The sequence below is a fragment of the Protomyctophum parallelum genome (genome assembly GCF_964188405.1).
Source record: "Protomyctophum parallelum genome assembly, chromosome: 13".
Lineage (NCBI taxonomy): Eukaryota > Metazoa > Chordata > Actinopteri > Myctophiformes > Myctophidae > Protomyctophum > Protomyctophum parallelum.
This window is the reverse complement of record NC_139708.1, coordinates 33,946,184-34,090,362: the sequence shown is the minus strand read 5'-3', so window position 1 is coordinate 34,090,362 and position 144,179 is coordinate 33,946,184. Positions and strand designations below refer to the sequence as shown.

Sequence of the window (144,179 nt, the reverse complement as noted above, 5' to 3'; positions counted from 1 at the left end):
TACAGATAGATACTGCACAATGATCCCAGGTCATCCCTACCTACACAGTATATTGGCTCTGTGAGACTGTAGACACGTGGTAACGAGGACCTCCAATTTGATATGCATTTTATTTGTATTCACGGGACCCCAATCTACACTGTACAATCCTCAGAGTTAGACAACTGAATGAGCTCAGCTCTGTAAATGTATATAAATATTGATTAATGCGTCCACCACTGCAGAGTATACTCGGTAAAAGATATTCAGTGTTAACTGAATAAACAACATCTAAAATGGACCCCTAATGCACAATTAACGCTTCGAATATGAATCTGGCTTAAGGGTTGTCAGGTGTGTTGTCAGTACCTCTGTCGTGGTGGTGCCATCCTCCAGTGTAATAGTCCTGTAGCAGCTGCGGTCGCTCCCAGGAGTCAAGCAGGAAGTCCACTTGGTGCTGTTTCCTCCAGGTGAGCGACTGGCACAGTATCTCCCTGGACTTCTCCAGGTTGAAGTCTCTCGCCCGGAGGAACCGCAGCACATGTTGGTCCTTTGGAATCTGAATACACAGGAGACATACCGAAGGGCATCTATGGCACTGTTTCTCAAACAGTGGGTTAGGGACCCATTTGTGAGAGATATATAGATACCGGTAGAACCACTGAACTATACAGTTTCATCCGTTTCTGGAAGGCATAGATACATTATTCAAGCACATATCTAATTCCCTTGGCTGGACATAGTGATTTGCCACAAGATAAATTTGATCAATCTGGTCATATTACTTGCCAGGGAGAACTTTTGCCACAAAGGCACTCAATTCCTCTTTTCTGGCATTACTCAGGTGTATGATGAGTTTCGTATTGACGGGATTATTTTTATTCTAGGACATTGTATATTCTATGCTTTTATGAGACTACTGGTTGCCAAAAACAAATGGTGTTTTGGAACCACTGGCTGCTGAAGGGAAATGGTTTCAATCACAAGTTAGTGGTGTGTGAGAGAGAGCCAATTTATGCATTTGTTCATTTTTGTATGAGTGCAAGAACTGGGCTGTATATAACTTATGTTATTACATAAGTGAACGAATGAAGAAGAAAGAGCTTAACGAAAATAATATTGTAAAGAGGAGCGAGAGAGAGGAATATAGAGAGGGAGAGAGAGAGATCCGAGAGAGAAAGGAGGGGGGGAGAGGGAGATCCGAGAGAGAAGGGGGGAGAGAGAGAGAGATCCGAGAGGGAAAGGAGGGGAGGAGAGAGGGAGATCCGAGAGAGAAGGGGGGGAGAGAGGGACATCCGAGAGAGAAGGGGGGAGAGAGGGGGGCAAGCCCCCAGGTAGGCTCTCCAACGTTGAAGCGCTCGGCCCTACTAGTCAGAGGTGGGACTGTAGGCAGAGCCGTGGATTTATGACTAGGAAACCCCCGTGCAGCTGGGCTTTAACATTGAGCGCTCGTTTGCACTTCCGCATTTTGGGTACCAAAATGTGGAAGTAGACCGTTCTTCCGGGTGCTTCAAAACGCTACTAAGCAACTTCCATTGAAATGAATAGCAGGGGGGGCGGGCCTGTCGGTCTCTATCCTTTTATTACTCTATTGGGGGGGGGGGGGGGATCCGAGGGAGAAGGAGAGAGAGTGGGAGAGAGAGAAGGAGAGAGAAGGGGGGAGGAGATCCGAGAGAGGCAGCATTACCTTCCCCTTGTGGGTCTCCTGAAGCCAGTGGCGCAGTCGAATAAGACAACTTTCCTGCAGAGGTGTTAGGTCTCCTAGGTAACGTTTGATGTAATCTGCATCCAGCTTGTCTGCAAGTCAAATATTTATAGTGTTAGCTTGCTTGCACTGTTTTGAGATACACCAGACAGCTGTATATATTTTTTTGAGGATGGAAAGATAGTCTGGCTTTTTACAGCTGAATACAGACAAGACCGAGATACTCGTCAGACAGAAAATGGATTCACACTTTGACATCACTGTTTGACATACATTGCGCTATTCAAACTGATATATTATGCTGGATACTGATATATTATGAGCAAATGGTTCATGAATTCAAGCAGGTTAGACTACTTTAACACTGCAAACAAACAGTAGGACAGCTCCAGGTTCCAGTCCTAACACGTACACACATTATGCACTGACGATAGTACCTGAAACGTTTGATATACCAAGGATCCAAACCCAGGATCGTTAAATTAAGGCTTTATATGTAAACTGTAAGATCTATAGTCCAATTTCTTTATTCTTCACTCAACACTAAAATAATTCCATTGGCTCATGGCAACAGTCGATAAAGCACTTCATGGTTTGGCTCTTCAGTACATTTCTGAGTTGCTCATGGATTAGTATAACACAATCAGCCTCTCAGGTCCAGTGAATGTGCCTTCATTTACAGTGGTCCTGCTCTCAGGTCCAGTGAATGTGCCTTCATTTACAGTGGTCCTGCTCTCAGGTCCAGTGAATGTGCCTTCATTTACAGTGGTCCTGCTCTCAGGTCCAGTGAATGTGCCTTCATTTACAGTGGTCCTGCTCTCAGGTCCAGTGAATGTGCCTTCATTTACAGTGGTCCTGCTCTCAGGTCCAGTGAATGTGCCTTCATTTACAGTGGTCCTGCTCTCAGGTCCAGTGAATGTGCCTTCATTTACAGTGGTCCTGCTCTCAGGAACAAGCGGACGGCTGAACTGAGGACCTTCACACGTCCATGCGTGTTCGCACAGTTTGCTTCTTGTACAGTTGCTAAATGTTAATGCTATGTGATAGGGCAGGGGCTTCAGTCTGAGTGTGCTGATGTTTTGTTACTGCTGTGTGGGAAGTTAAATGAATGTCAGGGTGTATGAATCATTGATTTGGATTCTGTGGCTCAGGAGGTAGAGCAGGTCGTCCAAATTGCTCCTGATGTGCCGGTTGGTACCTTGCATGGCTTCCGCCGTGTGTGAATGGGTGAATGTAATGCACAATCTATGTAAAGCGCCTTGGATAAAAGGCACTATATAAATGCACCATTTGCCATTTTACACAGACTTATCTTATAATCACGTTGCTGAAGTTACCCATGTTCTCATGACATGCTATTTCTGAAACAGATTTCCTCAACTCCAAGACAGTATTTGTCAGGGACATTAGCTCTTGCTTAGTGAGTGGCCTCTCTGGCAGAAAACAACAAGTTATTCTCAATGGCAGTTTTAAGGCACTGACCGTCAGGAGAGCCAGCCGGTAACTCGGCAGCGCTGATAGACTCCTTCCTGGCCTGCCCGTTGGCAATGGGCACTGGGATGGCTTTGGAAGTGGAGTGGAGCAGCTGGGGCATGACAATGGCAACTGGAGAGTCCAGAGGAGGAGGAGCCCAGCGCTGGACGGAAGTGATCCCCTCATTCTCCAACTCTTTCAGGTAGTATTCTATGATCTCTTTACCCTTCAGGAGGACAGACATGTGAGCAGCACAGTTTGTTTACATTATGTAAGCACATATGAAATTATGGCTGCATGCTGCCACAGGCAGAGGAGGATAACATGATACACAAACTCATTAACAGACCTGAAACAGGTCGGGCGTGTTAAAAGAAAGCGGAGTAAACATGATCAGAAATAACTTCAGGGTCAGTATGGACTCATCTCATATCTTTCATATCCTTCTTTGAAGCAAAACACTGTGGGTCTCACAGAACATCCTCCTACACACAGACATACATACTGAGAGTCACAGGTCCACACCTTTTTAATACTACTGGCATACTGCTTCATGGCAAGCCTCTCTGCTGTGCTCTCAAAACCAAAGAAGGACTTGATGTCCAGACTGGCTGTCTGCTCAAAACACGTCCATTCCTCATTCTCTGGATGGACCTGTGGAGGAGAAGATCACAATAAAGACCAGCCTGGAGGACATGAAATTTTGGGTGACTTACGTACACATACAGGGAAACACTGTTTATATATTGAAACGATGCACATAGTTCTATTTATCAACGCACATCCTATTTTGAAGTCTGCCTACAATCTACATAGTCCGACTTTTACTGAAGCTCTTTTTTTTGCTAAAGTGCCTTCTCTTTCTATGTCTCCATCGCAGTAGAGGACAGGTGTTGACTCATTTTATCTCATGCTGGCTAGCCTGTGCACGGTGAGAAATGCCTCAGACCCCCTTCAAGTCCCGGGGGCTTGGTGTAGACACAGGACTATGCAGTATGCACCATGTAAATACACAACAACGAACACCTGAGCTCTCGTGACATGATGTGTTTCACGATGATCATTTTCTACAGTCCCATGACTGTCCCCAACTCTGTGAAATGGAGCCCTGCTGTCTGTGTGTTAAGTGGTAGTTAGGTTGAGAGGCGGACCGTATAGTTGCAGATCTCGTGGACAATAACTCTGTTGGAGAAAGTCTCGTTGGTCACCACGATGTGGAGCGATCTCTCTCTGCGGTTCAGCGTGTTCTTCTGGATGAAGTAGAGAAAGTCCACGCCAGCCAGCTACAACACACACACACACACACACACACACACACACACACACACACACACACACACACACACACACACACACACACACACACACACACACACACACACACACACACACACACACACACACACACACACACACACACACACACACACACACACACACACACACACACACACACACACACACACACACACACACACACACACACACACACGTTAGGAATGACTGGGGCAGATACAGAACACTTTGATTCAATTATAGAATAACGGAGTAAGCTAGAACAGAAACATGCCTTCCATTTGAATCTGTAATTATAACATCTTAGAATTTGATATCTCATTTTATCTAAACGAAATTACACAAAATTACAATCACATGGTCATGTTGCTTTTAAAAGCTGTTCCTGGAACTGGGGCAGTGGGGCATAGAAGTCTCTGCATGTGCACAGTCATGGCCTTGGCCTTCATGTGGCCTGGATCAGATTTCTTGCATGTACTTTTGAACTATAGTAGTCACACTGGAACTGCATGAATGACTGTACAGTATATTTGTATATTGCAGCCTAAATTTACCCTAAATAGTTTTTTGGAACACCAATATGATTATTTAGAAACACCTACTCTTACACACTGTACACACTTTATTATTCCCGTCAAGTTTTACTTGTATTTATACTTTTTTTTAAGCTGTAATTGGAAAAGGGGTGCATTCTTTGCATCGCCTACATGTGCACGATCATCGCCTGCCTGGGAGTGGCCCAGGCCACCTGTTAGCCATATGCTAGTTCAGACAAAAGGTCAGCGGGTGAGCGACATACCCTTTTGAGCAACCGTGGCGCGTCCACGCTCACCATACAGCGCCGCTCAGTGACCAGAGTGCAACCATCCTCACTCTCAGTCTCACTGATGAGCTCGCTGTCCACAAATATAGGGATTAGATGACACTTGGGGAACCTCCTCACATACGCCTGAGAGAGAAATAGAGAGAGAGAGAGAAAGAGGGGATTGTGTCAATATAATTTGTGGTGTGACAAATAGATAATAGCCAAAAGTAGCAGATCTACAGGCTCACAGTGATGTGACACATTGTGAACTGCTGCTTTTGCCATTTGAGAAATTGAAAAAATTTAAGGGAAGCTCCGCACACTCAGATCTGCGCACAAAGTATTTATTTTTGCAAGCTTTCGGTCTACTGACCTTCTTCAGGCATTTGAGAAATGAAAAAGATATATATATATTACGTTGTTTTAACATTTTTGAAGATTTGCCCAAAATAGGTTGTGGGTCAATTTTAATCAAGTGGTTAAAAGTACACAGACACTTTTGTTGTACCGTGCTTTAGCAACAGCCTGCACTTGTTTCACCATTTCCCAGCTCTCTGATATAGATCATAGCCTAAGATCTGTATACTTCATACACTGACAGCAAAGACAACCATGCAAGGCATTACAGTAAGTCACTAGAAACTGGGATGTGTGACCATCATCTGCTTCTTCACAAAGCCTCATTAGCCTCCATGGCTAGAACACAACTGCTATAATTGTACCAACTGTTTGAGGTTGGTACTGAACTAACAAATATATGCGTGGCACAGCACAGTTATAAGATGTCAGATGACCTACAAATGGCCACAGCAACACAAATTCAAGACTTACTCCTGAGTGTGGAGGCTTACCTGACCTGTCTGACCAGGTCTTTCTAAAACTTGAGAATGAGCAATCAGGTCAAAATGAGATTATTTCCTGTTCAAATAATGGTGCAAGCACCCAAGTCTGTCTGTCTGTCTGTCAGACACACACACACACACACACACACACACACACACACACACACACACCATTGTAATTTATTCCATTAACTGTTACATGGGCCCTTGTGAGAATTGACCTAAATAAATTAAATGGAGCACTCAGGTTGGATAAACAGAATTAAGTAACATTCAAACATTGTGTAACTGAAAGCATACAGTACACAAATAGCTGTGCCTCTTAGGCATACTGAAGCCACTTCCCACTCAACCCCTCTATCTAAACTACACACAAAGGAAGTACAGAGTGTATAAAACAAGTAGACTATAGTTAGATGGCTGGCTGGACGTACTGTCCTTTGTTTAAAATGTCAATGGCTCCCTTCACAAGACAAAATGAAAACGGTTCACATTCCAGCCTCCAAATTCAAATGCATACTGCAAGTCCAACTTCCAGAATAATTAATGTAATTGCAGTTTGCACCATGCTACATTTTATAATTTGTTATGGCTTTGCCATCAAACTCCTTGTATAACTTGAAGTGTTACTTTCCTGCAGTTAGTTGTGTAGTTTTAAAATCTACTGCGCATGCTAACTTTCATGAATTCAAAAGGGAAGTCATTTGGATATGCCTTCCAGGAGATCATTTGCCAACAATAGTGCAGCATTCACCAACACTCCCGGTGTGTTGGCTAGAATACCACCTGTAAAGTCGAGGGAACTCAAGAGGGGAACAGACCCCCATTCCGAAACACCGCCATTCAGAAACCCGGTTAGGGTTAGGGTTAGGGGGTGCGGACAGATGAGGCCTGGCCTCTGCAATTAACACACTATATTACCGTTGCTAAAATGTGTTATTCACAATTGGCTGCAATAGAAATTCCAGTGACTTCAACTGAGTCAACGCATAAAGATTTTACTTTTCTGATACATGTAAATGGAATATAATGGTGTCCTGTTGTGTGGGAAGCTATGTGGCCTGCGTGGTTTAAAGACACGCAGCTGCAGTCTGCGATACAATCTACTTAAACAGCAACACTACACTCCATGCCTTGCTCAGAGGACATTGCATAACAGATTGGCTTAATAGATAACCATAGAGGAGGACAAATAACAATTTCAGCAGACTAGGAGGGGGAGGGTGTGTGTGTGTGTGTGTGTGTGTGTGTCTCAAGACTGTTGGTCCTGGATAAACAAAATCACCTATAGTAAAAGTGCAGTGTCGTTTCCCCCAGAACAGGTTGTTCACCTCAGTGACAACTGGGAGATACCATACCAAGCAGGCAAGCAGTGAACCACCGCAGGTGGTCTTCGGTCACTTTTCGAGTGGTAGCCTACAAATCAGTTTGTACAAAATGCCGCAAAACATGAACGCAGCGTCCGATTGCGGTGACACTGTGCACGCATATTCCCACTAGGCTGAGGAAGGAATGCCACTTTTTGTTTTGTCTCCACCAATCCTGTTGTGGAGACCTGTTCCCTGAGTGGCACTTTTTCTAGTTTCTTTATTCTTTTAACCAAACAAAATTGTGGGGATGTGCATATCCTATTCCGTTTTAGTGTCACACCTCTTGAGGCACTGCCAGGCAGCTTCTGTATATTTTTACAATGTCTCAGGCACTAGACTACATGGAGGTGAAAGAAAGCTCGGGCTGTCTGCACAGCCTCCCTTGCTGCAGAAGCATAATGGACCATTACTGGAGGGAGGGTCGGTATGCGTTGCTTAACAGGTCGGGGGGGGAAGTTCTTTCACACTTTGTCGAATAAATCCTCAAACCTTGAGTGATCATCAACTTTGGGGGAAAATGCACAATGGATGATACTATAAAATATATTGTGTAATTAGTGGTAGTATGCGGTGTGTGCTGATACACCGCTCTCTGTGTCTCTCTAAATTGAGTGCAAAGACTGTGTACGCGAACACAGAACAAGTTAAAACACATTCCACATTCCTAACATGAGTAGGAAAGAACAGATTCCCTGCGATTCAAGCAATGATTATTTTTTATCATTCTGGTGTGAATGTACCAAAGACAAAACCATTAAACAAAAAAGCCACTAAAAACAATTATCATTAATACTTATTTGGATTAATAATGGGGCTTGTAATATCCGTTTTTATCCTGCCTTTAGAGGCGAGCAGGCGACTATGCAGGACAAGCGGTCTCTGTCAGTGCAACCGTAAAAGGCAATAAGCCTTGTGCTACCCTATTTTTTGAGAAATCTATGCAAAAATGTCTATTATGCTTAAGTAAATAAAAGCCCAATTGACAAAATTAATAATAATTTATACTATAAAGGGAGTGAGTAAAGGGGTGTGGAATTTCACATGCACACACACCATGATTTGTTGCAAATGACAGATTCTATTAACTGGGCACCAAGAATACATGTTATTAAATTCTTATCATTTTGGTGCTGGTGGTTTTCCATTGGGGTGGCTAAAACCTCTTTGGGGGCTTAAACAAATTCCTTTACGCTGGAAAAATCCTGCAGGTTTAAAAAATAATCTGGATTATCATTTTAGCCATAATCGTGCAGCTGCCTTATACAGCACATCTAAAAAAAATGTCAGGAAAAAGTGGGTCAAACCAGTTCTGCCTGATTTGTCAAATGTTATTTTACCAAATGCTGTAAATGCATGCATTTTTCATTTTAGCTCATCAGTGAGTCTGCTCCATAACTTACACATAACAGGCAGACAGGAGCCAGGTAAGACCTCAGGTTAGAACTTTGCTGGAAGTGACTTAGTCCAGTGACGTAACCAAATCATGTGATCGACACCTGATTATCTTGAGTGATTTACAGAGTGCAAAAATCATGTGTTTTAATTAATTATTTTTAATTCCAACCACCACACAGAAAAGTAGTTGTGCACATGCAGCACATCCACAACTCAAATGAGGCAGATGTGATTCTTCACACTGTAGCACCTTTAATGAAAATGTATTGATGATTGATTGATGTATTGGCACATCCAAACAAAAAATGACGTTTTGAGACAATGCTCTTGTTAAATCTGAAGAGCACAAACAACGTGCTAATATATTTGCATGCAAGAGAGCTACAGTGTGCAGATCTGCTTCTTTGTTACTTGTTCATTACTCATTGTTCATGAGTACCAGAGTGGACGCCAAATTCTCGGACAACAGAAGTTAACAGCTGTTCATGCTTCTGTTGAAACTTGAATTGTTATCTAAATCTCTTCAGAGGAAAGAGACTCAACGGCTACTCATCTCCAATGTTTTTCTGTGGTTCAGGCCAGCAAAATACACTGTAGGCCTACCTGTCAACAAGCCATGTTTGTGCACCATCTGTACCATAAGTCTTCCAAGTTATGTTCTATTTTTCTTCTGTTAATGACACAATGTATGGTACATGTACTGTGCATAACAGTGACCTCACCACATAAAAACTTGGGACAGTTGCATAACCCACAGCTACAGTATGATATCACCATAACCTATATGCCTCCCTCGCCAGGGCCACACACCATCTTTTGTCTCTGCACTGCAGCACAATAAAGAGTCATCTTTTGCAACGGCAGCAACAAAATCAGCAGGCAGATATAAACATACAGTACAAGCCTTAAGCCCATGCCATAACTCACCGCCATAATTAATTCAAAGGGATGTTTGTAGACCCTCACGGGTGACTGGTATTCTTGCACCATGGTTAGTTAATCCAGCAGCCACCTGAGAGAGACAATGTCACGCAGAAATGATACAGCTGAGAGAGCATATGACAACAAGCAGCATAGTATACACAATACTGTACCCACTGTGAGTCTGCCAAAACAAGTTCACATGACATCAATTGAACAAAGGTCAGATGTAGGCCAACAGACAAAAAGACTTGCTGCATCATCAGATGCGAACAAATGAGACACATTTAATTATGTTTGGGGATGCATTCTAAATGAATAAGCATTAATAATAATTGACAGTCACTACAATATTACTTCTAACAGGATAATGGACTAAATCCCGGGAAAACTGACCTTTACCAAGTATTATAGAACAGCCAGTTCACCAATATCATTTGCGCTATACTGTACGTCCGGGACATTATGACACAATTATGATGTCAACCATGACCCCGAACGGCTTTAGGCAACGGAGTAGCAAAATGCAAACCTATGCTACTTGAAACAGACTTCCAAGTTTGAGACGCGGAAATTGTATCAAAGTCAATGCATCGTAAGCACAAACACAGAACCACGTTCATTATTTTTGCTTGAAGGACGTGCCGACGGGGTCTGAATTGTAATGTGACATTTTAAAACCGGTATTTCGATGCGATTGTCGTTAGGCCTAGCCTGGCATGCAGCGACAAGAAGATACAAACATGGACTTACCACAACAAGATTCACGGTAAAAGTAAAGCAAGCGTCACTTTGTCTGTGTTTCCTATCTGGCTTTAACTCATTCTTTCCGACATTAACCTTTGTCAGAAGATAATTAAATGAGATATGTTGCGATTCCCCTTTTAACAATAAGAAGCAGAGCGTAGTCGCTTCCTTCCCACTGTCCCACTGCCACACAATCAGACAGACAGATACACACAGTGGAGAGACTGGGTTAACTCCGCCCACAACCCTGCTGTGGGTTGTAACGTCTTCTGCACAAATAATATAGCCTGCCCCTGGCTGCAATAGCAGGTTGACGAGGTTGTTATGCATTATTACATAGTTTAGTTAGCATGCATTGTAACATAACTTGTGTTTATATAGTGGTTTACGCGCCACTAATGTAAACGAGTTTGCAGACCATTAAGATTATTGAATGATTATTAAGATAGATCATCTTGTGAGTGAGCCTCAAGGGGCGCTATTGGACAAAACTTTATAGAACAGGAAACCTAGCAACAATTGACGATCATACCGTCTGCATTGACATCTAGACATGACAGATACATTTCAACTTTATATTCACATAAAAAAAAAGTGGAGAGAAATATAATTTTTCATATATACCATTTGTAGTGAGTGTTCAGGAAAGAACTAAAAGAGCTAAAATAGCAGCAGATATAGAAGCAGATCTGTGCATGAGGTGCAGCAATGCAATAGTAAGTAGTAACAGATATATAACATAATAACATCCATGCTGGTGTGTACGCGTGTGACTGCAGTCACAGAGGTGTGAGGTGTGACATATCCTGTTTCGGGCATGTCAATGTAAATTGATTTGCAAGGCTTCTCCAGATAGGTCAGTGCTGCTGGTGTACAGTGGGTAGGCCTACTGGTCAAGTAGTTCTCTGACAAAACATGAGGATTAAATGGTAACATAAAGGTAAGAGCTAGGGGAGCCACACTGTATGTCATAGAGCCAAGCTGTCCACTCATAACAATAATTACCAGGCCAGCATACTGCGGCAGACACTTAAGGGTTCTATAATTATCAGATTGTTAGAACGTAATGCCAAAAGAATCATGTTTTTCATAAGACAGCTGCACAGCCTCCTACACATGATAATACACTATGGCCTAATACCTAACAGTGAAAAGATTATTTTAATTTAATTATTCCACACACATCACTGTCACATACTGAAAAGATACTTTGTGTAGGCCTACACTATTTTGGATCAATGGGGAACAATCAGAGATGGAACAAAGGAGATCCACCACACACTGTAGCTCCCTTTGGGAGTTCTACTGTGTGCTCCAACCATTGCCACCAGTAATGATGAACACCAGGCAGGGTTGAAGCCAAAGTGCTTAGACAAGGGAAGTAACAGCTGTTCGTTTTTCTGTTGAATCATTATAGACCTATTCACTGCGAAACAGGACTCATCAGTCAGTTATGTGCAAATGTAGTTCTGTGGTCTTTATTGTATTTGATTGTGTCATTTTGTTTAAATGTTTTATTGTTGTGAAAATAAGCAGCACATGATGCACATCAGTTTCATGCTCTGCATCAGACATATGTTACATTAAAAGCAGATAGGCTGCTCCTCAGTCTTATTTTAAGTTATTTTGTTAGGGTTGAAAAAGATTATTTGCATGCAGCCTGGTTTGTTGAAAGTTCCAGCAAGAACATGTTCCCAAGACCAAGCATATGATATGTGTCTGTCAGCAGTGCAGCACGTTGTATCTCTGGAGAATATAGCACCACAGTGGTGCCCGCACTCATTGTATAGGAGGCACTGCTTTTGTTGACAAATTCCCTGTCCTTTCATCAGGTCCATCGTTCACTGTCCTGGTTGCATATTCATCCAAGCTACATTCTACAGCTAGTACACAATGGACTGTAATTTCTTTTTTTACAGTGAATAGTGACTCTTTCAGCTTGTCCCAAATGGCCTGCTGAGCTTTTCAGCGCAATCTGCAGGTTGTCAACTGTTGCTCTGCTATCAATGGACAATCTGGAGGTGGTTGTGGAGGATGAAAACTAAAGGAAAATGGATACCATCCTGATGAACCACTCCCATCCTTTCCACGAAGAGCATGTGGGGATGAGGAGTACATTCAGTTACAATTGTTCAGTTACAATGTGCCGCTATAGGCATCAAGCTCCACAACAAAGCCCCCATATGTTCTGTTAAATTCTTGGATTAAATCATGCTTGTCTCTGGCACATTCATACATGGACTACTGGAAAGTACACCATACCAAATGCCTGATAACTGTTGTAGATATTTTAATGTGTACTGTAGATTGTATACTCATTACTGTTAATAGACTACTCCTGTACATATATTATCCATATACTGTACCCACTGTTGTAGGCTGGTTGACACTGTACGCATATCAGCATCAAATCTGTACTGTATCCATTAATATTTACTGGTGATAGATTATTGCACATTATACTTATAACTATGGATATGGATTACAGGCTCCTCCTGTCTACATGTCGAAGTGTCTTTGGACAAGACACTGAACCCTACATTGCCTCCAATGAGTTGGTCGGTGTGAGCTTGCCACCATTGGTGTGGGAAGTGAGGACGCTGGCATAGACTGTTCGCAGCTTCTCCTCCCAATGTATGAATGAATGAACCATTGTATAAGCGTTTTGAGCACGTAGAAAAGCGCTATAAAATGCCATTCATAATTATGTGTTATAGCTAACACACCCCAAGACAAAGCGCCAATGTCCCATGTTGTCTTGCGGGATGTGGCAGATGAGATTAGATTAGATTAGATTAGATTCAATTTATTGTCACTGCACATAGTATACAAATACTTAAAGGATAAATGAGATGATTGACTTACATTGGAGGGGTTGGCTCACAGAAAGAATACTACAAGCAAAATGGCTGCCGTGCCAAGTGGGATTCTTTCCTATGGATTGATATAGTTCACCAATAATGAACTCCTCACACATTTTGGTCTGGTCTTCACACACTTGCCGTCAACGCGCTGCAGCCCTTTGCACATGAAGAAGTTATGTGTAACCATGCACTTAGCCTGGCTTATAGAGGCCTGCCTGGCAACTTCAGGCAGTGGACCTGAAGTAGAACACAGATGGATTTGATAGACTGCCAACACATTAAGAGCCCTGTAGAGGCTGCCAGCCCGAGAAGACTCCCTATCTGCTTCACATTTACTGAACAACCCACTAATGGCACAGCTGTTAAGGCTGTAGTGGTGTGTTGGCCTCAGGGAACAAGACACACACACACACACACACGCACGCACGCACGTGCACGCGCGCGCACTTGCACATGCACACGCACACAGACACAGACACACACAAAGCTGCTGCACTATAGAAACACGTACCTGAGTGTTAAGTTATCTCAGAGTGTCTCAAAATTAATGGACGCGTATGTACCGTACAATCCTTCCGCAGTGGTCTTTTCACCTCCCCTCTACCTATCTCTCTCTGATTCATTGATGAATGAGAGAGAGATGAGAGGAAGAGACCAATATCTGCCAGTCCAACAAAAACACATAACAAACTATCACAGCCAGCGAGGAGCTGTCTTCTTTCTCATCTACGCAGTCTAATTTCACAACCTTTTCATGGCACTGGCAGCCATACTGACATGAAATAGTAGGGTAAACATGGGTCTTACAAATGATAGTAATTAAGGTTCTGTTCCATGTAGTGTGGCAGAGCCTTTCTAGTGAGTCATCACACACAATAGCAGCACCCTAACACTGTTGGACCTGAATGGAAGGGATCCTTAATTAATATAATTGATAACACCTGTGTTTACCATACTATTTCATGTTAAATGAAAAGGTCTATTACACACGTACGCACGCGCGCACACACTCTCTCTCTCTCTCACACACACACACACACACACACACACACACACACACACACACACACACACACACACACACACACACACACACACACACACACACACACACACACACACACACACACACACACACATCTCATTCTTCATCATATAGTCTCATTCCAAAATCCAAATGCTGAGGCAAGACACCAATAGCATATTAAAAAGTGCATAAATGAAAAACGAAATAGATTGTTTACTGAAATGTTAAAATTCAAATATTTATTGTGGAATCACCAAAACCTTGACTAAACAGACCAACCTTTCTTCAAACATCATTGGAAATGCGCTGCTGCATGGAGACCAAAACACTGTCCCAGCAAAATGCTTATTTTGCTGGATTTATTTCAGTTTTCCCAGCTCTGCTGTTGCCTGCCAACAAGAATAATAGCCACAGGCAGACCACGGTTGTGAAAACGCCAGAGTTAAGGGTTCACACCATTGTGGTATTTTCCAAACAGGCTGCAGAGCAACATATTTTGAAACAAAAAATAATCACTGTATTTTTCAGGTTGTTTTTTTCTAAGTTACAGTACGCCTTACATTTGCAGCCATTGAAAGGGGGTCATCCATTCATCCCTATGTTCCCCAACATAAGTACGGTCCCTAATTGATTCCTAAAGATCTTTGCACACCAAGGGCATGACAAATAAATTACACAAAAATGTAGTCGAGCTTACTGTAAATCTAGGCCAATGTTTTGTACACACACAAAGCCTCATTTAGGCTATACGTATTTGCATACCAGTGTCGCACACCGAAACCTACTACTGTTGTGAGCTTGTAGATCAGCTATTTTTGGTGTAATCAGGCATTAGTGTCCTGTGACTTTGATTAGCTGTAACCTACTGAATGTCTGAGCCTAATTGAATGTTTTCTTCCCCTGCAGCTGTGCTGAAGGCTCAATTTGTCGCACTGGCATGACAATTACTCTGGGACCCCCTTTCCACCGATTCAGTATTATTTTCGGTTCTTAGTCCATGAGCCTCTAAGGGCTGTATTTTGCATGTCTTAAGTACCAGGTCTTATTACTTAACTTAAGACCTGGAGGCGTGGTCAATGCTCTTTGGCCACTCAGAATAGCCAAATGGCATTGATCTTGCCTCCAAGTCTTAAGTTAAGTAATAAGACCTGGTACTTAAGACACGCAAAATACAGCCTATATAGAGCTCCAAAATTGGTGGGAAAAACTAGCCTGGTGAAACCACTCCCCCTGCTGGACAACATTTGCATTCTGCCAGCAGGGAGAGTCTGGGAACTCTCACGCAGAGATGATGTACTCCGGTCCAATTCTGGCCGGAGTGATATGCGGCTGTATGAGGCCGCTAGAGGCGGGATCAACGCGAGACTTATGACATATTGAAGACTACAACTCAAAATTATTATAGAGATATCAAATGTTTGTCCCGCTGCCTGTCCAGATGCAGGCAGGAGGAGGGAACTGGTGAACTCAATACTGCCGCAATCTGGCGGAGTCAGGTTAGGGAAAAACTAGACCTATATTAAATTGTTTATAGGATCAATACAAGTAAATTAATACATGATAACCCTTGTACAGTAGGCCTAGTAGATTCTTCTATTATTTTGCATATTTTCCTACATAATGCCTCATTTGCATATTTAAAAATGTAAAATTAGTAATAAAATAAATCATTCGTGTAAACTAATCAATGGGGAAGTTTCATGGTGATAACAATCTAATATAGGTATAGCTCTGGCTCATGGACTAAGAACCAAAAAGAACTGAACCGGTTCCCATTGGGAACCAACCGGTGGAAAAGGGGCCTGAGAGCAACCCTTGGGGAATTAATCTCACTGGTGCTCATGTAATCAAATAACCTGTCACTGCATTGCTAATTTATTTCTCTTTGTCCATTGTAATGCTAAGAGTTTGTGATAGATTACATACATTTTATATTGCACGCGTTAGACTTTTGGCTGATGGTGTTATCGGTAATGACGTAACAAGCTTAGCCTCCAAGATGATAAATAATAAAGCACACATAACAACAGTAGGGTGGGATAGAGGCCCAGCAATACAGGTAACACATATTCCCAATCCTAATAATGTGATAGAATGCAGAGTAGACTAGCCTGAATATTTACAGTGTAGTAATCTGCTGCAGAACCCAGTTTCACTGCAGGTTTAAAGGGATTGTGACATTAAAAAAAAGGTTTTGGAATTGTTCTTATTTTTTTTAGGTTTTCTAATCTCAATTGCACCCAAAAAACATTAACTTTTAACATTCAGTAGATTTTCTGTGATCTGGGGTTTTCTGGCTCAAACAGGTGCTCTGATTTGCCGGCAGTAAGTGATGTAAGACCCTGCAAATCCCATATATGTCAATGGGATTTGCCAGCAGATGTCACTGTTTTCACTGTGTTGCCTGTTTTCATTGTAGCTCAAAAGGCTTCCAAACCTTCAAAACAAAGAAAACTTCAGACCACAGAAAATCCACTGAATGTTCAAAGTTCAGGTTTTTTGGGTGTAATTGAGGTCATAAAACCTAAAAGAAAAAAGAAAAATAAAAATAAATGAAAATTAATGTCATAAAACCTTTAACTGATTATCAACTTCTTTGGAAGCTCTGGAAATTAGCTAAAATAAATATGTTGTCTTGCCTCCACCCACTTACGCCTGTGCAATCTCTTAAATAACTCCTACTGGAAACCAAATTAGTCAACACCTAGTTAGCCAGCTTCTTTGTAGAAATCACATTCCGTGGATTTAACTGATTCTCAACTTCTTTGGAAGCTCTGGAAATTAGCTAAAATAAATAGGTTGTCTCGCTTCCACCCACTTACGCCTGTGCAATCTCTTAAATAACTCCTACTGGAAACCAAATTAGTCAACGCCCAGTTAGCCAGCTTCTTTGTAGAAATCACATTCCATGGTACACACAAACACACACAGCTGCATGGGCATAGGAAAATACAGTATATTTTAAAGATAGTTTACAATGTACATTTTTGTCAACACTGTGTCATGATTGGTCGAATACCCTTCCGGTCTGAAGAGACGACAGCTTCCTGTTCTCAACTTTAACCTGCAGAACTACAGACTCTCGTATCATTTGAAAATTATGGAAAAGATTGAGAGGCTAAAGCTGACATCATCAAGTCAGTTATTTTCGATGAGGGACAGGCCGTCCCTAAGAAGAGAAAGAAGAGAAAAGTAAGAAGTTAAAAGTAATTAATTAGCTTGCAGAAACTGTCTAAAAGTAGAGGTCATAATACAACATTGTTTAATCTCTGCAGTATATTATTTTCGAGGGATGATAGCCCCTCCTATGTCCAGCTTATAAACACAAACTTTGACCTAACACAAACATGAAATGCCATTGACAATGAATGGACAGGTTTGTTTGTGTTGCATAACACAAACATTGAAGATGAAGGTGAGGACGCAAATACTCATTGGCCGGAATCAGATGATGTGCGATGATAAGAGCGCCCCTCACTTCACACGGGTGTGATTTTTTAATTAGCTATGGATGATATTACAGATAATGTTGGGAATTCAGCTCAGATGATTCTGCTTTGAAGTGGTTATTGCAACTTTGCCATTTACTCTCTCTATTGTTCCAAGGAAGGCAGCTGAGGGACGTCCATTTCAATTATAAATTAATGGAATCCCTTGCAGAAAGGGATTAATAACACTATGCTTTGAGGAATGTGAACTGACTTCTCAACCAACAGTGATCCTGTCCAAAAGCCTGGGACTTGAATTGGATCATTAAAAATTCAATTAAAACAACCATCATCCATTCTCCTCAACACAAAACCTGCTGCAGTTGTTTGAAGTGTGTGTGTGTGTGTGTGTGTGTGTGTGTGTGTGTGTGTGTGTGTGTGTGTGTGTGTGTGTATGTGTGTGTGTGTGTGTGTGTGTGTGTGTGTGTGTGTGTGTGTGTGTGTGTGTGTGTGTGTGTGTGTGTGTGTGTGTGTGTGTGTGTGTGTGTGTGTGTGTGTGTGTGTGTGTGTGTGTGTGTGCGCGCACACGCATGCATGCGTGCGCGTGTGCGCAAATATGTTTATTCTGTGCATTATTAATAGGATTATACTCATAGGTTTGCACTACCACTATACCTCACCAAAGAGTCTGCCCAACTTCTTTTCGAAGTCTCAGACATCTTCAGGTTTGACTATTCCAACTCCCTCCTTGCTGGCCTGCCAGCCCTGCCTGCATATCTGCGTATATCTCCCCACTTCTGTACTCCCTTCTCTGGCTTCCATTTGCTCCCCCAATTCAATTCCAAGCACTGATGATCTAATTCTAAGCTAAGGTGACCAATGGCATGACAGTAGGAAACCTGCAGAATGTGATCATTGATCAAGCCCCCCTTTTCTGCACGCCTCAATCAGCAAATACACGGCATCATCAGACCAAGGTCATTTAACTGTCCCTCAAACTAAGCTCTATTGTGATGTGACAATAAGGATGATTCTGATAAATAATAATTTTCATTGCAGTCTAATAATTTCCTTTGGTGTTGTAAACTTGTGATGTGACAATATAAAGTTGAGTCCGAGTTTGAGGTGTATTGTGCTTTGTCGCATAGAGGCTTCTCACACTTTGTTAGACATGACTCCATGTGGCAATTAAGAAAAAAAGAATTCCAAATTCTTCTGGCACAAATTAGATTACTGCCCTCAGAAGACTCAACCTCCAGAGAGAGGGAATAGCTATCATACAGACACACAGTGAATATTATAAATATGGTCTATTTTCACTATATCCAAACCATGGTGGGTTAATTCACATTGAAAGGAGAGAGGAGATCTGCATACCGTTTTAAAAGCTCCCAAAAATTATTGACAAATTGGAAAGACAATACAACGTTTAGGCCTCAGGGGCCTTCGGAATCGTCACGTATACTCACATTAACTCACATAATTCACATTAACTACAGTGGAAGTGGAATGAAGTCATTTCATCCACAGTAATTCACATTTGAACTGAAGGCGGACCAGGCACATCAGAGGAAAGAAACACAGTGTTGGCATTGTTGGCAGTAAAGGTCAACTGATACAAATAATTAGTGTATAGGCTATACTTATGAGTGGTTCACACTCCTTCAGCTATTTCTCTGCACTAGTGACAACTGACAAGGTTACATCATGGTACAAAGGATGACCATGGCAGTCTTAGCCTGGGGAAATAGCATGTACACCACGGCCATGTCGATGTGTCTGACTAGTGTAGTGACTTGTGTCTTTCTGATGTGCTTCAATTCTGTTTGCCTACCTCCCACTAGAGGTCCTCGGTTCACCACCAATGTCTGGAAGCAGAAAAATCCCAATTCAATCACAATTCACAAACATATTTTTTGCTCATAAGTGAAAAGTCATCACCAAGTCAACTGAAAGTTGAGTACTCAGATTTATATTTTGTAGCAATACCACAATATAGAAATGCAGTCAGTGTTAATTAAAAGTCAATGTTTTACTTGAGAGTCACTTGAGAAAAAGAACAAAAATATCTCAGTACCAGACACTAAAATATTCCATTCATTATGCAGAATGGAATTATAGGAATCATCAATATGATGCTGTTTGATAGCTTAACCCATAATAATACATCATCATTTTCCAGTTGATGTATGGTTTATACTTTATATATGACATATTGGTATGTATTGAAAACAAAAAAGGCCTAAAAAGTTATGGAATAATCCAGGAATAAATAATGCCATTGACTTGGATGCCACATGACGTTACAGAGGGTCACACACAAAGCCACACGTTGGAGGCTTGGCGCGATTAGCAGCACTTCCTGCATTTAAAGAGCTATTACACTTTTGGGGTAATTTTCGTGTCTACTCTGGCTTGCCTTTTGGTGCACCCCAGACACATTTAAGTTGCTTGATTCGATGTTTGGATATTATATTCACTTGATCGATGACCTCAGAAGTGTTAAAAGCATGTTTTTTATTATTGTTGTTTGTATTTAAAGTCAAGATGTCAGGGCTCTGCAGTTGGGTGCTGCCTGGTCCCCACAGGGATGAATTGTATGATGGAATAAAAACACAAAGAGCACTTGAAGGTTACCCAAGCTAGTGTAACTTCCTTATCTCTGCTTCTAATCTCCTCTGCTCTCCTCTAGTGCTGTGATCGCACACAACTAAAAGATTAGATGTGTGCCTATAGGTGTGCAAGTCTGTGCATGTACGTACTGTTACTGGTTGTGTGGAGGAGCAAAAATTATATGCAGGCTCATGGCTCTATAGCCTCCAAGGAAAAGGTTTGGGAAGGACAGCTGATTCCAGAGTGATTTAGAATGAGTGTACAACAGATTAACAACTTAAACCCTCTGTAGCTGGTAAACAAATACTTAATTGACCGGGATCATCTCTGTACTTTGTCTTGTTCTTTTTTAATACACCAAATCTAGCAAAAATAGCTCATCTACAACCTCAAAAGACATCCCAACAGCGAACATTCTGACCCCCAAAGTAGGGATGCACGAGGGTTCAAAATTCAAATGGTTGAAACACAACAGGGACAAATCAAACGCAGCACGCGGAGCGGCGGAGTCAGTTCAGTCAGTCAACCTCAAGGGAAGTTCTTGCTTGCTCAAAGGCCCATACTATGCTCAAGGGGTTAACATGCTGCATTACTATGTGGGAGTATACGCAAGTCTCTCACGTCATTCGCTGATGCGGCAGTCAGCTGACTAAGTGGGCAGGCTACTTAAGCTCACTAGACTCCATGCTCTTCCTGCCTTCCTCTGCTCATGGTTCCCCGGTCGTATGTGATGTTTTCTGTTCCTCGTGGTTATTGCTGCTGCCTTTGCTGTCCGCGTGTGCAGCTACTGCTGCTTAAATTATGCTTCTCAGCTTCTGTCCATGCTGTGATAAGGGCCTGCAGGTTGTATGCACAATATTAAGTTTGATATGAGTCTGCTAATGCTGCTGAGCTCGATTATGTGGCTTCATCAAGCTTCATAATAGCCTGTTCTGGTAATTAAGCCGGATGCACAGACAGTGCTGCAGCTTCTATTGTAATGTGGTACGTGTCTAGTGTCTACAGTCAAAGCCACGCTTTCATTTTGCTGATGTTTTGCCAAGTCAGCTCAGGTGCAGTGTTTGTCCCCTCCAGCTATGGGTCCTCAACTCATGTGCAGTGGTTGCCACTTGCGCTTTTATAAGCAACTTTGGGCTTGTTTTCTGTAGTTAATCGTTGTTCTGGGGTTCTGTCATAGATCCAAATGACCTCGTCCATGAAATGTATTGTTTCAAGTCATTGTAGTCATTAAGGTATATATATTGTAAACTAAGTTCTCACGTGGTGAGTCCTAGGTATGGGAAGGTTCTACACCTAGTTGCTTGCTTTCTCAAGATCTGGCAACTCTGCTGCCTGTTTGTCTCCAGTTTCATTCATTTTGAAGCAAGACTTCAGTCACACTCTGCTTACTCTAGTATTACTTAACACTTTTTATATGTGCTTTGAAAGTATTGCCGTGAGTTAACTACCTCAATGGCAATCTCTATAGATTTGGTGCTTTACTGCTTTGTAGCCATGTGGTTGTTGAGGTTTCCTCATTGCCATGAGGGTTTGTTCATGCTAAACTAATGCTAAAGCTAGCACCCTTTCTCCATGTGATTTATTATGTTTCAGTTTTGAATTTATATGTGGCATAGTTATTATTCTTAAAGTTTTCCATGTTTCCATTCAGGACAGTATCATAACATAAGTTATTGTTAATTAATCTCAATCGATTCAGTTATGTGCAGTGTCATATTAAAGTAGGTTAAGATTGCAATTGCATTTGCAGTAATCTCATGTCAAGTGTCATAGCCTTCTGTCTAGTTTATTTACTCCTGTAAGATTTGTTTCTAGCTGTTTATTTTGGATGTATTTCTTAAATGGGCATTTAATTAGTGCTTCCTCTGTCGTGGTATCATGTCTCAGCTTCTCTATACGGGTTGAGCTGTCTTGGAGAAGAGCTGAAAGCCTTAACAAACTGCTGCCTCCGTCCGCCCCTCAAGCCTATCTAGCTGTCGGTCTAGTCTCTCTAGTGTATACCCTCCTCACCTTCTTTGAGGTCAGAAGTTCAGATCAATATATACGTACACGTATGTAGCGTCTTGTCACCGTGCGTCCCATTGCCCATTTGTCACTTTTAATGTCTCAGATTCATATTGTATGTTCTGTTGATCAGTCCTTGAGTGGGATTAGGTAATGGCAGTTGCTTCGTGGGACTGAAGATGTTTCAGAAGGTGGTAGGTTAGCAGCTCGCTGCGTTGCTTCATTTCTGCACAGCTAACATCCACTGCCAGGAGCTCTAAATTGAACTCGTAAGCAATAATTCATCACTTATCCGTGAGAGGATCCGGGTTGAAGGAAGGCAGCCATAGACTATGTCTATGTTCGCAGCAAGCTTGGCTTCCGTGTCGCAGTGCTTGTGCGACCTATCGGTTGTGGTTTCCCCGGTGCAGTCTTGGGATTGTACTCTGCCAGTTGTATTCAGATCAGTAATTGATTTGATGTCGCTCAGTGCCACTATAGTATTGAGTAACAGCATTAGGAAAATGTATCCAAGTGTAACCCTAACCCTAACCCTAACCTTAACCCAACAGGATAATTATGTCATAGGTATCCTCTGCACTCGGCACCAATGGTCGGGATGGAGTAAGTCCCTGCGTCATACTAGCGTCACGTCCAGGGGCTGTACGTGTACATCAATCTGCCTCACTCTACTGAAACAAGAGTTAGGCTCCTGCCCTCGGGCCTCATGACTCGGCAAGGCTGTTTTCTGCCCATCTTAGTTATTGCAACTAATGGCATTGGATGACAGTAATCAATTCATAGTTAATTGCATATATGTTATCAATCAACCGTAGCCTTTGTCATTGCTTCTTCATAGAAGCTGTTTAGCGCTGTGTTAAATTAATTAATTATATTAATTAATTATTAATATTTAATACAAAAAAGTGGCTATTCAGGACAGGCACATATATAGGCATGCTTTCTCTCAAAGCATATCATGTTTTATCTGTTATCTGTGGCTCATTCGTTCATCAGGTCATGAACCCCAGATGATCTTTTGGTCCTAAGCTTTCTTTCAGCTCAATCACAGATGTCCCGGGTCGCTCAGTCAGGAGATTCACCAATGCTTCTTCAGCCGGTGTGGGCCGGTTGGGTTTCTTCGAAAGTGATGGTTCTAGTATCTAGCGAAGAAGTAAGTCCATCACCATCACCCATGTGCAGGCTGCAGCGCTGTCGATCTTGCACCATTATTTATAGATTGCTTGCATGGGTCATCTCATCTTAGTTCTGGAGAGTGGTATCGAACAGTTCTCGGGTCCGCATGACATGAAGCTTAACTTCTTTAAAGCTCAGAATCAATTGCTCAAAGGCCGCTTGAGAGCATATGCCGCTCATTTAAGTTAATTCATTAAGGGTCTCTATCAGGTCCTCCATGCTGGCCTACTTGAAGTGCCTAAAAGAATGCACAAAAAGAGGCAGCTTTTTGCTTCTACGGCCCAACGGCCTGGAATAAACTTCCATTCGAGCTCAGTCACGCACCCTCTGTAGACTCACAATGCGCTGTCAAGCTACTTTAGAGCCAAGTGTGCCCGGACCACTAAGTCAACATGGTCAAATGTATTTTGATCAAACAGAGTCTTTCTCAGTCTTTCATTTGTCCACAAAAAAAAAAAAAAAAAAAAAAAAATCTTTTGTTTTTAAAGATATGTCACTCTGACACTGTAACATAGGTTTTTGGAGTTTCACTACAGAAATCAAGAACTGTGCAAGATTAACCATGCATATTAATGAATTATTATATTTCATGATACAGAATGAGATTATGTACTTCTCAAAGTGGGGTCCTTGACTGGGTTGTCCCCAAAATAATGAATATAGCATTCAAATCTGCTATAGACCAGCAATTGACATGGATAGACAATGATTCCACTTGTATTATAAGGAGAGACATTCAGAAGCAGCTTGGACTCCTCATGCATAGAAGGAGGCATGATGTCAGTCCGCTGCCCCCCCAGGTTGGCAGAGGAAGTTTAGCGCCCAGGATTACATTACATAATTGGCACTGGCTGAAAAGAAACTAGGTTACAAAATCAACGATTGCGGCAACCACACTCTGCAATATTTTAAAATTGCGAATTTTCTAGTTTATTTTATGTTCTTATATTCAATTTTGTTCTTGCCATTGTTCTATCATTTTAACCACTTGTGTTTTATTGTATTATATTTTTGTGTCCTGCCCTGTGAAGCACTTTGAGCTGCATTTATGGATGAAAGGTGCTATACAAATAAAGTTTATTATTATTATCACTTGGGTGTTTAAATAGTTTAGGATTAAGATCTAAGGCTTCTCTTTAAGTATTGGTATCTCGGCTCGTGGGTGTGGGAAGTCTCTCCGTGCTTAGGATCCCCTATTCACTCTTTAATTCATTCAGTCAGGATGAAGTATAAGTAACTCTGTCTCTGCTCGTGTCTTTTAGTTCTACATTGGGCAACCTGCTCCGGCTGTGTTCCGGATTCCGTAAGGTGGCGTAAGCCCTGCTTAATCGGCTATCGGTCTCCTCAGCACATTCCCTGGCTACTCCCGATTCTACTGCCACGCTGATGCACCAGTCGCCACCTGAAACTCAGGCCATGGTCCTCATCTGCCCATGAATCATCATCATGTGCATCTAATCGGAAGAGCTTTCAGTTGTTTATTCAGGATGTAATGAGTGCAAGTGCTGTATTCGATCAGGATGGTAATCTTATTACCTTCATATACGGTGGTCGCTGGGGGTAGTTCAATTGGTGGCATGTCACAAGCTAATGTTAATAATGGTTCGTTGATGTTCCTCTACAGTGGCATTAAAGGAACATCGGGGTAATTGTGGTTTCCTCACTCTGGCGTTAGAGGAACGTTGGGGTAACATAAATGGTTGCACTACATGTAAGATCTGTGAAATAGTTCAGGTAAGCCTCACGGCTATGGCATGCGCCATAGTTACACGCAGCTCACGTGTATCCGTGCAGGATCCAGAAATGCATAGCTTGCACTCTCGAGTCACTATCGAGTGGGACATCTGCCCGGATGTGTATCGGTTGAGAATTCCCGTAGGCTGATGGCGTTTCCTCATAAGGAACGTCGGCGTAATTGGGCCAATGGTGTGTCCTCATACTGGCAGTAGAGGAACATTGGCGTTGCACTACACGTAAGCCCTGCGAAAGCAGCGTAGAATATTCCTCTATAGTGGCATAGAGGAATGGCCTATCGGCGAGCGCAGCCATGCAGGCCTTTTTCAGCTTAAGCTTAAGGTTAGTATATGCTTGTACTCCAAACCAATGGGTTTTGAGTCCGGCTTTCACCCCACACATTACTTTCTCACAGATAAGCCTCACGGCTCGCAGTCATGGCTACACATGGCTTCACGTAAAGTTAAAATATCCGGGATATCTGCCCGGATGCGTGGGACATCTGCCCGGGTGTGCCCGTAGGGCGTTCTCGGTTCTGCTTTGTTGGGGGGGTTAGCAATCCGTGCAGGCTCCAGAAATGCATATTTGCATTTCGTCACTGTGCATTCATAGTGGGTCACCTGCCCGGATCAACGGTGAGAGTTCACCGAAAGGTATGTGTGTTGGGGGGTTATTGTATATCTATCTCCCTGCTCTTATGTTTTATGATGTTGCTTAATCATGCCGAGCAGGGAGAAATCCAGCAGAGCCGAACGCCAAGTCAAATATCATATGCACACTCATTACTCATTCTTCAATAAATATTGTTTAATCTATTCGTGAGTTGTCTGACTGAAATCAAACGCAGCACGCGGAGCGGCGGAGTCAGTTCAGTCAGTCAACCTCAAGGGAAGTTCTTGCTTGCTCAAAGGCCCATACTATGCTCAAGGGGTTAACATGCTGCATTACTATGTGGGAGTATACGCAAGTCTCTCACGTCATTCGCTGATGCGGCAGTCAGCTGACTAAGTGGGCAGGCTACTTAAGCTCACTAGACTCCATGCTCTTCCTGCCTTCCTCTGCTCATGGTTCCCCGGTCGTATGTGATGTTTTCTCCCACCACCACCCCAGCACCACCGGTGGGCTCTGCTATCTATGCTCCCCATGGGGGGGGTTATTGTATATCTATCTCCCTGCTCTTATGTTTTATGATGTTGCTTAATCATGCCGAGCAGGGAGAAATCCAGCAGAGCCGAACGCCAAGTCAAATATCATATGCACACTCATTACTCATTCTTCAATAAATATTGTTTAATCTATTCGTGAGTTGTCTGACTGAACTAATAATGTGAGTGACCTGTTGTGATGTGCACACTGCACAGGTTCGGAGGGATTTACTATTATTGGCCTTTTTATTGGGATGGGAATAAAGTGGGGGGAAAGGTGAGCTTTGTTTCTGTTAAATTGAACTGGTGTAATATAAATCCATGGCTGCCTGTGATAATCCACTTGGTTTCTAGAGTGAAAATCTTCCATCCCTTGGTCTTAACCACCTCTGCAGATCGACTAACCTAACAGTGTTCTAGCAGTGTGCTCACACTTTCGTCTCAAAGCAAGGTGGTAAGGAAAACCATTTCTGAGAAGAGAGATATGGTGAGCGAGTAAAGGAATAAGAATGAATCAATATGAATAATAATTTAGTTATTGCTGCAATTACAAACAATTCCCATGTCTGGGTTGACTTTAATAGCCTTTAGCCATGGAGGCCATGGGCTTAAAGATGAACCAATTTATTAATTGTCCCCTTCCACTGAAGGCCCCTTCCCTTCCAGTCTGCCTGCCTTGCCTGCCTGCCTGCCTGCCTGCCTGCCTGCCTGCCTGCCTGCCTGCCTGCCTGCCTGCCTGCCTGCCTGCCTGCCTGCCTGCCTGCCTGCCTGCCTGCACCGGTCTGTGTGTGACTGTCTGTTATCCATGCAAAGCCTCTTTCCGATTGTATTAAAGATCAATGTTGAGATAAGTGAACAATAGACACATTCTGTATAGGCTGTGTACTGCAGTGCCCACACAGGCAGATACAGTATTGTCCATTCTGGGGTGTGCCCACTCATCTGGGCAGGACTTCCAAGCATGCCTCAGGCTGGCTGCACACACCACCATTATTGTACTATTGTCATGTAGAGCAGGGGTTCTAAAAATCTAACCCCTCTGGGGTCACCAAATTAATCCAGAAGTTCGCCTGATTATTTTCTGAACTGAATTTGTAAAAAAACTTAGTTTTTAGTTAAATAGGCCTTATTTATACCTTCCTCCCATAAAGCCAGGACAGCTGGCCTGGTAGCTCGAAACGGTCCAGGGGTATAATTTCGTCCACCTCCAAGTATGCATAGGTCTCTGATGAAAGATAGACCCCTGAGGTGGGGGCTGCATAACATGTGTTGCCGGACTGCCAGTTCAACTGGGCAGGACTTCCCAGCAGCATGAATCAAGGCACACACGTTGTTCTATTATTGTGCTTATTATTAAAGTTAGGGACTGGGCAATCTGGGAACCCATTCGGTAGAAATAAATTATTTATTTTTGGGATGTGTCTTGAGAGTTGAGGGACTGAGATCCATATATGATGTGTTCATTATTTTTACATACTTTACTTTTTCTCTCCCTCTCTCTGTTACAGTACTGCTGATGATCTCAGAATGGCATAATAAATCCATAATGCACTGGTCATCGCATACAAGATGGATCGCATTACTCTGGACTGTGAGGCAACCGAAAGACAAATTACTCTCCCAGCGATCGGCTCAGAATCAATCATTATGATGTATGCTTCCGATGCCCTTTCATATTTAAATGAGATGGAGATGGAGCCCTCCCAGTCAGGACATAAGGGAAGGCATCAGCATGGCACATCAGTCATCTACTCAAGTCCGTTTCTCTCTCGTCTGTCTGAGTCTGACGTATGGTGATGTTGCGTTTATCAAAGGTTGTCTATTCACAGCTTTGACCATTAGTGATGCGTGGGTCGACCAACAAGCTGTTGGTTTCGGGTAAGCTTGACACAATTATCGTGAACTTAAAAATATATATATATTATGGGGTCGGTGCCTAACCGCTCCATTACGCAGCAATGTGTGTATGTATGTCTGTCTGTATGTCTGAGCATGGACAGCTGCAACACGTAAAGTGGCCAGTACTGGACCGTTCCTGGGGCTCTGGATGTTCCAGGGACCCCCGGGGACCCCTCGGTGACCCCCACACAGTACACCACAATACAGTACATGCAGAGCACAGTACACTAACCCTAACAATAACTCTGTCATTTCTCGATCGTTTCGGACAGGTGTTTTTTTTTCTTCATGTTGGGTATATGGACGTTGATTGAATGCCTTTGAAGGACTTTTGACAGGACACAATGCCTGCGTTCTAGCTTGGATCCAAGAGGTTGCCCCGATGTTCTTTGTGCTAAACGCATTTAAATGCATCACGTCGGATAAAACTTCAACACATTTCAACTCGTCGCGGGCGGGCATGTGCGAGGAACAAGCATGGGAGTGCACTGCGCACGCGCCTCCTCATCTACTTTGTTGCTATGTGACAATTGCTTTCCCCCTGCTGCAGCTGGGATTACTGCATGGTTTATCACAGATAGGAGCTGCATTCATTAGGATCTTTAGCCAGATAAGCAAGTCAGCAATAGCCTCAAAGCTAGGTTGGAAATATAATCATCACACAGAATGGTTTCCTAAGCCTTTATGTCTTTGAGAACAAGTTAATTTAGGAAGTGTTCCCTGTGGGCCATAGTGCTAGACACAAATGGAGCATAGCAGTTGATGTTACTTCACTGGATCCTCTATGTCATTTGCACCGTGCGTGTGTGTGTGTGTGTGCGTGCGTGTGTGCGCGTGTGTGCGAGTGTGTGCGAGTGTGTGTGTGTGTGTGTGTGTGTGTGTGGGGGTGTTGTTAGTACTTGTTAGTATGTTTCTGTGTGCCTGTGTAACATTATGTAACTGTGTTTGTGTTCATACTTCATGGCAGGAGGAGCTAGTCCTAAAGTCCTATACAGGCCCATTCAGGATAAACAAATAAAAGCAATTAAAAGCAAATAGCCTAAGGTTGCTGCAAGCATTTGTGTGCATACAGTATACTTGTGTGCGAAGGAGGGCATGCATCGCTTGCTGTCTGGGTGTCATCGGTGTCGCACATGAATACATTCAGCGACATGACTGCCACATAATCTACATCTTTGATCTCTCCTAATTGATCTCGTTTGAGCCCCTTGTGCAGCGGCAGACACAGCTGTCGGGCAGTTTGTCACAGCGCGTTAATTATATGCCACCAGAAATGCATGACACAGAGTCAAGGCTGTCAATGTTGTATGATCTGAAATGAAATAATTCTAAGTGACAGAGATGTTATTATTCTTTAATTTGGCTAACTGTGACCTGTCAGGCTTGGAGACTTGAAGTCTGCAATGCAAATGCTAAAAGTAGAAGAAGTAAGTATTAGAAGTGCACTATAATCCTCGCCAACACACTCCATAGCGTTCATTCACATCTGTTTCGCACCCTCCCTGACAGTGAAATCAGAAATTAAAGTGGGCCTAGTTTGTGCTTTAATCTGAGACACATCATTACTTGCGCAAGCAGAGCGCGCAAGTAATAATTTCGCCCGGTCTTCGTTCACCGTGACAGCCAACCCGCCATTTGATGTGTATGCAAAAAAAAACAGAAAATCCGTGCCTGGTTTGCTGGGACCAGATTACATAAATGACGATATGTCTTACGTCATCATTTAGAGCTAGTCATACGTATACTATATACATAATCAGTAAAATAAAATAGCAAATTGTGCCTGATCTGCTGGGACCAGAGTACGTGGTGTGTATATGTATGACTAGCTCTCAATGATGACGTAAGAGATATGGTCATTTATGTAATCTGGTCCCAGCAAACCAGGCACAAATCTGCTGTTTTATTTTCATACGCATCAAATGGCGGGTTCAACTACAGATTACGGAAAGTATTTTAGATCATGTATATTTTAACAGAATATTATTACAGAAATTGAAGTTAGAGACACATATTACTCTGATCATGATTTAGTATTAATATCATTATAGTCCAAGATTAAATACATTTAAAACAATTGACAATTTACAATAAATAATCAAATAATTATACTGTATAATATATTTTAATTCAGTTTATATACCTTTTTTTTCATCACATATCAATGATTTATTTTTCTTTGAAAAACTAAAAAGGGATCTAGAATATATCTACATCGATAAAACTGTATTTCTTATATAGATAGAAACTTTAACCATACTTAATAATACTAGGTGTTTATATGCATAAAGTAGGTAGGTGTAAATAGTTACACCTAATAATTATACATTTCAAACGTTCCTTCACAGATATACTGAGATTTGACACACACACACACACACACACACACACACACACACACACACACACACACACACACACACACACACACACACACACACACACACACACACAGGAGAAAACACAAACACAACCCCACGCTTTCGGCCTGGCAGAGATAAAGAAACAATTTGGGGTACCCCCCTGCTAGACTAACAGTATGTCCTTTGGTTCTTGGCAAATGTAAAGAAAGGAACACAAATCTGTTATATCAATTGATTGAATACAATACCTCAGTTATCCTGGGGGTCAGGTTAGAAGTGCTCTCCATCCCTTTTGTGTGGGGATATAAAAACTGCAGCATGGGTCAGAATCCTTTGCTGCCTTCCAGTCCTTTTTGCTCCACAATTCCACAACTGAGGGTGCAAGTCTCTTGCACCAGGACGTATTGGATTAGCAGAGATTCTCACCTGTGTTGAGCTGTTTCTCTAAAGATCATTGTACAAAACATAAGATATTATTTGGTCTACTCTAAACAATAAGTCTGCAAGATATTTCCATAAATATAATGAACGCTGTGGGCTGGAACCAGTGTCATTAGCTCATATGTTCTGGAGTTGCCAGAGGATATCGTTATCCAAGTTATTGGAGCGATATTTATCAGACCGTATCAATTTTGCCTTAGACTTAGATCCATTGATGGCGGTTCTGAATAATACAATCTAACAGAAACAGCATGGAACATGCATGGTCATTTGTCAGCCTACTGCCAGAAGATTAATCTTACTCAAATGTAAACAGAACTGCAATATAAATCTAATGAAGGATGTAATGAAACACTGAAATAGAGAAAAAAAAAATTTCCCTCTGGACAACTTTTTTTTGAATATCACTTTTTCTGAGATGAAAGCATCTAGGAAGTACATCAAAAAAAGAATGAAGGAACAGAGCTCTCAAACACCCATTAACATCTCCTCTTCTTTTCTCAAATATTACTAAATGAAGTTTATTACACATTATGTCTGTGTCCCTTTTATGCCCATATGTATATGAGCATAAAAGGGTTGGGGCATGCATTTCCAACTTGCATCGTTCCAAGTAGGCCAGTGCCCAACCGCTGAACCCTTACGTATAGTGCACAACACACGCACGCGCACACACACACACACACACACACACACACACACACACACACACACACACACACACACACACACACACCGTGTGTCACGGTCCACTGTCAGATTAACAAAGAATTCACTCAGAAAAACAATAGTGACTTTTGTTAGAAATGGTGCAAGATGTTAAAAAGTGTTCCTTGCCTATAGTGGTCCTGTCCGATCCGGTGTTCTGTCTTGTCCAGACCTGTCCTGCTCCACCAGGCTTGCGTTGTTCAGTGCAGGATCACAATGCATTTCTTGAACTTCAAGAGATGAGGTGGTACTGTCACTGCTCCTGCCCATTCCTCCAGCCTCCTCCTCTGTTACCCTTACAGCAGATGTCACTATCCCCGCATGATCTGTCCCCTCATTTACGTCATTGTGTGTTAGACCTGTGTTCATTGTGTGTGTGTGTGTGTGTGTGTGTGTGTGTGTGTGCGTGTGTGTGTGTGTGTGTTTGTGTGTGTGTGTGTGTGTGTGTGTGTGTGTGTGTGTGTGTGTGTGTGTGTGTGTGCGTGCGTGTGCGTGTGTGTGTCCAGAGACCTTTGGTTAGTCATGTCCGATGTTCCTTACAGTAACATTGGACATGACTAGCCAAAGTAGTATAAGGCTGTGATTATAGCGTGTATCATGCCGGTGTGTTTCTACCTACTCTTTTCTAAACTGTCTCTAACGCCTGGCCATCTCATTATCAAGGGAGACCAGACACTATCAGTGGCTTCTTGAAGTCATCCCTATAATCAGTGGCAAGACATCCATGGGACTACTTATCATCTGCACGTGCTAGGACGCTCGCTCACTCACTCCCACACACACACACACACCCCCCCACACCCCCCCCCCCCACACACACACACACACACAAAAGTATGTGCACATAAGCCTCAATTAAGCCGTGGCTCAATCCCCGGCAACAAGCGGAAAGTCAGGGGAAGTGATTAGCAAATTATTGAATCTGACCTCCCAAATCGATCTGAGATACTGATGTAAAGCAACGGTGGGATAGAGAACATCTTTAATGGTGGGTAAACATCTTAATGATTTACCACAAAGCATGAGCATCTGGCATCTGGCATCCTGGTTAAAGCTAAGCTAAGTATATATTGTAATTCGATTACTTCTAAAAGTATTTCTAGAGTTCCGGTGTTTCGGAGCTCTCAGCTCCCAGTATCATAGCTCTGCTGTCGAAGCTATTTATAGTAACTATTTTATACAGTCCTTGTTTTTATAGTCTTTAAAGTATATGGTGGAAAAATACCCATCACGGCAGATGGCAGACTGTTGGGCGAGTGCTGGCGCTTTGGCATGGGGGGTCAGATTAACATATGGAATTAATTCTGTACTGGCCATATATGGAGCGTGGTTTGATGAGGTCAGATCAACATATGGAATGTCGGAACAGGAAGGACGGGTGGAGTAGGATAAACATATGGTATGTAAGAACAGGTCAGCTCCATATATGGAGATCTAAGGGTTTGAGGTCAGATGTAGAGTTGCTGGCCGGCTCCATATATGCAGATATGGAGATCGGTAGGCGTTCCCGCATAACTTTCAGGTACGATGAGGATATCACACCCATACCCGCTATTTAGTCTATAAGTCCCCAAGACAGTTGTAGAATTCTGTAGTAAAAATCATCTAACAAAATCTTTAGTGCAAAATATTTTAAATTGGAGGAGGTCCATGGCTTACTGTAATACGTATCAATATTTCAATGACATTGAATGTGTGAGAACCATATATCATATGCACTAAATAACTCATAAGAATCAATCCACGACTCAGTCAATAACGATGTGTTGGGAGTTTGCTGGCCGTAATGCTCATTAGGGAATTGATCTCTGCTAAAAAGTAGGCTATAATGACCACGTAATTTCAATGATTCCAGATAAATAAATCAAAAACACACACTCTGCCAGACTTGCAATTAAAATAGCCTTTAGTAATTGGCATGTTCAAGGTCAAACATAAAAGCCTGATTCATAACTTCGGCGCACAATGTGTCACTAGCCGACCAAGAAGCTCACAACGTATACAGGTCTATTTCAGAACATAAATTAGGCTTAAAACGGATGTATTTCAGCTATGTAGTTCTCACAGCTGCAAATCAGTGCTAATGAATACGTGAAAGGATGCCCTTAATTAACCATGATTAGTCGGTATACTGTTTGGAGAACTCTTGCTCCTTTAATTACTTCAGCAGTGGTGGACAGCAATGAAGTACATTGACTTGAATACTTTACTTGAACATTTGTATTTTTGCATGAAAGGGACACATCAGTGTTCAACTTTGTTTCCCTTCTACCCTCACTCTGCCTCTTCTTCTCCTATTTCAATCTTTCTCTTGAGTCTGGGTTCCACTTTTTCTTTTTCCCCACGATTTTGTAACCCATTTTTCACCCCTGTGTCAATTATCTAATGTGATCCTGGGCTCTACACACACTCCGCCAACCTAGTCCCCATATATATGGGTTCCACTTTTCAATCGCACTTTAATATCTCCTGCTGACTTCCTCTCTTGTGCACTCCGTTTTTGGCTTCCTTTTTGTCCATTTATTCCTCCTCTCTGACCATTCTCAATCTATTCTTTTTAGTGTCAGGCAGCTTGACGGGCCACTCAGACAACAGGGTCAGCAGGGTGCTGGAACTGTCTCTCCCTCTCTGGGCTTTTCTCTCTCCATCTCTTTTCTCTCTTTGCTTTTTCTCTCTGACCTTCTCCCAACGTTGCTCATCTCACCTTCTCTCTCGCTCTCTCCCTCTTCCTCTCCTTCTCTAAACCTCGAATTTCCCTCTGTTCTGGCAGGCAGGAGTCAGGCAGGAGCCACTCTAACTAAAACCCCAGGCTATTTTCCTCTGCACTCCGTCTGTCTCTGTGATCTGAAAAGAAGAAAAAACGTTCACACCCTAGAAGATTTATTCAAGGTGCCGAACTGCAGAGTCTCTTTAGCTTCTAAACTTTGTAATGGAGTGACCTTTTCCAATAACACAGAGGCTGTGTCTGTCAGATTTAGTGCAATGCATTTAGCCGTGGACCCCCAAGGTGGTGGTACCAGGAGATGTGGACCACAGCAATTCACTTGCTTAATAGCATGGCCACTGAATGACCTCTTGACTTTTCAGAGTGCTGCTTACATCCACTCGGTACATTCTATTACTGCAGAGCAGTACAATGATAGATGTAATATATAGTATTTTACCATCACTCTACAGTAAATGGACACACTTTCTTGCAGAATGAGGTATTGCCCAGGATTACATTACCAATTGCCCTCAGGTCTTATAAATAATGCCAACTGGGACCTGCATGCTTAGAAGTGGTGTGTGGGAGGCCTGGCCTGGAGGTTTTGAGGGAAAATATATACAGTATCTTTTAAAATGTATGTTCTTCAAGTTCATAAGCTATTGAATCCCCTTTTGTTCTGACTGAATTCACAAGCAGCTGGAAAACTACCTGACCTAGCTTGATTTAAAACAAGACATGGAGGGATACAACTATAACCCTGTGGCACATAGATCTTTATCTCAGAATGAGTACAGTATAGGACAAGGTTTGGATTGCATTCATGTCACCTCAGGCACATTTGCAAAAAATAATGTTATACATATTTTAAGGTTTAGTGTTAAAAAACTATACCTTTCAATCCGGTAACTCATTTTGGGGTTGTTGTTGCTATGTACAGTATATAACAATATATATTTTTAGTTTTTCCGAAAACTTGGATTTAGGAGGTGTTTTTAGAATTGGCCTCAGGTCTAACATACATATTAATAAAGAGGTAAAGCTGACTCCTTTCACTCCAGCCTCTTGCATGTCCTCTCTCACTGCATCCATAGACCTCCTCTTTAGTCTTCCTCTTCTTCTCTTTCCTGGCATCTCCATCTTCAGCATCCTTCTCCCAATATATACCCCTCATCCCTCCTCTGCACATGTCAAGCCATACCAACCTCGCTCGCCTCTATTCCGACCTGGGCTGACCCTCTAATGTAGTCGCTAGTAATCTCGTCACTCCGAATGAGAATCATAGCTGCGCCTCCTGTCTTTTCAAGCTGTATGTACAGCATAACTGGTCGGTGCCATGTAATTATTCTGACTGGCCCCATTATAACCCTATCCCTAACCTCACACCGATCATACCTACTGTATGGTCGTAATAATGGGATGTCGGAATTATGAGGGAACCCCACTGGTCTTGCTACCGCCTGGTCTTATCCCGATCATCGTTCTTGCCGGTACCTATCTATCACAATTACACAAATCACTCCTGACACCTTCATCCATCTATCACTCCTGACACTTTCCTCCATCTGTTTCACACTGTCTGCACTCTCTTCTTTGCCTCTTTTCTGTTATAACTAGACCTGTACGTGCCCGTCGCAGTCGGCCACCGGCCTACTTGGGAACGATGCAACTTGGGAACCTAATGATATACGTTGTCATAGCACCCGTTTTAACTGTCAGCCGGTGTCCCACATGGAGATCTGTGTACGTGCCTGTGTGTGAAGACTGCAAACTGAAAAGTGTACTTGGCAATCAATTCGGCCCACTGGCAGAGCCTGATTGGTTGAGCCTCAATTGGCTGAGGCAGAGGCTGGAAAATGCACAGGTGAAAGGAGTTGGCCTCATTAGGCCCATTTATAGTAGGATGTAGATATCTCGTGGTAAGCTGTTAAACCCGATCCTTTGCCAAACACGAGAACATGAGATTTGATAAAAGAGCATTAATCCAGAATTATAATAATATTTCTCTCCTTATTTTAGCTTCCGTCACTAGCCACTGCTTGCTTCCATGGTAGAAGTAGCTGAAGTCCCAAAACTTTAGGGCTCAGAATGAGGTAAAGGACAATGTTTGGAGCTTAATAAAACATTAATTTGACAACCTGGTTACCATAATGGTTCTGAGACTGTCACAAGAACACGGCCGCCACCATGGCTCGAAAATGGCCCTTGAGGAAAATAAATTGGGGAACCCTGACGTAGGCGCTAATGCCATCTAGCAGCCTGGGCAGCACGGAAGGTTAGTGTTGAGCTTCGGCTGCTTGTTATTGATATAACCTTTACAACCCGCCATCTGACGTGTCCGGCGACCTCCAGCTAGGGTTAAATCTTAACCCGTCATCTGACGGGTTGTGAGGCGTTTTGGTGTCCATCGTGTTAGCCATAATTTCAAACACAGGCCTATCCTTCAACTGAACTCTAGCATAGCTATCCCACCTTCAAGTGCACGTCAACTAGTATAGGCCTTCTCTTTACACTCACAGGTAGTGCAGAAATCGTCCGCCAGTGATGACCAAATACTTCTAATAAATGCATACCAACAAATATCATTCAATAACAAAATGTGTGCTGTTATTTATTTAATGCATAACTTCTTAAAGTGCTGATGATGTGCAAACTACATGCTACGCAAATAGCTGTGGGCTATTCAAATTGTTATTAAAGAGTCTGTGTTTGGGGCTCTTCGTTATAAGTATGTTTACCAGCTTTTGTAACCACTTACTAAGGATGACTATATGACTCGGCAAGACAGCAGATTTGGGTTGACAGCAGAGAAGCGGTGAAAATATGTTTTGGTATCTTGTGTGTTTATAGCCTACCCCTTGTGCCTACCTGTTTTGCCTGCTTTGGTTTAAAATGATGCCGATTTAACTCTCAGAGACAGCTAGGACTCAGAGACTTAATTATCACGCACCAACAGAGTTCAGTTCTCTCACTGAAGCGTAGCGTGTATTTCCTCTAGTGGAATTGCACTGCACATCTTAAATGAGCACAAGCAGAACACGTGTTGCATAAATTCCTCCAAGTAACAAACAAGGTTCTATGAATAGTTACTACTGAACATTCAGTATTTAGAAACAATTGTTTCAAAAGGGTATAAAATCGAACTAAAATAATGAATTAAACATAATATAAAATTGCTTCATTATAGTTAAAGGGATAGTTCAGATTTTTTTTTAAATGAAATACTTGCCATTATATAGTGGTTGCAACTGTATTAATTGATTGCCCGAGTCCCGTGGTGGGAGTTCTGCTCTGGTTTTGGTGAAAAAGTAAGTAGTTCCGGTCATTTTGTGGGGGGCACAGGGGGCCACGCATTCAAAGTAAATTAATCCACAAAACTAACGTCATTTGTATTGTTGACCAATTTCTAAAATATTAGTGCAACTTTCGTTCATTTTTTACCCCTGTCACACGGAACTATGTTTTTTGTGTCCATATCACTACGCCCAAAAAATAGTTCCATGTGATAGAGGGGTCAAAGTTGAACGAAAGTTGCGCTAATATTTTAGAAATAGGTCAACAATACAAATGACCGGAACTACCTAATATTCACCAAAACCAGAGCAGAACTCCCACCACGGGACTCGAGCAATAAATTAATACAGTTGCAACCACTATATGAATGCTATATTAAAGTATTTCATACAGCTTAAGTTTTAAAAATCTGAACTATCCCTTTAAAGCTGCTCTTGCCTTCCTTCCTTCCTTCCTTCCTTTTTTTTTAATTATTTATTTTTTACTATTTAGCCATCCTGGCCTGACTGGAGAGTTTTGTACTTGCCAAAAAGCATTTCAGAATTATAACCAGTTGCATGCGCCACAGTCAAATTACGAGGGATTGCAAACAGTCTCCCCAACTCCCAAATACTCACACAATCCAATTAATTTCCATAATCAGCATGAAATTGCAATTTCTGAATGCACAACACAATTTGCGGTACAAAATCTGGATTAATCACCTCCTTTGGAGCCAGGCGAATGAGTCGAGGAGAAACTTTTCTAACAGGATAAAGGTTAAATATGACAACAACAGCAATTACTTATCTGTTATGGAAAAGGAGAAGAACGACTTATTTGATTGATGATGCCAGAGTCTGAAGTCAAGGGAATGAAAGACATCTATAGAGAGAGAGTAGGAGAGAATGCTATAATTTCTTCCATCACATTTAGTGCCTTTCGCATTTTCTCTGCTGCCTCAAGCCCCATCTACCGTAATCCAATCTCCCCCACGTCGGCCCACTCCCACACACTTGGATATTCACAATCTACTTCCCCTGTTGCCCATCACTTAAGTTAAGAGTGCTGTACCAGCCGTGCCCCACGCAAAAGCGGTCGCTTAAATGGCTTACTATTTATTCCTTTCTGCATCTACTTTAGACATATCAGAAATTAAGTAAAGGCTTATAGAGTTAGAGATCACAGATATATACAATACCTTTGGTCTTACAGTATGTGTTATGTGTGAAGGCATGTGTGTGGCTGCGTGCAGGTAAATAAAACAGACTTGAATGAGATGGACTTTTGGGACAGGAACTATATACAATGCGTTATGCAATGCATTAATCAATGTAGGATGCGGTGGTCTCTGCTCTCCATCACCCACAGAAAAGAGAGTGCAGCTAGGATGCTGTGGTAAACTAAAGTTGATCTCAAGTGGGCAGTTGCATCGACCTGTGCAGTGCAAAGTATCAATTCATCTTGAATAGGAATGGATCCTATGGGTCATTTTAGCTTGCTAGCGGTGGGGCTTTAAATCTGGACCCTAGCATATGCTGGGGGGAACATTTGCTCGAAAATAGCAGATGTGCTTGGCATTTCTTTTTTCTACCCAAGAGCAGACTTGTACACTCCTCAGAGTTAAACTAACATTAGATTTCATGTGTATAGCTTTGGGTCCCAGAGGTAAACCATTGCATGAGGAACCCACACTGGGGACATCTATTGGATCTGGGCATGCATGAGACACTCACCCAGACTGACAGGACTAGCACACCCACCCACCAACAGGACTAGGGAATGACAGGTGACAGACATCATGAGTCTCAGAATGTACAATAGTGGGCAGATTTAAATGAAACTTCAATGAATGCTGATGTTGACCATTTCAATGTCTTATACGACCTTTCCTTCAATTTAGCATACATTGATTGTTCAGTTAATATAGAATAATCCCCCACTACCTCAATTCTGGCACTAACAACATAGCATTTTTCATTTAGTTTAGCTTTTCTGAACTTTGGGTTTATCTAGCAAAGCTTGTAGGTTCTTAGCTCTTGTATAACTGTGCATGCTAACCTTTTTGTCAATTTATTTTTGTAACTTACACTGATTCTCAGGCTATTGGGGTACAAGCACAGTACATGACCCTATCTGTCAAAAGGATAGAACACAAGCTTGAGTTTATTACTGTGGGCCTTTGAGTGCAAATGTTTGTGTAAACGTAGCCATGTGTCTGGAGGAGGGGGGGAGGGGGGTGACAGGCAGAAAAATCAAATGAATTATAATTACATACATACTTACAATTTTCAACGTGACAAGAACAACATAGGTACTATAAAAGGTACCTGCTCATTTTTCGCTATAGCCCCTCCTATAAACAGTTTTTGTTCCCACACGTCTCAAGATTTGCCATTACACATCAAAACATTACACGCCATTGATAATGAAGGAAGAATTCACACCATTATGTAGACGAGCAAATCAGCTAACCAATCACAGCAGATTCACAGGCAACAGGCAGTCTGATTGGCCAGTATGAGATGATGCATGATGATGTACGATGATAAGAGCGCCCCTCACCTTTTTATGGAGGACCTGGAATTAACAAAATCAACTTAAAGGGGAATACCACTCATTTTCAACATTGAACTATGTAATTAAAATACCTCAGAGTTGTTTTTGTAAATAATACAAAAAAAAAGAGTACACCATCGTGATGTCACTGACCACATGACCCTGAGTTCTAGACCTCCAGTTCTAGGCTAAACAGAAGGGGGGGGGGGGTACATTTTGTATTATTTCCACGCAACAACTCTAAGATAATCACATTCACACGTTCAATGTTGAAAATGAGTGGTATTCCTTTTTTGCAGGCAACGCATGCAGAGTGTTAAGTGTGTAATCTCCTTTATGATTCGGGACAGAGACATCGCGACTACACAACGACCAAAAAAGAGGTGGAGAAGGCACAGGAACACAGTGAACGAACTCCTGGGTACTGGGAAAGAACCAGAACTAAAATAACGAAGAGGGGAAGGGGAGGGAAACTAACACACAGGGGAAGAGAACAGATAAGGAGAGTCAAGAGGGCATCAAGGAGGCCCGGGGGGGTGGGAGGGGTCGAAGGGCACAAGAGAGCAGGGCCCTGGCCCCAGCGGTGTGGAGAGAAGGGGTGATTATAATCCTAGTCAGCATGACCTCTCTTTCTGCTCCACCATGAATCATGCTGCGTCACGTCCACCGTCTGCACTTCATTCTCACTGCTGCAGAGAATGCACACGACCACAGTACTGCAACTACTCTACTGTATGTATAACACACACACACACACACACACACACACACACACACACACACACACACACACACACACACACACACACACACACACACACACACACACACACACACACCTCTCAGCCAACTGGTCCTGTACACTGTATTCCTAGAACAGTGAATCAGCACTGAATCTGTCCCATTTTAAACGTAATATAGAATACACAATATACTGCTTTATCTTACATCAACTTAAAAACATTTAATTTCTGTCTTCTCATTGTGTGTGCACTCTTGCATTGTGCATGTGCTTATGAGGTGACAGAACTTCATTAGACCCCTTGGTGTGGTTGTTATGTGCAATGATGTCTTCCGTTTGTATTTAGGAGCTTGTAGCTGGGGCTTCAGTTCAGGTGGATCACCACCCATCACCACCCACCAGGCAAACCAGGCATACTTAATGAACTGGTGGGCGTGTCCAGAATACTGTGCACATTTTATCACATCTTTATATAATAATAATACCTGGTGATCATGTTTTAGGGTGGAAAAAAATCACGGCACTTCATCTTTAAGGATCCAGCAGATGCTACACATCAGGATCACTACACAACAACTGTGGGTTCGTTTGCCACTCGAGTTGATTTACTGAGGGTTCTGATGTTCCAGGTGCCTATGCTGATTTTTCATTTTGCTTTGGAGTAGATTGTTCGGCAAGTTGGCTTCCCAGAGGCTTAACCAGCACACAACACACTCTCGCTTTATTTTCAGTTTATGTAGCATAAACAGTATAGGTCTTCACAGGCTGGGGTTGTTAACCCCAAGCTCAACCTTCCACCATTTCTGGCTTCTGGAGGCGGTTTGTTAGTCCCCTCCCCTCACCTATTTTCTTCTAGGTAATGGCAGATTAAAGTCTCCTATGGCCAGACAGGTTTTGGGTCATATACGCCAGCTGTTTTGGCACGACAAGACGTCCTACCAAATCCTGCACCTGTGTGCAACGAAACCTGCGACCAAAGCAAGCATTTCATACCAGCAACGTTTGTGAGCAATTGCCCTTAGTTAATCAATTATATGTATCACATTAGAGCAGCATGATGGGTGATAAACCTGTCATGGAATGTATAGATTGCTTTGGATTATAGGCAACTTCCTCTGAGAGGTATTTAGACAAATCAATGAGTCCCGTGATTGAGAGAAAGAGAGAGAGAGAGAGAGAGAGAGAGAGAGAGAGAGAGACAGTCATTCGAGATGGGTAGGTTAGGACACTCGCAGCCACACAACTTGCCCTGTGAGACTGTGCTGTGTAATCCCGTTATCTCCTGGCCAGCAGAGATGCTCTGCAGTTTATGAGATGAATCAGATCCGTAATAGACTTCTCTTCCACCTTAGCTCACTTTGTCACCCAACAGCATCACATCTGAGACCTCAGGCAGTCCCTGGACTTAGTGACAAAAAAGGTAACATCATTACAAGAAGAAAATAAGTGCAGGTGAGATAAGAAACCCATAAAGGGCTTATACTATACATGGTTCTCACCTAAGATAATAAACAAATAGTAAGTTAGACAAAGTAATCAAACATGTATGACAAACAACAACAAATACACTTGTATTTGTGTGGAGCAAGTGGAGATTTATATTTGCAAAGTTCACACGGACACGGCTATAGAATCTCTCGATTCTAGACTCATAGAACCATCGGCTGCCATCTGAGCCAGCTGCTTACTTAAGATATGAGAAACTAAACTAAAGAGTTGTAGGCTACTAATCCCCTAGCCTAGCCTAACCTAATTCTGGCAGGAATGTGGTGCATGATTTTACATTCAAAGTAGTTGAAGATGAGATGACAGCTCTCTACAATCAGGCGTCTTCCCAGACTCACTGAAGACTGCTGTAGTTAGGCCCCTACTCAAGAAACACAATCTTGATCCCGCTGTTTTGGGTAACTATCGACCCATTTCAAATCTACCCTTTCTGGGCAAGGTTTTAGAAAAATGCATCTTCCATCAATTGGATGTGTTTCTACAGAACAATAATGTCCACAATAAATTCCAATCTGGCTTTAGGAAAGGTCACAGCACAGAAACAGCACTTGTAAAAGTAATGAATGATCTTAGGGTGTCTGCTGACAAGAAACATGTATCCGTTCTCTTACTTCTAGATCTAACGGCTGCATTTGACACGATTGACCATTCAATTTTAATACAGCGTCTGGAGCACTGGATAGGCCTGTCTGGTACGGCCCTGTCCTGGTTTTCCTCCTACCTATCAAACAGAAGTTACTTTGTCAATCTAGCCGAGTTTGACTCAGACAAACATGACATCAGTTCTGGTATTCCACAGGGCTCGATTCTTGGCCCTCTGCTTTTCTCCTTGTACATACTGCCATTGGGCGAACTCATTACCAATCACGGAGTAAATTTTCATTTCTATGCTGATGATACCCAACTATATCTTTCTGTGGCTCCAGATGATCCCTGTGCTTTAGACCCGCTGTTGACCTGCCTGTCTAGCATCAAATGTTGGATGAGTGAGAACTTTCTCAAGCTAAATGAGGATAAGACAGAAGTTCTCATAATCGGTTCTAGTGAGCAGAAAGAATCAATAATAAGCAGACTTGGCAACCTAACTGTAGAAACTAACAGTACAGTAAAGAACCTGGGGATTATTATTGATTCTGAATTGAACTTTAATTCACACATTAATCATGTCACCAAGATTGCCTTTTTTCACCTTAGAAATATTGCACGAATCAGAGCCTATTTGTCCTTGGACGATGCAAAAACACTAATCCACGCCTTTGTTTTTTCTCGGCTTGATTACTGCAATGCACTTTTTTCAGGACTGCCTAAGAAAACAACTGACAGATTACAACTTGTCCAAAATGCAGCACATAACTAGAACTAAGATGAGAGAACATATTACTCCAGTTTTGGCATCACTGCACTGGCTTCCGGTTGTTTTTAGGATTGATTTTAAAATTATTTTACTTGTCTATAAAGCTCTCAATGGTCTCGCACCTTCCTACCTACATGACTGCCTGCCTAAATATGTCCCAAACCGCCCCCTAAGGTCTTCCACCGCCGGCCTGCTCGCTTTGCCCAAAAAAATGGCAACTAAAAAATACGGGGAAGCAGCTTTTTGCTTCTACGGGAAGGCATGGAACAAGCTCCCACTGTACCTTCGTCAGGCAGCCTCTGTAGACATTTTTAAAGCTCAGCTCAAGACCCACTTCTACAACATTGCCTTTAATTGATCTTTTATTTTTCATGTCCTCACTGTACTGCATTACTGCTTGTTTTGTAATGTCGTTGCCTTGCTTTTCTTTTATTCTCCATTGTTCTGTAAAGCACTTTGAGCTGCATTTCATGTCATGAAAGGTGCTATACAAATAAAGTTTTATTATTATTATTATGAGCGTCAATCTCATTTTGTATAGAATTGTAATATAATTGTTTCATGCAAAAAGAAGGATGAAATCAATAGGCTACTATACATTCATATCAGGACCTTGCTGATTACTATGCAACTTTTTTCCATCTGACTGCTCAACATAAAAAATGAGACCTGTGGTCCAAAAATGTTCAAAGCCTCCTTTCAATATCGTCTGGAAGATTAAAAAGAGAATATAAATGGGCTCATCTCAAAACCACAGTCTAGTTTCTATCAGTCTTAGCCCTTAGGTGACAATGGAATAGGCGATTCCATTGTCACCATCATTAAATGAGACTGGAAAGGTTCCATTTCTGCCTTTTGAGGATGTCTCATTAAAAACCTCATAATGCAGGGTTTCACCTTTAGTGGAGCAGCAGCCACGAGGATAATGACTAAAGTGACACAGCAACCATTCTGGGCATATCCCAGACAAGTCAATCTGGTGGTCCAAAAAATAGCTCTGAATATTCTAATTCAAAATCCTGATAATAGTTTGCATTCCATGAAGTCCAAACCTTCACCTTAGCTATAGTGCCTAGGGTATGGGTAAAATTGAAAAATATATATATTTTAATTTCAAGAATCGATTAATAATGTAAACAGCAACATATCATATCGTTTGACTTCGTATTGTATCGTTTTGCAATGCAAATAATCGGTATTGAATCATTTTGCAATGCAGATAATCAATTGTATCAATATGAGTACTTGTGCGTTGTATTTAGCCATTTTAAAAAGGAAAAAATAAAAATAGGGATTTAATTTATTTTCCATTCTTCTGTCGTATGTCCTTAGACCTTCAGCTCCGTTGCAGCAAGCCAGTCTTTGGTCTATTGATAAATGTGTGTATTCTCTGTGTTCATGTCAAGGTATGGTTTTACCAGTGTTCAAATAATGTCCATGTATTTGTCAGAGAATCACTGTTTACTTATTATATATCGCCATGATTCATCATGAATGAACAAATATCATCCATAGCACTTTAACAAGTGAGACCTGGCCAAGACAGGCCAAAGTAGTAATAATAAATGAAGGCATACATTCACTCATGACAGGCATAGTATAAATCTTTGATAGCTCCTTCTGCCATCAAAACGTCCCCATGATGCAAACAGAGGACCATCAAATTGGCCTTATGGTATTGTGTTAGATATCTAATGTAACTTCAATCTACAATGCAGCACATATTTAGATGAATTCATCTTTATTTTATCTGTAATGTTAATACAATATAACGAACACATTTGCTGTGCAGGTCTCCCTACTCTTCCATCGAGAAATTCCTACCGGTTGACAATGTTAATGAATGTATTTGAGTAATTGAGTTTCAGAAACGTGTCCGTTTCTCTAGATAGACTGCTGCTGTGTGTTTCATAAGAAACTACTCAAGAGTGCGGATATTCCTTTCTCTATATCTGTATCTTCAAGAATCTGCACCCAGCTATTGACACTATACTCCATTCTGATGATACCACTCTCACACTGTACGTTCCCTCGAATCTGTCGAACAGCACCTGATAGCCGCATGTAGTCACATGGCTGGAAACGTTATTGTACCGATCCATTCATCGCAATAGATGCTGGATACTCAAAATGACACTACACACACACACACACACACACACACACACACACACACACACACACACACACACAGTTTCACAATAACTAAGCCACTGAGGTCCATCAGAATGTGTGCAGGGTGGTTTTGGTTGTGTTGCTCTCTGTGGGGTGAACTTACCATTTGAATAAATGGAGCTGTGGTAGACATCCACACCGTCTCAGGCCCTTAGGCTCAGCTTTTCATTTCTCTTTCCCTCTCTGTCATCGCGATACTGAAGCTCTCCTTTGCCTGCTGGGGGAGACGCATACAGGCCAAAGGCTACACAACATGCCACTGAAGTCTGAATTTAGAACACCCGCTGACCAGAGGGGAAAGAAGAGTCAGTCGGGAAGAGAGAAAGAAAAGTCCGTCATCGAGTTTGTTTTTAATGGTTTGAACTCGGAATAAACCTCACGGGCTTGTCTAACAAACGGAGGGATGTGCTGGGGCCTTTGCTGGATTAATATACTGTAGTGGAGTATTGAAAACGTCTACATCCACTACTGTTTACACAGCTGCTGCCGTAATGATGGTCTCATTCTTTGGTTGTGTTCAATACAACAGTCCTTTAAAGCACCGTTTCCCAACATCGGGTGTACCAGTGGAACCATTACGCGTACATTTGGTTCCATTTGTACAATCTCAAAGTTAAATTAGCAGTAATGATTGGGGTCCCATAGATAAAACATGTTTTATCAAATGGGGCTCCATGGTATCCCTAATACATATCAAACTGTTGGTCCAAAACACATGAACATACTAGTTACACAAGAGAAAGAAAAACATTATAACATTTCCATTACAAAACAGTACAGGCCTCAATGCAGTAAAATATCTCTTCCGGTATAAAAATGTGAATCATTTGTGTGCTTTTTCCCCATCAGGCAAAACCATCTCTCAACCATCTCTCATCTCTCTCACACAACAAAATAGCTTCCCTCTATTTGAGATTGTGAATCTGTGATTGTGACTGTTGTTGCACTGACAGTCCTGTGTCAGTTCAGGACACTATACGTACCAGGCCAGAGTAAAGCACACTGCAGGGTTTTATCTGGCTAGACGCAATGTTAGCAAATATTATGCTATTGAACTAAGCCAGAAGAGACTTGGTCTCCGCAACCGCAAGTTAAGGGTTTTCATTTATAATTTATTAAAAATCACAACTGTCATCGGGGTATTTAAATACTGATTAATGAACTAAATGAATCAGCGCCGGCAGTTGCTGCAGATTAATCACCCACTGCGATAAAAAGTAATTAGAATATTTCCTTCAATTTGGCTTTGTGAAATTGACCGAAAAAAAGATGGATCGCAGCCTACAATTTAATTGTCTTTTTCTACTTTTTGAAGATAAGCCATAACGATCTCATAACGATCTCTGTAATAAATGTCATAATACGAAGAGTACTATAACATGCTGTGTTTTGTTAGTATTTTATTAAAACAACACTTATGTACAAATATATTCAATACAGGACATGGAAAATAGTACATCTCTACATACAGTAAATGGCTTTGGGTGCATCTAGTACCAATATCCAACTGCACAATGATCTATGTATATACACAACACTGAGTTATCACACCAGTACAAGCATGAAACTTGGGAGTTTCAGTCAAGCATTGCAATTTTTTTTATCAAGGCTGTCATTTTTGAATACTCTGATTTTCATTACTAAATGATCCATCAAATGATGCATTTGGCCTTTATGCTTTATGTTTATAAAGACAGATAGTCCTATGCACCCATGTAAACCTTTATTAGCCGAAAAGCAGCTTCAAACCCACAAAAAGAAGATGTATCATGCAATTCCCTGAGATGCATCACCACATTAGACATTTTGGCAGCCAGTTTATGTGGACATTTTGCATCGCTGCAACTGAGGCTTAGCTCAGTGTTCAGGAAGCAGAATTTCTAAGTTTCTGAGTTACTTTAATTTCCCTTGAGCAAATTCTACCTGCATGGTGATAACCTTTTCTCCCCGGTGATAACTTATTCTACATCCGTGATACCACGGATCCGTTCTCTGTCTACCCTTCAGGGCATTTTGATTTTTGCACCACAGGTTTCTCTGCTTCTCTGACTGCTGCTTCCAACAGGGACCACTGCATTCCTTACAGCCCCTCATCCAGGAGAGGCTCTGGGAGAGAACTAAGCCAGCTCTGGCCACAGACTGGAAAGAGTGTCTCCTCTTACCAGGACATGCCGTGGTCATAAGCAGTCCCCACACAAGGCCACCTGGCCCTTGCGATAGTCCCTACAGGGGCAGAGACGTTGGTACTTGGCACTGGCTCCAGCACAGCTGAACAGCAAGGGGTCCTTCTGCAGGCTACATTCAGCATGTTCTGCCGAGAAGGCTGGGAAGAGGTGGTTCATCTCTGACTCTACTCCCTCGCACTGCAGCTCGAGCCTGACAAATAAGAGAGGACAAGGAGGGAAAGAGACTTTACACTCTAGTGCACTTATTCTAGAAAAAACTATACTCTAACTGCAATTTACTACTATATCTTTAAAAGTAAAGAGGCTATCTTACGTGCTAAAGACTTCCTTAACGTTGATGAATCGATATAAGGCTGGCTCACAGATCAGGCCTCCACTCTGGCATGCCTCCACGCATGACTGGCCCGCCAGTGAGGTGAGCAGCCGCAGGGCACTGAGGGGTGGCCAGGAAGGCGGTGCGGTAGCGTTGGACGCCCAGGCCAGGATGCTGGAATTGGGCAGGAGGGAGTAAGGGTTTGGGGGGCTGCCTGACCAAGTCCTGGAGGTGTTGACTGGAGGAAAGGGGACTTCGGGAGAACAAAAGTCCTGCACGTAAAAAGAAAAACAAAACATTTCATAAAAAAATATTTTGTTGACTAAGAAACTAATGGTTAGTCAAAAGACTAAGACTAAATCAGAATTTGATTAAAAATGAACACGGTCAAGACAAAGACTAAAAGATTTTGATAGTCGACTAAGACTAAACCATTTCAGATGACTAAAATAGGACTAAAACTAAATGTGTGTTATTCAAAAGACTAATACTAAGACTAAACCAGAATTTGTCAAAATCTAAATTAACACTATATGAATTGCAGCTTGGTCCAAGGTTGAGTACCCAGGGCATCGTCAAATGTCATTTGTTTATCATATCATATATCGTTTATCATATTATATCACCTATTGGCTCATATGAATTCCACTGGCTCCTCAGCTGTGAATTCTACCACAATATATTCAGCTGTGCGGTGTGTTTGCTGGAATGCAGAGTTCCATCCCCAGGGAGGCCACTCAGCGTGCGGTAGCACTTTAGCTTGTGCTGATTAGTCAGCTAGCCGTGGGGCTGGTCACTCTTATACCCTAGGTTTGATAACCGTCATTACCCTCCTGGTGACTTTGTCACTCCCCTCGCCAAGGCCACACGGAATTCCAACATTCAGCTATAAGCGATACACAGACTTGCAGCATACATCAGCGGCTGATATATGAAATCATAAAAAGCGCCATTACTATAGCAGAGAGCTTATTGAGACGGACAAGTCCTCGTCGATCTTGCCGGGGAAATTACACGAATGCTGTTATGAATGCTGTTAGGAATGCTGTTATGCCACATAGTATCAAAATGAGGTTTAGGGGAAGAATTAGGCCTGGCAAGAGCGCTGATTAGATTTCTCCCCCAGCTGGGCCTATTCATAAGACCCAGGTAATAACATTTCTCTGACATCTCCCTCTGGCCTCTGAGACCCGTTTATTAAGCAGGCTCCCAACGCCCGGAAGCAATAACGAGGCTTCCAATTTCATCGTCACTCCATCTCTCTCTCTCTCTCTCTACACCACCACCTTCGCAGAACAAAGACACACACACACACACACACACACACACACACACACACACACACACACACACACACACACACACACACATACAAAGGGGAGGGGGTACAGAGGCAAAGCAAGAGAGAAAGTATGATAAACACTGAAATGATGAAGAGAGAGGGATGTTGTGATAGGCAGCGGAAGGGGCCAGAATGGTCCCAGAGCTGTGTCTGTAGAGAGGAGAGGAGGTCACAGGAAGAGATAGAAGATGTCAGGTGAAGGAAGGACATAGAACACAGACAGAAGGCAGATAGACAGGAAAGGTTTAGAGACAGAAAGTAAGCTGGAGTCAAGGAATAGAGTGTGATGTGTTGTGAACTTGTAGATCTGCTATTTGCACTTTTTTGGTAATGATTGTGGCGTTTTTGAATTTGTTGGGACTAAAATAAGGATTTAAAGTGGTTACGGATTTAACCACACGACAGCCAACGTGGCTACTGGACACCATAACATCATACCGTTCCCAAAAAGCAGTTATAGAGGCTTGCTAATTGTCAGTGCTCACACAGGTCAGACCAGCAGCCACAGTCTCTGTCATGGTACGCTGATCACTGCAAGTGCTGACAAGCGACATACTAATTCCTACACAGGTTGTGCTTATAACCACGCCCCGGGCAAGTTAAGTTTACTGAGGTTCTGGTTTAAGGACTTCAGTGTTTTGTACCATACTATTGTATGTATACGTCCAGAACAAAGAATGTTTGCTTTCGACATCTTTGTTGAAGAAGAGTCTGGGCAATTATGATTTAGACTTACTAGAAACACTAAAAGTTAGAAACTTTCTAGTAAGACAAAGCATCTTATATTTAGATTTAGTCTGGCTTAATCTAGTTACCTCAATGCTTAAAGTGTGATTACCTTTGAGGGGATTAAGTATGTTTACCTACACCCATTAGGGTTAGGTTTAGGTATAGTTTTACTGAGGTTAGGTTTAGGGTTAGGTTTAGGCTGACTGGCTAATCACAGCGCGTCCTTGCACAACCCGTGTAGGCTTTGGTACGTATGACGCTGCTGACAGTGGTGCTGGCGCTGTCCCTGGTGCTGAAATGGTACAACAACTGAACAGAACAGCAAGTCTATGTGTAGAGCAAGGAATGGGTTTCCATTAAAGGGGAATACCACTCATTTTCAACATTGAAATACGTCATTAATATACCTTAGAGTTGTTGTGTGGAAATAATAAAAAGTCCCCCTTCTGTTTAGCCTAGAACTGCAGTACTAGAACTTGGGGTCATGTGATCAGTGACATCACGCCGGTGTACTCTTTGGCCTGTAGAGACATTAAAAACACTTGACCTCAACCGTTACCACCATTGCCATATAGTTTAAAAGTACAAATTATTTAATTTTGACCTTTAAACACTGCAGATGCTTGTCTCACATTTAAGATCTTGCACCTCCACCACTGAAACAGTTTATAGATCAAAGGGTGGAAGTGCCATCCAGATGTAATGTGTTCTGTTAGAGCCTCCCATCACTGGAACAGTCTGCTTACAGAAGTAAGAGAAACCTCCAACGATTTGACCTTCAAATTAAACCTTAAAAGGTGGCTTAAAGCAAACCAAATTTGTAATCATGAGTAATTATCCGCTCCATTTGTCACTGGTGTCACATCTCACAGTTCACTGCACTTGTTCTGGCCTCTGTACTATGTTTACTTGTTCATGTATTGTATTGTATATGTTTTTGTATGGATAGTTTTACCATTTTAACAGATGAAAATTAGCTTCTGGCTAACTCTGGTCCATCTACATGGACGTGTCGATTATGTGCATTGTCCCTGTTAAATAAATAAATATAGCCAGATTGTATATAATTGTATATCAAATTGATAAAGAAATTGTTTCTCCAGTGCTCGAAGGCTATAAACCAGTGGTGTTCAACCCTTTTCATGTCAAGGCCCTATTTATTCAGCATTTGAGCCACGGGCCACCATTTGATGACATTTAGCCTCTCAGACCCAAAACTAAAGAATATTTTGTTGTCGTTGGATAAGATTTTGTCCACAATTCTATGCTGTATTGATGTTGGTAACATTAGGAGAGAGAACAGGCAAAAATAACTATTCTTTGATCTACATGCTCTAATTGTGTAGACTTCTTGTAAATTAAGTAATGCAGATGTTTAACATTAACCTAACTCTTGAGAGTATAAAATGAAACCAAATGGACCCGCACGGGTCTTCATGTAGAGACAGGGAAAGAGTAGAGAGTCTAGAGACTGTGTGTGTGCGCCCCTGGCTGGACAGTGGTACAGAGTAGACACCATCAGGGCGGTGCGTCCTGGCTGGACAGTGGTACAGAGTAGACACCATTAGGGCAGTGCCCCTGGCTGGACAGTGGTACAGAGAGACACCATCAGGGCGGTGCCCCTGGCTGGACAGTGGTACAGAGTAGACACCATCAGGGCGGTGCCCCTGGCTGGACAGTGGTACAGAGTAGACACCATTAGGGCAGTGCCCCTGGCTGGACAGTGGTACAGAGTAGACACCATTAGGGCAGTGCCCCTGGCTGGACAGTGGTACAGAGTAGACACCATCAGGGCGGTGCCCCTGGCTGGACAGTGGTACAGAGTAGACACCATCAGGGCGGTGCCCCTGGCTGGACAGTGGTACAGAGTAGACACCATCAGGGCGGTGCCCCTGGCTGGACAGTGGTACAGAGTAGACACCATTAGGGCAGTGCCCCTGGCTGGACAGTGGTACAGAGTAGACACCATCAGGGCGGTGCCCCTGGCTGGACAGTGGTACAGAGTAGACACCATCAGGGCGGTGCCCCTGGCTGGACAGTGGTACAGAGTAGACACCATCAGGGCGGTGCCCCTGGCTGGACAGTGGTACAGAGTAGACACCATTAGGGCAGTGCCCCTGGCTGGACAGTGGTACAGAGTAGACACCATCAGGGCGGTGCGTCCTGGCTGGACAGTGGTACAGAGTAGACACCATTAGGGCAGTGCCCCTGGCTGGACAGTGGTACAGAGTAGACACCATTAGGGCAGTGCCCCTGGCTGGACAGTGGTACAGAGTAGACACCATTAGGGCAGTGCCCCTGGCTGGACAGTGGTACAGAGTAGACACCATCAGGGCGGTGCCCCTGGCTGGACAGTGGTACAGAGTAGACACCATCAGGGCGGTGCCCCTGGCTGGACAGTGGTACAGAGTAGACACCATCAGGGCGGTGCCCCTGGCTGGACAGTGGTACAGAGTAGACACCATCAGGGCGGTGCCCCTGGCTGGACAGTGGTACAGAGTAGACACCATCAGGGCGGTGCCCCTGGCTGGACAGTGGTACAGAGTAGACACCATCAGGGCGGTGCCCCTGGCTGGACAGTGGTACAGAGTAGACACCATCAGGGCGGTGCCCCTGGCTGGACAGTGGTACAGAGTAGACACCATCAGGGCGGTGCCCCTGGCTGGACAGTGGTACAGAGAGAGACAGGGCGGTGCCCCTGGCTGGACAGGGGCCACCTCATCTTCACTGGCTGAAACAGCTGCTGGGCCGTGCACCAATCACGGCCCATGATGAATATTGGGCTGTGCACCAATGACCTCACAGCATGATGCGTACCCATTCGCAATGCCAGCATGGCATTCATTGCAGGGAAAAGAGAGAGAGAGTGTGTGTGTAATCAGTAATTACCTGGTTTTGAATGTAAGCATTTACTCTTTCCAGCATTCCCTCACAAGTGTATTCATAGGGCAAGAATGGCTCCACCTGCAAGCGCGCGCGTGCGCACACACACACACACACACACACACACACACACACACACACACACACACACACACACACACACACACACACACACACACACACACACAATATATATATAATATATCCCTAACTCTTATAGACTCAGTCCTTATAGTGTTCCAACTCATGTCTGCCTTTTAGTCATTGTGAAAACAAACTGCAGCATTATTCATAATAAGTAGTTGAATGGTGTATGAAAACAAATTACAAATGTGGAATGCTTGCGCATGCACTCTGGTGATCAGACAAACAGAAGATGATCAGCAGGAGATTAGCAGAAAAACATTTAGAATAGAAATAATAATAGTGCTCGCACTCTATATTGCAAGATGGCAGATAAGTCCTCTGATCGCCAAATAATCTTTAACATGATGCAATATGATGACAAAAACACACTGGAAGGTGAATTTTGTCTATAAAATGGTGACTGTAAAAAAAGTGAGAGAATGAGAGAGAGAAAAGGCAAAGTCCCTCAATCATACAGTTATAACAATAACCAGACATGTGATTGTTTATCAAGAGTGACATATTCATTAGCGCACCTATGAACAGCTTCATTACAGACATATACCGTGCTCTAGCCTCACATTAAAATCTATGAACTCATACATCACAGGTGACAGCTTCTAATTGATTTGAATATTTTTAGCAGCAACGGTGTCGATATGGCAAACAGCACATCAGAGTGGCGACAGATCGCAGCTAAACCAATACTGACAAAGCTATATAGGCTTGAGAACTAGCCCATGTTCTACTGTCTGCTTGGTTTTCTACTTCAGTCTCATTGCTGTGGATGTGTTGACCACATCACTTATTCACCGTTCAACATGGAGTCAACACCACCAGGGGTCCATATGGACCCTTACTAATCTGTAACTCTCTTTTACAGTGTAGATTGGCGGTCTCAGAGAATATCAAACTGGGGATCCTTGAAACTAAAAAGGTTGAGAGAATCACTGAACTAAACTATACTATAAAGCAATCTACACTGTAAAATCTTTAGTGCTCATCTCACTCAGAGAATGTGCAAAAATGGAACCTTTACAGTTCCTTAGCGGTCCATTTGGACCGTTTTGGTGGTCCCCCATTTGGACCGCTAGTGGTCCCTGGACCCGACGTTGAGAACCAGTGAAGCAACTACAGTACATGAAGCCTAGCATATATTCTGGAGGCGAACATTGATCCTCACGGGGTATGGGATTCAGCAATGTGAAGCCACGCTCCATCATTGATGCCATAGAAAGCATAGTTTATGACCGTGGAATAACAGATTCCACCCGCGTCCTTGCATTCTAAATAGCCCATTGTGAAAGCATTGCATCCATAACTTTGAGACATGTCATGTTGAGACACATTGATTGCGCATACAGAGAGTTTACACCTCTCGTGCCTCCCACCACAGTTAAAATGAGATCTCATTGTTTACCGTGCGGCCACAAAAGCACTCTGGCTTTTAAATTGATGAATGGTTCCGTTTAGCCCTCGGTTCTCTTTAGCGTTCCCTTATTAGTTTATTTCATCTGAGTTTAATGAAATGTATCTGGCATCTCATCAGCTATTCCACAACGCAATTTGCCTTTTGGGCATCTTTATATAATAGAAAGAGAGAGTGGAGAGGAGGACTAGAGCTCTCTCTCTCCATTAGGGATGTGCATTTTTGGCATTTTTTGCATGCCGGATAAAGTTAAAGCCAATATCAGCTTGTGGCTCTAGTCTAGACCGAATAGTGACGTTCAACCATCACCATTAGTGGATCACGTCGGCACCCCACTGTGACAGAAAAAGAAGAATGCATCCCATATTAGAACCAAGCACCTCTAATTGTTTCTAATGTGTCAAATCCATTCCACTGGTACATGGTTAAATGTGGACTGTCCCCCATTGCTTAGTACTCGTCATAGAGGCCGGTTTCAAATCAGTGGTGGAATCTCTCTAAAATTATAGTTCTATTTACATATCTAAACTCACTGGATCTCTTGTCTGCTAGAAATACCACAGCACCTGACAGGCAGTAATTATAAGCCGTATTTATCAACCGGTGGTATTGAATATTGAACAGAAACAGACTGTATAGAAAACAAGGCCAGACACCTTTTTTGATCCACTGCTACTGCAGCAAATACAGGCAGGTAAATGTGCCTATAACAGAGAACCTGTCTGCTCTTTGAGTTCTTGTTCTTGTTCATGCAGAAACCTTGTATCGCTATGTTGCATATTTTTATGTTTTTTTCCATAAAAAAGGAGAAAAAAACAGTACTTTGTCGTATGACAGTGTCGCACAAATAATGTACGCCAGGTTTAAAGTGGGTTTTATTATAATTAACGACTAAACTACACTGATCATAGTAACTGTAGCCTACTGTATTGGACATACAAGGTTGCCACCTGACAGTGACAATCTTTTTTTAATCCGAGCCACTCAGTCAGTGGCCTTGGCTTTTTTACTGCCCCTCTCTCTGATGATTGACAATAATGTTGCCGCCAGGGGGAATGCACTCCATTTTCCTTCCATCAGCGGTAAAACATAAGGTCTATTTAACATAGCTGGCATGCAGGAGCAAACGTGCATCTCGCCGAGGCATGGGAGCCAGTTGGCCACAGCTTGCCGTGTTGCTCTAATGGCAGATTGAGCGCAGCGTGATTGATTAACATGATCTGCTGTAGACAATGCCTGGGGGTAGGCTGCCTCATGAAATAGCCCAGGTGTGGGCACGGCTTACTGACCGAGCCAATCAATCTCTTAACCAATTAGTAGTGCAGAGAGTGGTGAGGCATAGCCAGTGAAGCGGTTTGCTGTGGCATCAGACAACGTGATTTAGAGCTCTATCAAGGGCTCTAAAAGTGGTTCAAACCAGGGTACTGGGTCTGAGGGAGCAAATTATCAGTGGAAGGTATAGGTTGTTTTTAAAAGTTATTTCTTCAACATTTTTCATTTTTCTGCTGTATTTCTTAGAAAGGAGAATGTAGAGAAACAAATCCAATAAGGGCAAGAGCGTACCGACATTCAAGATGAGAACAGGAATCGGATTCTTTCACACAGCACATGCTGAGTTCACTGGCTGAGTCATCAGGTGCCCCTGAGGGTATTTAACAGTCACATGCTGTCAGTGACAATATGTGAACTGCACTATACATAAAAAGGATGTTCAAGCCATGGCCAAACTCTACACTGTACTTGCCTTAGTCATCATGATTTTGCGGATGGTGCTGTCAAACTCATAGGAGTTGTTGAAGTCAACGGTGACAACATGTGGCCTGCCGATGTACTGTTCTGCATATGGATGCTGAGAGGACACCTGAGGAGAATGAATGGGATACAGTTTATACACACATAATAGCAGATCTACAAGCTCAGAACATGTCGAGCCTTGACACGTTATGAGCTTGTACGCCTGTTATTCTTCGGCGCGAGACACTGTCACAAGGTACAAATCGGGCACCACGTGTCGCCCCTAAAAGAGACCGAAACAGAGCATGAAGGACGGGTGGATTTTGAAGCCTGCAAATAGCTGCCTGTTTTTTTTTTAACGAAAATAAATTACTTATTATTTTCTATCAATTACACACCCCATGAATCCTTGAATTCATTTGTTTGTTTTTGTCGTGAATTCATATTAATGTATTCATGTATTATTGGTGTTTTGTAAAGAAGAAATTGGTCTAGACTTGCTGAATGTGTATTTAACACACACACACACACACACACACACACACACACACACACACACACACACACACACACACACACACACGTAAGAATTGTGAGGAAGCTGTAAGCCATTATGGTCAACCTCTCTCACCTCCTCCACGAGGTGGTAATGGGACAATAGGGGAAATAACAAAATCAATAAGCTATTGTTACTCCATCGAGGAAGATGAATCCTTCCCCCAATGGAGTAACAATAGATAAACTTGTACAATGAGACTCACAGCCGCTCTGTAACACTGTAACATCCACTCTGAGGACAATACCGTACTAATACATATCAGGGGAACCGATTGGAATTTAGAATTATGGAGAAAGGCGTACCCCAGGGCTCTTCCTTGGGGCCTCTTCTTTTTTCCATTTTTATAAATGATCTGCCCACAATCTTTTCCGATTGCCAAATTCAATTATATGCCGATGACACAGTCATCTATTCATCAAATTCTGACATTGCCCAAATCCAGCGTACATTACAGGCTGACTTTGATGCAGTTCAAAGATGGTTCCATCTTAACAAGCTGATTAAAGAAGAAGAAATCTGCAGGCATGCTCTTTTCCACAATACCAACTTCTTTGCCTCTAGCAATTACATTTGCTGACGGCTCACAGCTCGAAAAGGTTGTCGAATTTAAATATCTCGGCCTCTGGCTCGACCCTCAACTCACATTCAAGCCTCACATCACCTCTGTTATCCAGAAAGTAAATTTCAGCCTGAAAGTTGTCTATCAATCTATTAACTGTTTCACCCTTCAGGTCAGAAAAAGAATCATCTCGCAACTAATTCTCCCTATCCTAGATTATGCTGACATTGTCTAACAAAATACCTCCGATACACACCTCTATCCCCTCAACGTAACATATAACAATCTCTGTAGATTTATACTGAGGTGTCCCTATATGACACACCATTGTACCATGTATGAGTCCCTCAACTGGCTAACACTAAAAGCTCGAAGACACTCTCACTGGCTATTATTTGTCTTTAAATGCATATACTTTAATTACCCGGAATATCTAAAACAATATCTACGTCCCTTCAGCTCACCATACAACCTGAGGCACACAGACCATCTTTACCTTATAGTCCCCACCAACATCAGAAAAGTAGTTGGTCGGCGTGCTTTTAAATTTAAAGCTCCTGTCGACTGGAACAATCTCCCCAGTTCCCTCAGATCCATTAACTCCTTCAATATTTTTAAAGTGTCTATCATTATTCATCTCCAAACACCATGCTCCTGTTTCTAAATGCCTCTGATTGTTCTGATTGTTCTCTCTTTCCTTACATCATGCGGCAAATTTACTATTTACTATTTACTATCTACTATTTACTATTTACTATTTACTATTTACTATTTTCAAGTGCATGTTTGTACTTGGTCATGATGTAATGACAATGTTGTTAATATCTGTCATGATGCTCGGCCTGTTGTTGTTCCGGTGTATGTTCATCATCTTGTATACTTGTATCATTACTATATTGACTTATTGATACAATGTTGCGGGGAATAGGTGGGATGGGAGCTTTCTTTGTTGTTTGTTTTGTCCTCTATTATGTATGAATGTACTTGTATTGTCTTGTATTGTATTGTATTTGCTGTATGTTGCTGGACCCCCTCGAAAACGAGATGATACATCTCAAGGGGATATCCTTTCTCAATAAAGGTTCATATATATATAAATCCATTAATCTGAGATCTAGGAATAAAACTGTCATCTAATACAGAGTATGACGTTATATATACACAGTACACACGCACATGATTAAGCAACATGTGTTATGTTCCGATGGGGCATTGTGACACAGCACAATGCATGATGCTCCCGGTATTGTAAAATAAATGATATGTAATATGGGTTTCCGTCATTCAAGTATCTCTGTAATCTGTTTTTATCATCAGCCAATCAGCGTGCATGATAGTTTTAATTTGCTAGTCAAGTTTGTCAATGTTTAATTATTTAACAGAATGATTTCCCTCGCATTTCCAACGTACTCTCACGAATCCCCCGTAGTGCCTATGCATAAACCTAGGGGTTCAACAAACAGCACTGCCCAATGTGCCCATGGTTCTGAAAAGATTGGCATAAAACTTTGCAGGCACATTCCAAGTAAGGAAGGCAGAAACTCTGCCTCAAATCCTTGAAATCGGAAAAAGATTTCAAAGATTTAAAAAACGAATTCTCCAAATATAGTACATTGCTAATTTCATGTATAACATAGAGCATTAATATATGAAATAATAATAATGAATAGATATATGGAGATTTTTTACACCCAACAGCGATGCTGCATTCACACATCAATTGGCTGAATTGGCTGGTTTTCGATGGACAGCATGGCCAATGCATTGAGTCGCAGCTGTCCCCTGGTATTGCAGTCGCACCTCTTCAAGATGGAAAAGTTCCTCTCTGCCTGAGATATTCTTATATGAATTATGATAATCTTCAGCGTCAGCGGCGTTCTCAGCAAAAGCCCCAAGTTGTTCTTGTGGATGGATGTTAACAGAGACAGGACTGTCTTGCCAATATGAAGCTCAGCGTAGCGATACAGAGGTCAGCTCAGACTTAAACTTTTACACATTTCCTACAGGCCAATAGTGTCACAGCAAAGTCACGCTCAGATGCAGGAAGTGACAGGACAAATTGCTGGGAAGAGCAAGCCGTCAACCAGCTTTGGAGGGATCAGATGGTCACTCTTGAGAAAACGTCTGTTCCACCTGGGGGATGATTGTGATGACTGTGTGTGCCACATTCCTCCTGCACCACTGCCGCTGTGTTTACTTCGGCTCGTCTTCTCCGTCAGGAGAAAATGTATCAGTTTAACACATTATTCTGGACATTCTCATTGAAACAGGTGAGCGTACTGCTGATCCCAGGTGCATGGATGCAATGTTTTTGCAGTGTTTGCAGTATAAAACATTCATGGCTGGCATATAAGCAAGGAAAGGAACTCCAGCAGCTGCAGGAAGGCTTTGTCCCCGAGTTTCTTTGACAGGGTGTACAGTATACGCTTCACTTACGGTGGCCTCCTCCCATCCTGGTTGTGTGTGTATGACCTCTACGCTGGAGCAGTGCAGCACAGTTTTCCCAAAACTGCACGGACAACTCTACCTTTAAAGTCCCATCGCACAGGGATGGCCATGGAATGCATTTGTGTTGCCTCTGCAATGTACCCTAACATGTTGTGCACAGATAAAGGTGGCAAAACAATTCAATCTAAAGAAAACACCACCAGGAAGACACTCTGAACAAAGTTGCTGCAAGTTCAGTTTCAGCTGCTGGGTGTGTAGCAGTGAACAATGAGGGAATGAGGCTATGTCTCTTTCATTAGTGTCTGTACCCCACGGACATTCACACTCATTAGCTTGTCTCCTGGCTTCAATGGTTCCAGCACAGCCTTGATGTTATTACAGAGGCTGAGTCTAGTTTTATCTTTGACTTCAACAAATTCCAAAAACCTCTCTGTCATTGAATTGCCAGGCACAACAGCACAACCAACCACCATTTTGATTTAAACAAGCCTGCATGGCAACAAATGAATAGTTTGTTTGTTACAGTATCTACGTACAGTGCTGGATGTCCCTTTGAAGACAGGCTGAGTGTCATAGTGCCTCTGAAGCCTCAAATCACCCTCACACATAAAGTAGATGCAACTGAATGTTTACATTACTATTCTTCAGAGAGTCTGCCGACTCGTTGTTGCCCTACGGTGCTGTTTCACATTTTCCACTCAGTTGAATATACATAATTTTCCAGGTGACTCTGACTGCTCTCATGCTTTGCATTCCTCTCAGATGTTTTCAAGTCTTTGGAATCAATCCTTGACCGCGAGAACCATCTCCATCAAATTGTAGACATGGAAGAGTGCCTTCTTTTGAATGTTAACCACTTTTCCTTTGGAAACCAGACCACGCACTGTATTCATCTACTCTGACTGTTCGAAAATTTACCGATTTAAGAGCACTCTATGATGTCAAACCCAGAGCGCTATTATTTCTGTATTTCTGAACGCACCAAGTATGTAAACAGTGACACACACATGTTAATTGCAGTATAATCTTAAGCACTTGACCCTACAGTATGTGGTTGACCGGAGTCCCTCCCACTAATTTCCATTAGTGTGGGGAAAGCTTTCGTTGAAAACAAGCCAGTCCACAAGCATTGAGAACTTGTTTATCTGCTATTTTCTGCTATACGGATGCTAGGGTTTAAGACTGCTACGGTTTGGTGTGGTTAAGGTCACGATGAGGATCTGGGAGGGGCAATACGATTGCGTGACCGCAAACTTCCATATTCGGGGCTTTTAGAAATTAAGTACCATTACTGGTTTTGGAGCCACAACCTATACTGTAAATGATGGGTTGCTAGTACTGTATATTACTTTGTACAAACCAAAATTATGTATATGCAAGCATTCAGCTGAGGACGGGCAGACAAATGGATCAATCAAGTAGTACATCAAATGGCAATTAATGAGTACATAATTGGTCGTTGACTCCCAAGAACACCATGCCTGAGGCTTCCATGATCAAACATGATGCGACCCACTGTGAATATACAATAACAAACTGCAGAAAGGGCCCTGCCTCGAGAGTGATCGGTACCTTTCTGGAGGTGGGCTTCCCCCTGAAGAAGTCATGGTTGAGAGAGCTGTGGGAAGGGTTGAACTTGGGCTGGAGGAAGATGCAGCCGTTGGCTATGGCCTCTAGAGGCGCAGGGCCTTCGTATGGGAAGCCAAATCCGATGAAGAGCTGCAAGAGGAAAAGGAAGTTGGCAATTAACTCATGCTGCTGATATCCAGATACAATATTGTATACAGAAACATCATCCAATACATTATTACCATAATGTTGCTAAAAATGAATAGTATTCCTAATTCATGTACAGTAGCAAAGTGCTACTGTAGGTAACAATCTGCCACGTCTGAGCGAGTGCTGGATTAGAATATGATCCTTGAGGACTTTCTTTACAGCAATTGATATCAATTCAATTTTATTATAGTGTCAAATCACAACAAGTTGTCTCAAGACAAAGATCCACCCAGAGCAAGCAATATTGCGACAATGGTAACGAAAAAAAACAGCATTAGATCATTGCTGTTGGTGGAAACCTTGAACAGTATATGTCTGAAACATTCCTTTTATATACGTTTTAAAACTAAGAGTGAAAATAGCCGATCTGCTTTGGGGGTTTGTAGATCTGTATTTTCACTACTTTTGCATGACACTCTTGTATGATAAAGTAGGGCATTGATCGGGAAAAAATAAAAATAAATATGGACATACAAGGTTTCTGTCTGACGGGAATGACATTGTAGTTGCATTGAGTGTAGCAACACAACATCTTTAATATCAGCAGGCACTACATAAGTTTAGACTTAATGTTTAGCTTGAAATGCTTGCATGAGCAGAATAAGATAAGATGTACTGCAGTCCTGACACCATATGTGAAAATATCAGATTCGGCCGGGTGCCACTGCTGTAGAATGATTGTGTGGGGGGCTGCAAATTGTGGGTTCTCAAAATGCATTTTGTGCTTTATTTTATGTAGCAGGATAATATATGTCTATACAGGTATGATACCTTAGAATAGATGTAGACCTATTTGACAGTGCATAAACATAATTGTATTGACATTAACGAGTGTCAGCTGGACACACACACACACACACACACACACACACACACACACACACACACACACTCACACACACACACACACACACACACACCCTCACACCCTCTGCAGTGCTCTAGTCTAAAGTGACTGGAGTCTGTCTCATGTCTCTCCAAAGCCCTTGAATATGATGGAATATGATTAAGAATAACTGTCATAATGGTAATCTCACACCTCATATCACACACACCATACCTCATACCTGTAACTTTCATTAGCCCTTTTATTTTAAATTGCTCCAGGGACCACAAGGGGGCGACCCGCAGGGAAGTTTGACAGCAGTGAAACTGGCAGTGACTGTGAAGCACTAAAATAATGAAAAGGACAACCCACCAGAAGAACACTGGTTTTTATGCATTTCATATATTTCTGTGTCTGCGCCTCCAGTGTATGTGATTCTCCAAATAAAGGGGAGGGATGACTTATATTTGTCTGTCATTAATCAAACTTGTCAGTGGAGTATTGCAGACACACCCACATACTGTACGGAACACCACATTGACAATAATGTTTTAGCTCATAATAAATACAGTAACCCTACTCTTGGCGCTGATTGTGATCATGTATTTATCATGATTATGATTACATTGCCTGCATGAAACTCAGGAGTAAACGCTGCACTGGGATGAGTGCGTCAGTTTACCGTCCTAAATATATTATAGCACAGTCAGTTTACCGTCCTAAATATATTATGGCAGTCAGTTTACCGTCCTAAATATATTATAGCACAGTCAGTTTACCGTCCTAAATATATTATAGCACAGTCAGTTTACCGTCCTAAATATATTATGGCACAGTCAGTTTACCGTCCTAAATATATTATAGCACAGTCAGTTTACCGTCCTAAATATATTATGGCACAGTCAGTTTACCGTCCTAAATATATTATAGCACAGTCAGTTTACCGTCCTAAATATATTATGGCACAGTCAGTTTACCGTCCTAGATATATTATAGCACAGTCAGTTTACCGTCCTAAATATATTATGGCACAGTCAGTTTACCGTCCTAAATATATTATGGCAGTCAGTTTACCGTCCTAAATATATTATGGCACAGTCAGTTTACCGTCCTAAATATATTATAGCACAGTCAGTTTACCGTCCTAAATATATTATGGCACAGTCAGTTTACCGTCCTAAATATATTATGGCACAGTCAGTTTACCGTCCTAAATATATTATGGCACAGTCAGTTTACCGTCCTAAATATATTATAGCACAGTCAGTTTACCGTCCTAAATATATTATAGCACAGTCAGTTTACCGTCCTAAATATATTATAGCACAGTCAGTTTACCGTCCTAAATATATTATAGCACAGTCAGTTTACCGTCCTAAAAATATTATGGCAGTCAGTTTACCGTCCTAAATATATTATAGCACAGTCAGTTTACCGTCCTAAATATATTATGGCACAGTCAGTTTACTGTCCTAAATATATTATAGCACAGTCAGTTTACCGTCCTAAATATATTATGGCACAGTCAGTTTACCGTCCTAAATATATTATGGCACAGTCAGTTTACCGTCCTAAATATATTATGGCAGTCAGTTTACTGTCCTAAATATATTATGGCACAGTCAGTTTACCGTCCTAAATATATTATGGCAGTCAGTTTACCGTCCTAAATATATTATGGCACAGTCAGTTTACCGTCCTAAATATATTATGGCAGTCAGTTTACTGTCCTAAATATATTATGGCACAGTCAGTTTACCGTCCTAAATATATTATGGCAGTCAGTTTACCGTCCTAAATATATTATGGCACAGTCAGTTTACCGTCCTAAATATATTATGGCAGTCAGTTTACCGTCCTAAATATATTATGGCACAGTCAGTTTACCGTCCTAAATATATTATGGCAGTCAGTTTACCGTCCTAAATATATTATAGCACAGTCAGTTTACCGTCCTAAATATATTATGGCACAGTCAGTTTACCGTCCTAAATATATTATAGCACAGTCAGTTTACCGTCCTAAATATATTATGGCAGTCAGTTTACCGTCCTAAATATATTATGGCAGTCAGTTTACCGTCCTAAATATATTATAGCACAGTCAGTTTACCGTCCTAGATATATTATGGCAGTCAGTTTACCGTCCTAAATATATTATGGCACAGTCAGTTTACCGTCCTAAATATATTATGGCAGTCAGTTTACCGTCCTAGATATATTATGGCAGTCAGTTTAACGTCCTAAATATATTATAGCACAGTCAGTTTACCGTCCTAAATATATTATGGCACAGTCAGTTCACCGTCCTAAATATATTATGGCAGTCAGTTTACCGTCCTAAATATATTATAGCACAGTCAGTTTACCGTCCTAAATATATTATGGCACAGTCAGTTCACCGTCCTAAATATATTATGGCAGTCAGTTTACCGTCCTAAATATATTATGGCAGTCAGTTTACCGTCCTAAATATATTATGGCAGTCAGTTTACCGTCCTAAATATATTATGGCAGTCAGTTTACCGTCCTAAATATATTATGGCACAGTCAGTTTACCGTCCTAAATATATTATGGCCCAGTCAGTTTACCGTCCTAAATATATTATGGCACAGTCAGTTCACCGTCCTAAATATATTATGGCAGTCAGTTTACCGTCCTAAATATATTATAGCACAGTCAGTTCACCGTCCTAAATATATTATGGCACAGTCAGTTTACCGTCCTAAATATATTATGGCACAGTCAGTTCACCGTCCTAAATATATTATGGCAGTCAGTTTACCGTCCTAAATATATTATGGCAGTCAGTTTACCGTCCTAAATATATTATGGCAGTCAGTTTACCGTCCTAAATATATTATGGCAGTCAGTTTACCGTCCTAAATATATTATGGCACAGTCAGTTTACCGTCCTAAATATATTATGGCACAGTCAGTTTACCGTCCTAAATATATTATGGCACAGTCAGTTTACCGTCCTAAATATATTATGGCACAGTCAGTTTACCGTCCTAAATATATTATGGCACAGTCAGTTTACCGTCCTAAATATATTATGGCACAGTCAGTTTACCGTCCTAAATATATTATGGCACAGTCAGTTTACCGTCCTAAATATATTATGGCACAGTCAGTTTACCGTCCTAGATATATTATGGCACAGTCAGTTTACCGTCCTAAATATATTATGGCACAGTCAGTTTACCGTCCTAAATATAATATGCCACTTGATTAGATATTAGTCTTGATTTGATCACGATCCCCTTGGACTGACCAGGTCTCAAGTTACACCAAACAGTAAAAACGGAGTACACAACAAAGCAAAGCACCGTTCTCATTATTACCTTGGCTTTCCTGAGGAGCTGCTGAAGCTCCTGTTGGGGCAGCAGGCCGTGGTTCTTGACAAAAGCAGGCACCTCTGGGGGACGCTGTGCCTCATAATAGACAGTCCCATGGATCTCCATGTAGCGGTGCAGAATGGCCAAGAACTTCTCTTTACCCTGTGAGTGCAGATACAGAAACAGTACTGTCTGATATACTGCTTCTCAACAGACTGACAACAGACCCCTTATCCATAAACTTCTTTGCCTTTTTTTTTTAGCCGATCTACATCGACACGTTGTGAGCTTGTACTATTGAGCTATTTGAACTATTAAAAAATGTTTTTCAAAAAAGGAAAAAGTAGTTTAGGGATAAAGTGTAAGGCACTGGCGAAAACTAGGGGTGGGCAAAAAACGATTCAGGGATATATCGCGATTTCACAATCGAATCGCCAAGCTCAGAATCGATTTTTATTTATGTCAGAAAGACTGACTGACTGACTTATCTGGCTGCATCAAAGTGTAGGCTATGATTGAACTTTTCATGTCTATAGCTTTTCACTTTTCAGGTTTGTTTAGAATTGCTTTAAAATGTTCTAGTATTATTGAACTTCTCATGGTCTATATTGTTTAGAATTGTTTTAAAATGTTTTAGTAAAATAAATATATAAATAAATAAATAAATAAATAGCTAAGTAACTTGAGGGGGAAAAATCGCAATATCGAATCGCAATATATTTGAGAATCCTAAAATAAATCGAATCGGCACCCTATAGGTATCGATATTGTATCGAATCGGGAGTTAAGTGAATCGTCCCATCCCAAGCGAAATGCATTACACCCCCCCCCCCCCCCCCCCCGACCTCCGCGCTTTTGAAATGACCATCATGTCTTGGAAAAGGCCTAATCCTCATAACGGCCAGCCCTCTCACCCACCAGAGATTATAGGCTCCAGAGCTGTAGCCATAGTAATAAGTCACTGTCTCTTTCCACAGTGGGATAGCTAGCTGTCCCCTGTCACACGCAGAGAGACAAACCGATGTGACCAGTTAAGAGAAGTGATGCAAGTCATCTATTGTGAACAGCGGTAGAGCATGAATTATTTACTCATGTTAAGACTTCAATGAATAAATGCATAAATGTTCTCTGAACATTGCTCCTTCTTCTCATCTCGGGCCATGTTTTGGTGGAACTTTGAGAGGGAATTACATAGTTTATAGCTGAACCTTTGATTTGAATGTCCTAAAAACAGGTCATACAGTACATTTTGGAACGTAGAGAAAACGAATAACAAATAACAGAATGAATAATAGATTTAGCTTCTAGACCCCTGGCTTAGCACAGTAATTGTATTATATTTTGTTCTACTATTATACTTGAATAACTAACCATTTTAGTGACTATTCTATGTTGTTCATCATCTTTCATCGTCTTTGAGAACACAAACATTAAAAAGCAAAACATTTATAAAAGATGTACCAACTACCAACCTAAAGAAATAACTTTTTGTGTTTTGTTAAAAGCAGAAACTCCTCATGCATTACTTAACAGTATTATCGATCACAAATGGAACTGGCTCCTGTGTGCAGAGATGCGCCACGCTGTGCAGCCCTGGAGCCTTCTGATGAGAACAGACTGTGCTTTTTGAATAAACCTTACAATATGTATCATGATCATTCAGGTGGATTCTGGGGGAATAACTAGAATCTGCACCAACGTTAAGCCTATACACCACTGAAGAGCTATATCTATGTAGTTAAAGAAAGGTGTTGTTCCTGTCTGGTGAAATGTGATTTACACACCGAATTGGATTCAGGATTCAAGATTCAACAACTTGGCCCAAACAAAATACTTACTTGGAGCTGGGTGGATCCATCAGTGAATGCAGAGTAGGATAGAAGTACATGCAGAGAGGGGGGGAGGGACAGATTAGTCATTATTTTCTCATAGCAGGCAGTGCAAAACTTAACACTGTATAAGCACTCATAAATAATGATAATCCATACAATGTTTTATATCAATCACGATGTAAAGCAGAGAGAGATCATGCCAGCTTCCCATTATTATAAACAGTGATTATACTGTAATGCATTATAAATAAATCACACCCGTGTGAAGTGAGTGGTGCAACTCCGTGTGGGGGTCCGCGGAACATCCAGACCCCCAGGAATGCGGCCAGGGGGCTGGCCCGGTTCCGGTGAGCCGCCCCGCGCCCGGAACGGTCGAGAAATGACAGAGTTACCAACCAAGCTATTTTCGTGCTTGGACAGACAGACCCAGGAACAGACAGACCCAGGGACATACATACAGTAGCTGTGTAATGGAGTGGTTGCACCACTCAAAAATATTATGTATTTCAACTATGAGAGTTATAACAGCTTTAGTAGCCTACTTATGAGTGCTTATAATAAATTACACAGTGTGAGATTCATAAAAAGTGTTACCACTTAGGGAACACTTTCTATGAAACCCATTTTATTTAACCTTTAACCAGTAAAAACACATTGAGACAAAGTTAAGTGGGAAAGATATCTATAATGTCTATAATGCATTACACTCTTAATATCCAGAAACAAGACAGAGGATGGTGACGTGTTCATTCGTAGCCTGGGGAGACCCCAACGCACCAGGGATTTGCATGGACATCTTTCAAGCCTATATAAATGTTCTATTGCACTTAAAGCAGTCTCTGAGAGGAGGGCTTCAATAAAATACAGGCAGTGAAAGAACAAAAGACTGAAGTGACTGGAGTGAAGCAAACCTTGGGGCAGGCTGCCAGACACATAAAAGTTGAGAGGGAGATACCTTGCCAGCTGCTCAGGGGGGAAACTTACTGTACTCCAAACAACAAAACAATAGCCGATGCATGACCACACTTATTCCTGCTGGACTGGCATATTTGGCAGGAAATGTGCTATCTAATATTCATATTTCAGTTAAAGCTCTGCTTCAGTATGTGACGACCAGCAGGTTCCACTTCATCAAACTGTCTCACAAACCACCCAGGAAATGGGCAAGTGGGTCAAATCCAATATTTTTAACAAGCTGTTGGATATCTCCATACATAGTATTTTTAACATTTTCTTTTTGGAAGAAAAATAAATGGGGGATATATAACCAAGTATCATTATCAAGAAGGAAGTAGAGTTCTGCCACTAGACCAGTGGTTCTCAAAAGTGTGGACCGGGACCTCCAGGGGGCCTTGAGGAGTGGTTCCAGGGGGTCGCCAGCAAAATCTGTTAATAATAGAATCACCCCCAAAACATGTTATTTTCTATCAAGTACATACCCCATGAAGCCTTGAATTCATGAAGATTGTTGTGTTTTTGTCGCAATCCTAAGTCAATAATTTGATGACCGGAAGAGAGACAGCAAACTTTTTGTGCAACGGACGACGGGTCTCGATGGGGACACGTTTTCGTCCCGACGACTCTTTTCGCTGCGACGTTTCATTTTATCGTTGCGACGGTCAAGGTCAAAGTCGCGACGACAAATGATACGTCGCAGCGGAAAGAGAGTTGTCAGGACGAAAACGAGACGCGCCGTCGCTCCTCCTGGACCGGAGACTCAATGGAGACTGCACTGGTCATCAAATTATTGCCTCAGGAATGCGATAAAAATGAACAGAAATTTTATTCAAGACTCTATGGCAACCCATGGAGCCTTGAATTATTTTTTTGTTCATTTTAGCAATCGATAGAAAAAAAGTATTTTTGTTATCTTGTATGGGGTCCCTGGCACAACATATTTTCAGATGGGATTCTGCGGGCAAAATACACGTGTATACTGTATCAATTTGGAGGTCTTTGACAAGTTTGAGAACCACTGACTGCACAAGAGAGGAAAGTCTATTATGGAGATGGACTTTTGATGGTGTTGCCAAGCAACGGTAAACTCTAGCCCCTGGAGATATCTAGAAGGTACTACAGTTAACTACAGTTAACATAAAACTGTCAGTTAAATTCTTAATTCCACTTCTCACTGAAGAACAGAAAACTTGCGTTGCCCACTCATATTTGTGTTTGGCACCACAACACAGCCATTTGTTTGACTTCCATGTTTGTTGACACTGTGAATGGCATCTGCGTGCTCATGACGCTCCCTTTGGCAAGACATTCATATTAACATTGTGTAGTTTATTTTCTGATCTCATAAAGTGAGTATGTTTGCGATTAGAGAGATAATCTGTGAAATCATGCCTTCTTATGTGTGTTATGCAAGCTGAAATCAGAATCTGTTTAGCATTTTAACCACATGAACGCTAGCATCCATATTCTGGGCATTCAGCGACAACAGGTAAACATTCAGCGAAAATGGCTGATCTACAAGCTCACAGCTCGTCGCAAGTCGCTGGATTGTAGATTTGCCTTTTTCCCGGCAAAAACATCTGGTGCAGGGCAATAAACGGCAGGGATCAAATACAGACCCCTGGGTGAAGGCAGTCAACAAAGTATATCCGGGTCGTTAAAACACCTGTGAGTGCAAACTTATCAGATTTGACATTGAATGACTATGTTCCGAGTGTACCGACCTTCCACATGCTGGCTTCCTTGCCGTACACAAGAGCCATGTTGTCCACTTTGTTCCTCTGGATGCTGAGCCGCTCCGTCTCGTTCAGCTCCTCCGCCACAAAGCCCATAAAGGAGTTGTCTGGGGTGTGAGCTGCCAAGGACAAACGGTAAAAGCACTGCCTGGAACATGGCACCTCTAAATCAAGTCATGTCTCGATAAAAGGTGACACGTTGTGGCAGCGTGGCAGGAACCCCGCCATTTGGATCTGCTCTTCAAATTACACCCAAGGGCATTGTGTCACGTCTCACTCAGGACATAAACACGCAATGCCACGGTGACAGATGATGATAAGGAAGTCTACCACAGCCGTGGGATGTCAAGTGGAGAGGAGGGAAACAATAAACAGCTTTTCAGCCTGTTCTGAGACCAGAGATAAAAGCTGACATCTCGCAGAGTGTTGGGCTTGTAATAACAATAAGCATTTCCAAAGCAGCGGGGGCTAGCCGCCACAGAGCCTGTGTTCACTGAGTTAATTGGAAGCACAGCTGTAGTTTCCTCTGGCTCCAGTAAACACTGTGGATATCCTGTGATTATCATCCATCACTGGATTTGTCATTTATTTTTGCGTTTGCTCGGTGTGTGCGCACAAGGAGCGTGCACATCATTTCATGTATGTGTGCAGCATATAGTGTTGTGTGTTTGCATTCATGTGCATGCGAAACAATGCACGTGATTATGGGCCCCAGTGTGCAGATCGAGGCATCTGTGCATGCACAAGCAGCTGTTCTGAATGTCTCTCAATAACTCTCTCTGTGAGGGGCCTGGGGCACTACTACAGCCACATGCACAGTGCATGTACTTTATGCTCACTCACTCTCACACACACACACACACACACACACACACACACACACACACACACACACACACACACACACACACACACACACACACACACACACACACACACACACACACCCTGGTGTCATTGGACAGCATATTAAGCGCTATCTAGCAGTTTAAATATCGTTGCAGTTAGCTCTCTTCAGCAGGAGACAACGGACATAAAATGGTTATGGTTTGTAGTAAAAAAAAAAAACATTAGCCTCGAATTAGGCTTTGAGCTGGCAAACAGCAAACATTATTTTCAATCTCTCAGAAAGTAATTTGTCAAACAGCAGAATGGTTAAATCAAAGGTCCACTTACGGAACATAGTCATGTACTGTTTACAGTTGAGATTCCAGTATCCCCAGTTGGTCCTGTAGCCGTGCAGAGTGGCGTACTCCTCGTGGTTATAGGCTGGCTCCGTGCCAAAAGTATCAATCACTCGGATGTGGCACCTGGACGACAGAGGGGAGAGCCACCCAGAGTCACAGCATGTCCTGGGCTATCAACACATTGCATGCAATCCATTCAAATGAGGGGCTAGCATCACAGCCAAGACAACGCATGTTATCCATTCGAGAGAGAGGAACAGTAACGGAAAAAGAAATAGCATCTCCTCGATGAACACATACAGTATGCATGCAGAAAAACCAGCCAGAAAGACAACATGGGAAAAAAGAGGCACGAGTCTGCATCAGACAACTGTCACTTTCTCTGTCAGATCCTGTCAAACAAACAATATTGTTATTGTGAGTTATGAAAGCTCAACCCCACCCCCCGCCCCTGCCTGACTCAGAAGCTTTGGCTCGTAAAGCCATCATCGGGTGATAAATGTCCTGTTCTGTCCTGTCTCCACGCCAGTTCGCCCTGAGTGAGCGACACTCAGCCAGGCCTCCAGGTAGGGGGTTTGGCTTTAAACCACAGCCTGATTTAGACTGCTACAGAAACCCCCACCCCTCATCCTTTTTTGTACTGGGTGCAGATCAAGTTATATAAACTATAGAAGAGCGAGCCAGGGCTGTGATCGAGGCAGCCGCATGGATGCTCCTAAACACGTAAATCGTATTGTCTTTCACAACAAAAGTAATACAAACTACCGGTAACCATTTCTCTCAATGAGAGATCTGCCTCATTTGACTTGGAAATGCTACAATTAAGCCTCTCTGATGCTGGCTGTGGAGGCAACTTATCAACAGGGAAGAGGCCATATTGTTCTGTCAACATCAAGGAAAGGGCCTAATTAATTGGTTTATCTTGATGTCACACCAGATTATACTCAGAGTGGAAGAAGGTCTTATAAAAGGCTTTTATGGTGAGAAGGGAATGCCATTATATTATGGTCATCACACAGTCTGCATATCAAAGTCTGTGTGTGTGTGTGTGTGTGTGTGTGTGTGTGTGTGTGTGTGTGTGTGTGTGTGTGTGTGTGTGTGTGTGTGTGTGTGCGTGCGTGCGTGCGTGCGTGCGTGCGTGCGTGCGTGCGTGCGTGCGTGCGTGCGTGTGTGCCGCGTGTGTGCGTGGTATGAGAGAGAGAGTGTGGTAGGGGGGGGATCAATGGTTGCAATCTGATTTGTCAATGTCCTGAATCTCTGAGCAGGCTCAGGTCCTGGTGAGGAAATTAAAATATCGGCCTTTTCAACCACTGACAGTTGATAAGTATCGGCCAATCAGCTCACCTTGGACTGACAGTGATGAGAATCAATGCAGGCTTTCAGGCAGCCTGTGCCAGGGCTAGGGTAAGGAGGTTTGGAGGAAGAAAACGATCGATTTCCTGAGAAATGTTTACGGTTGCTGCTTCTGTTTTAACAAGAGGCGTGTGCTCACCTCGTCCTTGTGTGTGTGTGTGTGTGTGTGTGTGTGTGTGTGTGTTTTAGAGGGGAAAAGATGATCCAGCTGCAAAGGAAAGCAGCTCCATGTTGCTGCGCCACACGCTAATTAGCCTCTCTACAGCAAAACATCAAATGTGTGTTTTTGGTTTTCATAAGCCTACTGTATCACTTTGATAAAATGAAGATTTGCGTTTATTTTTCTGTTCCTTCTTTATAATTGTATCTGTTTTACTTATCTTTATCGTTAAAGTGAATACTGTGACATCCCCGGTTCCTCGAAGTAAAAAGCAATAGGAATGCCGTTTCAGAGTGTCCATTAACAATAATCAGGGGACAAGTTCACAACAAATTTTGCTTGTTGCAGCATATACAAGACAACAAAGGGAGTTGTATTCTAACCAAAGTAGTGCTACTCAATCTTAACTACATACAATTTAAACCAATATTTGTGTACCATAAAATGTAGTCCAACATTGCTTATATACTCTTAATGCACTTTTACATCTGTGTAGAGCTTACATAAGTACTTAACACTGAGCTGCAGTAAAAGAGAACAAGGCACAATTGTGCCAATGCTGTCATATTTCTACACCTACAGTAATCCACTGTGTAGAGAGATGGATTCACTTGTGATAGCATTTTGCTGGCGAAGAGGCAGTGTTTGTACAAGTCTACTGACCTGGTCTGACCTAGACCAACCAGCCAATAAACCAATAATCAACTAATACACCAGAACAAAAGACAATTAGCAAATGGATGCAACCGATTATACACTAAGGCCAGAGAACTGGCACAGCATTCTGTATGTCAAGAGAGAGAGAGAGAGAAAGGCAGGAACTGATGTCTGTAGCGGACGAAAGAAGATGGAAACAATAGAGATGGAATGAGAAAACGTGCGAGACAGAGACAGACATGAGCGTAAAGACTGACTTGTGTTTTCTCAGCGAAAGACCCATCTGCTGTTTCATCTGCTGCATGCCGTGGTAGTCGGTATAGATGAGGTCAAAGGGCAACGGTCCGGTCAGAGGGCAGCTTCCTCTGCCTGGAGGAACTCCCACAAACCTATACAGAGGTTACACACAGTTCACTGTCCAGTTATGGAATGTGCAAAACTGTGAGAACAACTGTATACTGTACATGATCAATATCCATGACAAATCAGTGAACAGGTATATAGAAGCATAAAAGGTAGAAGCAATCTAATTAAGCAAATATGAGGACATTGTCAATTAACATTATACATAATACAATAACAACGCTGTATGAACATAATATGAAAAAAGAGCAAAACTTGACATGTATACTATAAAGGCAAGTAAGAGAGTGGGAAATAAATAATAACAAGAGTGAGAGCCGTGGCCCAGACGGTGGCGTAACCGTCTGGGCACCCGACTGGTAATCCAGTCGCAGTGTGCCGCAAGTTCGACTCCCGAGCCCGACACGGCCTTTACTGCATGTCATCCCCCCATCTCTCTCCCGTTTCCTGTCAGCCTACTGTCTGTCCCTTCAAAAAACCAATAAAAGGCGTAAGCCGCAAAAAAATATCTTAAAAAAAAAAAAGAGTGAGAGCCGCAAGCAATGTAGGTTTCATCCACTCATATCTTTAGTCAAATCTTGCCTGTGGTGCTAGAGGAAAGGTCACAGAGTCACTCAGTCTTGCATGAAGATGCACAGACAAAACTAGAACTGCACTCTGTCGAGTGCATACTTGCTTGTTGCACACTAGTAGGCCATAAATGGCCAACTAGTGCGCAAGCAGAGCGCGCAAGTACTTGCGACCGCTGTAAACTGTCAAATCTCAGTATATCTGTGAAGGAACGTTTGAAATGTATAATTATTAGGTGTAACTATTTGCTACCTACCTACTTTATGCATATAAACACCTAGTATTATTAAGTATGGTTCAAGTTATGTGACCATATTTATGGTCAGCATTGAGAGCTAGTCATACATATACACACCACATACTCTGGTCCCAGCAGATCAGGCACAATTTGCTATTTTATTTTACTGATTATGTATATAGTATACGTATGACTAACTCTAAATGATGACGTAAGACATACGTATACATATACATATACTATATAGAGTATGTAGTTGTAAGTTGATTAGCGGTATACTGTGGTTACTTTGCGCCAAAACCGTGACAGCCAACCCGCCATTTGATGCGTATGCAAATAAAACAGCAGATTTGTGCCTGGTTTGCTGGGACCAGATTACACAAATGACCATATTTCTTATTAAATAATAATAATAATAATAATAATAATAATAATATTAATATTAATATATTCATATTATTATTATTATTAATACTAATATGTCTTATTAATATTCTTATTAAATATTTCATATTTATTAAATATTTCATATTTATTAAATATTTCATATTTCTTAAATATTTCATATTTCTTTCTTCTTATTTCTTAGACAATAAAATGTTACATGATATAATCCAAAATAGTAATATATACAAAAAATTATAATAATATCTAAAAACAATGATCTGTTTTTAGATATGACTCGGAAGACAAGTGGCCCAACGGCCTGATTTAGGTGTACACTTAAGACATAATTGTGAAATGTTGTGAGCTTTTACATGTACAAGTATAACTCTTAACACTCCCAATATTGGTAGAGTTGTGTGAATAAATGTGTGCAATGTTGGTGAATTTGTGCGTATGTCTGGGTGCGTGTGTGCCTGAGAGGGCAGAACCAGTCAAGCATACAGAATTCAACACTACCTGCCATGGCTGTCTCAAAGTGGAGAGTCTCCCAATTTGTCAGCCCAACCTATTTATTTTATTTTTTATTATCCCACGATTTTGTAACCCATTTTTCACCCCTGTGTCAATTATATAATGTGATCCTGGGCTCTACACACCCTCCGCCAACCTAGTCCCCATATATGGGGGACATGGGGAGAGCAACGGACTTTAACTCATGCTTCCTTCATGCCTGAGTGTCCAAGTTGCTCCTTTACACCTGACAGGAGGGAGTTTCCCTGGTTGGACGTAGCGCGTGGAAGGAACACGTTATTCCAACCAGTTCCTTTCCCCTCCATCAGGCTTGCCAGGGGGATGCAGTTTAGAGACCAAGATTACTGCATGTTTTTTGTGAGGGTACCTACCCTAGGGGACACGGGGAGAACATGCAAACTCCACACAGAAAGGCCCTTTCGCCAACCCCGCCTTGGGTATGGGCACTGATGACGCAGAGGAGGAAACACGCTGCCAGCACCCACAGTGTCCCGAGCGGGAATCGAATCCAGGACCTTCTAGCTGTGGGGCGACAGCCACCACCAACTGTGCCACCGTGCCCAGCCCAACCTTTTTTGCTCACAGACACACTTCAGCGAGTGAGGGCACGCACGCACACACGCACGCACCTGTATTACATTTGTGTGGGTACTGTCAACTGAGTTCCATTGGCTACATTCATCCTTCTCATCTTGGTATCCCGTGAAAGCACACACACAAGCGCACATGCTGTATACATGAATCAGGCATTTGTTGGGATTATGAAAGGTAGCGAGATGAATGACGGCAGCATTGATTATAATAAAGCTCTATTGTGTTCCATGTACATAGACCACACCGGCAAATGCAAGTAACACCACTCAGCACGCTTACGCTGCATACAAAAGTGTCACTGAAATAAAGGTTGATGACATCATTAAACTACAGCTGTGTGTCCCATTTGGTGTGCTATACAACAGAACGTCTGTTCTATTATATCTGCCTGTCTCCATCATCTTCACACCAGTCTTATGATCAGTAAACAACTGATAATAACACAGTTCTCTGCTGTGTTGCCAACGAGGCAATCATCAGCCTGCGGTGAGGCAGGACATAAATACAGCACACATTCATTGCTCTGATTTGCCTGCTTTGACAAATAGGAAAAAAAGACATAATTATGCAAACACAAACATGTCTTCATTGAAAATCAAAGTGCTTCCGCAATATGAAACACTTATAATTACAAGAGGGGCTTATTTTTCTCTCACTCATATAGGTACGAGCAACACAATGTCTGCAAGACATTGTGTTGCAACAGGGGAAAAAATCACACTCATGTGAAGTGAGGGGCGCTCTTATCAACATATATCACATTCCGTGCTTAGCCAATCAGCTGAGCACATTCCGTGCTCATATACACAAACACACAAAGCTGGGCAGTGGGCACAGGAGGGGCTAGTGCCTCTCAAAAGTAAGAATAATAACACTGGACAGTAATGAAATTAACAGAAGAGACAATGAAGTAAGATACATACCGGTATTACCGGTATACATAAAGTACACTTGATGTATATGTGTATATTAGGGATACACGATTATTCGGTAGCATAATCGGAATTGGCCATATCGGCCATAAAGATTCCATATCGCTATCGGAACGGTCTCAAAATAATACAGATTATTTAATCGGTTTTCATCAGCTATGTTTTTTGTAAATGAACAATGTAAAAAATCATCAAAGAGTTCAATATAAATCAAAAGGTATGATGTAAAATATTAAGAAATCGTAAGTAAAAATTAACTTTTATTTTTCTACATTTAATTTGTGTACTCAGCTCATTCAGTTGTGAAAACAGACACTTGGAAAAGAGTATCTAGGCTATTTATTGATTGATTGAATACTTTATTAACAGGCTTTGGGCCAAGCCCTAGGAGGGCCAAGGCGTGTTTCCCTTGTGGTCCTCTGTATAATATTGGAATCGGTTAGAATCTGTATCGGCAGATATGACCCTGCAAATAATCGGAGATTGGATATTGGTCATAATTTCATCATAGTGTATATGTATTGTATATAGGCTACTATGCAGTAATACAGTATGAATCAGTGCGTGCAGTCGTGCACAAATATGCTTGCCCACAAGCCAGCAAAGTATCGGTTTAAATCTGAGTTCACAACAAAACATTGTTGCAGGCAGTTTTTGAAGGGTATGATGGAGAGAACTAGCAGATAATTGTTTTTCTAGAACAACCTTTTCACTGGCCATTAAAATGAGGAATCTGCCTCATCTGGTACATTGCTCAAAATTAATAACCATAAAAAAGTCAATATATATATAAGTATAGTGTGGCACAAGTGGAAAGGCCATGGGGTCACAAAAAGGAATAGTTTATCCCGCAATCTGATAAACTATACATTTTTGGCTTGAGGGTGATGCTAGGGTTCTTACTCCATGGAGAAAGTTTCATGAAAATCTGCAAATTAGATTTTTAACTTTTATGCTATAACTTTGATAACTTTTGGTTACGCTAGAGGAAAGGCCATGGAGTCAACAAAACCATTGTGGTGCATAAGAAATTACATCCAGGACTTCCGGTATGACACCAAAGAGAGCGGCAGCACTTTGGCCCAGGCCGTAGCGTAACGGTCTGGGCACCGGACTGGTAATCCAGTCGCAGTGTGCCGCGGGTTCGACTCCCGGACCCGACACGGCCTTTACTGCATGTCATCCCCCATCTCTCTCCCGTTTCCTGTCAGCATACTGTCTGTCCCTTCAAAAATCAATAAAAGGCGTAAGCCGCAAAAGAATATCTTAAAAAAAAAAAAAAAAGAGAGCGGCAGCATAGAACAACAGCTCCCAACAAGGTCTACTTTATTTCCCCTAAAACTAACTATATCCCGAAATATAAACACAAAAATGGAAGGGGGAGACAAACGAAAGACTAAAAGTGGTAAAAAGACCACCAGATCAGAAAAGAAAGATAAACAAACAACGGAGAAGAGTTGCGACGGCAACGTGGACACGAAGCTAAACGCCATGGCGTGCCTACAAGCAAGCATGGAGGCGATACGCGCTGATATAAAAGCCATGAGGACCGAAGTTAGGAAGGAGTTGGAGGGCTTTAAAGAATCTCTTTTCGAGCAAATGCGCAAAGACATGGCAGACCTCAAAGCAGACTTCAACAACAAACTGACTAGGCTTGTCACCGACCTACAAAGCACCGTGGACAACGCGGAACAGACAGAGCGGCGGGTGGCGAGCGTCGAGGAGTGGAGCTCAGACGCCAAACAATTAATGAGTTCACTACTACAAGACCACGAGAGATTGCAAGAGAAGGTATTGGACTTAGAAACGAGGTCTCGACGGCAGACCCTGCGTTTATACAACGTAGCAGAGGACAGCGAGGGGAATAACATGATGGGGTTCATTAATAACTTTATCAAAACTGAGTTAGCACTGGACATTGACCTGGGCATACAGCGCTGCCACAGATCCCTCACTCCCAAGCCACCGCCGACCGCCACCCCCCGCTCAATCATCATGTGCTTTCTGGAGGACAAGACCAAAGAGCTGGTACGTAATACAGCATGGAAGAAAAAGACTGTCCTACTGAATGGCAAAAGAGTGTATTTTGATAATGACTACCCTCAAGAAATACAGAAGAAGAGAGCCGCGTATGCCCCGATCCGCTTGCTCCTTAATAATAAAGGAATCGCCTTCCACACCCCCCCCTTGACAAAACTACGTGTGTTCTATGATGGGGCTGGTCGCCCCGTGGGAACCAGCACCACTTACAACAGCATGGAGGAAGCAAGAGAGGATTTGAAGAAGAGGGGGATCATGAGCACCGAGGAAGAGGAAAAGCTTCGACCCACTACTACCTCCACCCCTACCCCTACCACCGCATATAACCTGATATAACCTGGCAAAGCTGAGGAAATCATCCTGGGTGGAGGCGGGGAAGAGGACACCACTTGACCGAGACGCACTACGAAGGGCAACACGGAGGCTCCAGGAATTCCGCCGCACTGCAACTCCCCCACCCCCAAACCCTCCACCCCCACCAGATGACGACATCACCGTAACTCATAAAGCCGATTAATCTACGATGGTGAAACATTGGGAGGTATCTTTGATCTCAGAATAGGATATAAGACCTGAAAAATGTTCGCATTTGTTTGTTTTTTATATTTTATTTTCATAATACTACCTTTGTTTGGACATATACTGGACTGAATACTAAATACCTGTCTGATAGGTTGTTTTATACTCAGATATTCGATGTTAATACGGACCTGCTGTCTGGGAGGCCAAGTTGGGGCTCGACAGATGTCATATCACTGTACACTAGTTTCTGCTTTTTTAGCAGACAGTTAGTGTTGGAAGGGCCTCCTGTGACCCAGGGGATTACCTTTCCACTCATGAGGTATTGCTTTATGAAAGAAACCTCGAGCTGGAAGTCCTGTCTTTGTTTATATGTTTTTATTTCTTAATTCAAAGCTTTATATTAATGTATATAATGATGAGAAGTTAAAGCTGCCTTGGGTTCACAATGACAATATTTGTACATCATAGGATAGCACAGGTTATAATGAGACGAGGATTAGACTCAATGTTAACGGACTACAGAACCCAATTAAGATAAGTAAATTGATAATTGATAGAGAAAACCAATAATAAAAAAATCATACAAATCATACAAATACTGTTAGAAACAGATACTCGGATACTACACAGTAATGGATATTTGATGAATGACCCTTGGATGTATATGTGTGAGAAAGGAAATGTGCAAATTATGTGCATTCTGAATGTTAACAATTGAAATGTAACAATTATACTGTACTGTGATGCCCGAGAGAACCTGCTTACTCTCAAAAAAGAAAATAATAAAAATGAAGGGCTCTGGGATTTATGTACATGTATCAGAGAGTAATCCTGTCTGAGTACAATTTAACTTCTCTACATTGATTCTTCAGAGAACTGGACTATTTACAAAGTGAGTGATTATAAAAGTCAAAGTGGTGCCCACAGCCATGTGAAACTGCAAGAGTTAGCAAAGTACCAAAGTAATTGCCTCCATTCCCAGGAGCTTGATGTAGTTAGAAAATGGACCCTACAGCCCTATTGCCTCTCAACAGAATTTCACTTACTGTAGATTCACCAAACGAAATGTCTGTTATTGCACAGCAAAGGAGGACATCGTTATTTTTGTATTTATCATCTGTCAACCTCCTTTCACATCAAATAAAGCAAGACTGGCAACAAAACCGAGACAAAGTGAAAAAAGTGATTTCGATAGTGCAGGTCAACAGCATGCTGCATACAGTTCTGTCCAATCCATAAGTAGTGATATTAAACCTTGTGAAACCTAAGTGATATTGGACATTTTAGACACATTTAAAAAGTGTAACAGCTCATAAATCGGTGTGGTGTGAGGTGTTGTGAGATTGTAGACTGCCTATTTTCTAATTGCCATATAAAAGTGTTAACTGGTCAGATGGGTGGGCTCTGGGCTGCAGGCAGCATGTTTATTTTAATGAACAATCAATCGATGTGTGCTCTGGAACTAACAATTAAAGTTGCCATTTATCACAATGAAAACACATTTCTAAAGGTATTAAAGAAAAAAATTGCGCAACATTTTTTATCATTAAAATCTAATTTGCAATATCCTCATTGGCCCCTTGGGAATCGTTGCCTCAAGTGGTTAACACAATATGAAAGTGATCTTCCTCCCTACAGCCTTGACCGGCCTGGTTACCTGCTGAATATTTCCGCTATGCTGTCTGCATGAGTGCGGTCAATTAGAGGCTCCACTGAACGGAAGATGAAAAAGAAGCGTGTTTGCACTTGGACTCAAGTGCCCAAGGTCTCACCCTTCCCCTCTGCTCATTCCTTTTGTCTCACACAAACACACAATTGTGCACACACTCACAGACATACACACACAATCCACCGCAAGAATACCTTCGTTCGTTCAATAAAAGCGTATCGATCTTGTTTGGTCGCTGAGTAGTTGGCACTGCAACAACAGGTTCTGTGGTTGGTTCCTCTACAGTAGATGAGATAATGAGCATGCAGTGTGTGACAGCCAGCGGTTTCATCAGTCAAAAAAGAAAAAGGTACTCACACAGGCCACTTCAATGCTTGCACAAACAAAGTGGCTTTTAATTCACCTATGCAATATTTCTCTTCTAGTTCTACAACTATGCTCTCATGAATAAACTGCCGTGTGAGAACTTCACATGTCCTGCCATTGGCAATTCAGTGCATTGACAGAAACAGAACATGTCAGTGAGAAAGGGGCATTTGTCAAGGTGTTTGTGATGGCCACATATGATGGCCACACACACCATGGTAAAACATGGTGGAAACTTGTCTTTTTTGGTTTAATTTAGTTTATATTTATTTGCAGAACTACTACATTCTACATACTGGAATGCACATCCATTGTGTTGTATTTTGTCAAATGCCACGTTGTTTTATAAGGAGTTATTTAATGTTTTAGTTTTGAGTATCAGTTCAAATGAGTACTGGAGTTTAAATGGCTGGTCACAGAAAGAAGGGCCAGCTGCTTCAGATTGGCTTATAAGGAGCTGGGTAATTGGACAGCACCATGTCCCCTTTGCCAAAATGAGACATGAGGGGAACATATTATGTTCCCCTCATGTCTTATTTTGGTGAGCTCAGTCTTGATGTAATTGTAAGTTCAGTACCGTTTGTCTTTATTTTGGGCCTAGAATTAATGTTTGTCATACTGTCATGTTTTCACAGAGAAAATAAAAGACAAAGACATTTTTAAGAAAACCATACAAGAATCCTGGTCTCTCTCATTGACGACCAACTCTGGTCCCTGACAGTGTTATATGTTCATTCTATTCAGATTCAGTGATTCCTCTGCTGGACACTTCATTTCAGTAGCAAAGCAGTAGAATTAGGCAATTCCTTGCAGTGAATAAAACCTGCAGGGAAAATGCAATTTCAGGAAAAGATCTGTAAAGCACAGAGAGTTGGAATGGTACACTGGAATGGTACACTTGACCGGACTGATGTTAATCTAGCAACGGATGTGGCGATATCCCGGCCCTACCTTGTGTCCTGGCTGTGAATTGACTACTGAAAATGCCTCACTTTCACCTAGAGTACTGTATGGAATTCTTTGGGGAGAAAGTGCCATACTTTTTCACAGAAATGTGAACATGTCAGGATTCATTTCAAGCATGACTGCTTCAAAATAGAAATAGTTTGCCCCAACTGTGATGGCTTGTGTGGCATTCAAAGTTTCAAACTAAGGGTGCCTTGTGCATGTGTGGTACGTGCGTGTGTGTACTGTAATTCTGCCTTTGGTTAGGGTTAGGTTAAGCGGGGTCATGTAGTTGTGATGTTTATGGTTAGGGAATGAATGTACAATGTGTGTGCGTGCGTGTGTGCGTGCACGTGAGTATAAACACCTCGAAGTACTGAATATGAGTGGATTTAATCCTCTCTTTGATGGAAGAGTTAGGTAGAGTCAATCTGCCACAAACATCCTCAAGGGCCAATGAGCCAGGATGCAAGGCTAAGTGATTAACTGAACCTTGTCAAAGCGCAGGTCCCACTTGAAATCTCTTCTGGCTTCAGTTCGTACATCATGTATGTACGTGATATGCTGCCGAAATGAACAGCGTATGTTTAAATGCCATGTTCCTGCACGTCCCTGAAACAGTTTTTGCACTAATGCCGGAGCACTTATAGGCTACTTGTGAGTGTATAACAGTGTAGTCTGTAGGGTGTACACGAATGCACAAGACACTGCTCGTACATCCAGACAAGCTGCTGTTCAATGCCTTAATTGGATATGCAAATCCATGAAAACTTTAAGAGGAGCCGAAAATGGATTAAAATTTGCCAGAGCCAAGAAATGTGTCATGAGCAGCGGTAGAGCAAGGCAGCTCACAAGGAAACACGCACACGCAAACGCACACGCACACGCACACACCCACACACCCACACACACACCCACACAGTGTGAAAAGCTCTAGAATAAAAGACACCTGAGGTTGACAGTCTTGCTGAGACAACTGACAAGGCAATGGGAAACATAACAGGCTTGGATAAATTAGCTGGATCCACTACCAGGTACAATAATTGCATCCCACTGCTACTTGCACCATGAAAATAATAATACAATCTTTCATAGAAAACATGCACCTCACGTGCTTTTTCAGTACATTTAAGATGGAACGGTTTAAAAGAAAACAAGTAAACTGAATTAAAACACAAAAGAAAGTTAAATAAAATGTAGAACATTTGCCTTAAATTGGTGCTATAGAAAATCTAGATACAAATATATATTAGGTGAAGTTTAAAGGTTTCAACAGAGCCTGCCTCTATAATATTTTTAGGCATAAGGCATTCCATAATTTGAGAGTATAATTAAAGACGTCTGCACCTCTAATTTCTTTTTGGGTAGGGCTATGCATATTTAGCAATATTTAGCTAAATCTGCAAATTAAAGCACAGTGAAAGAAAGTGAGAGCATCAGCCAGATTCAAAGAGAGAGACAGCGACAGAGTAAGACAAAGAAAGAGATAGATGGAGAGAGTGAGAAAGAATTATTTAGCAAAGTGCATTTGCACGTACCTGGAATTGTCCATGGCAACATTACACATAACTAATAGGAGCAGTGAATGCCATTAACCCAGTGCCCGGGAAGCGGATTAGGGGTTTTTGCAAAAATATATATATATGCTAATGAGGTTTAGAAGATTTAGAACACTTTCCTGAGGGTCTTTGTGTGTAATATGTGGTTTTAGATATTTTAGATTTTTGCAGTGAGCCCAGTGTTTCTGATGTCGTCATGGACACTGGGCTCACTTACTTCCGGGACTACTATTCCCATAATGCTTTGGTGCACTGCTCCTCCTTGTGGATAGGGGGAGGGCTGTCTTACTGAGATAACATGTAGTCCAAGGACTGTATAAAGAGGACAAGAAGCGAAGACCGTAAGGGCGCCGCCATGCTGCTCACATGGTGCTCCATGGAAGGAAAGAAACATGTGCAATGGGCTATATGCAGCCAACACTTCCGCTTTCAGCTTCCTTGGTCTCAACTGCGCATGTTTCTTTCCTTCCATGGAGCACCATGTGAGCAACATGGCGGCGCCCTTACGGTCTTCGCTTCTTGTCCTCTTTATACAGTCCTTGATGTAGTCCAGGAAGTAAGTGAGCCCAGTTTCCATGACATCAGAGACACTGGGCTCACTGCTAAAATCTAAAATATCTAAGTCCACATATTACACACATAAAGACCCCAAGGAAAGTGTTCTAAATCTTCTAAACGTCATTAACATATATATTTTCAAGTGTCTTGCTCAGGGACACTTCGACACATACTTGGCGAGCCAAGGGTCGAACCAGCGACCTTCCGATTCCCAGAAGGTCCCACTCAGTTACAGCCGCCCGCAAAGAAGAGCGATACGGAGAGTCAGAAAGAGAGCGAGGCAGATTCAGAGAGACAGAGTGACACGGCACAGTTGTACGGCTGTAGAATAAAGCAGTGAGGAGAATTAGCTGCAGCAGATGCAGGGGCACATTATGGAGAGGTTGGGGGCGCTGGAGCCATGAAGCTCACATGAGGCGCTGAAGGTGAAGGCCTCGCGGTGAGAAAGAAATGACACAGGCCTCAAGGAGAGCATTAACGTGCCAGTGTAGAAGATAACAGGCAGGCTGGCAGCGAGAAATGTGACGCCCTGCATGCCAATTGACCACTGAAGACAGCGGCAGAGGGGATGTCATCAATCTGTTACCAACAAATGCCGGGCAGCAAACAGCTGATGCGTTGTTTTGACTTTGCAGTATAGCACTTTGAGCCTCTTTTATATCCTTTCCTTCCTCTGGGCTATTATTTTCTTTGTTGTTTTATTTAGCCAAGTGTCATCTGCCTGTTCCTCTGGCTCGATAAGTGGCATTTTGTCAGGGGAAAAGACAGATCAATGAGAGAGAGAGAATAACAGCGAAACAAATTCATGTCATCACGATGGCTGAAGGGCATCAATAAAATTTTTGTTCTTTCTCCCATGCTGCTATTTAATAGCTCATCAAAATTTAAACAACATTACAGAATGAAAAGATAAGACAGTTCCCACGTAAGCCCTAGCCTATATCAAGGGGCGAACCTCCTGCGCTGGAATTGAAGCTCACGGTTCTCGCTCAGCCTGCTGGCCCAGCAGATGTCGCTATTTCACCTTCTACTGGTCGCAATACATTATAATCTAGTCAATGAGGTTTTGGGCGGACTTTATACTTCATACTGACTTTTTACCTTAGTAAACCTTTTCATGAACACTTTGTTTTCAATCGCTAGTTTAAAATAATTTTTAAATCATCATGATACAGTATGCGTTTAGTACATTTTGGTGCCATTCATTTGGAAATTAATGATAAAATAAGGTATGTTTCTAGGGTGTCGACCTGTTCTACCAAGTGCCCTCACTTCGGTTGCAGCCATTAGCATTTCAATTTGCATTTCGGACCGGATATGGAAAGATTGCGGATTTGAAATGGCTGAATAACAGGCTTCAAAACGGGTCTGTAGAAACCAATGGCGTCACTTTGTCCATTTATTTTGTACAGTCTCTCTCTATGGCCTATATACTGTGGCACGTTGTGAGCTTGGGGATCTACTATTTTCACTAGTATAGAAAATTGAGAAGTTTGAGAAAATTAATCAAAAATTATAATTATTTTGGTAAATTATTATTTTGCTAAATTAGAAATAGCGAAAAGAGCTATACAGAATGGCACATGGCGGAGAAATGGCGCATTCATCTCCCATATCCTGTAAAAATGATCCAATTCAGTGAAATGGAGAAGAAATAGGTTGTTCCACAATCGCAACCTCATTCAGAGACACATTTTAGGTCAATTCTCATCATCTGATTGTCACCTGATGTGATTCAATATTTTGATCACCCCATGCAATCACAATCTACACTTCGTCATTTTGTCAAAGTGCCACGAGCTGCATCACATTGTGAACATTCGGGGGGCGGGCGCTATTTTCAAACCACCGTTTCCACTTTTCACCTCAAAGCAATGAAACAAAAGCACTTCAATGGAAAGGCTGGAGGAGAGAGAGAGAGAGAGAGAGAGAGAGAGAGAGAGAGAGAGAGAGAGAGAGAGAAAGAGAGAGAGAGAGCATCGTTGCTCGCAGGCACACAACCTGCAAACTGGCAGCATAATAAGCCTCACACTGATTTGTAGAGATCTGAAGGAAAATCAGCAGTGCTTTAAACTTGGTTTTGCTTACAGCCCAGAATGTGTCGAGAGTCTTACATCATCAGAGTGCACTGTTCAGGCTAGGTCATGGGATTACAGACTCGTTTGATCACACCTGATACTTGATTCAGGTGTGTGGTGTGTGTGTGTGTGCGTTACCGTGCATGTGTGTGTGTTACAGTGCATGTTAGTTGTTGACACATGCACAGTTGCACGCGGTCACTCACAATGTCACAATATTGGCTACACTCTGTATACTGACAGCTGAATGTTGTGTACTATGGGTGAACCTGAGAGATGTGTGTGTGTGTGTGTGTGTGTGTGTGTGTGTGTGTGTGTGTGTGTGTGTGTGTGTGTGTGTGTGTGTGTGTGTGTGTGTGTGTGTGTGTGTGTGTGTGTGTGTGTGCGTTAGAGAAACTTTATATATGAGAGAGACAGACAGACAGAGTGAGAGAGAGAGAGAGAGAGAGCGAGAGCGAGAGAGATGGATCTTAACGGACTTGGCCTACACCCCTTCAACCAAAAGTGTTGCCAAATCCTCCCACGCTTGTCCTTCCCATCTTTCATTTCCACTGTGTGTGCGTGCGTACCTGTGTGTGTATTGCATTCGGTGGGTGGACCAACAGAGATTCCTCTACACAAAGCATTGAAAGAGAAAAGCTGGTTGACGGTGGTAGTTGGATGGCAGGCAGGCAGAGAGAGAGAGCGCGAATGCATGCGAATGAGCTTGTCGACAGACAGAAATGGATGGCAGAGAGAGAGAGAGAGAGAGAGAGAGAGAGAGAGAGAGAGAGAGAGAGAGAGAGAGAGAGAGAGAGAGAGAGACAGAGAGAGAGCGTGCGTGCGCTGACAGGACCCTGACAGCCTGCCAGTCCCTTCTCTCTCATTTGCTCATGTTTCTCTCTCTGTCTCCGTGGTGCTGGTGAGCCATGCTCCGTTGCTGGCTAATTACCCACGTTTCACTGGGAGGAAACCAGGGGAGATCCCCAAGCGGAAGTGACAGCTGTCTGCTGTGCTCCTCTAAGGACAATCTCAACTCCTCTCTCCTCTCCTCTCCTCCTATCAGCACACTATGCCAGAGATGGCATCCCCCTCCCCGAGGCAAACAAACAAAAAATCTAATTAAGGAAGGGGACTTGCTTTCTGCCAAGTATTAATTCCACTGGTTCTTCCATACCCCATTCCATTCTTCCTAGTCCTGATACAACACACTCATACATGCACAATTGCACATTCATTCCCGGAGAAGGAACTGATCTCAGATAGATACCTACTGTAAAATCCTGAGTGCCCATTTAACTCTGAGATTGTAAAAAAGAAAAACAACAGTAAGCTCATTGAATGCAGATGAAAAAGCGGTTATCGGTGGTTAACTACAGCAAAACAACCGGTGTTCATAAAGAATATTACCTCGAAAGCACAATATTATATACTTTTCTTTTTCCCTAAAAATATGAATTATTCCAATTAAAAGATGAAGATGTTTGGCACAGATGTTTGGCAACCGACAGAGCCGCGTAACGACTTGTGGAATTAATATTTTTGGCAACGTGTGGGAGGAGCAGATATACTTCTTCCTCCCCTGTGTACTGTATATAAATATGAGCTGAGATAAAGCAGGGGCTGTGTACTGTATATAAATATGAGCTGAGATAAAGCAGGGGCTGTGTACTGTATATAAATATGAGCTGAGATAAAGCAGGGGCTGGTACTGTATATAAATATGAGCTGAGATAAAGCAGGGGCTGTGTACTGTATATAAATATGAGCCGAGATGAAGCAGGGGCAACATTAGCAGAGTATCTGCAATGTGGGTGTTCTTGATGCAAAAAAAAATACATTAATTTATCCATTTGTAACTCTGACAATGTAACATTTGTACACTCTTTATATAAATATAAAATGGAAAGAGGGAGAGAGTGCGGGTGAGAGATCTAGCCACGGGTCTAAGTGACTACTCGATGAAGCCGGCAGAGAGAGCGCATGTGGCAAATTAGAAGTAATTATGTGAAGCGAGCCAAGCGTTTGGCTTTCCAGGGCAGCTGCGCGCGTCGCTGGCTAATCTCTCCATCGGAGCAAAGCACTTAAACAGCGATAGCATGGCATGCAGTCCTCATTGAAACGACGGCATCTATAGCACAAGCAGAGCCGTGTTTCAGAGATTCGGGGCAGGGGAGATAGTAGGAAATGTAAATAGATACAAGCCTGAGGGGAAATCTGTGGAAGTGCAAGACACATAACGATCTGTCAACTTAATAGTGAGTGGGAAACAGAGTGAGTGAGTGAGGGAGAGAGAGAGAGATGGAGAGAAATGCTACCCTCTTCTATTCATTAACTGTCACAGAGAAAAAGGATTTAGGGGTGTTCGGTGTAAGTCATTTACCGGCCAATTTGAGGAGATGGGGTCATAAAAAAGTACACTGGGTGCCTTTTTTCTCGTGCTGCCCGCGTACGAGGAGGGGATGGAGTCCAAGTCTGATAAATCCAACTGGCTCCATTATATTTCCTCGGAGGCTGAATACTCCATTTCCTGATGAATGGAGACCGGCACAGGTTTAATGGTGTGCACTGCACATTCATATAGACACGCATATGGCCAGGAGATTTCTGCGCTCACATGCCCTCTCTGCCGTGACATATATTCTTAGAATACATGCATGTACCTGTACCTATACAGTACACTTGAAGCGTGTGCACGCGCACACTGCAGCAACGAGCTTCGGTCCGTGTTTCTCTGTAACATCTAATTTACATGTAATGCACATTAATGACGTTCCCAGAGAGAACATGTGGCGCCTCAATGCCGCGTTAAGCCAATTAGCGGGGTAAATAATAGCGTAGGCAGCAGAAACAGTGATCTCCCCTGCCTCCTCTTATCAGAGCAGCCTTTCCTCCCGGCTGAGACATCAGGTCAGAGAGCAGCTCGACTGTCGTCTCTCCGTGGCAGTTGTGAACGCAGGCACTCAATAAGAAGTCAACAGGTTCGCGCTCAGCCACTGGCACGCAATCACCGAAGAATCGTCTGGACATAATGTTTCTGGTCTCAGGTGGCGGCCATGACCAAAAGAGTATGACGGCGACAATGGGATGAGTTACTGTTAGGGTTCCATCCTATCCATTCATGCATGCAGTTTTAGTCTGAGACTGATCGATCTGTTCTCCGAGCAACTGTTGTCACGTCTGGCTAGCGTGGAAAAATCAATAGCCGTATCTTTGTCTGTCCGTCTGAATGACTGGAAGGCACTGTGCATGTGTGGTTGGGAGCCGTGTGTGCATGTGAGGGAATATCTGCAGGCGTGCGCGCGCACATGTGTGTGTGTGTGTGTGTGCACATATATTTGTGATGCCTGACCTAAAGCTTGTTATCACTGTGGGCTCAGTGAGCTGAAGCAGGGAGAGAGGGGCTGTCAAGGCCGGAGGCTCCTGTAGAAGCCCCGCCAGGGACAAAGGGATAGCTTATCTGTGTGTGTGGCCAAATGTGACCGCGCGCGCAGGCTGAAGCTCTGGGGAGGGAGCTCCCCGGCACTAGCCGAATAGCCTGTATATGCGTTTGCACATATACTGAGCCCGGAGAAGGAACTGATCTCAGGATATACTGTAAAATCCTGAGTGAACGATATTTCACTTCTTCTACTCAGGCTTTTGTGAACACCCTGGACAGTTTTTTAGTGGCTATAAACTCAGTCTTTCATTTTAGCTGCCCCGCCCTCTTCCTATACAAATCCATTATTCTAAATTAATTTTAACCATGATAGATTCATTGAACAAATCCACGTCCTTGTTTCTGACGACTGATATTGTCCTAATACAGTACGTAACTACGTACTGTAAGGTGCCCGACCCGTGTTTTTAATTTATTGTTAATTCGTTTTATGGATCCTTATTCTTCTTCTTTATTTCCCCCCAAAAATATGAAAAATAAAGGAAAAAAGTAATTGAAAAATCACGGGCACATCACATATTAGAAGGACAATATCAGTCACCAAAAACAAGGAAACTCCATTTGTTTGCATTTGTAAACTCCTGGAGACACAAATGGATACATTAATGCTAAGGATTTGACTGTGTGTATATACACTGTATAATGAAAAATAAACAGCAGTCTAGAGGCCTCATGTGTTCATAATAGAAAAGCCGAAATGATTCCACGGTCATGATATAAAGTAACTCTGAACGCTGTGAAAGAGGCTTCTCCATAGAGTAGCTGTCCATGGTGCTGAAAGAATACAGTCGCTGTGCTGTTGTCGTTTTATGAAACTCAAGTCAAATCCACTGAGAGCAAAAAAATGTGCAGCGCATTTCTATGGTCGAATCACAACAAACAGCATAACAATATGGTTCACACTCAGAACTCACACTTTGAAAACCAGAGAATATTTGTTTGTGTGTGTGTGTGTGTGTGTGTGTGTGTGTGTGTATGTATGTGTGCGTGCGTGCGTGCGTAACACTGTTGCCGTGTTCACTGTGTTTCTATTTGGAATTCAGCATCATGGTTAGAGAAACTATCCGAAATTTAGCCGGTTCAATCCTGTGAATGTGTCTAACAAGACATTGAATCATGCTCAGTCACTCTTGATAGCTAATTAGCCAATTGATTTAAACATGTAAATGAATATAAAGACAGCGAGCAATGTGTCAAACCACTACTTTACCCCTGCAGCTCCTTGAGAGAGACGGAGATCTTGAGGTTGTGTCCCAGCACGTGGAGAGTGGTGAGGATGTCAGCCCATTGGACCATCTCACCCAGAGGTCCTCCCTTCAGCACCTTGGGACTGAACACGTCGCCAGACTCCTCCGTGAGAAAACCCACATGGACCAGAATCTGCATGGTAAACACAGCATATCAGCATTGAATAAAAAAATCAGCCAGAGGAACCAACAGTTCAGGAGCTATGTGGCTCATACTGTTCAGGAGCCTTTGTTTCCTTAGCGAGGCAGCCTAATGTACTGCCTTCAATCCAACCCTTGACGCTTAGTACCAAGCAGACAGGCATTGCGTAACTTTGTTTTGTCTTTTCATGACTCAACTGCGACCTCCCAGACTCGGGGCGGACACTCTTAACCACAAGGGCACTGAGCTGGCCTAGAATTGAAGGGAGTCACATAGGGGAGAAAAGAGGAGTTGAGCTTGAGGTTTGGCTAGGTGTGACGAAAATAAGCAATACTAAAATGTGGAATACTCGCTGACAAATATTTCACATTTCAAACAATTCACTATTCATACAGGTTGATGTATTTATTCACAGCACAGAAGCTCTGAATCTTTTACCTTCTTCCAAATATAAATTACATCACTGTGTAATATTTAAGTGTGTGTGAACTGTGAATGTAAGGTAAGGTAAGGTAAGGTCATTTTATTTATAGAGCACCTTTCAAAACAGTTGTTACAAGGTGCTGTACAATAAAATAAAAGGAATAAAATAAGAACATTTCAATCAAAAGTAAACCAACAATGAAATAAGAAACAGAGCAGCAAAGACAGTACCTAGAAATAGATAAGATAAAACAATACATAGAAATCACTGGATGAATGTGAATGTAGTCATGACAGTAGTGATAACATTGAGGAAGAATATATTTACGGTGAATGAATCACACAGGGTGTTTAAAAAAGTGTTTATGGACTTCTAAGATTAGTGTTGTTGACTAGCTGGTGTAGTTTTGTGTACCTGTACAGCACTCCTGCAGGCTTAGAATTAGAATTGGTTTTAATGAGAACAAGCCATTGTTAACATCAGTCAATGCTTTGATTTCTGAGGTTGAAACAGTCGGTCTCCCTTGGTAAATACATTTATTTATATTAATTAATATTTGTGAAGGCAACATTCAGCCGTCCACATAGGCCCACATTTAGCTCCATTAGAGTGAGATGTTCTGCAAGGATCAGTGATTGTCACAATTAATGAGGAGTGACTCTGATGAAGATGAGATGAGAATGTAGTCACACCAAAGGAATGCACAAAGATATTTTCTTCCTCAAGCAACTCCTGGCATATAGTGGAAAAAATAAATTGACCTGCTGACAGCTAATTGGTATGCATAATGGTATAGGGTGCTTTTAATTGCTGATGGGATGGAATTACAGTTAACAGTTAAATGTATAATGAAATTAGATTGAGCCTCTGCAGAATACAGCCTTTCCCTTTTCCTCGCTTTTGCCTTTACTTAGAAAAAAAAAACTTGATGGTACAAATCTTCTGACACACTCCCTCCCAACTATAATACAGTATGCATACTCGCACAATGAGATTCACTACCACGCTAAATAACAGCGTGTGCAGTTCTGTTGCAAATTGACTGTAATATCAGTATTATTGGCAATAGACATGGTCCATCGCTGGATTACTTTGCAATGTGATCCAGCAACAGTTAAAGGGTAAGTAATCTAAACTTTTTAAGAACAGAAATGCATTGTTTCACTGCTATGCAAGCTTTCTGCTCTGGCAACAGTATAAAGCTCAGACATAGGAAAATATCTTTTCTGTATAGCAATCTCAGGGTGAACAGGCCCTACAGTGGCATGCAAAGTGTGTGTGCCCCCGTGTGTGTGTGTGCGTGTGTGTGTGTGTGTGTGTGTGTGTTTGTGTCAGTTCAGATCTACTTTGAGATAACGTTGAATCTCTGATATGGCAGTCAGTCTCGTACAGCATTATCTAAGGTGTGAAATCACAACAGCGAATTTGTAATATTTATAGAATGATTTGTACTTCCATATACATGTAATGTAGCTCAGAGTGTTTTACAAGCAAGTGTTTTATTGTTGAACCACAATAATTACAGTGCTGGCACGGTGGACGCCATTGGTGGCATTGCTCTGCAACTAGCATCTCAGGGGACACATAACACTATAATTACACACCTCATCTCAACTTCAGCGATGACACTTCACCGGGCTCCAGCCTGAAGGCTGATTCATACACACTGACTGAACGCATGACTGCATTGCTCAAACAAACATGGCGTTATTTTCAACTGAATTAAACTGAACACGCTGGTGATGAAGTCCCCGTCTGTCGGCGGCAGTAAACTGGGCAACAGATAAGACGGTGGTGGAGGGGAGGATGCTTCATGCTTCAGCCACAGACTCATTGTCCCGTGAAAAGTCTAAGCAATTCGATCCTTTTGTGTGGCCATTAACTACTTAAAGCTGCACTCTGTACCTTTCATTGTCTTACCCGATATTCAAACCTGGGTCCTGACATTTTTACCACTGAGCTAATAGAGCATGCCTGCAAGCTCAGGAGATAAAGTACATTTTGACTTTAGCAGTACTACTCGTCAACCAGCAGTGGTTGTACCACAGGAGGTAAATGTCACAAATTAGAGCAGGGAGACCAAGTACTGTCCAACCACTGCAGTGTTGTGAGTAATGTTATATATATATATCAAAAACCCTGAAGAAAACTATATTGTTGAAATGTTGGTTTCAATACAGAATACATCTATATTTCATCAGGGCTACAAGATGTGCAGCGTCCTCCTTTTTTCTGTTATATTGTATTAGAATACTCTACCATACATTCATCCAGCGGGGCAGCGGACTGACCTCATGCTTCCTTCTATGCATTCTTTTCACCTGACAGGGGGTAATTTACCCGGCCAGGGGGAGGTAGTTTAGAGACCAGGATTACTGCATGTTTTTTGTGAGGGTACCTACCTACCCTAGGGGACACGGGGAGAACATGCAAACTCCACACAGAAAGGCCCTTTCGCCAACCCCACATCAGGTAAGGGCACTGAACCATCCATCCATCTTCAACCGCTTATACGGTAGTCGGGTCGCGGGGGCAACAGCTCCACCAGAGAGCTCCAGACTTCCCTCTCCAGAGCAACATTAATAACTTCCTCCTGGGGGATCCCGAGACGTTCCAAGGCCAGTGAGTCGATGTGTTTCCTCCAACTGCACCTTGGTCTGCCCCGGGGTCTCTTCCCAGTGGGACGTGCCTCGAGGACCTCCCTAGGGAGACGCTCGAGAGGCATCCTAACCAGATGCCCGAACCACCTAAGCTGGCTTCTTTCCAGGCGAAGTAGCAGCGACTCTACTCGAGTCTCTCCCGTGTGACTGAACTTCTCTAAGGGAGATGCCAGCCACCCGTTGAAGGAAACTCATTTCGGCCACTTGTATTCGCAACCTTATTCTTACAGTCATGACCATAGGTGAGAGTAGGAACAAGAATTGCTCGGTAGACAGAGAGCTTTGCCTTCTGGCTCAACTCCCTTTTCGTGTGGTGCGGTACAGCGACCGCCTTTGCCGCTCCACCTACAGATTTGTCCAAATAATATTTTATTCACACACAGAAAAGTAGGCCTATATAGTGTAGCTGTAAAAGCCCTATTCCACAAATAGAAAAGAAAATGCTGATTTACAAGCTCAAAAATGCATCGCGACAGGTTGCTATTTTTGCCAAGGAAGACATGCCCGAAATAGGGACGCCAGGTTGAAAGTTACATAACAGACTGCTGTAAATGTTTCACTGTGGATAGATTGTAAATTGTCTACAATTGATACAGACAATAAGCCACTTTGATCTACTACTGGTTAAAGACATGTGCATGACACTTATATTTATTCATTGTTTATACATTATGCTAATGCCGTCAGTCCAAGTGTAGAGGATCAGGCCAGACTTAAAGTCCTCCAATTTACTTTTGTATATCCTTATATTTGATTATTGTAACCTTACTTCTTATTTTGTATCTGCGATTCTTGCCTTCTATATGGTCTTTTTCGATCAATGAATGTCTAGCCATGTCGACGTGGAAAATAATTTTTATCATGTCATGTGGCCATGTATAAACAAACCACGTTCAATCTGGCATCCCTGAGAGAGAGAGAGAGAGAGAGAGAGAGAGAGAGAGAGAGAGAGAGAGAGAGAGAGAGAGAGAGAGAGAGAGAGAGAGAGAGAGAGAGAGAGAGAGAGAGAGAGAGAGAGAGAGAGAGAGAGAGAGAGACAGAGACAGAGACAGAGACAGAGACAGAGACAGAGACAGAGACAGAGACAGAGACAGAGACAGAGACAGAGACAGAGACAGAGACAGAGACAGAGACAGAGACAGAGACAGAGACAGACAGACAGACAGACAGACAGACAGACAGACAGACAGACAGACAGTGACGTCATCTCTGTGGGGGCTGCGGGGCTTGAGCCCCCATGACGAATTCTTTCCAGTTCTGTCCAGTCTGCCATGAAACATCTGCTCTTGCTGAGCCTATTACTGTCAACTGATTATAGTTTTTGCTATTGCTCTCCGCCTATTTTCCAACAGGCATTCAGTCAGTCAGTCTGTCTCAGCATGGAGATGAGTCTACAGAGTGTAGTTAATGGACAGTGACCATTACTGTCAAGCAGTGACCATTACACTGAACACAGTTCTGCTCTCCATTGGGAACGTGAACAAGGAGCTTGGCATTTGGGAAAGGTGTCGTCTCTAGTGACAGATAGCTGGCTTTGATTCAGCAGCGATACTGCGTTGCTCGTTTGATAAAGATGGACCAATGACATCAGCGCTGAATCATGTGCATCTCCTGGATGGAGACCAGGGCACTGTTGGCCCAATTCCCAAAAAAAGCCATAATACAAAATGGACTACTATAACTCACTTTGACTCATTTTTATACAAGCCTTTGAAGTGGTGAGACACTTTTCAATTGGAGAGGGGATTTGAGGAGAAGTGTCTGGCCACAAATTGAATTATGTGGGTGGAAAGGAAGAAGACTGCAATAAATCTAGGCTTCCAAAGGCTGAGCTCTGAGGGTACTGACTGTCAAAGGGAATCCATGAGAGTGCCACCCCATTTCATACACACATGCCTTCCAGTGTATTGTACACACACACACACACACACACACACACACACACACACACACACACACACACACACACACACACACACACACACACACACACACACACACACACACACACTTATAAAATACATTATCAAGGACACAAATATTTTCAGTTGCTTCTGATATACCACGCACTCGAAACATCACGTGTCTCAGTGCTTGAGTCCAAACAAGCCCTAAATGTACAGAATATAGGCAACACATGAACTTATTCACAGCCAACATTGGTCACTTCAGTCTGTCATATTACCAACACCGAAAGTAAATCATGGGTACAAAAAACACCTTCTCCTCCAAATAGACCGACTGCCTATAATGGAGGACATTGAACAGTATGTTGCAAGCTGCTTTGCCTTACACTTGGACAACCCTATAATCCTCAAGCCTCTGACCACTAGCCTGTGGACATGGCCCAGGCTGCCAAATATAAAAACAATGAGCTGACACGTATAGCCCAGTTGTATAATGGTCTGTACTAATGGTTGATATTTTACTTGTTTAGTAAGGAAAGCTTCCTCTAAACTTGAATTAAAAGCACAGCCAACTTCCAATAGAAAAACCTCTCTGCTGTTCTCGTCAATTATAATGACATCTGGTGTATTTGCAGTTATATTTGCAAACATGGTTGGGTCATTGCATTGAAACATTTCTGGTTTCACACAGGATTTTTTGTGAAACGGAGGAATGAAACATAGGTGACACATCTTTGGCAATAATGTTCACAATTCTGTCATGCCTGGCTATATACAGTCCTTTGTAAATAGTCGTTTAATATATGAGACATAGATTCTATGGTCTGATGCTGTCCATGGTGTAGACAGTGAGGGTCATGATTATTGGGATACCAGATTGATAGATTCAGTTTGGTTGGCAGCACTTGAAGGCGTGCCTTTACTGTGAAAATGAGAATGTCCTCATCAATCGCTGCGTTTTTTAGAATTGAGTGGGACACGGAGTGATCAGCTGACTGGAGGCACGCAAGCTTCCCTTGCAGCCGTAGACCTGTCCAGCGCCGTTTTCTATGCTGCTCTATGAGCGCTAGAAGATGCGCAGTTGCGCACGCGCGCCGTTGTTAGGGAGCGCGCTTGTTGTTCCGTCGTCGCGGCTTACTGTTGCGCGAGCGTTGATTGACAGGTCAGTGATCACAGTTTCAGAGACGTGCACCCTCTCGTTGTCTGCTCCTTTCCACTCCAAAGAGACACCAGTCCAGTTACACAGATCGTTCAGATCAGGCTAGTCAGAGTTTACACCAATACCAGTTGCGTTGGTATCCAATTTACCACTGGGCTTCTTTTTGAACCCGAGGAAGCTGTCTCTCTAACAAGTCTCTTGTTAGTTAGTGGCGAGCTCTCTGACTGCCCGATCGTCACTGTTAAGCATGTTTAATAGGTGGGAAAGGCGTGTGGATATATATGTCCATTCAATGTTCGGTATCCCGAGCCCTCCCTCCCGTTTACTGTGGAATATGAAGTCCTGGGTTGTGTGTGTGCTCAGGCCAAACCATTCTCTCACTCGCTGTACAGTTTTGTTGTTCAAGTCATACAGTACCTTCTTTGGTATATGAACATTGGAAAATAGATGTTGTATTTTGGACAGGGCGACCTGCCCAATCGCTTCCAGCTTCATAACCAGTGGGAGAAGAGAGAAATGTATCAGGTCTAGCCTGGCCGTGTAATCTGCCGCAATCTCGTCCACTTGCGCTGCCCACTCCCCGGCGACATTAAATTTGTGTCCGAGGTAGCTGTAAGTTTCGTGGCGTGCATAGACTCCGATTGGTACATTGCTTATTGTGAATGATGGGATTTTGTCTGATTTGGCATGATACCAGCGATTACCTCCGCTCCTCCTCTCATAAAAGACTGCACATTTAGCTTGTTTCACCTGTAGTCCAGACCACTCTAAGAAGGAGTCAGTCCTGGAAAGCATGTCTTTTATTACTCCCTCGTGTCGGGAACATACGACCACGTCGTCTGCGTACCCCTGCACAGGGTTGGGGGAATACACGTTAGGCGCACACTGGCACATCCATTGATTGCCAGCACAAAGTTCACCGCGCTCCACGGGCAGCCTGTTTTTATGCCCAGTTGTAGGGGGATTGGGTCCGTGAGCCTTTTGCCACATATCACTTGGATAAATGAGTCCTTATAGACATCCTTGACTATGTCTATATACACCTGGGGCAGATGGATTTCCTCCAGGGATCTAAACATAATGTCGTGCGCCAGGGTTCCAAATGCGTCACGGAAATCTAAAAACACTGTGTAAAAGCGGGATGACTCGTGCTTAAAATCATCGATGCTGGTCTTAAGGCAAAAGGCATGTTCATTCATTCCTTGCCTCTCTATGTAGGCCTTTTGTGTTGTGGACAGAATATTATTTTCCACTAGCCATGGCAAGATGCGAGAGAGGAGGCATTTCATGAACACCTTGTACACAGTTGGGAGGAGGGATATGTCTCTCCATGTCGTCTGGGATGTTACCTTTTTTAGGTATTCTGTGAACGAGGGCACCTTTCCATGAGTCGGGTACTCTCTTGTTCTCCGGACATACATTAAAGATGTGGGTTAAAGTCCTATATGAGTTTGTGCTTTTGATTGTTTCATATGTCACCCCGTCTACACCACTTGCTTTATAATTGGGTAAATTGTCGATTACCTTTTTCACCTCTTCTTCAGTGAAATGTGCAGTGTTTGGTAGATGCTCTGGTTCACACACACACACACACACACACACACACACACACACACACACACACACACACACACACACACACACACACACACACACACACACACACACACACACACACACACACACACACGACAAAGGCTCTGAACCTAAAGTGCAGGCCAGTTGAGGGAATGTAGAACGACTACAGAGGCCAGTTCTAGCATACAATACTCACTGAAAAGAAATGTTCCTATAAATGTCAACAGCTAAAGTGCACTAAAGTAAATTAATCACAAAAAATACCAAGTCTCTTTCATTATCTATACGGAGGGTTTCATGGAAAACTAAAATTGTCAATCTAAATTCCGGCGTTCTGATGTAAAGACCAAATATGGCGTGGCAAAAAAATACGCTATGTCGTCCGTGTATTTCTCTGCCAAATGTTGACTCGAAAACATGTGAAACGATGCGTTTGACACGAAAGTTCCCCTTCATCCCCGAGACTGTAACCCAATTAACACTGTGGATTCCACTGTGTGCTTAAAGTCATTCAGTCTTGAAACTGCAGCTGAACAATCTGCATGGTTGAGCGCGGGAGATGTGGCAGCAGTTCTGTGTACTAGCATGGCATCTGGGCATGAATACACAACGTTAATACCTTCCTTCCTGCCTGCGTGCCTGTTTTTTTGTCTGCTTGAGGAAGGCTTTTATCATTTCACTGCAAAAAATATACTGTACAGTATGAACGAAATCAAATTTGAATGTTTCCTGGGGTTGGAGGAGACAGTATTTCACATTTTACTGTCTGTTGGATCAGCAGAAAACACTTTTACTCCTGGTTGTTTTTCTATTTATTTCCTTTCAACTTCACTACGTGTGACTATGTGTCAGGGGGTGGGCGTTGCCTGTCCCCTTTTACGTTTGCGCAGTTCAGGCATTCAAATGCTAATCTGGTGGCTTACCTGCCGACGCAGCACCAGAACCTGCCGAGGCGATAGTGTCAGTGCCACCACAACGGCTCATTAAAGCCAATAATTCCTTGATATCTAAAAGTGGCAGCAGTAGCCAGCAACCAGCAGCAGCGATACCCAACGAAAAAAACAATAACTTTTTTCCCCCGCTGCGGGGGAAAAAAAAGGGGTTCTGTCCAGTCTGCCATGAAACATCTGCTCTTGCTGAGCCTATTCCTGTCTATAGCCTACTGATTATAGTTTTTTCATTGCTATTGCTCTATTTTCAACAGTCAGACTTCAGTCAGTCATTCAGTCAGTCAGTCTGTCTCAGCCTGGAGATTAGTCTACAGAGTGTAGTTAATGGACAGTGACCATTACTGTCAAGCTGCTCTCCATTGGGAACATGAACAAGGAGTGAGTGAGTGAGTGAGTGAGTGAGTGAGTGAGTGAGTGAGTGAGTGAGTGAGTGAGTGAGTGAGTGAGTGAGTGAGTGAGTGAGTGTCAGAGTGAGTGAGTGAGTGAGTGAGTGAGTGATAGTGCACATTAGCTGTTCATAACATTCATTTCTTGTGACACTACTACACAGTAAAGTCCCCATTGTTAATTTATCCACTGTAACTCAGAGACAGAGATTATACGAATGTTATTACTTATTTCATTTTGTTATTTTGATGAATAAAATAATATTTTAACCAATGTGTCCATACACATTGGTTAAATACCTACTACCTACTGTACAGTAGTAGCCTACAATTACAGTGGTTGGAGATGGTCTCCATACACTTCCATTGAGAACTGTGTGTGTGTGTGTGTGTGTGTGTGTGTGTGTGTGTGTGTGTGTTGGGTACTAGTTACTGACTGAAACGTATACGTGCACCATCTCTCCTAGCCAAGCAGAAATGGTGCCTGAGCGTGTGTGTGTGTGTGTGTGTGTGTGTGTGTGTGTGTGTGTGTATGTGTGTGTGTGTGTGTGTGTGTGTGTACAGACGTGTGTGAGCATTTACTGCACTGACCCTCTTCTGCTCTCTGTGTTGGCTGCGTAGCTTGTCATCCAGCCGCCGGGCCGCCGAGGCCCACTGCGCCGCCATCCTCCGCATTCGTCTCTTCATGAAGCTCAGGGACTCTTTCCCTGTCCCCACCTGCTCCAGCAGAGCCCCGATGTCTGAGCGCAGGGCAGCCTTCAGGAAGCAAACAGCAGGTGGAACAAAAATCAATGGCACGCACACGGCTGCAAAACTCACCTGTCAGCTGTCAGAGCCATAAATATAAAAGACTTATGACGGCGGCCAGAGCCCAGCGGCGGTCGTTGATGGTCGCTCTTTTTGTGAGACGACCTTTGTCTCTCTCTCGGTTTCTTTCTTCAAGTGGATTTGCAGCACAGCTCTCTGTGTCATACGCTGTCATTTGCTCGGGCCCCAAGGCTGCCTGAGGTCGTGCACATAAAAAGCCTCTCTCTCATTCCACCTCTACTGCTCTCTGATGGTGCAATACTGTGCAAGCACGTGTTAAGTGTTAATGACTATTGTAACTCTGTCCTTACTGTCCTACCGGCATGTGCACTTAAACCTCTCCAATTGATCCAGAATGCCGCAGCATACAACCAGCCAAAGTTCTCACATGTCTCCCCCCTCCTCCATTGGCTACCGGTTGCTGCCCGCACAGAGTACAAAACAGGTCTGGCATACTAAGGTATGGCACCCCCATATCTTTTTTTGTTTTTAATAATATCTTTTATCCCACGATTTTGTAACCCATTTCTCACCCCTGTGTCAATTATCTAATGTGATCCTGGGCTCTACACACCATCCACCAACCTGGGGAGAGCAACGGACTTGAACTCATGCTTCCATCATGCATAAGTGTCCAAGTCGCTCCTTTACACCTGACAGGGGGGAGTTTCCCTGGTTGGACATAGCGCGTGGAAGGAACACGTTATTCCAACCAGTTCCTTCCCCTCCATCAGGCGCCCCGGCTGGCCAGGGGGAGGCAGTTTAGAGACCAGGATTACTGCATGTTTTTTGTGAGGGTATACCTACCCTAGGGCACACAGGGAGAACATGCAAACTCCACACAGAAAGGGCCTTTCGCCAACCCCGCCCCCCATATCTTCTAAGTCTGATCAAACCACCACAACAATCAGAACTGCAGACTCACTCCCAATCTTCTGGCGTAGTCTGAAAACTCACCTCTTCAGACTCCATCTTAGCACTTAGCACTTGCACTAGACTCGATGACGTTACAGGCGTATGCAAAGGCTAAACTTATGTACTTTAGAATAGATATTATGTAGAGTTTGTAGACATAGCACTCTATAGTGTATACTCATTTTCATTGTACAGATATTCTACTGTTAGCTTGCTTATGATCCTTGGTGACTATGTATTTGACAGATTACCATTTGTTGTTCTTACTTAAATCTCTCTGGATTATGAATAAATGCCTACATTGTATGCAGAGACGTACACCGTACACGCACGCACGCACGCACGCAGTATATAGCCAACATCTCTACAGTATCTTGCTGGCTCTCTCTCGCTCTCTCTCATATCTATATTTGGCGCCTGCACTTTTCTCCATCATAAACACACAAATCCTGACACTCTCCCACAGACAGAATCAATATGCAGAACTGTACTTTCCCCCGTGCAGGTGAATCATTGTTCGTGAAGGTAGCCAAAAAAGAAGCTATCTCCCCCCCCCCCCCCCGAGGGAAAGCTGTAGGATTAGTGGCAGTGAATATAGGCAGCTAATTAGAATACACGGCAGAGCAAAGTAACGACTGCCCAGCGGGCCGGTTGGTGTTACAGTGCTCCAGGGAGGAGTATGGCTAACTGTGGGGGGATACAGTGAATACATTGAGACTACTGTACACAAAAACAAACAGGGCCAGCGGCATTCAGAGACAATCAGAGGCAGAAGCCGTGTGAGTGACACGTCCTGCATGTGTTCTCCCGGGAGATGGACAGATAAACGAGTGGTAAAACATGGGAGGATGATGAAATAACAGCTATCGCTGCTTTCTGATTGGACAGGAACACCAAAGGAAAGAAAGGAGCTGGAGTGGAACTGAACGGATGCTCCGCTGGCGACGTTCAGACACACTGACTGCATTACGTGACTAAAGCAGCTGTGTCTGTGTGTGCGGTTTTTAACTCAACTCTATCAGCAAATTTATCAACACACTCAAATCCTTAACTAAAAATAAAAAGTATGGAATTCGGTTAATTAATTTAATTTAATTTAAACCCTGTCTCTTGGGTGGAGGATGAATGTGGTTACCTGTCTCTTGGGTGGAGGATGGATGTGGTTACCTGTCTCTTGGGTGGAGGATGGATGTGGTTACCTGTCTCTTGGGTGGAGGATGGATGTGGTTACCTGTCTCTTGGGTGGAGGATGGATGTGGTTACCTGTCTCTTGGGTGGAGGATGGATGTGGTTACCTGTCTCTTGGGTGGAGGATGGATGTGGTTACCTGTCTCTTGGGTGGAGGATGGATGTGGTTACCTGTCTCTTGGGTGGAGGATGGATGTGGTTACCTGTCTCTTGGGTGGAGGATGGATGTGGTTACCTGTCTCTTGGGTGGAGGTTTGTAGGTTGGCACGGCGGTCTGGTTCCTCCAGGCCAGCGGGGGGCAGAACCACTCCACCTCGCTCAGGTACACGAGGAAAGAGCAGTCCGAGCCGTCCACGCCGTAGAAGGCGTAACAAGGGTCCGAGGTCCAGCGCGCACGCATCCACTGGAAGGCCAGGTTTCCATGCCAACAAATTAACATAGTTTCAGTTTAATCTCTCTCACGAGTGCTGCATACATCACAATTATGTGACTTAAACTGTTGCAGTCGACTGAGGTCGATATCAAGCTCAATAAAAGGTTTCATTGGTGAGGGGTTTATGTGTTCATCCCTTATGACCTCTTGTTAATGTGGTCAAATTGGTTCATAAAAACTAACGTTGCGGCCAGGTGAGTTCTTTTTTACCACTACAAGGCTGTGCTGCAAACGGCGGCACAGCCATGAAGGTCATGGTAGATAGATACTGTATTGGCTGCTGCTGCTCATTGGAGCGATGCATCAACACGGCCACCATTTAAGTCAAACTCTGGATACTTGTATGTCCGTCTATTAAGGAAGGAGAGCTCTCCGTAATTAAAATCATCATGACTTGCTGAATTTTCAACCGATCTTAATGTGGCTTGGTTTGGTAGTATGATAAAGGATTGGTCAAATAAATTAAATAAGCCCTTTCAAACCAAAACACTTTCTTACTTAGTAACAGTAATGCTCACAAAGCAGAAAAAGGTTTGTCTCCATATTTCTTGCAGTGGAGTTATTATATGGCAAGTTGCTCCTACCAATATGGCAGCAACGTTGACGCACACTTGCCATTTGGGGCAAATATTCCGTCGTAGCCCGCAGTTCACCTCAATTGTAATGAAGAAAGAATGGACAGTAGATGGCTCAGACCCTCATGGCCCTAGTGGCCGACTGGCCGTGCACTTAACACGTAGCGATATAAAGCCTGATTTATACTTATTACACTTATTTACACTGAGCACAGCAAAGTATAAATCGAGGGTGTAAGAGCGCCAAAGGCAAGGACAGTTTGAGGTCTCTACGTCAGGTAATTTGGAAATGATTATGCGGTGTAGACTTACGTCCACCTTGCTGGGGCAGTCTGGGTACCGGGGGTTTTTAGGAATATCACACTGGCCTGATGCTCCATCCCTAACTGACAGAGAGAAAGACAGCATTATGAGTTAAAGTCTCACCCTATAACACACAGTACTGTACGTTGAATAATCCACTCATGTATAACAAACAGTAGCTTTAGGATCAGAAAACACGGTAGCCTTCGCTACATTGTCCTTAAGTGCTGTGGGAGGTGTGAGATATAGTACCACAGATCTTTGACAGGCTTTTTCTTAGCTGCTTTATCCATTTGAGAACTTTAAAATAAGTTCTTCTTCATTATTATTATTATCTTCACTATTTTCAGATTCCATTTGAAAGCTATACGATCTGCACTTTCATAATCTGAAAATTCACTGAACAACGAGCGTGCCCTTTCACATTTGCTTAAAGTAATGCTCTATTTAATGAGAAGTAAAGTGCAAATAGAAATAGATAATGAATAATATTAACGCATCAGGTTACCTACCCTGTGTGAATGTACGATATACAATTATACAATTCATCATTATGCACCAATATTAGGATAATTCACCTAAGCTCATTATACGTAGGTCCCCCAGTGTTTTTGCTCCTCTAGTCTACATATATCTCTTACAGTAGGTGAACTAAGCTGATCAACTGTACTATCTGTTGTTGCTATCTACAAGCTCACAAGGTTGTGAGCTTGTAGATAGCCAAATGGTTGTCCCAAAATAGGGAACGCTAACTTCGCTAAGGCTCATGTGGTTAAATGGTATAAAAGGTAGGTGGCTAGCGCACATCCAGTTCTTGTCTGGTGCTGGACTAAAGTAAATACAATGAAGAGAGGAGATGTGGTTAAATGAACATATATATATATATATATATATGAAAGGAGCCATGAGCACACAATATAAGTACTGTACAGACATGTGATTTAGAAGAATTAAAACAATGGGAGGGGGTGTTGTTGTGGTGCATTAGGTTTCACAAGAAAAAGCTGATTAGCTGTGAGCCTTGAACAGCCACTCAACTACAGACTTCATTTCAGATTTCAAGTGATTTAGAGGACTAATTAAAAACACTCAGATTTCATTTTCGGTTGTTGTTTTACTTTCTGTGTAAATAAATGCCTAAACAATAAACAGTTTGAACAGGTTAATACTCGTCTGAACCGCCTGCAGGATGTCTTTCTGTCTTTCTGTCAGAACTACAGCAGCATTCGGTCGTTAAGGCGGTGGGGGTTCATTAGGTATGTTCTGGGGCCAGTTAACAAGCTCATCTAAAAGCCCGGCCTGCCCTGCGACCCAGCAAGGGCGCTGGATACACAATGCCATATGGGCGTGATTAATGAAATAATCATTAGATTTGTCACTCTACCTCGCTTCCTTCTCTCCACTGATCTCCTGCCCGACTGCTTTCTCTCAATACCTCTGCCACCCTCTTCTTCATACTTTTATCTTTGAACCCCCTGCATCTCCTTTTCTCTCTCTTTCGCCTTCCCTTCGTCCATTCTCCTCACTATCCGGCGCTTGGTGGCCTAATTAAAAGGAGCGGCTGCTGTCCCTTCCACCGGCGTGCTGCCAAGCCTCGCTGAGCACAATCACAGGCGACAAATTAGCAGCCATTCTGCTCGATTACCATAATAATGACAGCGCTCGCACTAAAGGGCGCCAAAGCTTGACATTGTCAAAACGTAGCCCGGGATTAGTCAAGCTGGTAGCAAACACAGGGAATCTCTTTGCAACAAAGTTGCTTTATTTGATGATTTCAGGGGGATTATTTCATTGATGAAAGCGCCTGTGTCTCTCTTGACAAGACATCATGTTCTAAACGTGTCACTTAAACGCAGTGCCGCTCAGCAACGCATTGAATATGTCATCTCTGTCTGATGCATAGGATGGACTAAATGGATTGTATTTAATGAATGCCATTTCATACAAGTGCCCAATAAAGACATTGGTCCTGATTCTTCAAAAACGAAATGCGCCAGAGTGTAACGGTGACGGAAACAGATATCGTATTTATCCGTCCGATCAAGCTACGTTGAGATGACGTGTTATTCAGAGAGTGGTGTGTACCACAGGTGCGCTGGCGTATCGCAGGTGTATGTCATACTGAAAGCAGCGGGTGCAAAGTGATCGGAAAAGCAACCGACAACCTCATCTGCATTGATCCACGCCCAATTTCATACCATAAAAGGCTTCAAGCATGACTCAGCAGACAGCAGTTTGTCTGAGATCACAGCCGCGGTCACTGCTATCCAAGCTTGCAACGTTGCGTGCTCCGCTGAAGCAATATAATTATAATTTATTTAATTAAGTTCGGGACCAAGGCGGGTGCTCACTCACACCTTTGCAGAGGTAAAACATATCCGATATTTAAAATATGGATATGTCAATGCAAAAGTCGTCTTTTCAGAGAGAGCGAGAGAGAGAGAGAGAGACGAGAGAGGGAGGGGGGCTGCATGGGCCCTCGACACTGTTGCGCGATAAAGAACAGTAGCCCATACATTCATAAGTAAATATATTATAGGCCTGGGATCCTCTTGTCTGAAGAAATTATAATCCAGTGAGTTTATCCAGTGAGTTAAACTATTCTGTGTGTGGCATCCATGTGATCAATATCAATATACATTATTATAAATTCTGTCTGTCTGTCCGTCATGTTCACGAGTGGAGGTGAGCTGGTTTAAAACTGATATGACTGGCCGACTTTCAAACACGCTGCATTCATTAGGCTATAAATGTGGTCTTATATTTTTTATATAGGGCTAATTAGCCCTATTCATTTTCCAATGTGAATCGGATCGGCAGCACGCTGCTGTCTGCCCCCCCCCCCCCCCCCCACACACACACACACACACCGAAACAACGTTAGATTCGTACAGTGCAAAATGCAGATAAGTGTAGGCCTATGTTCTTATTATAATTGTGAGTTTGTTTTTTAACATGCAGTCCGCGAGAGCCGATCTACAAGCTCACAACGCGTTGCACGGTTGCACTGCGAGTAGCCTAGAGAAGGCTGTCCAGTGAGCAGCGCAATCGCGCATGGCATGCTATAGAAATATCCTAATAAATAAAATAAAAGGTGTCGGGGCTTGCAGGGGCAGTTTCCTTATGGGACTCTATAGGCTAACTTGCCTCTAGAATGCATGCAGCATACAAGTGCACTCGGCTTTTATATATATATATATATATATCGTTTTTTTATGTGCTGATCGACCAATATGTTGGGGGCACATGCCTACATATTTTATCTGAGATTTGGGGACTATTTATTGATTCAGCATGAAGACTAAAGCCTTCTGAATAAATCTATATGCAAGTGTATGCTTCCGCAAATTTCTCCGCCACCTAAAGAGGTGGCGGAGGATTTAGTGGAGTTTCCGACGAACCAAAGACAGCGTCAAGTTCACGGCCATTTTCATGAATTCCAAATTAATGTGGGAAATCCACGTAAATGCCTTTCCGCTAGCGTCACGTCAATATATAAGCGGAAGCGCGTTGAAGAATCAGGCCCATTGAGAGCAAAGGCTAATAGATAAAAGCGGACAGGCTCAGATCCTATTAACAAGACAGTAATTCATATACGGTAAGCAGGCATTTAACATCACACAGTGTAGTGTTTATGATAAGACAGCGACAAAGCACTGTGGTGATGATGCAGCGGAGGAGTGTTGCAATTCCACCACATGACATGAAGGGAGGATTATGTGAATGGTAATATGGCAGAGAGAAACATCTGTCATGTTCTATATGATTAAATAACAAATGCTAAGGCCAAGCATATAACCTCATGTTCAATGTATTCTGGAGTCAGACTAAACAGTACATGTACTGTAGTAAGCCCAAGGGGACTTGTTTCCATTGTGGTCCAATTCATCAAAAGATCATAAAATATTAAAGATGGATTTGTCTATGTCTATGGAGTTAACATTACTCTAAGTCTAAGGTCATACAGTATTCACACCAGAAAGCTTTACTGCGATTAAAACGAATCTTGCTGCAAATTAAGTGTGCTTTGTTTGGCAGGTGTGAAGTCTCATTCGAATCCTAATGTGCATCAAATAACCGCATTCTCCAAAAACGGAGGTTTCGCTTCGCTTCCAATCGCACAATTCGGTGCAGGTGTGAATGCAAATAAAGGAAATGAAGCAAACAATGTGACATGTGAATGATGAGGAAACACAGTTGGAGACGGAGAAGGCATATTTCACTCAGCGCAAAGAAGTCCCGTTACCGTGAATAGACATGGTCGAATGAGGAGACCGAAGCCCTGATCGAAATATGAGGACGAGAGAGAGAGAGGGAGAGGGGGGAGAGAGAGAGAGATAGAGAGAGAGAGGTCTAGTCCCTGACAGCACGACAGCCAAATTTAATTATTTTACTATAATTACGAGTATAATTTATGGGTAAAATCTTACCACCATAGATTTCACTGTGTAGTTTATGAATTGAACACATTGATAAAGGTCCCTGCTGCGTTTCCAATTGCAGCGGAAGACAGCGCAGTGTGAAGGCAAACGCAGCAAATTAAATATGCAGAATGGGCCATTCGCATCGAGTCTACCAAAGTATATAGGTGTGAATGTGACCTAGTACACCCCCAGGTTATAATATTCAAATATGTCTTCCCTGTGTATTTATTATTTCTTCCTGAAAGCTGAAAGCCTTTGAGTCAAAAGGCCCAGTCGAAATACACCACTTTTAGTGTCATCATAACCATAACCCCTCCCCCATTAACAGGGTGAGGCTTAAGTTCAGGTGGGTGTTGCTATGGTGAAAACAAGGTATACGTAATGAACTGGTGGGTGTGGCCACATAAGGGCACTCCATCTTTAACACATTAACACATGTCCAGTGATTATTTAGTCACAAGATCTTGTTAATTTAATACTTTTCATTGGTTCAATATAAAACCCACGGACACTCTAGTCTAAAGCTTTCACTTAAAAAATAAAAAATAGCAGATCTACAAGCTCTCAACATGTCACAATGTTACATGTTGTAGATCGGCTTTTCCTTTGTAGTATGACATAGTGAAAACACAAAAGGTTGATAAATGAAATACGAGGTTTCTGCTCAACAGCAACAGAACTTGTGTGTGCGTGCGTGCGTGCGTGCGTGCGTGCACAAGTCTTGAGGCGTAAAATGAGTTTGAAATGGATAGGGCTAAACTAAAGGCCTATCAAGACAAGAAGCACTGAAGCATTGCGACTAAATGGTGTTCTTGGATGTATGCGTGCGTGCGTGTGTTGCTCAAACTCTACCTCTATTACTGGCCATGCTGCGCTGTAGAATCTGCTCCACCCTCATGGCCATATCAGACATGTTCTGTGCTATGGCCTGGATCCTCTCCACTAGACCCATAGGCTGCATCCTGATCGAACACACACACACACACACACACACACACACACACACACACACACACACACACACACACACACACACACACACACACACACAACATTGAATTTGTGCAGTTTCAAACAGGTAAACTTCACAGAACATTTTGGAACCAAGCCTCTGACAGAACAGCAGACTTTATTTATTCCAGTCCTGGCTTCCCTCCTACAGCATTTGACCCGTTTTCATTTTGGCTTTGTCGTGTTTTTTCTTCCTGGACACATTGAAGTACATTGAACTAAGTGAAGGAAATGCTAATTGTGTGGAACTCGGTTGGAGCGTGAAATAGAAAAAGCTCTTAAACACCGCCAGACAAGTTATGTGTCGAGATAAAGAAAAGTGACTCGGCACACTGAAGCGAATCCCCAAAAGAAATGAGAAGCGAGCGCAATTAGGTTGTTAACTGCATTTGACTTTTGAAGGCCTGAAAGCAAAAGATACACAGTTGGATGTAGCAGACTTGACATACATTTCAACTGTAACAAAATCGACAAAACGTTGCAGCTAAAGGTCATAAAATGCTTTTAGCCTAATAACCCCCCCAAAAAAAATTCCCCCTGTCAGAGCAGACATTGAGTAATGAATTGAGTAATAAATGTGGCTATACCTAGTGCTGCTAATACGAAGTGCAAACACAGTGTTTTTAAATGACGCAATGGAAGCAATGGAATGTTTGAATGAGCTAATCTTGACGTTAAAATTAAGCTCATTTGCATATAAATCTACAGACAAAAACAGCCTGTCCATAAGATATGAACATAAACAAAGGGTTGTAGAGGCATGCTAATAACTCAGCAAACAACTTCAAAAGCATGTTTTTGGGGACTTCGGAGACCAAATTAACTTTTTGAAAAAGAGTATTGTGACCTTCAACAGTTTTAAGGCCCTTATATGTAAATTATTTTACTGTAGTCATGCCACCTACAGTAATTCATAATCCACCCTCCTGATCTGTGGTACAGTATAGTACAGCAGTAGTTCTCACACCTTTTCCTACCAAGGACCCCCACATTGATATAAATTAATAATAATAATTTTAATAAATTATGCAAAATATTCCAATATTTTCAAGATATATCTGCTATCTTTGAACAGCCACATTTAACTGGGAACCCCCTGAAACCCCTCAAGGACCCCGGGGGGTCCTTGAGGCTTTCAATTTGCTGCTTCAGCGATACAGAGAGCATTGAGGGACTAATCATTGCTCCTCCTGATAGATGCATGGAGATGAGGTTTAAAAATAATGGAGTATACATTACGTTTAACCCATTAAAACGAGTAAGCATCCATGTCATAGATATTAGCTATATATAGCACATTGGCTGAGTATTCAAAAATAGCAGATTTACAAGATCGTAGCGTGTCACATCGACATGCAACACGGACTTTCATTGACTCTCACACATTGCTATGCTCATATGAATCAACCTGACATTTTTTATTACTGAATTCTGGTCTAGGAGAGGTTATTCATGCATTAAAGAGCAAGACGCCAACCTAATTACTTTTTTAACAGTATACCAGGTTGGCAAACTATCTCCTGACTGCTGATCTCAAACTGTCTGTGTCTAGGGTCAGTCCAGCAGCTAGACTTATTAAACATGTTTTATCACCCAGCGGAGGCAGAACGAAGCCAATGAATACTGATAGCAGACATTTTATATCATCATTACATTTAAAATTTAAAAGCATTTGCTCTTTTTTGCAATAATGTTTCCTTAATAGGCCCATTGTACCCTTGGTAGACACGCAACTTAATGTTATTGCATCCCAGGGGGGTCCCCACAGGATTTTGAGGGGTCCCCAATGATAGTGAATTGTCAATTTATGGACTTTTAAGACTTTTCAATACCTAAAAAAAAGGAAAAAGAAAAAGACCATTACTGCATCAACAGTAATCAACAAACTTTATTATAAAATATTGGACAAAATTGTCAAATAATAAGAAAGAGGCAAGAATTGTGAAAATAGCCAATGGTAAACAAATTGGAGGGTCATTATGATTTTGTTTTGTTTTTTTTTTTGGGGGGGGGGGGGTCACAAACAGAGAAGGTTGAGAACCACTTAAATTAAATTCAGTCATACAGTGGAACCATAATGGTAAAAAGTACTGTACCATGTACTGAGCATTTTCAAAGGTAGCTTCTATTGTTCTTAAGAGGAGATTTTTCAGTGAAGTGTGAGGAAGAGGGCCAGAGGTAAGCGTATAGGAACAGTGATGTCCAAGAGAGCAAAGCACAGAGGTGTCAGACTGCTGCGAGAGGGAGACATTCCTCTCAAACCCTGAGCTAGTGTGTGCGTGTGTGTGTGTGCGCGAGAAAAGGGTCTGTTGCCATGGAGACCACAGATCACACTGCACCGGGGTGGTACAGTAGCTTTGACTTGTCCGGCACTGACCGGCAAGCAAATCTGTGCACGCCCACAGATTTGGTGTATAACTAGGAACGTTTTGCACATGCATTATTTTCGCAGACTGCGCATACTGTAAGTCAAACGCACACGCGCTTGGTGTACTGTAGCTTGGCCGTTAAGCTGTCCGAGGAATATGTTGGTGTCAAGGATATATGATTCACACTGGATCAACACTGGATTACATGAAAAGGATTTCTGTCCACAACATTGGCACCTCTCCACAGGGGTGCCCCAGTTATCTGCACACAGCCCCACAAAGGCGACCGTAAAGGGTAATTCAGAACGCTGCAATGTTACAATGCTTAAATTGCATTAGATTGCAATAGAATTGCTTACATTTCATTAGAAATGCCATTAAGGCTATTTTTGGCTCATGCCACCGCTCTACAATGATCTATAAATCAGGCTTAAAGCAGTTTTGTCTCGTCATAACTCTTTGGTCTTTATAGGCTTTGGGCGAAGGAAATATACGGTATTCTCTCATCATGGAATCCTGGCTCATTAAAATGTACCATGTATGTGAGGATCCACCAAAACCAATATCTGGGAGGGAACTCGTAAAGATTTGGCTCTTGGTGACAAGTTCCAGATTTGGCGTTAGGTATAGGCATAAGGTTTTTCAAAAACAACACTGCAAACAAGTTGGGTGGTTGGTTTGCCATAACTTCAATATTAGGTATGGTCAGAGCCATCAAATAGAACAGTTGCGATATTGAGGGGGCAGAAAACAGCCCGGTCACGTGGTTCATGTACTCGCACGAGCCCATAGACTCCAATGTATTCCGTAAACTCCCGTTTATCCCCATGCTCAATAGAAGTCTATGTAGAAGAGCCGCCATTGGACTGGCCCCATTAAGTGAACGGAGTTTGCGTAACTCTGTCTTACTCTATGGCTCTGGGTATGGTTGAAAGCAATCGTGGACGCCATCTATCTATAAATGCACCACGTCTCTGTCTGTGTGTACACACAGTACCAATAATTCAAATTCGACACACGCAGTGCCCGGTGTCGAGTCGGTCGGACCCACGGTTGTCCAGAACCGCCCCAAAAAGGCCTCTGCCCAGTGGCCATATATGGACCTGGCCTGACATCATTCTGACGTCTGCATAGACTCCATATTCGGGCATGCCTGACAAATAACTCCATATGGACATAAAAGGGACACAGACATATCTGGGTGGGGTATCCATTTCCAATTTGCATCATTCCAAGTAGGCCAGTGCCCAACAGGCACAACCAACCAGTCTTGAAAATGATGCTTTCCAGAAGTTGTAGTTTTTCCTAAATGTTTTGTAGGTTATTTATATTTAGCCTACCCAATAGTAACACAATCCATTGAAATCTCTTCTATAAATTTTTGGGGGTTTCAATGTACTGACTGATCTAATATTGGCTTCATTGTGAATCAACCACTAGGGGGCACGCCTAAAACTGTGTTTTTTGAAAACCTTAAGCCGTGGTTTTTGCATCGTTCTCAAGTAGACCGGTGGCCGACGAGCACATAAAACGGTCAAGAGCTTATTTTCACTGTGTTCCTTTGAGAGGACCACAATGAGGATCCGTGACGCGGGATTATTAATCCCACCACCGTTCTGTTAGATCCACCTAAACATGTGTCTGATTGCCTCCCGGACAGGCATATAGTTTTACTGTGGTTAGGTTTAGGCATAGTTTTACTGAGGTTAGTATTAGGGAGGGTTAAGCATAGTTCCAAAAAAGAAGCAACTACTGTACTGGCCAAACACAGCGGGGCTTTCCTGTGTAGCCTACCTGTCCAGTGGTCAAACACAGCAGGGCTTCACTGTGTAGCCTACCTGTCCAGTGGTCAAACACAGCGGGGCTTTCCTGTGTAGTCTACCTGTCCAGTGGTCAAACACAGCGGGGCTTCACTGTGTAGCCTACCTGTCCAGTGGTCAAACACAGCGGGGCTTCACTGTGTAGCCTACCTGTCCAGTGGTCAAACACAGCAGGGCTTCACTGTGTAGCCTACCTGTCCAGTGGTCAAACACAGCAGGGCTTCACTGTGTAGTCTACCTGTCCAGTGGTCAAACACAGCAGGGCTTCACTGTGTAGTCTACCTGTCCAGTGGTCAAACACAGCGGGGCTTTCCTGTGTAGCCTACCTGTCCAGTGGTCAAACACAGCGGGGCTTTCCTGTGTAGCCTACCTGTCCAGTGGTCAAACACAGCAGGGCTTCACTGTGTAGCCTACCTGTCCAGTGGTCAAACACAGCGGGGCTTTCCTGTGTAGCCTACCTGTCCAGTGGTCAAACACAGCGGGGCTTCACTGTGTAGCCTACCTGTCCAGTGGTCAAACACAGCGGGGCTTTCCTGTGTAGCCTACCTGTCCAGTGGTCAAACACAGCGGGGCTTTCCTGTGTAGCCTACCTGTCCAGTGGTCAAACACAGCGGGGCTTTCCTGTGTAGCCTACCTGTCCAGTGCGGAACTGAGCTCGTCCAGCCTGTGGGAGTCTGTGGTGTTGCCGACTTTAGACAGTGCATCCATCCTCTTCATAATCACCTCCAGCATATCACTGATTTTCCTCAGTACCCCGCGAGACTCTGGCCCACCAAGCACTAAAATAAAAACACACAAAGTATTACAAAAATACAGTATACTAGTCATCACAATATAGGCCACACGGATAACAAAACGGCAAAGAAGATTTTGCTGTCTGAGAAAATAAATTATGTGAAAGGGTAAGAAAATATGTGGAAACCTGTTGAGAAAGCAACTAATCCTTATTTGAAAGTGAAAATGATCCCATTGAATTGTTTTGTTAAATGACAAAACTGCAAAAGGTTGCACTTGAAAACCCTCATCCCCCTCTCTCTAGTATAGTAATCTTTATTTTGAAAGTGCACTTTGTCCCCTTGAAAATGTTAAATATATAAACCGCACAAGGTTACATTTGAAAACCACCACCATATTTCAGTTTAGTTTTACTGTAGATATCAACATTGTAGTGTCTCTGATTTCTTGACCTTCATTGCTAAAGTAATGACTCACAGGGTGCCAGCACCCAACACAAACAGGAAAGGGACAAATGAGTACGACAGTGCTGCCGCTTTCATTGTTGCTGCCTTCTCCGCTGGCTCCAATTACTCTAAATGTGCTGGGAGAAATTGTGAATGTACAGTGCTGTTACTAGTGTCCTTTTTTTTTTTTTTTATTACTTTTATTGATCCCTGTGGGGAAATATTATGAGCAGTGGGCAGCCCGAGGAACAGGCATTCGGACACTTCAACGGCAGCACTGGGAGAAGCCAGAGATCAAACCTGCAGCTGTACAGTATCTCCTAAACCAAACAATTGCCACCCCACATTAAATTGATCTTTGCCACCTGTACCAACTTATAGGGCCAGTGCATAGGGGGGAGTTTTGCTCAGAACGGGTTATTCTGGTTCAGAAACATTCCCAAACACATGTACAGTATGCTCTGCTCTCTACCCGTCCTCAAACGAGCATGACAGTGTAAATAAATAATAATGGTCAGATTGCATACAGACAGATCTGCGTCGTGGTCACGGACACGGTACACGGTCCCTAACACTGCTGTTTATTTATTTACTGCGGAGAGAACACATGTTTGACTCTCCCTGGGGCCCGTTCCACGAAACTTGGATTAGAGATTAAGCCGGGCTTTAACACATATCCTGGCTTAATATATCCTGGATCAGTGATTAACCGGTTTCATGAAAACTGGTTGATCTTACCAGATTAATTTAACCAGTTAATCTGGATATGTTGAGGCTTGATTCGGTTTCATGAAAGTAATGCTACATTAGTTACCATGGAAACTAATGCTTTGGACTTAGCCTGCTCCGGACAAGGCTAACATCCCGGTGGTTTAACCTAATCCTGATGTCTTTACTGTTCATTAAGCAGTCAAACTGATCACAAACCAATGATGTTTTCCAGATTTATTCAATTATTATGTGTTTATGTTGCCTTATTTGTATCGGTCTGCATTAAAGGACTAATTTAAGCACTATATAAAATTAAATAACCAAAATATATAGGCTGCACAACATCATGACAGCTTGTGAGCTTGTAGATCAGCTGCTTTTGATGAATGTTCCCCATGTCGTGCAAGTGCACGGTTAAGAAGAATTATTATATTATATTATATTATTATTATTATTTTTTGTAAAAGTGAAAACCACTAAATATTACCATTACTCATTGTTTTAAAACATATTACCATTGTAACGTTTCACCCACTACTAGTCCTACATACTTACACCTAGAAACCCCATTCAAACCTATTTAGGTTCATCCTACGGTGGACATGTGTGCCTGAAAAGGAATCTTTGAAATGTTTCATAGATTTAGAAATATAGTGCTTTCAAATTTGAGACATTTATAGGCAGATAGTGGCACTTCAAAAAATCACTTTCACCTAGAAACTCCATTCACACTTTGAAAATTCAGCTTACTGTGGAGACACATGCTGGAACTTTTTACTTTGAAATGTTTTGTAGTTTCTTAAAGGTATTATGACATTATTTATAACATAATTTTAACAACATTAAAAGTCTTGGCCATGGTCCTTCAAACGTGTCTAAAAAGTTTGAACACTCAACTTGTGTATGTGTAATCTGCATCCTGAGAAGCCATGGAAAAACACATTCTTTTAGCCTGTAGATGTCGGTAATTCCCCCTTTCCTGTCAACCCAAGATGCGCTTCTTTGACAATTTGTTAGGAACGTCACCGTCATTAATAAAAGAGTCATCTAGGCCAGTTGGTATCCAGTGTAAGGACTTGTGTTGATTGACACAGCCAACAACAGAGCAGATTGATTTTTCTCTAGAAGCCATTATTAGTAAGTATTACAAAGAAACAAAGTCGCGGTCACAATGAGGAAGCGGAGAGGAGAGGGGCGGAGAAGAGAGGGTAGGCAGGGAGCAGAGGGGAGGGGGCAGAGGTTTAGGAGGGATCTACGTATATGCCTGCCGTCCAACCAGATGAGACATTTTTGCATAATTATTCACAAAAGTCCAGACAGCAGAGAATACACTGAATGTTCAAACTTCGTTTTTTTTTTGGTGAAATTGATGTCAAGAAAAGCCAAAAAAGCCAAAAAATCTACAAAAATGTGTTTTAAATGTCACAATCCCTTTAACTTTAACGCCCAATGCATTCTCAATGGCAATAGCACAAATTGGCATGCTACATGAACCCATGACACTCACCCTCAACGCCCCTTCCCCAAAGGTAGCTCCCTCAGAGGAGGGAGTTATGGCCAAATATCACAATGCGACAATATCATTATGCTTACAATATTAAGAATTCTGTTTTAAGTTAATAGTAGTGGTAAAATGTAAACTATATTTTTGGGGTAGTTAATCATTCAGTCTATCCACTATTGAGAGTATGTTCTCTCTTTAATTACAGCAGCAGTATTTATTTTAGAAGCTTAAGTCCTTAAGTATCAGTAAGTCTTGAATAGATTAGTAAAGTGAGATATACAGAAGGGGGCTGTAAATAATGCAACTATTAAGGATGCAAACTGCCTTAATACCCCATGAAGAAGAAGGATCAGTAAATCTGTGATCCACATTATGGGTCTAGAGACAAAAAGCCAGACTGTCTAATAAGCCAGGCTTGCTGATCCCGGCTCGCCAAATGCGCCAATTCTGAGCCTCGCTTGGCTTTAGTGTAACGGAATAAACCAGGCTGTAAAGATCAGGATTTAAAAAGCCTGGCTTTGGCCTAAATCCTGGATTAGTTAATCCAAGTTTCGTGAAACAGGCCCCTGGTTCCATAAGGATATGTCCACATGTCTTCTCGTCAAATAAGATGTAAACATTGAGAACTGTTTTGACGCGAGGGGAGGGGAGGCGGCTATCAGATCAGAACACCCAAACATTTTCTAACGGCGAATAATAATAATACCACCGTCGATCCAGAGCCACAGAGTTGTGACAAGTCAAAGATAGGAGAGATGAAAGATGGTGTACTGCAGTGACAGTGTTCAGTTCAGTTTAGTTCAGTTCAGTTCAGTTCTTATTGGCTTTTTACACAAAATGAGCGTGTGATGCTTTCTGTGGATGTGATTTCTTTCATGCCGTTTCTTCTGATGGTTCTGGTGACAAAAGACAACGACGGGGACATTGGTGCTGCTAGCTGACTACGTCTGTATGTAGCCCATGTCTATATTAGATACAAGTATAATGGATTCCATCTTTTTGGCTGTTGAAAGCCTCAGGGACAATATAGGCTTTTCTCTTTTTCACTTCACCCGAGTCATAGTGAATCAGAAAAAGGCTTAATTTATGCTTCATCGCACAACTGTGTTGCTCAACAAAGATTATGCATTTCCATCTGAATAAATGCCCTTATACAGCTAGGCTGATATTTTTGAGGGGCGATAACCCCTCTTATGTCCAGCTTTTGGTGATTGTGTGGCTAAAATATCAACGTTGCAACCGGTGCAATGCACTGGGGCCCAGCCCCCAAGGGGCACATGAAGGGGGAAGAAGAAAAGAAGAAAAAGTCAAGGCGACGGTGAAAAGTCTGGGTACCGAGGCTACTCGGGTCGCATAAAGACTAACACCAAGGATTCATCAATCATCAGTGATGTCACTGACTGACTGGTTTATAAACAGCTTCAAGTCTGTATACTTCCGTGTTGCATAACATCATTGGCCATCCCTTAATATCTTTACCGTAGCCTTCAGCTTTAAGCGCGTGTTTATGATCAGCTGTCATCAGCATAACAATGCTCAGCTGTAGACTATTTTGTCACGTTCGGTGTTCGCGCTAATGAAAGACAGGATTTATTTCATGTCAGCATTCAAGTACAACTATCAGAAGATGTAACCCAGGTAAAGTAATCTGTCACTATACAAGTTTAACTAAAGTATTTTCCATCTGTCATTTCTGTTAGCCTGCAGTTCGAACACAGGACTTTCTACCTGTGAGGTGACAGTGCTACGGACTGCGCCACTGTGCCCACTTCATATAGCCTTTTGATATTAAACAAATACGTTCTATATAAGTTGTACTGTTTGTTACCGCAAGCAGTGTTTTACGTATACACAGCGCGCGCACGCACACACACACACACACACACAAACCCCCCCCCCCACACACCTTGGAGGAAGTTCTTTGTGGACTGAACAATTGGTAGCAGGCAACAATAGGAACAAAAAATGATGGGGTACTGTGAGTGAAATAAAGCACTCTGCGTTCCCTCATCAATCACATTAAGCTTTTAGAAACTGCATTGCGCAGACTCACGTTCCTCCCCCTCACAGTCATAGTTCATTTGTCACTGTCTGAGAGAAAGTATCAGAAAAGAAAGACCGAAGAAACGCACAAAAGGGACCAATTCAGAACCTAGTGCTTAATCAAAAGCATTCATGATTAGGGAAAAATCGATCTGTCTGTGCAGGTGACCGACTCCTCATAATGTGTGTGCAGTGAGTGTGTATAAAAGGTGTGTGTGTGTGTGTGTGTGTGTGTGTGTGTGTGTGTGTGTGTGTGTGTGTGTGTGTGTGTGTGTGTAAGGGGTTAGGAGAGGACACGTATAAGTTCTCTGCACTGTCTGCAGTGCACACATGGATTATGAATGGTTGGAATGAACACTGCATCTCAAAAGCTTACTGCAGACTTATATCTCCAAATCACTTTCCTTCATAGCCATGCACCTTTACATTTAATTCTCCCTCACTCCTGTACCGTCTCTCACCTCAGTCACTGCTGTACCGTCACCTCAGTCACTGCTGTACCGTCACCTCAGTCACTGCTGTACCGTCACCTCAGTCACTGTGTACCGTCACCTCAGTCACTGCTGTACCGTCACCTCAGTCACTGCTGTACCGTCACCTCAGTCACTGCTGTACCGTCACCTCAGTCACTGCTGTACCGTCACCTCAGTCACTGTGTACCGTCACCTCAGTCACTGCTGTACCGTCACCTCAGTCACTGCTGTACCGTCACCTCAGTCACTGCTGTACCGTCACCTCAGTCACTGCTGTACCGTCACCTCAGTCACTGCTGTACCGTCACCTCAGTCACTGCTGTACCGTCACCTCAGTCACTGCTGTACCATCACCTCAGTCACTGCTGTACCATCACCTCAGTCACTGCTGTACCGTCACCTCAGTCACTGCTGTACCGTCACCTCAGTCACTGCTGTACCATCACCTCAGTCACTGCTGTACCGTCACCTCAGTCACTGCTGTACCGTCACCTCAGTCACTGCTGTACCGTCACCTCAGTCACTGCTGTACCGTCACCTCAGTCACTGCTGTACCATCACCTCAGTCACTGCTGTACCGTCAATTCAACTGGTCTCCAGAGCACCCATGCCCTCCGTCTGAATAAATCAAACCTAGATAAACACCTTCCCCAGTCAGACATAAAGACAGCGGCAAACTGAGCGGAATGATTGAACAATAACGTTGTATAAATTAAAGGACACGCATAAGTAAAACCTACTTTACCTGAACAACCAGTCATTGTGGCCTATGGATATTGCCCAATAAGACCCATCAAAAGTAATCCGTTATTCAAATCCCTCTAAAAACAAAACTATTTACAACTGTATGCGCAAATAATCATTGGCCAGAAAACATGTTTAGGGATTTTGCCAAGATCGGCAGCTTGAAGGAAATGGACTCGGAGTGCCTGCCAAGTTGTGTAGATGCTCGCTCTATTGTATAGTTGCTGCATTGGACAAACACAGCCTCAAGGCATACATGTGGTAAGAAGAACACACATTTCTTCTCAATAACATTTCTCTCGCATGCTGTGCTCATAAATCACCATTACAGGGAGCTAACTTAGTTCCTACACAGCACAATTTCAGAACTGTGCTTTATATATGTTTGCAATCAACCGTTCATCAGCCATTCCCTTGGGACACGTTGGCTAATGCATTTTTCCGGGAGTCCGGCATGCTGACAGTATTGCAGCAAGGGCTGATACTATCTATGTGCTAATGTGGAGCTGCCTATGTGTCATTCCTCATCTGCTGGTTAATAAACGGCCCATTTAACAACAGCTAATCTCCTTTAACGACGCTCATTCGGAAGTGCCACTGCACAATCGATTTTATGAACAAATTCCAATTAGATGACCATTTGTACTGTAGCCTGCCTGCATGCGTACAGAGCAAAGTGTTACCTAGATGTCCATAAACAGCTGGCACTGCGAGGGATTCTACGGCAAAGGACGTCACAGTAAAGGCAAAATGACACTCACATTTCTCCATGAATGCACATTTGACTATATATGCTATAACAGCTCTTTGCAGAGCGAATACATTACTGAGTGACCTCTTCCTAACAGACTAGTTTTGTTGATTCCGTCTCAGAGCCATCAAATGATGATACAAGGTCCTGCAGCAATAATAGGGACTTTAAGCAATGACTGTTTTCAGGACGGCTCCGCTAGGCGGAAGTACGGGAGCTGTGACACAATCGCCATAGCTGTCAAAATCGTTAAGCAAACAGCGGTCGGCGACGGCGACATTGGTTCCCATGGTGACGCGTCTATGCAGCATGTGTCAAACATACCGTCGCGCATCAGCTAACTTGCCGATATTGCTTAATTTGTATGCGCTGGACATGATCAGCAGTGGAAAGAGGAAGGTGCTGGAGCAATCTGTGTTATTCTAAAAATCTAAACATGGTTAATATGTGGTATTAGTGTTATTTCTTCATTCAGATCATGCCAACACATTACACAGCATAAGAGAGGTGATGGAGCAATCAGTGTAAATGTATGACAGCTATAATTTCAATAATGGCGTTGTAGACACTACTTGTAAGTGTAGGTTCTGCCGTAGTAGAAAGGGCTGCAACGGAGAGCAGGTTTATGTATCGAGCACTGATCCATTTCCGGTTGCCGTAGCCGACTGCCGTAGCCGTCATTGCTTAAAGTCGCTAATAAAGCCAACAGGGACAAAGGCAGCTTCATGTAATCAGGCTAATACAATCTATACCAGTTTTATTGATTATCCTGGTCAGATTTTGCCCATAATAGTAACACAACTGAAGAGTGCCTCTCACCTCGAAGCGCTTCAAGAGGTGATACAGTAATATTTGTATAAAAATGATTTGCATTGTATGACATGAAGATAGACAGGCAACCCCTAACACGGGATTAAATGACCCAGGACAAATAAATATTCTCACGTCATGAAATTCGGTCATTCAGAATCGACCCTAAAAGAGCACAGAAAAGTGAACTAATCCTCTGATCACAGTGATCCAGACAGACGCCGAGCCCCACACACACCACAGCACTGTCACGGATGTGTGACAGGTTGCCTGGCTTTTATTGCCAGGCGGTTCCTGGCACAGCCATGCCACTGCAGAGGCGTGTCCTGCCAGGCTGCCGGGGCCATGGCTCCCACGTGATGTATTTATTACCTGGATGAAAAATCACCCAATTTGTTAAACAGCGGGGGCACGTGCCTTGGACTGATGAAGTGAATCCATTACTTCCATGTGAGACTAAATCAATGTATGCCAAAGGACTGTTCATGTCTGGGGGAGAGAGAGAGAGAGAGAGAGAGAGAGAGAGAGAGAGAGAGAGCTAGTAGGGGTTAGTAAGGGAGTTACTGTACCATGTCTGTCTGACCCCACAACATTTGGAGACCCAACAGCACTGTTTATTCAGTCATTCAAAAACGTGCAAAAGAAGCCCATTCCCATCTCCCACGGGTGATGTGCAGTTGTTGAAGAGGACCTGCTTCTTCACAGCATTGAATCGTTACAGCATAATGGAGCATTTTGTTTGCAGGCAATGCTGGGCTGTGGGATTTTTTTGTTTTGTTTGATTGAAATGCCTTTAAGGCCATTATTTCCTGTTTTGAATTTGAATTTGAATATTACATTATAGGCTTGACAATGAAGAGATGAGTAAGAGCAATAAAGGGTCAGTCTTGGCCTGGGGAGGGAGCGTATTGGTATAACTACTGTACTGTACATCACTATGAAACACAAGTAATTTCTTTCACCCTCAATAATAATGTTGTGTTTGTCTGTACTGTACCTGTGCTGTACAGTACATGTGTATTATACACTGCTGAACCGCCTATAAACATGCAAAGCAAATTCCCACGAGGGCAATAAATGAATAAATCGCTCCATGAAGAGGAAGTTATTATGGACTAAAGACTGACTGAAAAATGAATTACATCTGTATGTGAAAATGAGTTGCCCATGACAGTTACAGTTAATCCATTTAAGTTCAGATCGCATAATTACTGATTGGAGGAATATGAAAAGCATGGTTTGGTTTGGGATGTATGTTTTAACCACAAAACATATGCTTTAAAAAATAAATAATAATAGGAACACTATGTCGCAAGTGGTCTAAAAATACACCTGAGGGCCATGCAGCTTGATGGTAGCATCTGTCATCTTCCACAATACCATTTACAGCATACATGCAGGTCGTTTTCCCAGTGAAAAACACCCTGGGTGTCAGACCTCTCCATCTCACCTGTCACAAGGCTACATCTCCCCCTATCTGTCCATCTATCTGTATATCTATCCCAGGATTTCACTCCCAATCCAAATATTCATTAAGGGACTGGTTGATTGAGATGGAGTTTCCCTCTCTCCTCCATGGCGCCCATGGGGGAGATGTCAGATACTGACCCTATTAGAGCAGACAACCTCTGTCACGTATCCCCTCTAAGGCGGCGGGCCCTTATTGTGCCTGACAGCCCAGAAAAGGAGGAAACTATCTGTGCTAATTTTACTATCTGAGCTTCTCGCCAGCTTCAATTAAAGTCTCCGTCTTCCCTCTGGTTGTCTGCCTTTTTCCCTAATCCCATACCGATCCCATGGCCACGCCATAGTTCACAGCTTACACACAGAAAAACACAATGGGTTGGTTTCGACTGGACAGCATAGACGTGAAACACAGCAGAGACCCAGGATTGATTAAATACTAGAATGAACAGTTGCAAAAGGTACGAGGTACAGTTATATAATAAGGTTAAAAGGATAACACAAAAAGCACTGATGACTTGTTTCCACTGTGGTCCTATGTATTCAATTCATCAAGACATACTGTATAAAAAATAGTACAAGAAATATAATCAAGGCATGTGACGATATGTAATACGAAAGAAAATACTGGATTTGTGTAAAACAAATTAAAAAAATATATTTTTCGGTCATTTGTATGGAAAATAATTTTGTGAAACGTGAAAAATCATATCATGAACCTAGTATTGTGATTCGAATCGTATTGTGAGTTCAGTGAATTGATGCCTACTAGGAGCAGTAAAAGTGTATACAGAAAAACACTGGTGTTGTGCCTGTGGGCATTTCTCATTCTATTTTAGTAGTCCAGGGGCCTGTTTCACGAAACTTGGATTAACTAATCCAGGATTTAGGCCAAAACCAGGCTTTTTAAATCCTGATCTTTACAGCCTGGTTTATTCCGTTCCACTAAAGCCAAGCGAGGCTCAGAATTGGTGGATTTGGCGAGCCGGGATCAGCAAGCCTGGCTTAATAGACAGTGTGGCTTTTTGTCTCTAGACCCCTTATGTGGATCACAGATTTACTGATCCTTCTTCTTCATGGGGTATTAAGGCAGTTTGCATCCTTAATAGTTGCATTACAGCCCCCTTCTGTATATCTCATTATCTTTACTAATCTATTCAAGACTTACTGATACAAGGACTTAAGCTTCTAAAATAAATACTGCTGCTGTAATTAAAGAGAGAACATACTCTCAATAGTGGATAGACTGAATGATTAACTACCCCAAAAATATAGTTTACATTTTACCACTACTATTAACTTAAAACAGAATTCTTAATATTGTAAGCATAATGATATTGTCGCATTGTGATATTTGGCCATAACTCCCTCCTCTGAGGGAGCTACCTTTGGGGAAGGGGGTTGTTGTCCAGACAGGGCCGGGTCATGGGTTCATGTAGCATGCCAAAGTTTGTGCTATTGCCATTGAGAATGCATTGGGCGTTTAAGTTAAATAACTCAGAAACTATAAAACATTTCAAAGTAAAAAGTTCCAGCATGTGTCTCCACAGTAAGCTGAATTTTACAAAGTGTGAATGGAGTTTCTAGGTGAAAGTGATTTTTTTAAGTGCCACTATCTGCCTATAAATGTCTCAAATTTGAAAGCACTATATTTCTAAAACTATGAAACATTTCAAAGATTCCTTTTCAGGCACACATGTCCACCGTAGGATGAACCTAAATAGGTTTGAATGGGGTTTCTAGGTGTACTGTAAGTATGTAGGACTAGTATAGTGGGTGAAACGTTACAATGGTAATATGTTGTAAAACAATGAGTAATGGTAATATTTAGTGGTTTTCACTTTTACAAAAAAAAAATAATAATAATATAATATAATATAATAATTCTTCTTAACCGTGCACTTGTACGACAGCAAACCTATTCATGGGGAACATTGACCAAAAGCAGCTGATCTACAAGCTCACAAGCTGTCATGATGTTGTGCAGCCTATATATTTTGGTTATTTGATTTTATATAGTGCTTAAATTAGTCCTTTAATGCAGACCGATACAAATAAGGCAACATAAACCCATAATAATTGAATAAATCTGGAAAACATCATTGGTTTGTGATCAGTTTGACTGCTTAATGAACAGTAAAGACATCAGGATTAGGTTAAACCTGGCTGTTAGCCTGGTCCGGAGCAGGCTAAGTCCAAAGCATTAGTTTCCATGGTAACTTATGTAGCATCACTTTCATGAAACCGAATCAAGCCTCAACATATCCAGGTTAACTGGTTAAGTTAATCTGGCAAGATCAACCAGCTTTCATGAAACCGGTTAAGCACTGATCCAGGATATATTAAGCCAGGATATGTGTTAAAGCCCGGCTTAATCTCTAATCCAAGTTTTGTGAAATAGGCCCCAGGTGAACAATTGTGATTGCCAACATGGCCGATTATGTCTTTGTCGCTGCACTAGCAACTGCTGCTTGATGGTAGAGGCACCTGTTCAATGGGGACGGGAACTGGCGAAGATAGCGGGAACCTCCATTTATGCTGCCAAGTGAAAATAAATAGACTTGGTACTATAGTGACAGGCACCACAGTGCACGTGACATAGCCTAACTAAAATGAGGAGAAATGTTGAAAAACACAAATGGAAGACAAACATTGGATGGCTGGAATGATGTTCTGTTGACTATTCTGAACATACCACAATGGAATATGGAGAATATATTTTATTATTATTATTATTATTAATTAGGCCAAGTACAGCAGAGCTGTAAACCATGTTTACATTTAGTGTCTCACTTAGGCTGTTGTAAATCCAGTGGGAATAGAGAGTATGCACGTGACATCATCTTCATACCTGGAAGTTATGCAGAACGCCTACAGAGTACCAAAAAACTACTTTTCTGGCCTTGACAGCCCATACTGTACATCCAAACAGAAAAGTCCTATCTGATTGCATTAAACAACGTTAAACGACATTAAACTCACTTTGCCACTCGATTTGCCACTTGATTTCCCATGCACTCTATGCATGCGCATACCCTCTATAGAAAAAACTCCCAGCCATCGGCACAGCGAGGCGAGGAATGGCTGACTCAGGCAGTCTGCTGATGTAGTATATTATATGTGCACGCAATTCCAACTCCAGTCCTATAGTATGTGAAAATGTGGTATTGTGGTGAGCACTTTGTTTTTAGAATGACAGCACCCAACAATTTGCCAGGACAGCAGGCTGTCACTTAGATTTAGTCTTTTTTGCAACACTATCCGTTTTGAGAGCACTACAGCATGAAAATATAATGAGCAGAGGGACTGATATATCCCCTTTAAAAATCTCTGCATGCAAAAACATAGTAAGAAAGATTCTACTATCCCTGAATAAATAATGAGCCTGGGTTAACTTATAGACTTACTTTATGTCTACCTCTACATACTGTAATTGATGACGTTTGATCAATAACATCTCTGCTCTACACAGTGTTTGCAGGGAGAGGTCTTGCATTGCAGTTAGAATCATCGGCTAAATCAATCAGGCAACCAGGGCTTTGATAGATACCGCACTATCAGTCATGCTAATCCCCAGTCAAGGCTGTGCCATGATAATGCACAGCAGCAGAATCTCTCAGAAAATTACTCACACCTCCAATAATCTTCACAGTTTTGATTCAGATTTAGATAGCTGATGTGTCAAAGATAAATGTGTGCGTGCGTGCGTGCGTGTTTGTGTGTGTGCAACTGTGCGTGCGCGACTGCGCGTGCAAGAGAGAGAGTATTAATAAAGATTAAGCACATCATATAGCAATAGTTCTTTACTGTAACAGACTATGAACAGAAACATTTACAATTTAAAATGCAGTGCCTAATTTGCCACTGGCTTTCAGACAATTTAATCAATTCAAAGTTATTTGTACTACATAAAAAAGCTATTTACTGTTAATGCAATCCAATATTGGTGATTGTACCCTATGGCATCAAAATAACACAACTTGACCTCAATAAAGGTACTTCCAGATGAGCAGCATGAATTTGTCATTTCCATAAATTATGGAAATTCACAAGCCCAACTCCTCTCCGTTGTAGCTCGTGTTTTCGTACTTTTCATACAGACCGACTTATCTGAGTCATGCACACTCAAAGGCTGTCCACAAGAAGGACAACTCCATGTGGTTCAATTTTTATAATCGCAGGGTCCTTGAAATTAAAAATGTGTGAGAACCACTGTAGACAAATGCCACTGCCCATCATGGTTGACAGCACAGCATCAATACAAAGTCTAATGCCTAAATTGTCATACGACAGTGTATAATTTAAGCATTAGTGATGGCTGCCACACAATTCAAGAATGTGATCTCTCGCTCCCAGTGCTCGGCGACAGAAACACCAACACATCTGTTTCAATCACACCTCTGCTGTGCTAAGCACATGGCATGTGAAGTCACCAGAAGAATCGTCTTAAGCGGTTCCTACCTGCAGGTGAAACTCACTCTCATCTATTCTAGACCAGAGTACCACAGCACAGTTGCTTTGTGTCCGTCGGATTACTTCTCCCATTTTTCATTCAAATGAACTCCTGACAATACTCTCACTGGCGGGCGGGCCTGCCGAAATGTCACATCTTGACTCTTACCCGTGACGTAAATTTCTCTGTTTTATGCATCAAGTAGTGAAGACTGCTGAGCCGTGAAATAAAAAACCTCCATCAGTGTCTGTCAAAAAAAAAGCCTTGTGTGCATACGAAGTGGGAGTGCAATGCAAAGTCATTCCAGTCAGTGATGGATTAAAATGAACAGGGTTTTGACTGATAAAAATAACAGACCATCAACTGTCCAGCCATCGAACAAGCAAGTGGGTCCTTCATTCTCAAAAAGACAAAACAGAAAAGAAAAACACCCTATATACTGTTCCAGCAATAATAGAACAACTCTGTCAAAAACGTTGCATTGTCTGCAGCAATAGAACAATAAGGTCACCAAAGAGCAGAGCAGTGGCTCAAGACAAGTTCATGAATTATTAGCGTTCATGTGGCTTGAGGGTCTCATAGGCTCCATGGACTTGATACCAGCACAGCACATGGTTGGTTGTGTATCAACATCCATCAATGGCATTTAACTCAAATGCTGCGTCCTCAGGGCAAACGCAAAGACGGGAGTGCATCGATAGCTGACCAGATAGTCTGCCATCCACATAACCACAAGCCCCCACAAGCTCCAAATGTTAAGTCTACAGTCTCTATAGTTATTGTATATTTACTTGCGCAAGCAGAGCGCGCAATAATTTCGCCCGGTCTTCGTTCACCGTGACAGCCAACACGCCATTTGATGCGTATGCAAATAAAACAGCAAATTTGTGCCTGGTTTGCTGGGACCAGATTACATAAATGACCATATGTTTTACGTCATCATTTAGAGCTAGTCATACGTATACTATATACATAATCAGTAAAATAAAATAGCAAATTGTGCCTGATCTGCTGGGACCAGAGTACATGGTGTGTATATGTATGACTAGCTCTCAATGATGACGTAAGAAATATGGTCATTTGTGTAATCTGGTCCCAGCAAACCAGTCACAAATCTCCTGTTTTATTTGCATACGCATCAAATGGCGGGTTGGCTGTCACGGTTTTTGGCACAAAGTAACCACAGTATACCGCTAAACAACTTACAACTACATACTCTATATAGTATATGTATATGTATACGTATGTCTTACGTCATCATTTAGAGCTAGTCATTCGTATACTATATACATAATCAGTAAAATAAAATAGCAAATTGTCCCTGATCTGCTGGGACCAGAGTACGTGGTGTGTATATGTATGACTAGCTCTCAATGATGACATAAGAAATATGGTCATTTGTGTAATCTGGACCCAGCAAACCAGGCACAAATCAGCTGTTTTATTTGCATACGCATCAAATGGCGGGTTGGCTGTCACGGTTTTTGGCGCAAAGTAACCACAGTATACCGCTAATCAACTTACAACTACATACTCTATATAGTATATGTATATGTATACGTATGTCTTACGTCACCTTCATGTCAAGATTAGGCGTTAAACAATTAAATACAAATCCAACTACAGATTACGGAAGTATTTTAGATCATGTATATTTTATGTGAAAGTATTATTACAGAAATTGAAGTTAGAGACATCTATTACTCTGATCACGATTTAGTATTAATATCACTATATTCCAAGATGAAATACATTTAAAACAATTGACAATGTAGAATAAATAATAGAATAATTATACTTTTAATTCAGTTTATATACATTTTTTTTCATCACATATCAATGATTTATTTTTCTTTAAAAAACTAAAAAGGGATCCAGAATATATCTACATAGATAAAACTGTATTTCTTATATAGATAGAAACTTGAACCATACTTAATACTACTAGGTGTTTATATGCATAAAGTAGGTAGGTAGCAAATAGTTACACCTAATAATTAGACATTTCAAACGTTCCTTCACAGAGATACTGAGATTTGACAGTTTACAGCGGTCGAAAGTACTTGCACGCTCTGCTTGCGCACTAGTTGGCCATTTATGGCCTACTAGTGTGCAACAAGCAAGTATGCACTCGACAGAGTGCATTTCTAGTTGTTTATAGTACTGTATGGTTAAAACATTGAGAGCTTCTGCTCTGCTGTCTGCACTGCACTGCAGACATGACAGTGACGCTGTGTTGTGGGGTAACTGTGGAAAGCTCTAAAGCCAGCCAGCCAGCCAGCCAGCCAGCCAGCCTGCCTGCCTCTCTCTCTCTGTCTCTCTCTCTCTCTCGGGGGGCCCAAAATTACACCAAAATTAAAACAAAATAGGCCTACCCCCAATATTTTGCTGTAAAGCTGGCAACTGCATTAGTGCACTATTAGTGGCTTTACTCTTTCTTTATTGCTCATCTCTCTTACTGTGATTTTATAGAGCACATTGTGAAATATTTTGCTGGAAAACTGCATGATTAGTGCACTACTGGCTACTAGTGGCTGCATCCATTCAGCGATACGCACCACGCAGCCCAGGGGGGCCCTGAAAATGTGTCTAGCCCGGGGGCCCATGGGAGGCTAAATCCGGCCCTGAACGTGTCTAAACTGAGACGAAACTTTGTTGCCCCCCCCCCACCCCTCAAAAAAGGGATCCTACAACAACACAATCTGTTTAGTCAGCTTCTTTTAGAACTGAATCCAATTGTTTTGAATAAGAACAAGTCACCAATCAGCCAAAAAGGCTATAAAATGAAGCAGCTATCTCTCTTGTTTTATGTAATATGTAATATGTGCTATTTTTTTTACAAAGTAATATGGTATAATATTACTGTTTTGGTAATAGCGTACCTTACTTTATTCGTTACTATGGTAAAGTAATAATATTACAGTAATATATTACTAGTAACTTGTTACTGGTCAACACTGCTGTTGACAGAGGGACACCTCTGTGGAGGTGCTCTTCAAAGGTCTGATTATAAAGCTACTATACACTTCTGGAGCCTTGAAGATATTATAGACGATCAAAAGGCTCACCATTTCCAGCTTCAAATACACTCGCTCTCTCTTCCCCACGCCTCTTTCTTCCACCCCACATCATTAGTTTCCTGTACCTTCAAAAGACAGGTAATGAATTAAATGCATGAATTATAATCATGCTTTATAAATAGTATATATATATAATAGTACTATAGACCACTCGTCACCAGAATGTATTAGCAACTAGGAGGACGCCGGTTGTTTGGTGCTAAAGCGCTGAGAATGGGAAACCAAAGTGTGAAAAGAATTTCCTAAACTGCCTCATAGATAAGAAATCTCCATGTTAAATTCAGCACTGTGCAAAAGTGTGTAAACAAACATTGAAGACAAAAGTGAGGACGCAAATTGTGATTGGCCAGAATGAGATGATGTATGATGACGTATGATAGAACGCCCCTTTTTACCTTTAGTTCGGTGTGCGGGTGATACTTTTTATTTAGTATATATACACACACACACACACACACACACACACACACACACACACACACACACACACACACACACACACACACACACACACACACACAAAGAGGCTGTGAGTTTACAGACGCTGGCTCTCCTTGGTTGGTGTTTAATGAGCTGGAGGGCAGATGCCTTCCCTAGACTGCAGCCTGAGAGTGGTTAATTAATCCGACAGTTCTCCTGACTCCACTCTATCTCTCTCTCTTTCTCTCTCTCTACAGTCAGCCTCTCTCGCCCTCTCTCTCTCTACAGTCAGCCTCTCTCGCCCTCTCTAATCTTCTCCCCCTGTACCTTGCCACACCCTGTCTTCTTCCCTCCCGTCTCTTTTTCCTTCACATCCAGCCACCCTAATGTCTCCAATCTCCACCACTTCCCTCTACACCTCTCTATTTATACATCACTTATTTGTCTACCTCCAGTACATGTATTGTATTCCCCATATCTCCTTATCTTTCTCTCACTCCATTTACATCTCCATCTCCACAGCATATGATGCACAGTGAAATGCATTGTATGAACATTATGCTTCACTTATGGATGGTTATCTAGCTTGGGGGGGGGGGGGGGGGGGGGGGGGGGGAAGAGTGTCTCCACAAAAATGATGACATTTTGGTATGTACTGTTTTACAGTAGCAGTATGTAGATAAATGTGATCCTAACCTAGAACTGAAGGGCATGTTAGAACACACACATTTGAAATGTTTATTTATGTCCAGGAATACCTTGTACAAAGGACATACACACTGCCAGTGCAATTTGACAGTGGGAGAGCAGCCAGTTACAGCATGCACACGCAGTCACGCAGTCACGCAGTCACACACTCACACTCACACTCACACTCACACTCACACTCACACTCACACTCACACTCACACTCACACTCACACTCACACTCACACTCACACTCACACACACACACACACACACACACACACACACACACACACACACACACACACACACACACACAGGTAAAGTGTTCGATGAGGACAGGGCACAGTGTCAACACTCAACACCATGCCAGGCTCTGATAAAAAGGTAAGTGACAACGCTTCACAAGCTAACATTGACTCTTCCAAATGGCTGGAGCTACATAGCAGGGTTTATGTGCAGAGTCATATAACACAAACACAGAGTGCATGCCGTGAAAGCTAATAGACCTCTCTTGCTGATCATGGCAATAGAATGGCATTCTTTGTCTGTCCCCGCTTTGGGCAATTTATATTTATTAGTATGTATTGGAAGTATTGTTATGAGCCAGGTTTAATTCTACTACAGTACTACAATACTACAACTGATTTGGAACATTTATCAGGCTTTCTGCAATGCAAGTGGAAGCCTCCTGGGACAATGAGGAGAACATTACTTATGGCTAAGGCTTTTTGACAAAAAGAAGAAAGAAACATGCCCCACACTCAATATTTAAACACATACTATGCAGTATGCACAACACTTTGCTTATCAAGACTGTACACTACACACACACACATAATTATGCACACTGGGTTGTGCATACAGTTCATGTAAAATAAGTATGTACCGTGTATACACATATACTACTCTGCCGTGTGCACATACATACTGTAGATTGATGATATTTAGAAGTAGGAACCACACTCACAGCACAAATGACTGATGTACATCCTTTTTCCTTTGTGTACACGATACAACAATTAATAATATTACACCACCACTGAGCTACGACTTTCTACTGATGTTTTAAGTTTTGACACAGAATGCACAGAGACATGCTTCAGGTGCTTCATGACACAGAATGCACAGAGACATGCTTCAGGTGCTTGATTTATTCATATAGCATTTGCACCAGCCCACTAATAGGATCCATCCCTCGGAGCTGACAAGCCCAATAAAAACAACAACAAAAGGTATTTTACCTACACATCCTTCCACTACCCAGCCGTACCTTTCCAATGACTCTGAATCTGTAAGTGTACTTCATGAGAGTTCCATGATGTCAGAGTGACACACTACTCCGTTTCTGGGCAGTGGGAACACACCAGTGGTGCCACAGCAAAGTGCCAATGGACAGGAGGAGAGAGGAAATAGGAGGAGTAGGGCACTGCCAACCCCCCCCCACCTCCCCCGGCCTTAAAGGCACCTTTATAAACCGCTCCTGATGAGCCAACTGAGGGAGTCTGTCAGCCAGCTGACAGCAATCACAGGAACCCCGCCACGCTCCCAGCATGCTCCCTGCCTGTTCATTACCAGTGCAGCGGACAGACGCTGTTGTCGGGCCGCCGCGTGGCACTGACATACAGGGACACGGCACAGGCTTACCTTCGGCTCGTATGGTGAACGGGGACTCTCCGGGTCGCTTGGCCGAGAACTGGCCCCCCAGGGAGGTCATTAGGAAGCACAGGCTGAAGAAGCCAATCCCTGCCACGAAGATCCTGCAGGGAGGGAGGGTGGTTTGGGGGGACGAGAAAACCAGAGGCAGGGTAAGAACTCATGGGCAGAGAGTGACAGATGAGAGAGGAGCAGCGTACAATTTAGGCATTTAACAGACGCCCTTAATCCAGAGATTTACAGTAAGCAAGGACAGAATAATACATCAAATACATAGAAATAGTCATCATGGATCATGAGCAAGCTAAGAACCTAACATCTGTGTAACAGTAGAATATCTGTACAATGAAACTATAGGAGCAATACACTATAGAGTCTCATGTCTACATAATATGCCATCTAAAAAGTGTATGTAAAGCATGAGGAATTAAGACATAAAGAAAGAGTAAAGTGAGACAGAATATGTGCTGAAATGCAACAATGGACAGGATGCGAGATAGCTCATTTCACCCTGTGCCTAGTTGTGTATATGCATACTCTACAGTACTGATGTATTCTTCTGCATGAACATGGTTTATTTTGTCCACCCATCAATCCACACAAATTCACTCTGTGCTCCCGCTTGACTGTGCCATCTTAAATGAACCATTATGTGAATTGAGTTTTTGTGTGTGTGTGTGTGTGTGTGTGTGTGTGTGTGTGTGTGTGTGTGTGTGTGTGTGTGTGTGTGTGTGTGTGCGTTATGTTGTGTTCAGTGAGCAAACAGCCAAAAACAAAAGCATTAAGCCACAGATGAATGGCTATAATTCTTGAGAGTGCTGCGAATGCCTAACAAACCTTCTTTTGTTGGAATGATTTTTTTTAAATGAATGCTTTGCACTGATGGGATTGAAAACATGTAGATGGCTCGTCGCTAGTCAGCTCCACATATCCTGCAGAGAACATGCACATGTAAATGTCTGCTTTCAAACCATCCTTCAACACAGCAGAAATGACAGACATGTCATTTTGATACATTTAGACAGACAAGCTAGCTTTGTGTTGAGGAAATGAAAACTTCTCCACCTCGCTAGGACTAAAATACCCTGGCCTTTTCAAAAACATATTTATTCTTTGGGAAAACAGTTAGTGCCTGAGAGCACTGTCGCAACATATTACTGTCCAATATCTGGGCTAATGGTGAGAAGTCTGGTTTCGGTGCCCAAGAAAGCATGAAGACTGTCTGTGAGAAAACATTCACTGTACACACACGCACATGCACACACGCGCACACACACACACACACACACTCTTTCAATTCATTCTCTCTCCCCCCAAATGTCTCTCTCTCTTTCTCGCTGTGTCTGTCACTCACTCACACACACACACACACACACACACACACACAGATTTAGTCCCTCTTTCAATTCATTTTCTCCCCCCCAAATACCTCTCTCACTCACTCTCACACTGTGTGTGTGTGACTGTGTGTGTTTAAGCATAATGTCAGTTCAGGAAATATCAAAGATGAAATGGCTTTGAAGCCATAGGGACAAATAACAATACAACTTCGAATAGGTAATTAATTAACTGGCATGGCAGATATCTCAACGTTTTCAGGAGTCGTTTTCACCATAATGTCGACTGAGGTGGTGGTAAAACTTTTAGCTGTGCAAACATCAATGATTGTATCTGATCTAATCAGCACTAACTGGCTGTGTGCTTCTTAGGGCATGATTGAATATAGCGATATTGCATTTTTAAACTCAATTTGATACCTATCCCTGCCCTGCACTTTACAATGAAATGACATGTGCTCTGTTACTGTTAAATAGAATTTCATGGCGAGTTAAACAAACTCCACGACATTGACGAATTGTGTTCCATGCCTTGTGTTCGTATCTCTGCTTACCTGAACGGTTTTAACGTCAGAAGACACCGTCTCACCATAATGGAAAAGTCGGCGTTCGTTGTGATCATTTCCCACACATAAAGAAAGCACCGCGTCTCCAAGACATTGTGTCACACGCGACGTTCTGCCAGCCGTGTCCAGAAGACCACAACAACGTCCGAGTCCTCCTGGCTGCGAATGACGGCGGCAGGTGTGTTGAATGAATATCACAACTTGTCAACTTCAGACTATATTGTAGCCTACCGCACAGGCTTCAAAAGAGGGGACCAACTTCTGCGGGAATCCTGCTGCAGTGAAGGGTGGTCGCTCCGAAAGCCCTGACCTTACACTACAGGCGGATGATAAAAAATGTGATGTTTGTAAGAGTTTTCAGCTTGTTTAGTAGCGCTCAAAGGTCTGAAATGGCGGCATCAGGTGAAGCTGTATGGAATTAATTAATGCAGGGCTGACTGAATGGCGCACGTAGCCTACTTTCCCGAGAATCCCGACCGTAATATTCCCATTGAGCTGAGAAGAATAGTCCGAGCAGACTTCCAGTCAAGCCACAGCTGAAATTTACTCACAGCGCCATCTAATGATCCATTTGGTAAAACATGAGGTAATCAAGTCGATTTTCTTTATTGATTATTAGAACAATGAACTAAGATGACCTTGTGTGCCGTTAAATGGCTTAGCCTTTGATTCATCTGGTCTGGACATGTTCTGTATGGGACAGAATTAAATGCATTCGAAGATTCAGATATCACAATGCAGAAATCAGAATAATTAGCTGTTCTTATTCTAAATAAAATAGGTTAAGAGATATAACTTAAAATAAAGTCAAGCCGTATAAATATACTGCCTTATCAATAATGCATTGGTGCTAATGTAGAAAGTTAAAAGTACAGTAGGCTATATTTGGTGCTCATTGTCTACTTGGGAATTGTCAGCACCATGGACAGCGCCCTGAGGAGGATGGGCAGACAAGTAGCTCAACAGCGCCGCCTATTGACATTATTCTAGAATGCACCTAGAATGCACTTGCTTAATGGGCCGTTCACACCAGCAAGCACTGCTATAACTACAGTATATTGTAGTAGTAATAATAATAGTAGTAGTAATAATAATAATAGCTCCCATTTATATAGCCCAAAGTAGGCTTAATAGTACCCAAAGTCGCTTTACATAAAAGAAAATTAAGGAACCAACTTTATTTATAAAAAAAAAAAAAAAAAAAAGATAAAAATCGATAAAAGGTTAAGCATTGGTTGGAGAGACATTGACAGTGCATTCCAGGGAGGAAGCAGCAAGCATCGGTTCTCAGTCTTGGGGACCTCCAGAGGTTGGCTAACTTGGCTTCACTGGACCTGCATGAGTTAGAACGTTTGTTGTGGACGGCCATTCAGGCAACAATAACTTTAGAGATTTGCTGCACACCCTGAGCCCATGGCGCTATTATGGTCAGGGAGGGTGACACTAATATTGCAATGCAATTCACTGTAATGGATGTTGTAGTCTCACATAGTAATAGTACGGCCGATAGCAAGACCACGACAGATCACAGAGAGGATTGAGTGCACATTTTATGCCTGTATTTAGGCCAGCTGCTGGACATCAAGGCATCATGGCAAGAATCAAGGAGAAGAAAGAACACACTTGATCTCAAGCTCCAAGAACTTACTTTCTTAACTGCATGACGCAACCAATGCAACGTTTTGACCACTTAGGTCTTCATCAGGCAAATATATCTGGTCAACCGATGCAACCTTTTGACCACTTAGGTCTTCATCAGGCAAATATATCTGGTCAACCGATGCAACCTTATGACCACTTAGGTCTTCATCAGGCAAATATATCTGGTCAACCGATGCAACCTTTTGACCACTTGGGTCTTCATCAGGCCTTGGAGCTAAGTGTGCAGATGTTTTTTCTCCAAGGCCACAACCATCATATCACAAATTGATAATGAAACTGATGTCACTATAACTTTTTTTATTGTTGTGGTGCATTAATTGCCTTCTGCCTCTGTTTCATTATCATTGTCTTTAAAAATGTACATGGGAGAGATATAGTTGGGAGGGGTGAACAGACAGAGAGAGAGAGAGAGAGAGAGAGCGAGAGAGATTCTACATTAAACAGAGAGAGGGAGGCAAATGCTCATCTACAAAAATGACAAAGCAATTCAAGCACATGCAATCTACAACTCTAAAATGTGACCTGGAGAGAGGACTTCTTAGGTTATAATACCAGTAAGAAGCCCTAAAGAGTGAGGTCGCATACACGCATCCGCCTGGGTGACAGCAGACTGCTGCATGGGCCGGCGAGCGCTGGAGCTTTGGCATGGGGGGTCAGATCAACATATGGAATGTCAGAACACAAAGGACGGGTGGGGAAGGATCAACATATAGAATGTCAGAACAGGTCAGCTCCGAAGATCTATAAGGGTTTGAGGTCAGATGTAGAGTTGCTGGCCGGCTCCATATAGTCTTCTATATGGTTATCCAGAGTTAGATGAGGTCAGTGTTGTGATCATTATGGAGATGGCCATGGTGGCTTGACGTGTCACGAGGCGTGATGTCACGAGGCGTGACCATATATGGAGGCGTGATGTCACGAGGCGTGACCATTTATGGAGGCGTGATGTGACGAGGCATGACCATATATGGAGACGTGATGTGACGAGGCATGACCATATATGGAGACGTGATGTGACGAGGCATGACCATATATGGAGGCGTGACCTAGGTTTTCATAGTAAATGCGACCTATGGTCGCAATAACATATACTGTATAATATTTGTGTTGAAGTGAGAGACAAAGACAAAAGGAGAGGATTAAGCGTTGAGCCAAAGAACAAATGGTCATCTTGCTGTTCACAGAGAGCAGGTAGCAGGCAGCATCCTTTGCTGCCATGGCAACAGTTTTTCCCCACTGGGAAGCTGGCTGTGTCTGTCACCTCTGGACTTAACGTTGGCCCCGGCTTGTGAGCCTCAGGCTGTGAGAATAGCATCTCATTGGTTCTAAAACCTTAGCAAGAGTTATCTGTGACAGAAAGGAGATTGGTGGTGTGTGTGTGTGTGTGTGTGTGTGTGTGTGTGTGTGTGTGTGTGTGTGTGTGTGTGCGTGCGTGCGTGCGTGCGTGCGTGCGTGCGTGCGTGCGTGCGTGCGTGCGTGCGTGCGTGCGTGCGTGCGTGCGTGTGCGTGTGTGTGTTTGTGTGCGCATGGTGTCAGCAGTCCAAGGCAAATGTAATTCCATCGTTTTTATGTGATGCAACCATATCAACTGATTGCTAACATTTATGGCATAGTGTGCAAAGCGATGTCAAGTGATTGGGAAAATAACAAACAAATTACTTTGACAGTTGAACAAGTCAGACATAGAATCTTATCACTGATCACTGATTTCACAGCTTTTGATGAGGTGAAGGAGAATCATGTCAGCATACTGTATGCACTCTCAAGGACAGTGGTTTTCAAATCAGGACCATGGGGTCCTTTAGTCCCTTGAAGATAGTCGGTCTATACAAGCTCACAACATGTTGGTGAGCATGTATAAAGATCTGCTATTTTAAAAACAAAACCGTGAAAAGAAACAAAACAAATTTGGAAACACAATTATTGTATGCTGGTCCATATTGTCAGATGGAGGTTCGCAACCCAATACCTATAATTTTGGGGGTCCTTGAGGGGTCCCCTCACCTCTAACGTTCTTTGAGGTATTCTTGAGCATCTTATTCTGTTTACTTTTTCTCATTCCTTTTCATTTTCTTGTTCTTCTACTACTCATTATTTTCTTCTTCGGTTGCTTATTTATCATTTTCTCTCCCCCAGTCCTCTTCTATCTCAATTCCACTTAAATGTGCTTTATTGGGATGAAAGTTAGAACATTATTGCCAAAGCATCAAATGAAAGAAATTGCTTCTTTGTTTCTCTGCCTCCAACCTTCCACTGGGATCTCGCTCTCACTATATCTCATTCATTCATTCGCTCACTCGCTCACTATCTTTGACTCGCTCTGTTTCTGTATCTATTACTCACTCAGTCAGTCTGTCTCTCTCTCTTTGTCTCACTCGCTCAATTTCTCTCACCCTGGTGAATTCACAGAGGAAGACCCCCTTTGGGGAACCAGAGAAGTCTTTAAAGTGGTTATATATTACACTGAGCCTTGGGTCTCTACGTTGAACTGGAAACGATGCCACTGGGGCAAATGGAGAAGTGTAAAAATTAAAGCTCATATGTATGATAAAACTGTTCGCTTTCACTCCGCCATCATTACATCATTTTCCGTCTTCACTTTAATCTTCAAAATGTGTGTTTACAAACCCAGAAAGCTGGGTTTCTGGGTCATAAATCCTCAAAAATCCCAGTTAATTAATCAATAAATAACAAGTTGTTTCTCAAAAGGGTGCCAGAGGAGGGCTATAAATTCTGGGTGTCGAAGTCAAAGTTGCTGGAAGGTGCCCTTTGGTTCAGAAAGGGGGAAAGCAGAAAAGTAAATGATTCCAAGGGACTCTTCAAAAGGTTATAGAAGCTTACTAAAGCAGGTTATTAGGTACATAACAAACAAAACATGCCAACATTGTAAAGCGCTTTGAGCAATTGGAAAAGTGCATATAAAAAATGCAATTCATTGTCTCAAGTGGCATTTCAGGGCAAACACGTCAGCATGAGGCATCAAATCAAGAAATTTCAGGACATTCCATTCATGTCTGATGGTTACAATGTTAAAATAGGAGTTTCGCACAGATAACGGAATCCAAAACAAAAGGCTTTGACATAGTGACTTTGTGAAAAAAACATATTTTTCTGCTGGGAAATGGTGATGTTTATAAGCATGCCTGTGCTCATGGCTATAGACACATACAGTATACAATGGTTCCCGGGAGCCTTACTTTGTATTTTAAATGCAAAAACCCTTGTGTTCATGTCATTTACATTAATTACATGAACTCGCATGTAAATGCAATCTGTTCTTGTTTGCGGCCGACTCAGACCTCATGGTCTTGGACGAGGAAGTCCTAGGTTGAAAGAGTATACTTAGCACAGAGCTCGGCAACATGGTCAACAAGTAAACAAGTTGTCAGTGCACCTCGGAAAAACGGAATCCATTCTGTTTGGGTCAAGTATCAGCCTAAGAAAGTCCCCGGGTTTCACTTATTTAGGTTGTATATCAAACTCACATGTGAAAAGATTGCATTGAAGTAGATCTCGAAGGTCAAAAGAGGGGGTTCTCTCATTCAGTGTCATTTTGCCCTATTTTGACTATGACCTACTGCACTTGTGGTCTGGGGACATTAGCCCTCTCAAGTAGAGTAATACAAGTACTACACACTGCAGGCATCCGCATACAGTACTGTAGCCTATATGTGGTGGTTGCTACACTCTATAGCAATACTTACTATCAGCATTTTAAAAAGACAATCACTTTCAGATCATTAAAGTAAACTAACGTTGGTCTCAGAATTTCAAACAATGGATTGCATCTGTAAATAAAGGGGCCAAGGGCTATTTATATGAAATAAGGCAGCCATAGCCAAATAGGTTGAGAGGTCGCCTGAGAATCAGAAGTCCCTGGTTGACCCCCATAGTCATAGTGTCCATGAGCAAGACACTTGCTCATGGGCCCTAAAGTCAGTGCCTTACCCCTTAATTATCCCTAAACTTCTTTGCCTTTTTTTTTCTTTTTTACTATTTTGAAAAAACAGTTACAAATATCCAATCTACAAGCTCACAATGTGTCGCTGTAGATTGGCTAGTTGAACAAGTGAAGGGGTTTAGCATGGACGAAAATAGTGCCCTTAACTCTTAACTGCTCCCTGGCAAACTGCTCCTAATAAATAGGATGGGTTAAATGCATGCAGGGGATAAATAATATGTATGTGCAAATGAACTGTGACAAAAAAGAGGGGACCTTACTTTCAAAAAGTATGAAACATTTGGAATATTTTCTTTTTTTTTTCTTCTTCTTCTTTAACACTAGGAAGTCTGAGCAGCCGTTCTGACCGAATTTGAGATTTCAATGTTTATTTTCTCAGCCCATGGAGTCCAGAGAAAGTTCCCCTTTCATGACTTTGTCTAAATATTCGATTGAAATCATCTCTGTTTTTTTCCCCATTTGAAACTTTTTCTAAATATGATTTTAGGCATATATCTCTTACTCAGTCTGACTATATCGGCCCATTCGACCGCTCTCCCCCTTTATCCCCCCACCCCCGCACCACTCGTTCACACCTCTTCAGCTGGAGACGTCATTGTTGCCTACACGCACTCACTTTTATTTTTATTTTCTTCCCTCTCTTATGAATACATTATTATACACCCAATGAAAATGTACACTTCACGGATTATATAGGCCATTTGGAATTAGAACAATCGGTAGAAAATTGGCCGAGAATAGCACAATAGCACATTAATTGTTGCCTAAATGTACGGACTTTTCTGAAAATGGTTAATCTGCAAGCTGCCCGACATTTCCTTTTCAACTTGATATGTAGAATTCCGTAGTTTACATGGTATTTTGAATTTTTTAAAATGAGCAAAAAATAAGTGTAAAGAGGGGTGGAGGGAAAAAAGGCGATTATTTGGCACAATCAATCAAATATATATTAATTACATCGCGTAGCCTATAATGTTTCCCCCTCTATATAAAAATGACAATATATAACTCTAATGTCGTATTTCGTCATGTATGTGAACTATAGGCTGCTAATACTGTTGGTCAAAGTAACTAGTTGGGCAGGCTAAATATAATTGTTCTCTTTTCTCCAGGCCCATACCCGCATCGAGATGAGCTCTGCGACAGCCGTGCTGTGCTGTTTTCAATTAAATTACTTGCAGTATAATATTAATAAATACTACATCCTATATACATTGC

At 42.4% G+C, this 144,179-nt stretch overlaps 2 protein-coding genes across 2 annotated transcripts in view; both read right to left on the bottom strand.

The window, feature by feature from the left end:
* LOC310869318 (SEC14-like protein 1) overlaps window positions 1-10,719 on the bottom strand; it is a 20,728-nt gene extending 10,009 nt beyond the window's left edge. Inside the window, exons 1-8 of the mRNA XM_083779980.1 lie at window positions 10,540-10,719; window positions 9,793-9,877; window positions 5,253-5,402; window positions 4,309-4,440; window positions 3,683-3,811; window positions 3,167-3,383; window positions 1,667-1,776; window positions 349-538 (exon numbers count right to left, since the gene is read on the bottom strand). Coding sequence (XP_083636106.1) covers window positions 349-538; window positions 1,667-1,776; window positions 3,167-3,383; window positions 3,683-3,811; window positions 4,309-4,440; window positions 5,253-5,402; window positions 9,793-9,855 — 991 coding nt within the window. The 5' untranslated portion in view covers window positions 9,856-9,877; window positions 10,540-10,719. The remainder of the gene's footprint in view (window positions 1-348; window positions 539-1,666; window positions 1,777-3,166; window positions 3,384-3,682; window positions 3,812-4,308; window positions 4,441-5,252; window positions 5,403-9,792; window positions 9,878-10,539) is intronic.
* Window positions 10,720-48,428: 37,709 nt separating this feature from the next.
* Window positions 48,429-137,394, bottom strand: mgat5b (alpha-1,6-mannosylglycoprotein 6-beta-N-acetylglucosaminyltransferase B; the record flags this gene model as incomplete). The annotated part of the gene is made up of 17 exons (XM_083779981.1): window positions 48,429-48,627; window positions 48,751-49,022; window positions 53,711-53,785; window positions 57,004-57,120; window positions 62,132-62,278; window positions 66,512-66,667; window positions 71,019-71,149; window positions 72,207-72,340; window positions 74,645-74,776; window positions 92,371-92,540; window positions 102,205-102,369; window positions 104,759-104,926; window positions 105,844-105,917; window positions 111,111-111,220; window positions 116,093-116,237; window positions 135,427-135,539; window positions 137,327-137,394. The coding sequence occupies 17 exons, from the start codon at window positions 137,392-137,394 to the stop codon at window positions 48,429-48,431; spliced, it is 2,376 nt and encodes a 791-aa protein (XP_083636107.1).
* Between the last annotated feature and the right edge of the window lie 6,785 nt (window positions 137,395-144,179).